At 37.5% G+C, this 140,362-nt stretch overlaps 1 protein-coding gene across 4 annotated transcripts; it reads left to right on the plus strand.

The window, feature by feature from the left end:
* The first annotated feature begins 13,104 nt into the window (after positions 1-13,104).
* On the plus strand, positions 13,105-121,275 carry TMLHE (trimethyllysine hydroxylase, epsilon). Of its 4 annotated transcripts, none has more exons than XM_014779594.2 (8): positions 13,105-13,233; positions 63,669-63,850; positions 83,771-83,947; positions 89,920-90,199; positions 91,528-91,647; positions 94,728-94,964; positions 119,908-120,046; positions 120,715-121,275. In XM_014779594.2, the coding sequence occupies exons 2-8, from the start codon at positions 63,670-63,672 to the stop codon at positions 120,844-120,846; spliced, it is 1,266 nt and encodes a 421-aa protein (XP_014635080.1). In that variant the 5' UTR covers positions 13,105-13,233; position 63,669; the 3' UTR covers positions 120,847-121,275. The 4 variants fall into 4 exon arrangements, with proteins under 4 accessions (XP_014635080.1, XP_087282987.1, XP_087282988.1 ...); XM_087426861.1 differs by having other exon boundaries at positions 83,771-83,896; XM_087426862.1 differs by having other exon boundaries at positions 119,908-120,073; positions 120,715-120,783.
* The last annotated feature ends 19,087 nt before the right edge of the window (positions 121,276-140,362 follow it).

Consider the following 140,362-nt stretch of genomic DNA (forward strand, 5'->3'; position numbering starts at 1 on the left):
ACTATCTACAAATTGGGAGACTATATTTGCCAGTCATATATCCCATAAAGGGTTAATATCTAAAATATATAAAGAACTCATACAACTCAACAACAAAAAAACAAACAACTTGATCAAAAAATGGGCAGAGGATATGAACAGACAGTTTCCCAAAGAAGATATACAGATTGCTGACAGATGGCACATGAAAAGATGTTCAACATCATTAATTATTTGGGAAATGCAAATCAAAACTACAACAAGATATCACTTCATGCCTGTCAGAATGGCTATTATTTAAAAGACAAGAAATCACAAGTTTTGCTGAGATTGTAGATAAAAGAGAACCTTTGTGCACTGTTGGTGGGAATGTAAATTGGTGTGACCACTATGGAAAACAGTATGGATATTCCTCAAAAATTAAAGATAGAAATACCATATGATCCAGCAATTCCACTTTGGGTATGTATCCAAGGAAAATTAAAACACTAATTTGCAAAGATATATGCACCCCCATGTACATTGCAGCATTATTTACAATAGCCAAGACATGGAAACAACCTAAATGTCCATTGACAGGTGAATGGATAAAGAAAATGTTAAATGTATATGTAATATATATACACACACACACGCAATGGAATATTGTTCAGCCATAAAGAAGAAGGAAATATTGCCATTTGCGACAACATGAGGGCATTATGCTACGTGAAATAAGTCAGACAGAGAAATACAAATACCATATGATGTCACTTACATGTGGAATCTAAAAAAAAAACAACTGAGCTCATAGATACAGAAGTGGGGGGTGGGAGGTGGGTAAAATGGGTAAAGGGGGTCAAAAGGTATAATTTCCAGTTATAAAATAAATAAGTCCTGGGGATGTAATGTACAGCATGGTGACTATGGTTAATAATACTGTATTGCATATTTGAAAGCTGCTAAGAGAGTAGATCTTAAAAGGTCTCATCACAAGAAAAAAATGTTTTGTAACTATGTAATGGGTGATGGATGTTAACTAAACTTATTGTGGTGATCATTTCACAATATACACAAATATGGAATCATTACATTGTACACCTGAAATTAATATAATTTTATATGTCAATTATACCTCGATAAAAAATTAATTAATTTTTTTAAAAAGCATGAAATTAAAAAAAGAGTAAAAGAATATTTCAAGAAGTCAGAGATGCCAGTTCTGGCTTCTGATGAAAGATCTTTAGGGTAGACTGATCATGAAGCTTTGGCTCCCTAACAAATGTTAATGATATCTCAGGTCACATTGAGATGACAAAACTGAAGCAAGGAGCACTTGCTTATGTGATAATTTTTGGCCTAAATACAGGACATTAAAAATACACCCACAATGCAAAAGGATAAAGTTGGACCCCTCCATCACACCATATACAAAAATCAACTTGAAATGGGTAAAAGATCTAAATGTAAGAGCTAAAACTATAAAACTCTTGAAAGAAAACGTAGGTGTAAATTTTCATGACTTTAGTTGAGGCAATAGGTTCTTAGATATGATATCAAAAGGACAAGCAACAAAAGAAAAAAAAATAAACTGGACATCATCAAAATTAAAATCTTTTGTGCTTCAAAGGACATCAGCAAGATAGTGAAAAAACCACTCAAAGAATGAGAGAATATTTTTGCAAATCATATATCTACTAAGGTCTTGTATCCAGAATATATAAAGCATTCTTACAACTCAATAATAAAATGACAATTAACCCAATTTTAAAATGGGCAAAGGATTTGAATAGAAATTTCTCCAAAGAAGATGTACAAATGGCCAATAAGCACATAAAAGATATCAACATCATTAGTCTTCAGGGAACTGCAAATCCAAACCACAATGTGATACCACTTCACCCCCACTAGGATGGCTATAATCATTTAAAAAAAAAGAAAATAACAAGTGTTGAAAAGGATGTGGAGAAACTGGAACCCTTATGCATTGCTAGTGAGAATGTAAAATAGTGCAGCTGTTGTGGAAAACAGGTTGGCACTTCCTCAAATGGTCGAATAGTGTTACCATATGACCAAGAAATTCGACTATTAGAAAAATGAGAACATATCTCCACGCAAAAACTTGTACCCACATGTTCATAGCACCATTATTCACAAAAGCCAAAAAGTGGAAACAAGATAAATGTCCATCAACTGACAAACGAACAAACTGTGGTATATTTATACAATAGAATATTATTCAGTCATATAAAGAAATGAAGTGTTGATATATGTTACAACACGAATTGACCTTGAAAACATTAAGCTAAGTGAAAGAATTCAGTCACAAAGGACCACACATTGTATGATTTGATTTATACGAAACTATCAGAATAGGCAAATCTATAGAGTGGAAAGTGGTTTATAGAAAGTGGATTAGTGGTTGCCCGTGTTGGGGGTAGGGGTTGGGAGATCATGGCTAAGGGATGCAGGGTTTCTTTATGGGGTAATGAAAATGTTCTAAACTTGATCGTGATGATGGATGCACAACTTTGTGAATATACTAAAAGTCACTGAATTGTACACTTTATTTTTTTAGCATTTTTTTTAAATTTTTTGTTTATTGCAGTAACATTGGTTTATAACATTGTATAAATTTCAGGTGTACATCATTATACTTCTATTTCTGCATAGATTACATCATGTTCACCACCCAAATACTAATTACAACCCATCACCACACACATGTGCCAAATTATCCCTTTCACCCTCCTCCCTCCCCCCTTCCCGTCTGGTAACCACCAATCCAATCTCTGTCTCTATGTGTTTGTTTATTATTGTTATTATCTACTACTTAATGAAGGAAATCATACGGTATTTGACCTTCTCCCTCTGACTTATTTCACTTTGCATAATACCCTCAATGTCCATCCATGTTGTCACAAATGGCTGGATTTCATTGTTTCTTATGGCTGAGTAGTATTCCATTGTGTATATATACCACAGCTTCTTTATCCATTCGTCCCTTGATGGGCACTTAGGTTGCTTCCAAGTCTTGTACACTTTAAATGTATGAATTGTATGGCATGTGAATTATATGTTAGTAAATCTGTTTAAAAAACATACCCACAAATAATCAGCAAAACTGAAACTGTGAGAAACTACAGATAAACAATTCTTCAACAAACGAATGGCAAGAAAATGGTAAAACAGAGAGAGATGAAGAAGAAATCTATATTCAAAGAGATTTAAAAGACAAACTGACAAATTTCATTTTCTGGACCTTATTGGGGTCTGAGTCAAACAAACTGAAAAAGAGAAAACATTTATCACATGTATGAGACCATTGGATATTAGGATACTGACTGAACATTTGATGATATTAAAGAAATATTGTTTGGTGTGATAATGGTATTGTTATGTCAAATAAAAAAGTCCTTATATTTTATAGCTACATACTGAAAAAATTACAGATAGAATGGTAAAATATATGAGACTTGTTTGAAAATAATTTAGATGAAACAAAACTTGCCATGACTTGAATAGTTGAAGCTGGGTGATAGGTATATGGGGATCATTACACCATTCTCTCTACTGTGGTATAGATTTGAAATTTTCCATTAATAAAAATTTTTTAAAAAGAAAAATGTGTCAAAGCTCGGGAGGGTGCCCCTATACACCAGAGAGGCTGACTTTACAGTGGGGACCACCCACCTGCACTTTGGAGGTGGCCTTTGGCTGCTGAGGGTTTGCAGTAAAAATATGGACAGAGCAGGGGCATTGCAGAGGTCTCTTGCACCGCTCTGTTGGAGAAGTCCGTCTCTCAGATGTATAGATGTTGTGGGATAAGATGAGGGTATAAATGAAGAGCACCCTGAATGCCTTGGGCTGCTCTGGAGTCCCAGAGACCATTATGAATCTCTTGCCCAGGAGGTCAGTCATACTGGAGAAGTTGGGCCCAGCACTACTGGTAATACACTGTAAAGCCCAAATAAATCTTTGACCATACTGGAGGGAGGAGACCTTGGCTGACATCATCCTGACTCCCTGAGTGGCGAGGACACCATTAGGGAACTTGGCCTCCAGACTCTTGAAGACACAATTTTTCCTGTTGGCATGGGAAGGCAGTCCAACTCATTTTATGAGAAGCAGTTGAAGCAACAGGGAATGTTTAATCTAGGGAAAAGGATACTCACGGAAATGGGCGAGTGGTAGAACAAAGGAAAATCCAAGAAGGGTTAGGGTGGGCAATGCAAGGGGATAAGCATAAAAATCTAGGTTTGTCAGAGTCGAGAGCCCAGAGACTTTGCCTCACCAGCAGTAAGACTGAAAAGAAAGTAATGGGTAATAAGAGAAAAATTAATATGATTTGGTGACTAGAATATTTCATTGTTTTATGCATTTCTTGACTTAAATCCAACATAGATTTAAAGCAATTTATGATACAGGACAGGCACACATGGAATAAGTCTTCTAAAACAAAGGTTAAAATCTATTTAGTATCATATAACATAAAGATAACAATTAAACTAATGATAACAATTGTGACAGAGTTTGATCACAAAATCTAGCCATTCTTGTATGAGCTCACATTCATTCATGCTCTCTCTGTAAGCAGCCATAATTATTTGCCAGATTGAGTTTCCAGCATAGAAGCAGCAGCCATTAACATTACTGACTACAGTAGAATTTTTGTTGCAGAAGTAGCATGGTATAGATAGTGGTATCTAGTGTGCTGTGATATCAAAAGAGGTTTCCTCACCACACCAGTTTTGCAGTGAAGTTTTGGTTGTTGAACCTGGAAACTTAGCCCCATACCTGGTTCTTCATGCCTCATGGTAATTCTGTTAGCTACCAAATGTCCTTTCTTCCAACATAATTTTTATTGAAGTATATTTTATACACGGTAAAATATACAAATCATAACTGAACAGGTCAATGAGTTTTGACAAAAGTGTACACTTTGTAACCAATATCACAATCAAGATATAGAATGAAGTCATCACTCCAAAGCATTCCCTCATTCCTCTTTTCAGTAAATCCATATTCTGTCTACTCCCAGGCAATCGTCATTCTGCTTTCTATATCACCATACGTTAGTTTGCATTTTCTAGAATTCCATATAAATCGAGTCATACATTATGTATTCTTTTGTGTCCAGCTTCATTAGCTCAGCATAATGTTTTTGAGATTCATCCATGTTTGTCACTTATAATTCATTTCTTTTATATGGGTTAGTAGTATTCCATCTTATGGATGTACAGTTTGCTTATCCACTTGCCTGTTGATGGACATTTGGATTGTTTACAGTTTGGAATTATTAAAAATAAAGCTTCTGTAAACATCTGTGTACCAAACTTTGTATGAATGTGTATTTTCATTTCTCTTGGGTAAACACCTAGGAGTGGGATTACTGAGTCATGGGGAAAGTATATGTTTAACTTTACAAGAATCTGCTAAATAGTTTTCTAAAGCAATTGTGCCATTTTATTTTGCTGTCAGCAAGGTATGAGAGTTAAAATTGCTCCCCATTCTCACTAACATTTGGTGGTATGATTCTTTTAAATTTTATATATTTTAGTTGGTGTGAAGTGTTTTGTCTTTGTGATTTTTTTTCTTCATCTAAAGAGTAAATGATGTTGAGCATCTTTTCATGTGTTTATTGATCATTCATACATCTTCTTTTGTAAAGTATACAATCAAGTCTTTTTCCCATTTTAAAAAAATTATTTTTTTGTGAGGAAGATCAGCACTGAGCTAACATCCGATGCTAATCCTCCTCTTTTTGCCGAGGTAAATTGGCCCTGAGCTAACATCCGTGCCCATCTTCCTCTACTTTATATGGGACGCTGCCACAGCATGGCTTGACAAGCGGTGCGTCGGTGCATACCCCGGATCTGAACCTGTGAACCCTGGGCTGCCAAAGCGGAGCGCGCGCACTTAACCACCGTGCGACTGGGCTGGCTCCCTTTTGTCCATTTCTAATTGGGTTTGTTTGTGTTTTTATTTTTTATTTTTAAGAGTTCTTTATGTATTCTAGATACCTGACCTTTGTAAGATATATATAGTGACTATTTTCTCCCTAGTTCATGGCTTATGTTTTCATTTTCATAACAATGTCTTTGATGGGCAGAAGTTTTTAATGTTGATGAAGTTCAATTTATTAATTTTTCCTATTATGGTTAATGATTTTCTCTGTTCTAAGAAATATTTTCCTAACCCAAAATCATGAAGATATTCTCCCATGTTTTCTTCTTTATGCTTCACAGTTTTATCATTTATGTTTGTGTCTATGATTCATTCTAAATTAAATTTTGTGTATGGTAAGAGGTAGAGTTTGAAGTTTACTTTCTTTAATATTCAGTGGTTTATAAGATTTCCTTTCCCTAATAATGGCATTGGTGACTTTAGAAAAAATTAATTGAAGTAATCAAAGCAGTGTGGTATTGGCAGAAGGACAGACACTTAGATCAATGGAACTGAATAAAAAAGTCAGATATAGGCCCATGCAACTATGTCCAAAAGATTTTTGACAAAGATGCAAAAGCAATTCAGTGGAGTAAGGAGAGCTATTCAAGCAATTGTCCTGGAACAAGTGGGACATCCATAGGCAAAAATATGAACCTCAAATCTAAGTCTCACACCTTACGAAAAAATCACTCACAATGGATCATGGATTTAAATGTAAAACACAAAACTATACAAATTTTGGAAAAAACATAGAAAATATTTGAGATATAGGTTTGGGCAAAGAGTTCTTAAATTTAACACTTAAAGCACAGGCAATAAAAGAAATATTGATAAATTGGACCTCATCAATATTCAAAACTTTTACTTTATAGAATACTCAAGAGGATGAGAAAAGACAAGCAACAGAGAGGGAGAAAATATTTGTAAACCATATATCTGACAAAGGATTAGTATCTTAAATATATAAAAAACTCTCAAAACTGAACCATAAAAAAACCAAACAATCCAAGCGGAAAATGGGCAAAAGACATGAAGAGATTTCACTGAAGATGATATACAGATACCAAATAAGTGCATGAAAATCTATTCAACACCGTTAGTCATCAGGGAAATTCAAATTAAAACCACAATGAGATATCACTACAGACCAATCAGAACAGCTGAAATAAAAAATATTGACAATAAAAAATGTTGGAAAGATTGCACAGAAGCTAGATCTCTCATACACTGCTGGTGGGAATGTAAAATGGTATAGCCACTCTGGAAAACAGTTTGATAGTTTCTTAAAATATTAAACATGTAACTAGCGTATAACCCAGCAACTGTACTTCTGGGCATTTAGCCCAGAAAAACTAAATCTTGTGCTCACACAAAAACGTGTATATGAATGTTCACAGCAGCTTTATTCACAATGGAAAAATATTGGAAACAGCCCAAATGTTCTTTGATGAGTGAATGGTTGACAAACGAAAAAGATAAATGACTATGTATGTGTAGATCTGTTACTGGATTCTACTCTGTTCCATTGACTTATTTGCTGTTTCTTACTCCAATATCACATTATTTTGATATGTGTAGCTTTATAGTTAAGCCTTGAAACCAAGAGGTATAAATGCTATACCTTTTCCCTATTTTTAAAGATTTGCTGGAAACCCCAGGACATATATTTGCCCATTTCAATATCTGCACAGCTTTGTCTTCTCTGATGACTTGCTCCACAGATTTCATCTGCTTTAGCTACTCTGAACTCCGATCTTTGCCTCCTGACCTCAGTGTGACTGCCAAGCTGAGCTTGGAATCCAGCTCTCTGTGTTGGGGGTCGGGAAATTGTCACCAGGCAAACAACTGGGGCAATCCTGGGGGCTTACTTTGTGAGTTTCTCTCCCCTGTGGATCATAGTCATGCACTGACTATTGTTCAATACCTGTAAACAGTTTCCTTGCATATTTCATGAAGTTTTATAATTTCTCTAACAGCAGGAGTGCTAGTCTAGTGCCATTCACAAAATAGGTCTATTAAACTTTTTTTTTCTCATTAAATCATCCAGATTCAGCTTCCTTTGCATGCAACTAAGAGCCCTGACTGATGAAAGCCACTACTTTATGCCATGTTCAATGACAGGTGCTTAGTATTCATTATGTGATTTAATCTTAATTTGGAGAAATCCTTCCCTGTAGGAACAAAAGCAATGGGCAAGACACATTTCTCTCTAACAGTGGTAAGAAGAGTAAGGGGAGGGAGGTTTCAGTGGGAGAAGTGTTCTAGATGGAAGAAGTATGTATAAATGCACAGAGAGTGAACATGACAAGAAATAAAGTATGAGACCTTTGGCATTTTCAAAGGAATAGTTCTTAGAGACCTTCATAAATTCTCCTAATCCAATAAAACCACTATAACATAGAATTTCCTCCATAAAATGCAACAAAATACAATTCTTTATATAGTATACAATCCTGTAGGATTGTCTTAAGTGCCCCTCTCACTCCTATTAACATGGATACCACTAGGATAACCAACCATCCCAGTTTGCCCTAAACTGTCCCAGTTTTAGCAAAGTCGCACACATCTCAGGGAATCCCTCAGTCCCAGGCAAAATGGGATGGTTGGTCACCCTTGAAAACTGTCCTTTAGTATAATGACATCGCTCACCTAGCTACAGTTGATTGGTTCTGGACGGGCACCACACTTAAACTTGGCCAATGAATCCCTCCCCTAGATTTATGGATATGGGACCACAGTGTCTGTGGCAGCCAGGGAGGTGCCTATCAGATTTTCTTTCAAGAGAAAACCTACTGAAGGAGTGGAGTCAGCCAAAAGCCTCCAGCTGTAGCACTTTGGGGATATTTTTGCATCCTTTGATCCAAAGCCATTTCCACCCCAGGCATCTCCAGCCAATTTCTGAGCACAGGAGGGATACTAGAGCCATTTCTGCCCACTGTGGGAGTCCCCTAATCAGCAATCTTTGCTCTGGAGTCCTCAGTAGGGCTGGCTGAGATTTCCATAGAGTTGCACTGCAATATGAGGCATTTCATACCCATTCCTCCTTCACTACCTCTCCTTTAACTAGTGTCAGACCTGTATTGTGGTCTGAAGTATCTCTCTGCTTACTCCTGCTTCTCCTCTTTATCTTCCTAATCATTGCTCACAACAGATCTCTAGATTGTAACTCCATCTTGGCATCTGCTTTTCAGAGGACGCAATCTGGTGTAGTGTCTCTCTCCAGTGGCTGAAGCTGTAACATGAAAATTTAGGAAAGTGTCAGTAACCATATTTCTTGTTGCACGGACTTGAGAAAAAAAGGAGCTTTTGGGGCAGGGGGAGAGAGTGAGACAGAGAGAGAGACAGAGACAGATAGAGAGAGAGACAGAGAGAAAATGCACAAATGAACGTACAGGGAATCATAGAGATAAAAGAATGAGAGTCTTAACAGCATTTGAATCCTTGGTTCTGACCATTCTTGAGACTTAACTGTACCTTGCCCTTTCCAAGCTTTGATTGTTCCATTCCTTGAATTTCGTGAGACACCCCATTATCTCTCCATAAATTTCTCTCTTTCACTTAAGTTAGTTTTAGGTAGGTTTTTGTCACTTTCAAGTAATGAAATACCTCTTCACTGCAAAACTTCCTGTACAGGCTACTGAATTTGTGCTGAATCATATTTCTGTTGAGAGTCAGAAATGTTCACATCTTGTTCATATCCTCAGACACAAAATAATACACTTTTCAGCTTTTACCAAATTTTTGTCCCTCAGTAGATGAGGAAAATTTTGCATGGCCTAGGTGATTTCTGAAAAGTTTTAGCATTTATTTATTTCTGTAAAGAGTATACAGTAGAATTGTTGTCATAGACCAAAGCCTCAGCCAAACTTAATATTGCACTGTGTCCAGAATATTTATTTTCCGGTGAAAAATCACTTTTAGTTACATAATAAAAGTTACTTTCATTATGAATCTTTTTTTTACTTTTCTTCATTTTTTAACCTTTTCAAAGATCACTAGCAGTTGGCGCTTTTAAGGACCATTTTGACAAATCAAAATTAAAAATTACAATACACACTTTGAATCACTTTTCAACAACTCTTAAGGTTACGAGCAGGATTAGAGAGCATGACAGCTTCATTAAGATGCTGATAAAACCAAGACATAGATGCTGGCCAAAGATGATGGGTCCCATACATCATTCTTACATGCTAGTCCATGCAAGAGATGGTGGTAATTTGGTTTAGTGCAGGGGTTGTCAAATCGTAGCCCACAGGCCAAATTCTGCCTCCTGCCTGTTTTTGTAAATAAAGTTTTATTGGAACACATCCACACCCATCATTTAAGTATTGTCTGTGGCTGCTTTGGCTCAATGATGGTAGAATTGAGTAGTGGCAGACAGAGACTGAATGTGCCCCACAAAGCCTAAAATATTTACTACCTGACACTTTATGGAAAAAAATTGCCAACCGTTGGCCTCAAGTGTTACCAGTGCCTATGGAGACAAATAGATGAGCAGATTATATTTTTGGAAGCAGAGCAGGAACAAGCCTGGTGTGTTCTAGGAACACAAGGAAGGCCAGTGTGGCTGAAACATAAAAGGACTCAGATACTATCATTAGTTATTTTTATTATTTTGTAGCACATTTGTACCTATTGCTTTCTTTTCAGACATTAATTCATTCAAAAAATATTCTTTAAGTTCCCACTCTGTGCCAGACACTGCATTAGCTGCTTCATACACACACAAACACACACAAATCATAATAAGGGAAACCAACAAGCAAACAATTACAACACAGAATAGTAATTGCTAACTAAAAATGAGGAGGAAAAGGATTCAATTGATACAAAGAGGAGGAAATAAACTTTTGTTTCACCACCCATTCAATACTTATCTGATATTCCACGTCACCTTTCTCAAATTGTACCTGAATCACACCTTACCTGGTTGGTCATGCCTCCCGTCCTCAGTCACTAAAATGCATCATTATAGTAATAATCATCATCATAGCAGCTAATATTCATTGAGCATTTACTGTGTTTCAGATATGGCCAGGTACTTTACACAGATTGTCTCATTTAATCATCACAACCCTGTGATATAGACATTATTATTATGCCTATTTGTGAAATAGTAAATTGAAAGTCAGGGAAGTGAAGTCCTTTGCCCAAGGTCTCACATGTGCTCCACAAAGTAGCACTCAGGGTATCTATCATTTTTTTTCTCCTCTGCTCTGCCTTGCTGCTAATGCCTAATGTTATGATCACTGTTGCCTGATGGTATCAACCATCAAAGACACTACTACCACTGCCAACACCAACCAATGTCTATGCCAAAGTCTTATGTCTGGAGCATTAATGTTTGAGTTCAGGGTATTATTTCTTGAAGCTCTTAGTATTTTTTTCTCATAGATGCCAAATATCTGGGAACAATGAACATATTTTGTGAAAGAGTTCTTTGTAGTTTTTACTTGTGCTTTTATTACAGTTCCCGCCTTTGGGTCTGTAGCCATATTACTTAGTTTTGAATCTCAGCCCCGAAATTTAACTGCTGTGTGAGCCTGATGAAATTGTTTAACTTCTTTGTGCCCCAGTTTTCTTATCCTTAAAACACGGATAATAATATTATATACCTTAAATGTTTGTTGTAAAACACTTAGCCCAGTGTTTGGCATATAGTGCAGGTTTAATAAATGTTAGTTACTATTACTAAGGCAACTGGCTTCTTTTCCCAACTCTTAAACAGGCTTTATCTATTAACCTATTGCCTCTTTCTGGGTACTTTCTATCTGTTGATTTCACCTTACCTTTATTGATCTTATTCACTCTAATTGCTACTGTCATGCTCCTTCCTATCACAGGAACTTTGATCATGCTGTTCCCTCTGTCTGGAATGTTCCTTTTTCTGTTTGCCTGGCCAATTTCTATTTGTTCTTTAAACTCCATGAAGGCATGGACTTTATCTGGTTTTTGTTTACCATTTTACTCCCATAACTTAATATGGCACCTGGTTTACTGTAGGCACTCATTAATGTTTGTTGCATGAATGAATACTAGTCTGAGTCTAGAATCTCATGTTACACAGTTATTCCTCTGTATATTAATTCATATGATAGCTATACCTTTTTTCTGTCTACTCACTGCTTCTAGACAATTTTCAACAAATATTCAGTAAATACATACTATATGTTAGATTCTGTGCTACAGTCTTGGAAAATAAATTTGAAAAATACGAATTTTTTGCTCTCAAGAAGCTATTTGTTCATTGGAGGACACAGGCGTGCAAAGAAAAATTATAAGCTGGGATGATAAGTGGTACACTTGAGGCCTGTACTGGATCCATTAGGCATACTGGACCCATGGAAAAAGAATATAAACCTATCTGGGAAAGGCAGGGAAGGATTCACAGAGGAGGTAATATGTAAATTAAGTCAAGAATAATGAGTAGCAGTTTTCCAAATAGACAAGTAAGGGTAGAGCATTTGGTAGAAAGAATTCCAGGGCAAAAGTATGAAGGTTTTTTCTTCTCTTGTTCCTGACTTCTACAAACCATTTCCTTTATTTCCCTTTTGATATTAGACTAATATTTTTCATCTCTAATAACTACAATACTGCTCTGTTTCCCATTTTTCAATGTCTATACATTATATTTCGTTTGTTCTTGCTCTCAATTTTTTTCCTCTGCCCTGTATTTCCATTGCACATACTATTTCAGTGCACTTTTTGGTCCTTGTTTGTAATATGTATTGTTCTTGAATTTTTATGCGCATAAGAAGTGCATTCCTAATGGCTCGTTCCCTTCTAGGTGCTCAACTGAACTGGTGGGAGTGCAGCAGTGAGTGGTACTTGATGTAAGTTCAACAAAGCGGTGGAAGGATAGTGGATTTTGGTTCCAGCAAATCTCGGTAAGCCACCACAAATAGGAGACTAATGGGGAGACGCGGAAGGAGCAACGAAAAGGCAAGCAAGGCGACCTGGACTTTACACGCAGTTTACTTTTATGGGTGCGTCTATTCTCCTCTCTGTGCCTGTGGCTCAAAATTTGTTAAATGAAGGCGATCGACTAGAGCGCCCCAACCCGACCCTTTCGAATCAGAAGTTTTTAGCACGCCTCTTCAGCGGGCGAGGTCTCTGGCACGCAAAGGGCCCACCCCGCACGACCGGAAGGAGCGGGGCGGGGCATCCAGACTTGCAGCTGAGCCTGAACGGGTTGGGGGAGGGGAGCGCCGGGCCGACAGTTTCGGGGGAAAAAGCAAAAGGCGGGCGCAAGGCTGCCTCCGGAGGCTCGCCTTGCTTGCAGTTCCTCCCGCTTTGCTGAGTTTGGAGTCTCCACCTCCAGCACAGGTGGGTTCCGCGTCGTGGATCGGGGAAGGGGTGTCCTGGGTGGGTGTGATGGGTGCGTTTACAGAGGCGCTCGCTTTCAGGCCTGGCGCAGTGGGGGGCAGCGGCTCCCACCCCGGCTGCTTGGCCCCAGGGCGGTGGGACTCACCTTAACCCTGGCGGAGGAGAAGGCCACTTGTGCCTTGCTGCGGGGCTGTCGTCACGGTTTGTGCTAGCTGCGTGACAAAGGGTCTGCCCGGAGATCAGCGCGGGGCCAGATGGGCCTAGCGCTCGGGAAGAGCTCGAAGAGCTGGAGCAAGCTCCCTTTGCGACTGACGCCCAGTGTACATTGTTTCAAACTCGATCGGACTTCCCCGCCCTGGGTCTGTCACTGACTTGGTGTCTAGCTTTCAGCGAGCCTCTACCCTCTTCATGCTTCGCTTTGCTCGGCAGTGGAGTGGAAGGTGGAACTCGGCTGTCTTGCAGCACTGACTTTCTTTTGTTTTAATATACACGAATGTTCTCTGCCCACATTTTACCCTTTGTCTCCTCCTCTTGAGCAAGAATGCCTAACAAGATTGCATACAATTTCTTTTACATTAAGTTAACTATAAAGCAAAGAAGAATTATAAACGCTATGGACCAACATTGTGGTGTCATTCTGATTCCTCCTCATTAAGGAACTGATGATAATGATAATGGCAACCATGTATTGTGCAAAACACTGTAATCTTCACAACCATGAGAGGTGAATGTGTTTATCACCATACTTAAAGAGGTTATACTTTATCTCATAAGCAGTATGAAGAAGGAAATGTTTGCTGGTTTGGCTGAGTCTGGGGGCATCTTTTGCATGTCCCACGTCATTCTTTATTTCTGGGAAGTGTGGACTGGGACGGATCACTTCCTCGTTTTGGTATCTGTATCAGGAAACACAAGCAGTTGCGTGACTCTGCTTGTCAACCCTGGGAACAGCAGTAAAATATCCAAACTGATCACTCGGTATCTGCAGTGTTTCTGGCGGCTGTGTTTTCTGCCTGTCAGGACTGGGGAGGGAGGTCCCTGGATTAATAAATCTCTTTGGTGGGAAGAGTCTCTTTCTGCTTGGAGCCAAAGTGAACATAGATCTACCAGTTGGGCACCATCGTGACCCTGTTTCTACAACACCAAAACAGTCCCTGATGCTGTACATGCACCTGCCATTGCCCTCACGTAAAGAATTTGCAGGATAAGAGGCTCTTGGCAAAACCTGGTCTGTGCCACACCTGCAGGTTCTAGGCAAGGTGTGGCTGATATGAAGGTGGGTGTTCTCCTGGGCATGGGACCTGATGATTTCCCAAATGGTCGATAAAGTGAGCGGGAAATTGTGATAGACATCTGCTGAGCCAACCTTGAGGGTGAGTTTAGGACTGGCTGTTTCGCAGGACCTGGTGAATGCTTTGTTTGGCCACATTTTCACTCTGTTCACTCATTCTTTCACTCCAAAGACAATCAATGAATGCTTACTCTGTGCCGGGATGCTGATCCAACTCACTGAGATTAGCGGCACAGGAGGACAGTAACTTTGGGAGGACAACAGGAATTCAACTGTAAGCATGCTAAGTCTGAGACATCCTCACTCTTCCCCATTCCCTATATCTACTCAGCACAAAATCTTGTCAATTCTGCATCCTGAGTATTTTTAAACCCATCCACTTATCTTTGCTCCACTGCTACTCCAAATTTCAAGCCAACAACATTCTTTTTTATTGATTTTTAAATTTTTATTTTAAAATACTAGAATCATTGCTTGACCTTCAGCCCTCATGGGCAAACCACCACTCCTACTGTCACCACAGCAACAACAACAACAACATACAACAGCCTCATGAGCTCTATATGATCCCTAATAAGTTGCCAAAGATATGAACTTTCTTTTTTTTCTCTGCTTCCCAGAGTGTCTTTAAAATTTTGTGTTGAGACAAAATTTACATCCCATAAAACTGACCCATTTTAAGTGTACACTTCAAGATTTTTCAGTAAATTTATCTAGTGGTGCAACCATCACCAGAGTCCAATTTTAGACATTTCCATCACTCCAGTGACCTCTCCCTTGCCCATTTGCAGTTAATCCCTGTTGCCACCCCCCCACATCAAGCAATCATTAATCTACTTTCTGTGCCTATGGATTTGCCTATTCTAGACATTTCATATAAATGGAATTATACAATATGTGGTCTTTTGTGACTTGCTTCTTTTACTTAGCATGATGTTTTCCAGGTTCATTCATGTTGTGGCACATATTAGTGTTTCATTCCTTTTGATGGCTGAATAATGTTCCACTGTATGTATATACCACATTTTATTTATCCATTCATCAGTTTATGGACATTTGGATTAGTTCCACCTTTTGGCTATTGTGAATAAGGCTGCTATGGACATTCATATACCAGTTTTTGGGTGGACATATATTTTCAGTACTCTTGGGTAGATACCTAAGAGTGGAATTGCTGGGTCCTATTGTAATGGTATGTTTAATCTTTTGCCAAAGTGTTTTCCAAAGGGGCTACACCATTTTACATTTATTACATTTACATGCCCCACCAGCAATGTATGAGAGTTCTAATTTCTCCTCATTCTCACCAACACTTGTTATTTTTCCTTTTTTAAAAATTATATTATAGCTACCCTTGTGGGTGTGAAGTAATATCTCATTGTGGTTTGGATTTGCATTTCCCTAATCGCTAATGATATTGAACATCTTTTCATCTGCTTGTTGGCCATTTGTATATCTGATTTGGAGAAATGTCTATTAAATATTTTGCCTGTTTTTCAGTTAGGTTGTTTCCCTTCTTATTATTGAAATATAAGAGTTCTTTATATATTTTGGTTACAAGTCCTTTATCAGGTATATGATTTGAAAATATTTTCTCCCAGTCTGTGGCTTGTCTTTTTATTTTCTTAATGGTGTCTTTTGAAGGGGAAAAGCTTTGAATTTTAAGTCCAATTTATCATTTTTCTTTTACAGATTGTGCTTTTTGGTGTTGTACGTAAGAACTCTTTGCCTAAACCAAGGTCATGAAGATTTTCTCCTATATTTTCTTCTAAATGTTTTATAGTTTTACGTCTTACGTTTATGTCTCTGATCCATTTTGACTCAGGTTTTGTGCACAGTGTGAGGTAGGGGGTCTAAATTCGTCTTTTTGTATATGGATGTTCAATTTTCCCATCACCATTTATTGAAAAAACTCTCCTTTTCCTGTTGAATTGCAGTGAAACCTTTTTTGAAAATCAGTTGACCATAAATATAAGGGTTTATATCTGGACTCTCAATTGTGTTTCATTTGTCTATATTTCTATTTTTCTGTCAGTCCCACACTGTTGTAAATACTGTAGCTTTGTAGTAAGAATTGAAATTGGAAAGTACGTGTCCTCAAATTTTGTTCTTCTTTTTCAAAATTGTTTTGGTTATTCTGGGTTCTTTGCATTTCCATATAAATATCAGGATCAGGTTGTCAATTTCTGTAAATGATCCCACTTTGATTTTTATAGAGCTTGCATTGAACCTGTACATCAATTTGGGGAGAACTGCCATCTTAACAATATTGTCTTCCAATCCATGAAAATGAAATACCTCTCCATTCATTTATATATTCCTTAATTTCTTTCAGCAGTGTTGTATAGTTATCAGTGTAATAGTCTTTCACTTCTTTTAACTTTGTTCCTAAGTATTTTATTCTTTTTGATGATATTGTGAATTACTTTCTTAATATCACTTTCTGAATTTTTTTTGCAAATATGTAGAAATAAAAATGACCTTTGTGTATTGATTTTGTATTCTGTGACCTTACTGAACAGAATTATTAGTTCTAATAGTTTGTGTGTGTGTGTGTATGTGTGTGTGTTGTGTGTGTGTTTGGGTGTGGGTTAGGCTTAGGGTGGGGTGTGTGTGTGTGTGTGTGTGTGTGTTTTCCTTAGTATTTTCTCATACAGGATTATGTCGAAGACTGTTTTACTTCCTTTTTTCCAAATCTGTATACCATTTTGTTCTTTTTCTTGCCTAATTCCCCTGGCTAGAATCTCCAGTAAATGTTGAATACAAGTGGCAAGAGTGGACATACTTGTCTTGTTCCTGATCTTAGGGGAAAGAAAACATTCAGTCTTTTACCATTAAGTATGATATTAGCTGTGTCTTTCTTGTAGATGTTCTTTATCAGGTTGAAGAAGTTCTCTTTTGCTGTTTGGTTGAGATTTTTTATCATGAATGGGTGTTAGATTTTGTTAGATGCTTTTTCTGCATATTTTGAAATGATCATGTGGTTTTGTCTTCTATTCTACAATATAGTTTATTAACTAATATAATATGGTGCGTTATGTTAATTAATTTTTGGATGCCAAAAGCAACCTTGCATTCCTAGAATAAATTCCTCTTGGTCTTGGTGTATACTGTTTTTTTATATATTGGCGAGTTTGGTTTGCTAACATTTTGTTGAGGGTTTTTGCATCTATAATTAGGGACGTTGGACTTTAGTGCAATTTCTTTTTTTATGATGTATTTATCTTGTTTGATGTAAGATACCAGTCTCATAGAATGAGTTGTGAAGAGTTCTTTTGTCAGGTGTGTATAATGTTTATAATTATTGTGTCTTTCTGATGAATTGACCCTTCCATCATTACAAAATGTCCTTCTTTTTCTCTTGCAACAGACTTTCTTCTTAAAGTCTATTTTGTCTGATATTAGATATAAGTCTAGCCACTCCAAATCTTTTATGGTTGCTGTTTGCATTGTATAAATTTTTTCATCCTTTTATTTTTTTAACCTGTTTATGTCATCAGATGGCATATCCTTTGAGTCTGTTGTTTTATGCAGAGTCACAGTCTTTGTTTTTTGATTGGAGTTTAATCTATTTACATTTGTTGTCATTAAAATTACTGTAATAAATTTAATTTACTGTGATTGGATTTTTGATGATTTACTATAATTTTTGGAGTTTTTATTGATTGTTCTGGGAATTACAATATGTATGTAAACTTAATATAATCTACTTTAAATTAATAATTTAATTCCAGTAACACAGAGAAGCTTTGCTCCCCCATTCTTTATCCTATTAATGTAATATATTTTACACATTAATATATTATAATCCCAACAATATAGTTTTTAAATTGTTGTTTTTTGTAGTTGCTCTTTAATAAAAGAAGAAAAAGCATGTACACTCTCTTTTATGTTACTAGTGCTCTTCATTTCTTCATGTGGATTCAAGTTATCATCTGGTGTCATTTCCTTTTAGACTAAGGACTTACTTTAGTATTTTTTGTAACGTAGGTCTGCTAGGAATGAATTCTGTCTTTGATTATTGTGGAATTTCTTTATTTTACCTTCATTTTTGAAGGATAGTTTTGCTGGATATAGAATTCTTGGTTGACATTTTTTTACTTTCATCATCTTGCATATGCCATTCCACTGCCTTCTGGCCTCCCCTGCAGTATGTGGCCTCTGATGCCTTACTCAGTTTGTTGTTGTTATTGTTACTTTTACTTTTAAGAGTAGCTTTCTTGGGGTCACCCCTGAGCCAATATATTATGGTGGTCAGCCAAACATCATTCAGATGTGCTTAAACACCTTGTGCCAGTGAAGGTTCCACCTTTTGCTGAGTGTATTGCCACATGGTTTGGGGAACACATTCAAGGTTCAGGCCGTTTAGAAATCTGCCCTGGCTTTTACTTTCTGCATGAGCATGACCTCACATTTAGTCAGGGACTAGTAGATAACTGGGACACTTTCCAGTTTCTCTTGAGCATGTTCCTAGCCTTGCAGACTCCCAGGAATACGTAGGTCCTTATCAAAGGCCATATAGTTATATCATTCCCTAGATATCCCTGTTAAATTTTTCATGATCTCTCACTTGTTCCAACTAGTATTACAACCTCTGGCAGCTGCAATGTTGGTCTTCTCCAGTTGATTGCCACCGAGAATGTTTTTTTTTTTTTTTCCCTCAGAGCTCCAGAGCAGGTCAACTCTGCTGTCAGGCCTCATGGCTACCACGGCATGGAGCTGGGGGTGTAGAATAAGAGTGGCCCCATATTAAAATGCCACAGACACCACTGTTTTTACCGAGGTTATATATATTTTCTAAAATAAACTCTTGTCAATTTTCTATATCCCCTGGTCAACGTCTAGGAACTGAGATGGTTGTTTTTGGTATTTTTTTCTAGTTTTATTGTTGCTTTTGGAGATATTTGCAAAGATCCTCATTCCACCATTCTGAAAGTCCCTCTCTATTACCAAAACCTCTTGCCTGCTCATCTGCAATAGCCATTTAATTTCCTCCAGTCATGCCCCATCTTCAAGGCCCTTCAAAGCAAGTTATTCAAAGTCCTCATTTATTAATCCCTACCTACCTCTCCAACCATGCGTTTAGTCTGTCTTCTACACTAATTCTGTAATCCACCCATAAAAAATACTTTTAGATCCTCGAAACTGGCCTGCTTCATCTTGCCTCATGCTATTTGTGTAGCCCCAAATGCTTTTTTCTTTCTCTTCTTCCATTTACTGTCAGATCAAATTTTGCCTCTTCTGAGAAGTCTTCTCAAAATCCGTCAGTCTGTGCTCCCATAGCGTCATTTGTAACCCCTTGTAATATACTTATGACACTGTATTGTAATTGTCTGTTTACATTTCTTTCCCCCTAATGGGCTGTAAGGAGCTCCTTCATTAACTCCATTTATTGAACACTTATTTTGTGCCAGATAATGTTCTAGATGCTGGGGATACAACAGTGAACAGGAAGACAAAGATCCCTGCTCTTATAGAGCTTACATTCTAGACAGTGCTTTTCAAACTCTCTGTGGTGAAAGACCAGCTTTTTAAACTTCAAATACATTACACACTGATAATTTCATAAAGCCAATTAAGAATGCTGCAGCCATCTAAAATTGGTATAAAAATTTCTAAACACTTACTCCCACTTGGTAACAAAGAGTTTGTGGACTGACAGCATGGCTCATACTTTGAGTAGCACTGTTGTAGATAATGAAACAAACAATAGATATAATAAATAGGTAAATTATGCTGAAAGTGTTAAGGGTTATGGAAAATGATGTAGATCAGGTTAAGGAAAGGTCAGCAGACAGAGGGGTAGGATGGTAGATTGCAGGCATGGACAGATTGTAGTGTTAACTGATATGGTTAGGGATGCCTATTTGAGTAGGTACATTTGAACAAAGGCTTTGAATGAAATGAGGGTTAATATGGGAAAAGAGTACTCCGGGAAGAAGGAACAGCTATGGGTCATACCTGGTATGTTTGAGGAAAGCCTGTGTGTCTAAAGCATAGTGAACATGGGTGAGAATAGAAGAAGAGGGGGTCAAAGTGGTGTTCTTTTCAACTTCTGTATAATATTCCATTGTATGATCATACTATAGTTTATCCACTCTCCATTTGATATTTTTGTTGTTTAAATTTTTTTACTATTGCTGCAGGGTCTCCATGTGTGAGAATTGCTCTCAGCGTAAATCTTATGAGACTCAATTGCCCCTTTTTGTAACAAGTGTTTTGTACCAACTTCTTTACTAACCAGAAGTGAAATTCATAGATAGCACAACTTACCTATAGACATAATTTTAAAAATATCAACATTATGCCCTAACTATAATGTAAATGAAAAATTAAATGTGATTTACAATCAAATAATGTATTGAAAATTTATACAATTATATAAACCAGTTACCGTAATAAAAAAATTAATTAAAAATCACACAAAAAAATAATGTATTGAATATGTAAATATTAGAGCATGACTACTTGAAGTAGCCAAATGCTTGGACCTATACATGATCACCATGAATGTGACAGCTACAAATACAGGCTGGTACTATAAACTGCAGTTATTATTGATGACAAAATAAAATTTACTCTTATTTCAATTTACTTGCATTACTAGAATAGTCAGTGTACGTTAGATTCATGCAAAAATATCCTGTTTGTATATAATTAAAGGATTTAGGTTCTAGGATCTAGTAATTATAGTTTTTTAAATCTGTAGACATGTCCAGGGTAATATTAAAAAGTTAGGCAGGATTCTCCATTGTCTGAGACTGTCCTGAATATTTCAGGATACCTAATAGCCCTGGTCTCACTAAATGCCAATAATGCCCCTCCAATTATTGTGATAACCAGTCCTCTCTACACATTTTCAACACACCCCCTAGAGGTGGCAAGTACAGAAGTGTTATTGCTAGGGGAAAGTGTATGCATATCTTCAACTCTAGTAGATAATGCTGCGTGGTTGCATCAGTTTTTATCTCACCAGCATAGTATAACGGGAATGCTTTCAGTATTTTGCTGTCAAGTAAGTTTGCTGTATTCCCTTTTGTTCTTTTCCTTCTACTTTGTTTTTTTCTGCTTTACAAAAATCTTCTGAAACCGAATGCTTACCTCATTAATTTGTAAGCATTTAAGGACTGTGGATTGCAGCTAATGCATGCAAGTACTGCTTTAGCTGCATCCTATAAAGTTTTTTCCCCTTATTGTCTTTTAAAGGGATATTTAATACAAATGAAAGATTATCTAATATCTGTATATAAACTATGAAGCATACCAATATAAAGAACACCTATGGATCCAACACACAATTCAAAACTATATGATATGAATCTTTTGATATTTGTTGGTATAAGCTTTATGGCTTAGCCTCCTGGTCAATAGTTTAATTTATTTCAAATGTTAAATAGAATGATTATTCTCCAGTTGTTGGGTACAGTGGCCCATTTGTGTCCATAAGTTAAGCACATTAATTATGTTTTTTAAATCTGTATTTTTACTGAGCATTTTTCTTCTTACCTCCAATTAGTGAGATACATGTTAAAATCACCCTCTAAAATAGCGGGATTATGAATTTTTCCTTATAGCTCTACCAGTTTTTGCTTAGTATATTTTGAGTCTATGTTGTTAGTTGCATAATTTAAAATTTAAAATTTTAGGGGTTGTCCCCGTGGCATAGTGGTTAAGTTCTGCATGCTCTACTTCAGTGGCCCAGGTTTGGATCTCTGCTGCGGACCTATATCACTCGTCAGCCATGCTAGGCAGGGACTCACATGCGAAATGGAGGAGGATTGGCACAGATGCCAGCTCAGGACTAATCTTTCTCAAGCAAAAAAAAGAGGAAGATTGGCAACAGATGTTAGCTCAAGGTGAATCTTCCTCAGCAAAAAAAAAAATTAATATTTTATATCTTTGATAAAAAATTCTTATCGTTATGTAATGATTCTCTTTATTGATGATAATACTCTTAGCCTTAGAATCTTTTTTTCTGATAAAATAAAGCTACCCAAGTTTATTTTGGTTAGTATTTGGTGGGTACGTATTTTCCTTCTTTTTCTATTTAAGCATTGTTTGTTTTATCTATTAACATTACTTGTAAACAGCAAATAGATTTTTTCAAAAATTAAGTTTATACCATATGATTCAGCAATCACTTTCATTGGTATTTACCTAAATGAGTTTGAAATTTATGTCCACGTCAAAACCTGCATGTGGATGTTTATAGCAGCTTTATTCATAATTTTCAAAACTTGGAAGCAACCAAGATGTCCTTTAGTAGGTGAATGGATAAATAAACTGTGGTACATCCAGACAACAGAATATTATTCAGCTAAAAGGAAATGAGCTATCAAGCCATGAAAATACATAGAGGAAATTTAAATGCATACTGCTATGTGTAAGAAGCCAATCTGAAAAGGCTACATACTGTACAATTACAACTATATGACATTCTGGAAAAGTAAAAATTATGGAGACAATAAAAAGATCAATGGTTTCTAGGGGTTAGGAAGGAGGGGGGATGAATAGGCAGAGCACAGAGGATTTTTAGGGTAGTGAACTATTCTGTATGATACCATGATGCTGAATACATGTCATTAGATATTTGTCCACACGCATAGAATGTATAACACCAAGAGTGAACCCTAAGGTAAACTGTGGACTTTGGGTGATAATGACCTGTCAATATAGGTTCATCGATTGTAAGCAATGTACCACTCTGGTGGGGGATGTTGATAATGGGGGAGGCTAGGCTTTTGTAGGGGCAAGGGATATATGGGAAATCTGTGTACCTTCCCTTCAATTTTACTGTGAACCTTAAACTGCTCTACAAAAATTGTCTATTAAACAAAACAAAACAAGACAAGGGAAGTCTGAGAAACTTTCACAGCCAAGAGGAGCCTAAAGGACATGATGTCCAAATGTAATGTGGTATCCTGGATGGGATTTTGGAACAGAAAAAGGGTATTAGGTAAAAACTAAAGAAATCTGAATAAAATGTGGACTTGAGTGATGTATCAATATTGGTTCATTAATTTTGCCAAATGCACCATATTAATATATTAATAATATGAGACACTTGGTGTGGGATATATGGGAACTCTGTACTATCGTCACAATTTTTCTGTATATCTAAAACTATTCTAAAATAAAAAGTTTATTTAAAAATTTAAATCAAAAAAATTAAGTACAAAATCCCAAGTAATCTATTAAGAAGCTACTAGATGTAATACGTGAGTTTGGCAAGGTCACCAGATACAAAGACAATATACAAAAATTAATTGTATTTCTATATACTAGCAATGAAAAATTGGAACTTGAAATTTTAAAAGATCAGTTGTCAACCTAAAAATCAAATTTGCAAGTTACTTTACCCTACCCTCAAAATGAGTTTATTTAGGAATAGCCAAAAGAATTGCAATTCAGGATGTGTATGCTATGGCAAACCATAGACAAATCTAGAGAACAAAGGAGGGGAGCTGCTTTTATACAGGAAAAGGGGGAGATAGGAGGGCTGTTCTAAAGGAAAGTCCATGGGGGGAGAGTGACAGATCAGGGCAGCAAAGGCTTCTCATTGGCTGAGCTGTGGCATTTCTGATTGGTTGGGCTGTTGCCAGGTTGGGAGAGAAATCATTCAGTAGTAAAGTAGTTGAACTTCCTGTTAAAGATACAAGCCCAAGTCTCTACCTGTTTGGAGTAATTGATAATGTATGATAGGGCATGAGAGCCACCCCTACAGGCCTTCCCAACTCCAATTTAGTTGAAGTTTTTCTTATTCATTTCACATTTTCCCCTTTGTGATCAAGATCTTTCTCCAAAAGCATCATTGATCAGCAGTCAGATTCTTTGCATGTAGTGGTCTTGTCTCTCGGTGCCTGGAAGGACTTTTCCTGGTTGTCGAATCCCACGTTGGAGGGAAAGTGCATAGCAGTTGGAAACCACTTAGGCCACATTTGAGTAACAAGGAAGGTTAGGAGGGAGAACTCTCAGGCGTTTCTTGTTTGAAGTCTATATTTCTCTAAGGTTGTATGCGTCGGAGGTCATCTGGAAGTGCTGAGCCAGCATCACCTTATTGGGCACGTCATTTTTACAGAGGTTCGAAGCAGTAGGTACAGAACTTCACACAAGTATACGGAGTAAGATTAAGAGCAATACTTATAAGCCCAGTGTGCAGGAAGGTTCTAGACCAGGAGCCCAGACCTGAAGGTACCAGCTGAATAAATTGCCTGGATTGTTAGGTGTAATTTGTTGTAGCCAGTGTGCTTGCCCTCTAATCTTATGTGATTGGGTTTCCACTTCTCCAGAGGCATTTGTCCATGTGCAGCAGGAGGTGTTCACCACTGCACAGACACCTTCCTGCTCAGCAAGTAGGTAACCAAGGGCTATATGATTATCCAAAACTACCTTGGCCAATGAGTTAAGCGACGGTTGCTGAGCTGTGGAGTTGGCCAACTCTTCTAGTGTCGGGGAGAGGTTCCTGACCATTTGTTCATTGGCATACACTGCAATCCACGAGGGGAAGGCTCTTCCCGCAGAGGCAAACCCAGAGTCATGTCCACCTCCTGGAAGTTCTCATTGAGGGCAACCATGGAGATTTAATGCGAGAGACCAATGAGAGGTCTCTGGTTATGCAGAGAACAGAACAGTGAAGACGGCAAGGGCACACTGTCCTTGTATTCTCCAGCTGTCAAGGCAATGAGTTGCCCAAGCATAGAGGCCATTACTAAAACCTCCACAGATGAATACATAACCAGGGGGTGTGCATAAGGCCCCCGCATAAGTGCTATCAGCTATAGACTCGTTCATCGGCATAGAGGCATTAGCATTATATCACCAAGGCTGAGATACTATGTTGTTACGTACTGAGAGGTTGTCTAAATACATAGACGTGTTAAGAAATATATAAACAATTCAACTTGCATTGATGGTCCCACAACATTTTTCATACAAATATTCAAAAGATCTTGTTTTCTCCTTCTAAGACTGGGTAAAATTAAAGCAAGGGACAAGTTTAGGTGGGCTTAGCACCCTGACATGGTAAAATGGGCCAGAGGAACAATTTAAACAGAAAATGGCATCTGGAATCTCAGTGAAATTATTTACAGGGTGAACTAAGGGGTCATTACTGTCTTGGACAGACTGAGGTTTCTGATGGTGAATCCAGCAATCAGAGAGGTTTCCCCCTTTCACAGGGGACTGGGAAATGCGGGCAAGAGCATTGTCCTTCCAGGAAAAAGAGAGAGAGATAAAGTAAAAAGCAATAGTGAGAAGAGGTATACCAGCCTGGTCCAGTCATCTTGGGAAAGCTATCTGCCCCAGATGTTAACCGCTTCTCTTCCAAGTCAATTTGATTTGGAGGTCTCCAGCATTTGTACAGCACTAGATGTCAGGTGGAACCTTCTTTGGCTGTGAGGTGTGTACCCAAGTCTTGAGTCCCTCAAGTTTGGTTGCCATCTGGGTAGTGAGGAGGACCTGGGATAGTCCCTTAGAAGGATATTTCAAGAGCAGTGAAAATTGGAGATGTTAGTTTAGAAAGTCATAGCCAGACATTTAAGGAAACTGGAAGAAATTAGGATCCAGTCCAGCTTACAGGCATATAACAAAACCTTAAAGATAGTTAATAGGGCTAGAATTTAATATCTACAAAGGTGCAAACATAATTTCTCTCTCCTTAATTACTTTCATTGTTATTTTATTAAAGATAATCATAGTAAAACTAATTTGTATTAAATTTGGCCTGATTATTTATATAAATGCAGCAAGAATAATGATTGATGATATAAGCTCTTTTTTAAAAGATTGTTTTGCTGGAAGCTTGTAAGCAAGGTGCTAGGCCGATTTTCCCAAGCAGTTCCTTAGAGTTGTCTGGTCATCTCTGGGTCTATGTACATCTCTCTTGAGTATAACAATCTGGTAAAGCCTTGGTAATATTAGCTAATATTTCCAATTGTGTCCTGTTATAAGGAGAATAGATTCTCATTGAATTTATGCAAATACATATATTGTCATGAAAAGTATACTTGAGTTTCCAAATTCTGGAAAGATCAATTAGGGAGAAAAAGATAAATGCTTCAACTTTGTTGCAAAGATACACTGCACCAAATTGCTGTTAGATATAGATAGCTTAAAAGAGAGGAGAAAAGGGGTCCTTTACATCTGGAAAACAACACATTAAAGCAGTTTTCCATTAGAATTTTAGAAATTATTACCCAGTTCAGTGTTAATGATCTTAAAGTTATCAAAAACCTGTATTCCAGAGTGCCTGTTGAAGTCTTTTCCATGAATCTCTTTGAAGATGAAACATATTTATAAAAGCATCAGAGTAAGACGATAACTGTAAATGGCAAAAGACTTAAAAAAAAGCAATAGGTAGGTATCAGGTGAGGGTTCATTATGATGCAATTGAGAAGGAAATGGGAGTATTTTTGTGACTTACGCTTTTAGATAGTAACTAGAATTACAAGTGATAACATTGTATCTATTTGATCAGAGTAACAAAAATATTTCAAAGGCAAATACAAAAGGTTACATAGTTGTAAGCAAAGCTTAACTCTTTTAATATTAAGAAGACTCAGTTTTTCTAAGTAATTAAAGACCTGGTAAAAATAACACAGGAAATTATTTTGATAAAACACAAAATCTGTTTTCTAGGCTTATTACTTAAAAGATAAAAAAGCTTTCACGATCTGCTATCAGAAGCAGACCAATAGTCCAAGAAAACCTTGTCTTTTTAACAGAAAGAAAGCCAAATTTTAATTTTGCATCAGCTTACTTTTGATATTAAAACTCATTCATTCCAGTCTTGTCCTGACTGTGCATAATATTCCTTTCCCAAAACCTACAACTTTCGTTTTTTTTTTTTTTTAATTTTTGTTTATTGCAGTAACATTGGTTTATGACATTGCAAAAATTTCAGGTGTACATCATTGTACTTCTATTTCTGCATGGACCACATCATGTTCACCACCAAAATACTAATTACAACCCATCACCACACACATGTACCGAATTATCCCTTTCACCCTCCTCCCTCCCCCCTTCCCCTCTGGTAACCACCAATCCAATCTCTGTCCCTATGTGTTTGTTTATTGTTGTTATTATCTACTACTTAATGAAGGAAATCATACGGTATTTGGCCTTCTCCCTCTGACTTATTTCACTTTGCATTATACCCTCAATGTCCATCCATGTTGTCACAAATGGCTGGATTTCGTCGTTTCTTATGGCTGAGTAGTATTCCATTGTGTATATATACCACAGCTTCTTTATCCATTCGTCCCTTGATGGGCACTTAGGTTGCTTTCAAGTCTTGGCTATCGTGAATAAGGCTGCAATGAACACAGGGGTGCATGTACCTTTGCAAATTGGTGTTTTCAAGTTCTTTGGATAAATACCCAACAGTGGAATAGCTGGATCATATGGTAGTTCTATCGTTGATTTTTTGAGGAATCTCCATACTGTTTTCCATAGTGGCTGCACCAGTTTGCACTCCCACCAGCAGTGTATGAGAGTTCCCTTCTCTCCACATCCTCTCCAACACATGTTGTTTCCTGTCTTGTTAATTATAGCCATTCTGACGGGCGTGAGGTGATATCTCATTGTAGTTTTGATTTGCATTTCCCTGATAGTTAGTGATTTTGAACATCTTTTCATGTGTCTCTTGGCCATCTGTATATCTTCTTTGGAGAAATGTCTGTTCAGGTCTTTTGCCCATTTTTAATTGGGTTGGTAGTTTTTGTTGTTGAGATGCATGAGTTCTTTATATATTTTGGAGATTAAGCCCTTATCAGATGTATGGTTTGCAAATATCTTCTCCCAATTGTTAGGTTGTCTTTTCGTTTTCTTGATGGTTTCCTTTGCTGTGCAGAAGCTTTTTAGTTTGATGTAGTCCCATTTGTTTATTTTTTCTATTGTTTCTCTTGCCCGGTCAGATGTGGTGTTTGAAAAGATGTTGCTAAGACCGATGTCGAAGAGCGTACTGCCTATGTTTTCTTCTAGAACTTTCACAGTTTCAGGTCTTACATTCAAGTCGTTAATCCATTTGGAGTTAATTTTTGTGTATGGTGTAAGGTAAGGATCTACTTTCATTTTTTTGCATATGGCTATCCAGTTTTCCCAACACCATTTGTTGAAGAGACTTTCTTTTCCCCATTGTATGTTCTTGGCTCCTTTGTCAAAGATTAGCTGTCCATAGATGTGTGGGTTTATTTCTGGGCTTTCGATTCTATTCCATTGATCTGTGTGTCTGTTTTTGTGCCAGTACCATGCTGTTTTGGTGACTATAGCTTTGTAGTATATTTTGAAATCAGGGAGTGTGATACCTCCAGCTTTGTTCTTTTTTCTCAGGATTCCTTTAGCTATTTGGGGTCTTTTGTTGTTCCATATGAATTTTAGGATTCTTTGTTCTATTTCTGTGAAAAATGTTGTTGGAACTTTGATAGGGATTGCATTGAATCTATAGATGGCTTTAGGAAGTATGGACATCTTAACTATGTTAATTCTTCCAATCCAAGAGCATGGAATATCTTTCCATTTCTTTGTGTCTTCTTCAATTTCTTTCAGAAATGTTTTATAGTTTTCGGTGTACAGATCTTTCACCTCTTTGGTTAAGTTTATTCCTAGGTATTTTATTCTTTTTGTTGCAATTGTAAATGGGATGGTATTCTTAATTTCTCTTTCTGCTACTTCGTTGTTAGTGTACAGAAATGCAACTGATTTTTGTATGTTGATTTTGTATCCTGCAACTTTACCATATTCTTTTATTACTTCTAAAAGTTTTCTGGTGGATTCTTTAGGGTTTTCTATATATAAAATCATGTCATCTGCAAATAGTGACAGTTTCACTTCTTCCTTTCCAATTTGGATCCCTTTTATTTCTTTCTCTTGCCTGATTGCTCTGGCTAGGACTTCCAATACTATGTTAAATAGGAGTGGTGACAGTGGGCATCCTTGTCTGTTTCCTGTTCTTAGAGGGATAGCTTTCAGTTTTTCACCATTGAGGATGATATTAGCTGTGGATTTCTCATATATGGTCTTTATTATGTTGAGGTACTTTCCTTCTATACCCATTTTATTCACAGTTTTTATCATAAATGGATGCTGGATCTTGTCAAATGCTTTCTCTGCATCTATTGAGATGATCATGTGATTTTTGTTCTTCATTTTATTAATGTGGTGTATTACGTTGATTGATTTGCGAATGTTAAACCATCCCTGCATACCTGGAATAAATCCCACTTGATCATGGTGTATAATCTTTTTAACGTATTGTTGTATGCGATTTGCTAGTATTTTGTTGAGGATTTTTGCATCGATGTTCATCAGTGATATTGGCCTGTAATTTTCTTTTTTGTGTTGTCCTTGTCTGGTTTTGGTATCAGGGTAATGTCAGCTTCGTAGAATGAGTTAGGAGCTTCCCTCCTCAATTTTTTGGAAGAGTTTGAGAAGGATAGGTATTAAGTCTTCTTTGAATGTTTGGTAGAATTCACCAGGGAAGCCGTCTGGTCCTGGACTTTTATTTTTGGGGAGGTTTTTGATTACTGTTTCGATCTCCTTACTGGTGATTGGTCTATTCAAATTCTTTACTTCTTCTTGATCCAGTTTTGGAAGGTTGTATGATTCTAAGAATTTATCCATTTCTTCCAGATTGTCGAATTGGTTGGCATATAGTTTTTCATAGTATTCTCTTATAATCTTTTGTATTTCTGAGGTGTCTGTTGTAACCTCTCCTCTTTCATTTCTGATTTTACTTATTTGTGCCTTCTCTCTTTTTTTCTTGGTGAGTCTAGCTAAATGTTTGTCTATTTTGTTGATCTTTTCAAAGAACCAACTCTTGGTTTTATTAATTTTTTCTGTTGTTTTTGTGGTCTCTATTTCATTTATTTCTGCTCTGATTTTTATTGTTTCCCTTCTTCTACTGATTTTGGGCTTTGTTTGTTCTTCTTTTTCCGGTTCCTTTAGGTGCATTTTTAGATTATTTATTTGAGATTTTTCTTGTTTGTTGAGATAGGCCTGTATCGCTATAAACTTCCCTCTTAGAACCGCTTTTGCTGTATCCCATAAATTCTGGCATGTCGTATTTTCATTTTCATTTGTCTCCAGGTATTTTTTGATTTCTTCTTTGATTTCTTCGTTAACCCAGTCGTTGTTCAGTAGCATTTTGTTTAATCTCCATGTATTTGTGGCTTTTCTGATTTTCTTCCTATAGTTGATTTCTAGTTTCATACCGTTGTGGTCAGAAAAGATGCTTGGTATTATTTCAATCTTCTTAAATTTATGGAGACTTGTTTTGTGGCCTAATATGTGATCAATCCTGGAGAATCTTCCATGTGCATTTGAAAAGAATGTGTATTCTTCGGTTTTTGGATGGAATGCTCTGTATATATCTACTAGGTCCATCTGTTCTAAGGTGTCGTTTAAGGCCAATGTTTCCTTATTGATCTTCTGTTTGGATGATCTATCCGTTGGTGTAAGTGGAGTGTTAAAGTCCCCTACTATTATTGTGTTACTGTCTATTTCTGTTTTTATGTCTGTTAATAATTGCTTTATATATTTAGGTGCACCTACATTGGGTGCGTAGACATTTACAAGTGTTATATCCTCTTGTTGGATTGTTCCCTTGATCATTATGTAATGCCCTTCTTTGTCTCTTTTTACAGTTTTTTTTAAAGTCTATTTTGTCTGATATGAGTACTGCTACCCCAGCTTTCTTTTCATTGCCATTTGCGTGGAGTATCTTTTTCCATCCCTTCACTTTCAGTTTGTGAGTGTCTTTAGGTCTGAAGTGTGTCTCTTGTATGCAGCATATATATGGGTCTTGTTTTTTTATCCAGTCAGCCACCCTATGCCTTTTAATTGGGGCATTTAGTCCATTGACGTTTAAAGTAGCTGTTGATAAGTATGTACTTACTGCCATTTTTTAACTTTTTTTTTTTTCCTCAGTGTTTTAGTAGTCCTTCGCTGTTCCTTACTTCTTCTATACAGAATTGATGGTCACTTTAGTTTGACCTCTGTCTGAAAGTTGTACTCTTTAACTACCCTCCTCCCTCCTTTTATGTTTTTGATATCATATCTAACCTCTTTTTTGTGCATTTGTATCCATTACGTTCTAATCGTGGAAATAGGTAATTTTTCCTATTTGTGGTCTTTTCTTTTCCCCTTAAATCAGTCCCTTTAACATTTCTTGTAACACTGGTTTCTTGGTGACAAACTCCCTTAATTTTTGCTTATCTGGGAAAATTTTGATCTCTCCTTCCATTTTGAACGATAACCTTGCTGGGTAGAGTATTCTTGGCTGTAAGTTTTTTCCTTTTAGCACTTTAAATATATCGTGCCATTCTCTTCTAGCCTGTAAGGTTTCTGCTGAGAAGTCAGCTGATAGCCTTATGGGGTTTCCTTTGTATGTAACTTGACATTCTTTTGCGGCTTTTAGGATTCTCTCTTTATCTTTAATTCTGGACATTTTGATTATGATGTGTCTTGGTGTGGGCCTCTTTGGGTTTATCTTGTTTGGGGCTCTCTGTGCTTCCTGTACCTGGATGTCTGCTTCCTTCCTTAGGTTAGGGAAGTTTTCATCTATTATTTCTTAAATAGATTCTCTGCCCCCTTGTCTCGCTCTTCTCCTTCCGGGACACCTATAACACGGATGTTAGTGCGCTTGATGTTGTCCCAGAGGTCCCTTAGACTGTCCTCACTCTTTTTAATTCTTTTCTCTTTTACCTGTTCACCTTGGGTAATTTCTTCTAGTCTTTCTTCCAGCTCACTGATCCGTTCTTCTGTATCCTCTACTCTGCTTTTGAGTCCCTCTAATGAGTTTTTCATTTCCAGTATTGTATTCTTCATTTCTGATTGGTTCTTTTTTATATCTTCCATTTCTTTGTTGACATTCTCACTGAGTTCATCTATTCTTCTCCCCAGAGCAGTGAGCATCCTTAACACTCTTAGTTTGAACTCTCTGTCGGGTAGGTTGCTCATTTCTGTTTCACTTAGTTCCTTTTCTGGGGTTTTGTCCTGTTCCCTTACTTGGAATGTATTCTTTTGCCTCCTCATTTTGCCTCTTTCCCTGTGCTTGTGTCTACGTATTAGGTAGGTCAGCTACGTCTCCTGCTCTTGGATAGGTGACCTTATGTAAGTGATGGCTTAGGAGGCCTGCCGTGTGCTTCCCTCAGTTCTCAATGTTCCAGGGGTGGCCCCTATGTGGGCTACGTGTGTCCTTCTATTGTGGCCTGTTAGCTCTCCCTATAGGCGCCCAGGGAGGCTGAGTTATGCTCCTGGCCAGCTGTTGTAATGCTCAGCTGCTTGTAGTTGTTGTGGGCCCTTCAGTCTCTTTATCAGGTGTGGGGAGCCCCAGCACAGTTGGCTGCAAGTTCTAATACCACATTTGTGTTGCAGTATTTCTTTTAAGTGAGTAGGCCCCCAGCGTGGCAGGTTGTTAGGCTCAGGGCCTTACAATTGCTGTAAGCCTCTAGCCTATTAGGTCTCTTGTCAGCTCTCTGAGGATTGCAGCTGGGTGGGGCTGGCCTCAGGCACAGGAGCACCCAATTGTTTCAGGCTTTGCAAGGTGGGGCAAACCTCCTATGTGGGTCTTTGAGAAGCACAAGTCTTCTGCAGCTGACAAGCCCTGTTGCCCACAGGTCCACACACACAGTCAACACAGTCCTGCCCCATGTGAGTGCCCCGACCTCCCCAAGTGGACCCAGTCTCTCCACGGCGGGAGCCCCACACACTCTGCCACCGCCCCACACTCTCCACCTGCTCCTTGTGCACACCCTGCCCCGCTAAAGTCAGCTCAGTTGCCAGGCTGCAGAGAATCCAGTCACCAATCTATGCAGGCCCACACGTTGCCTGAGGGCTTGTTGTTGGATGGGGCCAGTCTCTAGGGTGGGCTGCCTGCCCTGGCTGAGCTGGATTAAATAGGTGCTCTAGCGGGTGGAGCAGACCCTGGGCTAGCAGGTCTCAGGGAAAACTCCAATGGCGTCTGTGTCAGCACGCTCACAGCAGGCCACAACAATGGCCGCCGCCAATGTCCCAGTCCCTGGAGAGGTCTCACCCCTCACCGAGATGCACTCAGGGCCTATTAGGTGAGTCTCTTGTCACCAAAGCACTATGCACCTTTCTTTCTGGTGATTTTAGGATGCTTTCTGGAATGGGTGTGTTTGTGCGCGGGCCCTTTAAGAGCCAGTTTTAGTTTCTTTGTGAACCGGGTTTTCTGGGGGTGCTCCCCAATGCTTTAGTAGCAGGCAAAGTCAGATATTATGCCACTGGTGTCGATTGTGCTGGGTCCACAAAATGCCCACAGCGGGGGCGCTCCCCGGCTCAGGACCCCGCGCCTCCAGGGAGGGTGTGTACCTGTGAGCTGCTCCAGGCGGCCGTGAAGCTGGCGGCTTGTGAAGGCGGCGTTTTTCCTCTCCAGAAGGGAGTCTCTGCCTCTTCTACCCCACTTAGGATTGTCCGTTGTTGCAGGAGTTCCTCTTATGCAGTTTTCAGTTCTGTCTCAGGGGTAATTTTTCCACAAGTAGTTGTAAATTGGCTGTGTCCACGGGAGGAGGTGAGTTCAGAGTCTGCTTACGCCACCATCTTGACTCCGCCTCCCAACTTTCGTTTTTTACATTCACATTTTGTCCTGTGTTTTCCCTTTTTCTTAGTGCGAAATGACCAGCCTCACTTTAGGACAAACTTGCTTTCTTTTCCCTCAACTAAATGCATTTCCATTCCTCATACCTTCTTTTACTGGAACACACATCCTATTTTCCTTGCATATGGAGATGTTTCCCTTTTTATTTCTAGTAGCTTTAGTTACATATATGAGAATTCTAAACCCTTAGAATCCTCAATTCCTAGTGAAAACTAAGAATTAAGCAATCATAGACTAGCAGATTTATAAATACATTTCATAACTTCTAGAAGTAAATGGTCAGTCTTTCAATGTGGCACAAGATATGGTTACTAACATACCCAAATTCATCTTTTATTTGTTTGCAAAAGGGAGCCCAAAGTACATAAACCTATGTTCAGTAATTAATGTTTTAGTATTTTATTGTGTTTGGAAAATGATCCAGATATTCAATTAAATTCCATCATTTAATTTAACTTGGCAAAACTCTAAAGTTTCAACTTACCAAAAAGATTTTGGAAGCTACTTTTCAAGCATACATACTATAAAACATAATTATTGTGCCCAACAACTCTTATCCCATTTTCATCTATCTAAATCATTTTTTCCCAGCAATTATGTTAGGTTACTCACAAAAACTTCATATGACATTAAAGTAGTTAGCTTCAACTTAAGTTACTTTTGTAACAGAGATAACATGAACTTAATAAACCTAGGCAGAATGAAAGATGTATATCTGCATTACATTCAGAGTTGATAACTCTAAAGATATGCCTGTTTCAATTAGACCAACAACCTAAAACTAGCTTTTATTTACTAAAATTAATTCTAGATCATGTAAACTTTAAAAGCATTTGGTTTAACTTTTATTATATTTTTTAAATTTGAGAATACTTAATTTATAAGTACCTAATTTCAAGTTAATTAAATAGAGGTCTTTGTTTTCTCAGTTAGCCTGGCTAGGGGTTTATTGATTTTTTTTGTGTTGTTTTGATATTTTCAAAGAAACAGCTTTTGGTTTCATTGATATTCTCTATTCATTTCCTGTTTTAAGTGCCATGCTAAACCACTCCTGCCCTCATTTCCTGTTTTAAATTTCATTGATTTCTGCTCTAATTCTTATTTATTTTCTCCTGCTTACTTAGGACTTAATTTCTTCTTCCTTTTCTAGTTTCCCCAGGTGGAAATTTAGAGTATTGATTTTAGATCTTTTCTTCTTTTCTAATATATGCATTCAATGCTGTAAATTACCCCCTATGCACTGCATTTGCTACATCCCACAAATTTTGATAAGTTGTGTTTTCCTTTTCATTTACTTCAAAATATTTTTAAATTTCTCTTGACATTTCTTCTTTGACCATGTGTTATTTAGAAGTGTGTTGCTTAATCTCCACATACTTTGGGGTTTTCCAGTTATCTTTCTGTTATTGATTTCTAGTTTAATTCCATTGTGGTCTGAGAGCAGACATTGTATGATTTCTATTTTTTAAAATTTATTAAGGAGTGTTTTATGACCCAGAATGTGGTTTATCTTAGCGAATGTTCCATGTGAGCTTGAGAAAAATGTATATCCTGCCGTTGTTTGATGAATTAGTCTGTAGATGGCAATTATATTCAGTTGATTGATGGTGGTGTTGAGTTTACCTGTGTCTTTACTGATTTTCTGCCTGCTGGATCTGTCCATTTCTGAGAGAGGCATGTTGAAGTCTCCAACTATGGTAGTGGATTCATCTATTTCTCCTACAGTTCTGTCAGGTTTTTCCCTACACAGTTTGACACTCTGTTTTTAGGTGCATACACATTAGGAATTCTTATGTCTTCTGGGAGAATTGACCCCTTTATCATTATGTAATGCCCTTCTTTATACCTGATTACTTACTTTGCAGACTCCTCTGTCTGAAATTAATAGAGCCACTCTTGCTTTCTTTTGATTGGTGTTAACATGTCATATCTTTCTCCATCCATTTACTTTCAATCATCTATATATGTTTTCATATTTAAAGTGGGTTTCTTGTAGACAACATATAGTTGAATAGTGTTTTTTGATCCACTCTGAGAATCTCTGTGAATTGGTGCATTTAGGCCATTGATATTAAAAGTTATTATTGATATAGTTCGATTAATATCTATCATATTCATTACTGTTTTCTATTTATTACCTTTGTTCTTTGTTCTTATTTTTGTCTTGCACTCTTTTTCTGCCTTTTGTAGTTTTAATTGAGCATTTTATATGATTCAATTTTCTCCTCTTTCTTAGCATATTAATTATACCTCTTTTTTAACAATTTTTAGTGGTTGCCCTAGAGTTTTCAATATACATTTACAACTAATTCAAGTCCAGTTTCAAATAACACTATACCACTTCACAGGTAGTGGGAGTAATTTGTAATAACAAAATAATCCTAATTCCTTGTATCACTGCTGTCATTCATTTTACTTATATGTAAGCATACATAAATATGATATACCTGTATATGATATATATATACATAAGCATATACAAATACATTGTTACTTTTATTATTTTAAACAAACTGTTATCTGTTAGATTCATTAAGAATAAGAAAAATAAAAGTTTCTATTTTACCTTCACTTATTCCTTCTTTTATGCTCTTTGGCTATGAGTTTCTGACCTATATTATTTTCCTTCTCTTTAAAGAACTTCTTTTAACATTTCTTGCAAGGCAGGTCTACTGGCAATAAATTACCTCAATTTTTGTTTGTCTGAGAAAGACCTTATTTCTCCTTTACTTCTGAAGGATAATTTCACAGAGTACTGAATTCTAGGTTGGTCGTTTTTTTCTCTAAACACTAAGTGTTTCACTCCACTTTCTTCTTGCTTTCATGGTTTCTGAGGAGAAGTCAGATGTAATTCTTATTTTTGTTCCTCTATAGGTAAGGTGTTTTTTTCCTCTGGCTTCTTTCAAGTTTTTTCTTTGTCTTTGATTTTCTGTAATTGGAAAATGATGTGCTGAGGTGTAGCCTTTTTTTTAGCATTTTTCCCACTTGGTGTTCTCTAAGCTTCCTGGATCTATGGTTTAGTATTCAACATTAATTTGGGGAAATTCTCATTCATTGTTGTTTCAAATATTTCTTCTGTTCCTTTCTCTCTTTCTTCTCCTGGTATTCCCATTATGTTACGCCTTTTGTAGTTGTACTGTACTCCTCAGATATTCTGTTCTGTTTTTATCAGTCTTGGTTCTCTTTGCTTTTTGGTTTTTGAGAATTATATTGATATATCCTCTAGCTCAGAGATTCTTTCCTCAGCTGCATCCAGTCTGCTAATAAGCACATCAAAGGTGTTCTTCATTTCTGTTATAGTGTTTTTCATATCTAGCTTTTCTTTTTGGTTCTCTCTTAGAATTTCCATCTCTCTGCTTACATTGCCCATCTGTTCCTGCAAATTGTCTACTTTACCCATTAGAACCCTTAGCATATTAATCATAGTTGTTTTAAATTCCCAGTCCAATAATTCAAACATCCCTGCCATGTCTGGTTCTGATGCTTGCCCTGTCTCTTCAAATTGTGGTATTTTGCCTTTTGGTATGCCTTGTAATTTTTTCTTGATAGCTGGACATGAGGCACCAGGTAAAAGGAACTGCTGTAAATAGGCCTTTAGTGATGGTGAGGAGTGGGAGGAGGGGAAGGGTTCTGTACTCCTATGCGTAGATCTCAGTCTTTTAGTGAGCCTGTGTCTCTGGACTGTGAACTTCAGCAGTGCTCAGGTTTTACTCCCCTTGTACGTAGGAAAGGATGGCTAGAGCTGGCTAGAGTTGAGTACTTCCCTTCCCTTAGGTCAGTTAGGCTCTGATAGTATCCCAGGTTAGGCTCTGGTTAACTAGTTTCCCCTGAGGGCAAGGCTTGTTAAGAAGAACATAGTGCTCTGGTGTATTTAAAAATGATTCCTTTTCCTCTTCCTCTGCCAGAAGCACCAGGGGAGTTTTCTCTGGTATTTACTGTGGGAACCTGGTCGACCTCCTGGAGGTAAATCTCATAGTCTTGTGAGGGTCTCCCTTTGACTGGATCCCCCTGCAGTTTTTAATTGTCAGACTTGTCCACACTGAGCCTCCATCAATTCATCAATTACAGTTCAGGTTTTCCTACCCCCACACTATTTCCCACGATGGTTTCCATTAGTGAGTCTGCTCCAGTTAGCTGGGACTCCCTGTATTTGCCTTTCTCTCCAATCTTGGGAGCAGCAGTTTGCCCTGTGTCCTCCCCGCTCGTTTCTATTTAAGAAGAGTTGTTGAGGGGCCGGCCTGGTGGCACAGCGGTGTGCGTGCTCCGCTTTGATGGCCCGGGGTTCACAGGTTCGGATCCCAGGTGCGCACCGATGCACTGCTTGTCAAGCCATGCTGTGGCAGCGTCCCATGTAAAGTAGAGGAAGATGGGCACAGATGTTAGCCCAGGGCCAGTCTTCCTCAGCAAAAAACGAGGAAGATTAGCATCAGATGTTAGCTCAGGGCCGGTCTTCCTCAGAAAAAAAAGGAGGAGGATTGGCATCGGATGTTAGCTCAGGGCTGCTCTTCCTCACAAACAAAGAAGAGTTGTTGATTTTTCAGTCTGTTCAGGTTTTTACTTGTTAGGATGGACTGGTGACTTTCAAGCTCCTTACATGTGGAACCAAAAGTGCAACCGTTCTCTTAAGTTCATTTTCAGGTTGTTCATTGATGGTATGTAGAAATACAATTGCTTCTTGTATATGGATCTTACATCCTGCAACCTTGCTGAACTCAACTGTTAGTTCAAGTGGGGTATATGCATGTGTATGTATGTGTGTTTGTATTCCTTAGGTTTTTTTTACATATAGAATCAAGTCATCTGCAACTAAAGCTAATTTAATTTCTTCCATTTCAATATGGATGCCTTTTGTTTCTTTTTCTTTCCAGATTGCACTGGATAGAAACTCCAGTACAATGTCAAATGTAAGTGGCAAAAGTAGACATCTGATTTTAGGGATAAAGCATTCAGTCTTTCACCATTACACATTGTTAGGTGTAGGTTTTTCATGGATGCCATTTATTGGATTGAGAAAGTTCACTTGTATTCCTAGTATTCTGAGAGGTTTTGTTATGAATGGGTGGTGGATTCTGTCAAACTATTTGCATCTTCCTGTGTATTTTCTTCTATATTCTATTAATATAATACATTACATTAATTGATTTTTAGATCTTAAACCAATCTTGCATTTCTGGGATAAATACCACTGGTCATTATGTATAATACTTTCTATATGTTGCTGGATTCAGTTTGCTAACATTTTGTTGAGGATTTTTGCATCTATACTCAGGAGGGATACTAGACTGTTATTTCCTTTTGTTGTGATGGCTTTGGTACTTGCCTCATATTATGACTTGGGAAGTGTTTCTCCTCTTCTACCATCCGGAAGAGTTTGTGAAGGCTTGGTATTAATTCTTCTCTAATAGTTGATGAAATTCACAAGTGAAGCCACCAGGCCTAGGCTTTTCTTTTGGGGAGGATATTTAATTACAAAATTAATTTCTTGAATTGTTACAGATCTATTCATATTTTTTATTTCTTCTTGATTTAGTTTCAGTAGTTTGATTCTTTTGAGGAATTCATCCCTTTCCTTTAAGTTATCTAATTTGTTGGCAAGAAGTTGTTTATAGTATTTTGTTATAATACTGTTGATTTCTGTAAGATTGATAATGATGTCCCATCTTTCATTATTGATTTTGATAATTTGTATCATCTCTTCTGTTTTCCTGGTGACTGTAGCTAAAAGTTTGTCAATTTTGTTGATCTTTTGATAAAACCAACTTTCTCTATTGTTCTTCTGTTCTCTATTTCATTGGTTTCTACCCTAATAATTATTATTTTCTTTCTTCAGCTTCCTTTGAATTTAATTTACTCTTCTTTTTCTAGTTTCTTAATGTGGAAGTTTAGGTTATTGATTTGAGATGTTTCTTATTTTGTAATATAGATATTTAAAGCTACACATTTCCCTCTAAGCTCTGCTTTAGTTGTATTCCATAAATTTAGATATATTATTTCCCTTTTCTTTAAAGTTCAAAATACTTTATAATTTCCTTTTGATTTCTTCTTTAGCCCATGGATTATTTATTAGTGTGTTGCTTAGTTTTTAGATATTTGTGGATTTCACAAATTTATTTCTGCTGTTGATGTCTAATTAATTCCATTGTGATCGGAGAACATACTTTATTATTTCAGTTCTTTTAAGTTTATAGGGAATTATTTTATGGCCTAGCATATGGTCTTTCCTGTCTATGTCACACGTGTGCTTAAAAGAATGTGTATTTTGCTGCTTTGGGTAAAGTGTTCTATTGATGTCAGTTAGACCATGGAGGTAGGTAGTATTGTCTAAGTTGTCTATATGGATTTTCTTCTTATTGTTCTCTCCATTATTAAAGGTGGGGTTTTGAAGTCTTCATCTATTACTTTTGAATTATATTTTTGTCTCTAATTCTGTAGTTTATCCTTCACATACTATGGGACACACTTTGTTATATGAATCTCTTTTTAATTTTCATATCTCCTTGACGAATTAAATTATTGAATTATAAAATGTCCCTCTTTTACTTTTAAGTCTATTTAGTCTGGTAATAGTATAGCCACTCCAACTGTCTTTTGGTTATGGTTTGCATGGTACATTTTTCCTATTCTTTCCCTTTCAGACTCTTTCTTTGACTATAGTGTGTCTCTGATAGTATAGTTGGTTCTTTATGTTTTCTTCCAGTTTTTTAAATCCAGTCTGACAATCTCTGCCTTTTGATATGAACATTTAATTCTTTTGTACTTAATGTAATTGCTTACATTTAATCTATGTTTCAGTTTGCTTCTACCATTTTGCTCTTTGGTATCTATATGTATCTTATTTTTTTGTTCCTCTCTTCCTCCTTTATAACCTTTTTTTTTTGTTAAATAGCTATTTTCTAGCTACTTTCCTTTTTAGATGTTTTCATTATCTATTTTTTAGTTATTTTCTTACTGGTTACTCTAGGGATTATAATATGTATCTTATTTTACCAGGGTTCTTTATATGATTAATGCTAACTTCATTCTAGTAGTATATAGAAACTTCACTCTAGTAGAGCTCCATTCTCTCCCCTCCTCTGTGCTATTATGGTCATATATATTACATTTATATATGATATTAACCCCCAGATACAGGGTTATAATTATGAATTTGTAAAATCATATCTTTTAAAGAAGAGAAAGAATAAAGGAGAAAATACATTTATAAAGTCTTTTAGATGAACTCACAATTTACTGGTTCTGGTGGTCTTCATTTATTTCTGTGGATTCACGCTAGCAATGCATTATTTTCTTGCTCCAATATAGGTCTATTCTCTCCCTCCACATTTTTGCAATTATTATCATATATTTTGTAGCTTTATATGTTGTAAAACCAACAGTGCATTTTTATAATTCTTGTTTTATGCAGTTGCATTTTAGATTAGTTAACAGAAGAAAAGATATATGTGTATATGTGTGTATATGTTGTATGTATGTGTATGTATATGTATGTATGTGTGTATGTGTGTTTTATATTTACCTGTGTAATTACCTTTATTTCCTTGTGATGATTTGATTACTATCTGGTGTCATTTCCTTTCAGCCTGAGGGACTTCCATTAGTATTTCCTATAAGGGAGATCTGCTAACAATTTCTCTCAATCTTTGTTTATGTGGGAATGTCTTTATTTCATCTTCATTTTTGAGGGATAGTTTTGCTGCCTATAGAATTCTTGGTTGACAGCTATTTTTTTTTATTTCAGTATTGTGCATATGCCATTCCACTGCCTCTTGCCTCTATTGTTTCTGATGAGAAGTCAACTTGTAATCTTCTTGTAGTTCCCTTATACGTGAGAAATTATTTTTCTCTTGCTGCTTTGAAACTTGTCTATTGTCTTTGGCTTTCAGCAGTGTGAATGTGATTTTCTAGGTGTGAATCTCTTTATGTTTATCCTACTTGAAGTTTTTTTTAGCTTCTTGGATGTATAGATTAATGTTTTTCATCAAGTTTGGGAAGCTTTTTGGCAATTATATTTTCAAATATTTTTTTCTGGCCTTTTTATCTCTGCTCCTTCTTGGAATCTAATTATTCATAGGTTGTATTATGGGTTAAATTGTGCCCCCCCCCAAGTTCATATGTTGAAGTCCTAACCCCCTATACCCAAAAATGTAACCTTATTTGGAGATAAAATCTTTACAGAAGTAGTGAAGTTATAATGAGGTCGTTAGTGTGGGCCCTAATCCCACAGGACTGGTATCCTTATAAAAAGGGGAAATTTGGAAACAGAGACACACATAGAGGGAAGATGATGCAAAGACACAGGGAGAAGATGGCCAAGTACAAGCCAAAGAGAGAGGTCTGGAACAAATCTTTCCCTCACAGTCCTCAGAAGGGATCAACCTTGCCAACACCTTTATCTCAGACTTCTAGCCTCCAGAACTGTGAAACAATACATTTCCCTTGTTTAAGCCATCCAGTTTGTGGTATTTTGTTCTGGTATCCCTAGCAAGCTAATACAGATTGATCCCCACAGGTCTCTGTGGCTCTGTTAATTTTTCTTAATTATTTTTCTCTCTGTTCTAAAGATCAAATAATCTCTATTCATCTATCTTCAAGCTTATTGACTCCTTCTTCTGCCAGCTTAAATCTTCTGTGGAACCTCCTTGTGAATTTTTTATTTCAGTTATCATACTTTTCAACTCCAGAGTTCCCATTTGATTCTTTTTATAATTTCTGCCTATTTATATTCTCTATGTGATAAGACACTGCCCTCATGCTTTCCTTGAATTCGTTAAACATGGTTTCTTTAGTTCTTTGCTCATATTTTTTATGTCTTTGTCTGCTATATGCAACATTTGAGCCTCTCAGAGACAGTTTCTATTAACTGCTTTTTTATTCCATGTATATGGATCACATGTTACTGATTTTGCATGTTTCATTTTTTTTTTACTGAAAAGTAGACATTTTAGATAATATTACCTCTGTGTCAACATAGCTTAGTGGTCAGCTAATGGGGTCAGATTGTGGTTAAAATCTTAAACCAGTAAGTTTCCTGCCCTTTGCCAATGGATCTGTATGTGTGATGGGAAAGACAATCATAGTTCAGGCTGTTTGCAAGTCTGTTCCAGCTCTTACTTTCTGTGTGAACAAGGCCTCACATTTTTCCAGGGTCGAGTACGTATCTGAGACCCACTCTGACCTCTCCTAAGTCAGTGTGCAGCCTTGCACATGTTTGTGGTCTGCCAGACCCCCATCTGTGAGAGCTTTTCAAGACCCACTTTGGCTGTCTCATTCCTTGAATATCCCTGTTAAATTTTTAACTGGTCTCCTGGTCTGTAGCTCTCCATGACCAGTATCAAGATATAGGCTAGTTATGATGTTGGCCTTCCTTGAATATTTGCCACTGAGATTGCTATTGTTTTCAGCAATGCCATTGGACATGGATTTTATTGTACTTTGCTCCAGATCATGGCAGCACCCTCCATCAGTGAAGCTGTCAGTCCTTAGGGCATCCTAAAAGGCCCTAAGAACTACCATGCCACAGAGATGGTGAGCGGGATGAGAACAGCCCCAAATTAAAATGCCACAGATTCTCACCATTCTTACTCAAGGTTCTGTAGTTTTTCTTGAATTAATGCTTCTCAATTTGTTGTATGAATTTGGTCAATTTCAAGAGTCATGAAGAGGTTGTTTTTGACAACTTTGTCCAGTTTAATCCTTGCTTTTGGGGGAGTAATTTTGCTGAGCTCTTCACTCAGTCATTCCAAGGTCCTGCCTGTATTTATTTTAGGTATCTATCTTGAGTGATTTGCTTTCTTCAATTGGATAATTTGTTTTGTTTTGTTTTGTAATTTGAGGTAAAACGTAGACATTTGGGATTTCAAGTACTTAGCATGATTCTTTTGCTGCAGAAAAAGTAGAGGCAAAGTTGTTTTCATTCCAATTCCTAATGCAGTCATTCTTCTCAGAGTAACTGCCAGTCATTCAGGAATCAAAATGCCCTAGTTTTTGGCTTGCAGCCTTTCAGGAGATGATTTCTCTTTCTTTGTAGTAACCATGAAAAGATTGAATTCGGCCCATATGTGATTACCTACTCCGACTAGAATTTCTAGCTGTGGACATTCCCCAGGTATTTCTGATTACTCTGCAACCAATGATTGTTGGATCTTGATTTAATTTAATTCACATAAAATGTATCAAGCCTTTAGTATATGTTTGTCATTATGGGAGTTACAAAGAAATTGATTCTGTGACCTCATGGAATTTGTACCCTAGCTGGAGAATCAAAGCTTATGTACTTGAATCAATTAGGAGAACAGTTCAAATCAAGACAATACCATCACGTTTGGTTCAAACAGTATGTGCCATATACCATCAGAAAAGACAGAAATCTGTGTAGTCCAGATGAGGTGAGGAAAACTTCTTTTAATGAACAGAATTAGAAATGGCTTTTGAAGAATAAATAGAGATTTTACATAGAGTGAAGAGAACATTCTAAGGTAAAGAGCAACACCATAGCCAGAACCACTGAGACCTCTCCTGACTAGAATAGTTTGTCTCCTTTAACCGTATATACTCACTTTTTCAGTGTGTACCTCAAACTACAAAAGAAAGGGAGTTCTTGCACATAAGTGGCCATTCACAGGGAAATCATGAACCATTCCATCTAACTAACGCTGGCCCATTTCCCACTTGACTCTCCTAGAAACCATCTTTGCTTTTTGTTTCTCCTGTTGCACTTTTGCCTCATCCATTGTATTGAACAGTCATTGTAACCTTCTGTTTCTCCTGACCACAGTCTTATCTTGTCATATTAGTAGGTCATCCTTAGACTACCTTTGATGGTTTCTCTCATGGTTTTAGCAATGCTCACAACCTTCCACCTAGAAACCGATGGAAATCCTCCTTGGATTGCAATACCTTTCCCTCATAAACTCTAACCTTAAAGCAATGATTCTAGTGGCACCATGGTGTGTTCTTGCAAAAGATCATGGCCCTCCAGTAGACAATATATCTGGCAAGTATGGCCCTGGGAGAAGAAGCTGCCTCTCTTCATTTAAGGATGCTAACCAATCAGCTAGCTAACAGAACACAAGAGTATAATTGCTAGCCTTGAAGTCATCTTGCTCCACTTACTCCCCCTGAAAAGCACATACATGCACAGAGCCCTCGTTCAGGTTTCACTTTAAAGGCACTAACTGTACCACCTATGCTTCTATTGGAACATTTTTTTCTAGAAATTCATTATAGCTGCCCAGATTTCATAATGGTCCCTGGGGCTCCAAAGCGTATCAAGGCATTTAGGGGGGCTCTTCATTTATACCACATCTTATCCCACAACATCTATGCATCTTCTCTAACACAAAAGTACAGAAGACCCCACATGAGTGATAGGGTGCCTTGTCCCTACTTTTACTACAAATTCTCAGCAGCCAAAGGCCACTCTCAAAGTACAGGTGGGTGGTCCCTGCTATAAAGTCAGCCTCTGTAGGGTATAGGGACACCCCTCTAGCAGGCACCAGGGTCGATAGGCTTCATCTAGAAGCAACAACAGACCACCTGTGCTTAGCAGAGCCTGGTGAAGATTCAGAAAAACCTTACTTTGCACCTGAATATGGAATGTGTGAGTGATTATGGGTTGGAGGAACTACACTTTCATTGTAAGTTGTTAAGTCCTGATGGGCCAAGTCCCAGCCCAAGTTCTCTGCCTGTACCATAATGCCATCCCAGTGTGCCTCTGTGGCTCCTGGAAGATGTCACTTAAAGACCTTTGGTGGCACTGCATTTGACATTATGTCCTGCAGCATGCAGAAACATGAGGTCTGTGCACTGTAACTAAGGACATACCAGGAAAACCCAAAGGGCAGCTGCACCTACTCTTGACCCTAGAATACCCTTGTTGACATAAACTTTACCTCAACTGTCCTGCCCTGCCTTCCAGTACCACAAACCATACTCATTACAGTAGATGTACTGGTGAAATTGGCCATGTCCAGTTTGACATTATTGTTTCTTACCAAGGGCCACAGTTGTCATTGTTTTTCAGACCCCAAATTCTTTAAGCTCTTGCTTCTCCTCTCATAGCATACTACATAAAGTATATGTAACAGTGCTCATTGTCCTTCCATGTAAAAAAGATCGGCAATGCTCTGCTTTGTCAATGATTATCATCCATTTCTGTCTTTCAACTTCGCTGTTTATTCTCCTATAATGCTTATAGACAGTTTGCTTTAAACAATACATTTGCTCATACTTTTTCCTTTTGGATTGAAATTTTTGCCCCTCCATACGTTGAAACCACCTCTCTGTTCTGGCAGTGCATTTTTAACCCACCTCAGCTAATGCTTTTCATGTTCTAACCTGGTATCTTAAACCCTACTACTTAGATGCTATTGGTAATCTATTTTGGCCTACCTCAGGATCTGTATATAGCTAGCCTGTTGACTGTGAAATATATGTTAGTAACTAGCGCAGAGGTTGAAAAATGTCCACATTTGGGCTGAATATAACTTGAAGATGTATTTTGGGCCTATACAATTCTGGCCACCACGATGTTAGATTTAGTTGTTCTGGTGCCCACAACAAAGTGCCTCTCAAATATCCCGCTAAAGGAAGAATAACTGACCAAGGGCCCAACTGCTGTGTGAGGCCACACTTCCCACTGGCTGCTCCCAACTACTGACTGAGCATGGCAAGGTTACTAATGAAGGCCTATTCTTGGAGACTCGTACTGCTCTAATGGCTACTTTTGGCTTGAGGACTCCCCAACAAGATTGTTGAAACCTTCTTAGAACTGCATTGCAGTCTAAGACATTGCCTCTTTCCCTCTCATCTCCACAGGGATCAGACCTACACCGTGGTCTGACAACTCTCCCAGTCTTTTCAGACTCTCTCCTCATTTTCTCTCACACGTTTCCCCCGATAAATCACTTGAGCATCTATTCCTATCATGGCATCTCCTTTTCAGAGGACCTGGACTAATGCTGTTGTCAACATTACAAATTGGGAGATTTCATATATAATCTGCATTTCTGGCTCCTCTTAAAAAATTCTGAAGATCTAGCCAACACTAGGCCTGTCCGGCAATAATCAGCTAGAGCTGAGTAGTGGCTAGGATTTTTGGACAGATCAAACATTCTTCAATTCACCCCTCTCTCCATCACAATTCCCTATTGTCTCTTATACTTGACTTATTATGTGGCTTGCCTAGCCCCTGTGGGCATTTAATTTTGAGACCTTGATGTAAAGGAGCATTCTTTTAGCTCATGTAGCCCGATATATTATTGTGCTAGTTATGCCAGCTGCTGGTAGTAGTGGAAAAAAATGGCATAGACCCTGCACTCCTTGGAGCTTTTTCTTGTAATAAGGCAAACAGACATTAGCCAAATAATCACAGAAATAAAAAAATATATAATTATAAATTGTAATAAGTGCATTGAAGGAAAAGTAAAGGGATCTATGAGAAAATAACAAGAGTGTTGATCCTCTTCTTTTCTCTTTCTACACTGACTTCTTGGTTGTCTCATCCAGTTTCATGACTTTAAATATCAACTATAGAACAACTCTCAAATTTATATCTTCAGCTCAGACCTCTCCCCTGAACTCAAGACTTATATATCCAGCTGCCAGCTTGATATTTCCACTTAGAAATCTAATAGACATCTTAAATTTAATAGATCCAAAACTGAACTCCTACTCTTCTCCAAACCTGCTCCAGCAGTCTTCCCTATTCCATCTTTTCTGTTGCTTTGTCCAAATACCTTGGACCATCATTCATTATTTTTCTTCTTATACCGCATATCTGATCCATTAGCAAGTCTTCTTGTTTGTACCTTCAAAAATACATAGAATCTGGCCACTTTTCACCACCTCCACTTCTACCGCCCTAGTCTAAGCCACTAGTAATTCTTGCCTGGATTACTGCAATAGCCGTAATACTGCAATAGACTACTAACAGGTCTCCCTCCTTCTTTCCTTGGCCCATTTATAGTTTATTCTCAATACAGCAGCCAGAATGATCCAGTTAAAACATCAGTCATCATGTTACTTTTTTGCTTTAAATCCCTATGATGGTCCATCATTTCTTTCAGAGTAAAAATCAAAGTTTTTAGGTGTTAGCATACAAGGCCCTATATGATCTGATCCACCTACCCCCACCTTTCTAAAATCATCTCCTATTAGTCTACCCCTTGCTTACTCAGCTCCAGCCACACTGGTTTTTATGCTGTTCTTTGGCCACAACAGATATAATTCCAGCTTAGAGCCTGGCCTACTTTATACCAGATATCGTCATGACTAACTCCTCCTTTGTTCAAATGTCATCTTTCTCAATGAAACTTACCACCATGTTTAAAAGTCCTACTACCTCCAGCACACCCCTTTATCTTGCTGGTTTCTTTTCATAGCTCTTATTGCCTTATAATATACTATATAATTTACTTATTATGTTTATCTTTGTCTGCCTCCTCCCACTAGAAGATAAGCTCCACAAAAGCAAAAATTTTTGTCTGTTTTGTTCACTGATCTATCCCAAGTGCCTAAAATAGTTCTTGGAACAAAGTTGGCACCCAATAAATGTTTGTTAAATGAGTTGATTAACTAATTACCTAGTTAATAAGGGTGTCAGGGAAGGTTTCTTCAATGAATTGACATTTAATCTGAGACTTGAAGAATGAATAGGAAGAATGAGAGGGAGAACATGGTAGGCAGAGGAAACAACATATGTGAAGGCCCTAAGGCAATGGGGCAAGATAGATGGGGCCAATTATATAAAGTCTTGAGTGCCCTTGTGTAAAGAGATGACTCAATCCTTTTGCTTGCCCTCAAGGAGCTCTCAGCAAATGGGGAGAGAAAACTAATTAAACAGACTATTATTGTATGTGTTGTAAGTGCACTAATAAGCATATGCACAGAGCACTGTGAAAACACTGAGTAGGCAGCTACTAACTCTTCCTAAGGGAGTTAGGAAGATTTTACAAAGGTGACATTTGAGCTAGGTCTCAGGCAGGAGAGTGACATGATTAAAGTGTTTTAAGAAGATTAATCTGGCAATAGTACGGAAAATGGATTGGAATATGGATGGACTGGAGGCAAGGAAACCATCTAGTTTATGGCAGTAGTCCAGGTATGAGGTGATGAAGGCACCTACAGGAATGGAAAGAGAAGGACAAATCTGAGAGACATTTGGAAGGAAAAATTGACAGGAGCTAAATGGACTCTTGGCTTTAAGCCTTTCAGGAGGTAATGCTTCTTCCTTAGTAATAACCATGAAAAAATTCAGATTGACCTATTATGTAATTGCTTACTCTGACTAGAATTTCTAGATATGGCTGTTCTCCAAAAGTTTCTGTGATTGTGATTGATACTTGTTGGACCTTAATTTATATTAAGATGGCTTTAGACTCTAAAGGTTGGGAAGCTCTCAAAAACATAATTTTGACTAAGAAACAGCAATTATTCTATTAAAGGAGAAATGAGGGAAACCATGGGGCTTCATAGGAAGTTTTACAATGAGCTTATAGTTCCTCTCTTTGAAAGGATAATATGTAAAAGATGGAAAAGGAGGATGAATATAACAGGTGGCATGTGCCTAAAGGATTAGTATTTGCAAGGATAAGGCCCCAAATCACCTCAGGCTTGTAGAAGTACATATTTGTAAAGACAGCAAGAGCAGTATTTTAACTATGTTCTCAGAAAACAAAAGTACATGTGTCCTGGCAAGGATAAGTTTTAATTCAGATGATACCATTAAACAACTCTCAATGATCAGAGGAATTAAGGAGAATAGGAGAGGTGCTTTAAGACTGGATTTATCTAAATATATTATTACCTCTAACAAAGAAAAAGAAGGAAGAAATTTTCATCTACTAATCAGTGAGCTAAATATCTCCTGGGTTAGCTTCTAAAACAGATTTTCAATTAAGTGAGTACTTAGAAAATTACAAAGTTGTGAACAAAGACATTCCATACAAATCTAATTTTTATTTCTGACAAGATTATTAGAGGCAGTTTATGGAAATATGGCAGATATAACATGTACATTAAATGAATGAATGAATGAATGAAATTTCAGCAAGATTTTAACAAGTCTTTTATGACACTCTTATGAACAAGAATTATGAACCTATATTGATGGGTTAGATAATTAATACAATTATGTATTAATTAATTAAATTACTGTACTCAAAGAGTGCTGCTTAACAGACCATAGGCCAAGGAAGAGTTTTTGGTGGACTGCTGCAAACCCTACCTTTGGCTTGACATAGTCAATATTTTTATTAGTTACTTCAGTGAAGATTTAGAGCAAACATCTTACCAGATTTAAAGAGGCTATATAAAGCTAGAAGAAAGGTAATTCAATCCAATTCCCACAAACATTTATAGAGTTCCACTAAGTACTAGGAACCATGCTAGATGTTAGGGTACAAAAATGAATGAGACATAAGTCTTCCTATTGAGAAGCATCCAAGTATTACTAGGGGGAAATACATAAAAACATAATTTCAACAAAATGTATTAAGAAGAAAGGTAGAGAGAAGAACAGAGTATTATGAGAGAACAAATGAAAGCTATTAGTTCATTCTGAGAGTTTAGGGAAGAATTCTCAGGTGAGATGATGTCTCCACTGATTCCTGAAAGATGAATAAAAGGCAAAGTAGGAAGAGCTTCCAGTTTGAGGGAACAAAGAGCATGAACATGAGTTTCTTAGAATCAGGAAAGAGTATAGTGGGTCTTGGAAGCTATAAGCAACAAAGTAAAAGCAGGGAAATAGCAGGAAGTGATGTTGAGAGGTAGCTCGGGGACCAGGTAATGGAAGGCATTACATACAATAAAGAAATTCGACTTTACTCTGAAGGCTGTAGGGATCCATTCAAAGGGAATGACATACTGACATATCTATTTCAGTTTACTCTTCCTACAGTGTGCAAAATGGTTTGAAGGGAGGGCAAGTGTGTATATGGACAGATCACTTAGGAGGCTGTTACAATCTTTGAGTGAGAAATAATGGTAATCTGGGATTGGGATGATGGCAAGTGGAGATATAATGCAGTTGGTCAGGTTTGAGAATCATTTAGGGGGTAAAAGTTACCACGATTTGATCATTGTCTACAGGGGATAAATTTTAAAGAGAGGGTGTCAAATTTGAAGCACAGATTTCAGAATGAACCAGTTATACAACTGATTGGATGGTACTGGGATTGACTGTGATGAAGAACACTGTGGGAGGAGGCAGTTTAGGTGTAGGGGAGAGCAGGATGACATTAAAAGATGCTTCATGAGGACAGGAATATTTGTTTTGTTTACTGATACATTTCCAGCACTGATAACATTGCATGTTACCTAGTACATGTAAAGGTCTGATATATTTGTAATAGGAGTCCTAAAAGGAGACAAGAGAGAGAATGGTACAGAACAATATTTGAAGAGATGATGACTAAGAGTTTTCCAAAAGTGACAAAGCATTGTGTTGTTTTGCTATTGCTACATACCAATTTACCACAAACTTAGTGGCTTAAACCAACACCCATTTATTAGCTCACAGTTCTTCTGTAGGTCAGAAGACCAGGCCTGGCATGACTGGGTTCTCTGGTCAGTGTATTAAAGGCTGAAATCAGGGTGTTGGCCAAGCTGCATTCCTTTATGGAGGCTCTGGCTAAGAATCTACATCCAGCTTAATTCAGATTGTTGGCTGAATTCAGTTCCACGTGGCTGTAAGACTGAGGTCAGTTTCCTTGCTGCATGTCAGCTGTGGGTCCCTCTCAGCTCCTAGAAACTCCCTGAGTTACTTGCCACATAGTCCCCTCCATCTTCAAAGCCAGTGGAGAATCTCCTTGACAGCAAATCCCTCTCCTGCTTCAAGTCTCTTTCACCAGAAAGAGCCCTGTCCCTTTTAAGGGATCATTGGGTTAGGTCAGCCCAGCCAAGGATCATCTCCTTTTTTTAAAGTCAGCTGTGCCATATATATAATCTATTCACACAAGTGAAATACCATCATATTCACAATCCCTCTCACACTCCAGGGGAAGGGATTATAATATGGCAAGGATCACTGGAGGTCATCTTAGAATTCTGCCTATCACAAACATCGAGTCATAGACTTAAAAAGTCCTATAACTCAAAGCAGAATAAATACAAAGAAAACCTTATCTAGGTGTATTTTAGTAAAAACTACTAAAAATTTTTAAAAAAGGGAAAATCTTAAAAGCAGTTGGAGAAAAAAGACATATTACCTTACAAGGAGTAGCAATTAGATTGGCTTTGACTTCTCAGTAGAAACAAAGTGAAGATAATAAAATTGTATCTTCAAAATGCTGGAGAAAGTAACTGCCAATCTAAAGTTCTATATCCAGTGAAAATAGCCTTCAAAAATGAAAGTAAAATAGCTGTTTTTAGATGGTCCCAAACTTAGGGAACCTGCCACCAAACACTAAAGGAAATATTAAGGATTTTCAGGCAGAAGTAAAATGATCCCAAATGAAAGCTTAAAGATATACAAGGGAATGAAGTACAATGGAGAGGTTAGGTATATGGGTAGATCTCAATGTCCATTGATTATATAAAACAAAAATAGTAATGTCATATGGCGTGTGTGTATGTGTATGATTACAATACACAACAGCAGTTGAAGAAGGAGTATAAATGGAGTTAATATAAATTCTCTAATTTGCATTATAATTTAATAAATTAAAGATACATGTTGTAATCCCGAACTACTTTTACAAAACCAGTAAAAGAATGTATAACAAATAAGTAAAAAAAGGAGGAAATGGAATGATACAAATTACCTAATCGGTGCAAAACAAAACAAGAGAGAAAAGGCAACAAAATAGACAAACAAATAGAAAGTAAATATTGGGGCCAGCCACGTGGCATAGCAGTTGAGTGTGTGCGCTCCACTGCTGGCAGCCCGGGTTCGGATCCCAGGCACGCACTGACGCGCCGCTTGTCAGGCCATGCTGTGGCGGTGTCCCACATAAAGTGGAGAAAGATCGGCACGGATGTTAGCTCAGGGCCAGTCTTCCTCGGCAAAAAGAGGAGGATTGGCATGGATGTTAGCTCAGAGCTGATCTCCCTCACAAAAAAAAAAAAGTAAATATTGATATACACTCCTGCATCACTTAATGGTGGAGATACATTCGGAGAAATGTGTCATTAAGCAATTTTGTCATTGTACAAACAACATAGAGTGTACTTACACAAACCTAGAAGGTATAGCCTACTACACACCTAGGCTCTATGGTACTAATCTTATGGGACCACTGTTGTATATGCAGTCTGTTGTTGACCGAAACGTCATTATGCATTACACGACTGTAGTAGTTAAACTCAAATATGTTAATAATTATATTAAATGTAAATGGGGTGAACACATCAATTAAATGACAAAGATTATTAGACTGGTTAAAAAACAAAATCTAACTGTGCTGTTTATAAGAGACACAAGTTAAATGAAAGGATATGGAAAGATCGAAAGTAAAAGGGTGAAAGAAGTATACAATGCAAATACTACCCAAAAGAAAACTTATGTAGATATGTTAATATCAGACAAAGTTGACTTTAAGGCAGGAATCTTCAGTAAACATAGAGATATTTTATAATGATAACAGAGGCAATCCACCAAGAAGATAAAATTATTCTAATTTGTATGCACTTAACACTCAAAATGTAAAAAGCAAAAATTGAGAAATGTCCATTAAATAAATTCACAGTCATAATCAGAGATCTTACATCTCTCATTAACTGACAGAACAACAGACAAGTAAAACCAACAAGTATATACAAAGGTTGAACAATAATGTTAACAAATTTGACCTAATTGACATAGACATGTACAAACGACCACATGCAACACCTACAGAATACATATTCTTTATTTATTTTTTAAAATTATTTTATTGAAGTCACATTGGTTTATAACATTATAAAAATTTCAGGTCTATACATTTTATTTCGACTTCTGTATAGACTGCATCACGCACCAAAAGTCTAGTTTCCATCCCTCACCATACGTATGTGCCGCTTTACTCCCTTTGCCCTCCCCCCACCCACTTCCCCTCTGGTAATCACCAATCTGTTCTCCGTATCTATGTGTTTGTTTGTATCTTCCACATATGAGTAAAGTCATACGGTAATTGTCTTTCTCTGTATGACTTATTTTGCTTAGCATAATACCCTCGAGGTTCATCCATGTTGTAACAAATGGCTCAACTTCATCTTTTTTATAGCTGAGTAGTATTCCATTGTATACATATACCACATCTTCTTTATCTATTCATCTGTTTATGGGTACTTAGGTTGATTCCAAGTCTTGGTTATTGTGAATAATGCTGCAATGAACATAGGGTGCATATATCTTTTGGAATTAGTGTTTTCATGTTCATTGGATAAATATCTAGAAGTGGAATAGCTGGATCATATGGTAGTTTTATTTTTAATTTTTTCAAGAATATCCATGCTGTTTTCCATAGTGGCTGCACCAGTTTGCATTCCCACCAGCAGGGTATGAGGGTTCCTTTTTCTCCACATCTTCTCTGACACTTGTTATTTCTTGTCTTTTTAATAATAGCCATTCCAATGGGCATGAGGTGATATCTCATTGTAGTTTTAATGTGCATTTCCTTAATAATTAGTGATGTTGAACATCTTTTCATGTACCTGTTGGCCATCTATATATCTTCTTTGGAAAAATGTCTGTTCATTTCTTCTGCCCATTTTTTCATTGGGTTGTTTGTTTCTTTGTTGTCCAGTTGTATTAGTTCTTTATATATTTTGGATATTGGATATATCATTTACAAATATCTTCTCCCAGTTGGTAGGTTGTCTTTTTGCTATGTTGATGACTTCCTTTGCCTTGCGGAAGCTTTTTAGTTTGATGTAGTCCCATTTGTTTATTTTTCATTTTGTTTCCATTGCACTCAAAAATACACTGCTAAGACAGATGTCGAAGAGTGTACTGCCTATGTTTTCTTCTAGGAGTTTTATGGTTTCAAGTATTACATTCAATTCTGTATCCATTCTTTATCAATTCTTTAATCCATTTTGAGTTAATTTTTGTATGTGCTGTAAGATAATGGTCTACTGTATTTTTTAATGTATGGCTTTCCAGTTTTCCCAACACCATTTATTGAAGAGACTTTTCTTTGTCCATTGTGTGTTCTTGGCTCCTTTGTCAAAGATTAGCTGTCCGTAGATGTGTGATTTTATCTCTGGGCTTTCAATTCTGTTCCATTGATATTTGTGTCTGTTTTTGGGCCAGTACCATGCTGTTTTGATTACTATAGCTTTGTAGTATATCTTGAAGTCAGGGATTGTGATACCTCCAGCTTTGTTCTTCTTTCTCAGGATTGCTTTGGCTATTTAGGGTCTTTTGTTGTTCCATACCAATTACAGGATTCTTTGTTCTATTTCCGTGAGGAATGTCATTGGGATTCTGATTGGGATTGCATTGAATCTGTAGATTGCTTTAGGTAAAATGGACATTTTAGCTATGTTTGTACTTCCAGCCCATGAGTGTGGCATATCTTTCCATTTCTTTATGTCATTTTCAATTTCTTTCAACAATGTCTTCTAGTTTTCAGTGTACAGGTCTTTTGTTTCCTTGGTTAGATTTATTCCTGGGTTTTTTATTCTTTTTGTTGTGGTGGTAAATGGGATTGTATTCTTGTTTTCTCTTTCTGCTAGTTCGTTGTTAGTGTATAGAAACGCAACTGATTTTTGTATGTTGATTTTGTACCCTGCAACTTTACTGTATTTGTTAATTATTTGTAATGGTTTTTTGGTGGATTCTTTAGGGTTTTCTATATGTAAAATCATGTCATCCACAAATAGTTACAATTTTACTTTTTCCTTTCCAATCTGGATCCCTTTTATTTCTTTTTCTTGCCTAAACACTCTGGCTGGGACTTCCAATGCTATGTTGAATAAAAGTGGTGAGAATAGGCATCATGCTCTTGTTCCTGTTCTAGAGAAATAACTTTCAGTTTTTCACCATTGAGTATGATGTTGGCTGTGGGTTTGTCATATATGACCTTTATTATGTTGAGGTACTTTCCTTCTATACCCATTTTATTGAGAGTTTTTCTCATAAATAGATGTTGAATCTTGTCAAATGTTTTCTCTGCATCTATTGAGATGATCATGTGATTTTTCTTCATCATTTTGTTAATTTGGTGTATCACATTGATTGATTTGTGGTTGTTGAACCATCCCTGCATCCCTGGAATAAATCCCACTTGATTGTCGTGTATGATCCTTTTAATGTATTTCATTGTATTTGATTTGCTAATATTTTGTTGAGGATTTTCGCACCCATGTTCATCAGCAATATTGGCCTGTAATTTTCCTTTTTTGCATTGTTCGTGTCTGGTTTTGTTATCAGGGTAATGTTGGTCTAGTAAAATGAATTAGGAAACGTCCCATCCTCTTCAATGTCTTGTAGGTCTTTGAGAAGGATAGGTATTAAATTTTCATTGAGCATTTGGTAGAATTCACCAGAGAAGCTGTCTGGTCCTGGATTTTGTTTTTTGGGAGGATTTTGATTACTGTTTCAACATCTTCTGATTGGTCTATTCTGATTCTCTATTTCTTTTTGATACAGTTTTGGAAGATTATATGATTCTAAGAATTTATCCATTTCTTTTAGGTTATCCAATGTGTTAGCATGAAGCTTTTCATAGTATTCTCTTATAATCCTTTGTATTTCTGTGGTATCCATTGTAATTTCTCCTGTTTCATTTCTGATGTCATTTATTTGAGCTTTCTCTCTTTTTCTTAGTGAGTCTAGCTAAGGGTTTACCAATATTGTTTATGTTTTCAACAAAGTAGCTCTTAGTTTCATTGACTTTTTTCTATTTTTAGTCTCTATTTCATTCATTTTCACTCTAATTTTTATCATTTCCTTCCTTATACTGACTTTGGGTTTTATTTATTCTTTTTTTTCTGGTTATTTTACGTGTATTGTTAGATTATTTGAGAGATTTTTCTTGTTTCTTGACATAGACCCGTATTGTTATAAACTTCTCCCTTAGCACCATTTTGCTGCATCCCATAGGTTTTGGTATGTTGTGTTTTCATTTTCATTTATCTCCAGGTATTTTTTGTTTTCTCCTTTGATTTCTTTGTTGATCCAATAGTTTTTCAGTAGCATGTTGTTTAGTCTCCACATATTTGTGACTTTTCCAGCTTTCTTCTTGTAGTTGATTTCTGTTTTCTTACCCTTGTGGTTGGAAAAGATGCTTCATATGATTTCAATCTTCTTAAATTAATTAAGACTTGTTTCGTTTCCCAACATGTGCTCTAACTTTGAGAATGTTCCATAGGCAGTTGAGAAGAATGTGTATTCTGCTGTTTTTGGATGGAATGTTCTACGCACATCTTTTAAGTCCATCTGGTGTACTGTTTCATTTGAGGCTGATGTCTCCTTGTTGACTCTCTGGATGATCTATCCATTGATGTAAGTGCTGTATGAAAGTCCTCTACTATCATTCTGTTGGTGTAATTTCTCTCTTTAGGTCTATTAACAGTTGCTTTATATTCTTTGGTACTCCTATTTTATGTGCATATATATTCATAAGTGTTCTGTCTTCTTGGTGGAATGTCCCCTTTCCTTTATCATTATATATTATCCATCTTTGTCTCTTGTTATCTTTTTTGGCTTAAAGTTAATTTTGTCAGATATATGTATGGCTAAACTCACTTTCTTTTGGTTGCCATTTGCTTGGAATATCATCTTCCATCCCTTAATTCTGAGCCTGTGTTTGTCTTTAGAGCTGAGATGTGTTTCCTGGAGGCAGCATATTGTTGGGTCTTGATTTTTAATCCGTCCAGCCACTCTGTGTCTTTTGATTGGTGAATTCAATCCATTTACATTCAGAGTGATTAGTGATATATGGGGGCTTCATACTGCCATTTTATCTTTTGTTTTCTGGTTGTTCTATATTTCCATTGTTTCTTTTTCCTTGTGTTTCCATCTGCCATTTCAGTTTGGTGGTTTTCTGTGATGTGTTTCTCAGTTTCCTCTTTTTTTATGTTTTATGTCTCTGCTTTGAATTTTTGGTCTGGGGTTACCATGAGGTTTGTATAAAAGATCTCATAGATGAAATAATCCTTTTTCTGCCGATAGCATCTTATCCTCATTTGCCTATGCAAGTTCTGTCATTTTCCTCTTCTCCTTCTATGTTTTTGTTGTCACAAATTATCCCTTTTTGTATTGTAAGTTTGTTGCCAAATTAAAGTGGTTATAGTTATTTTTTAATGTTTTCTTTCCCTTTAACTCTTATGTTATAATTGTTTACTAACCTATTCTGGTATAGAGTTGCAGTTTTCTGATTCTATCTGTCTATTTATCACCTTGCTCAGAGCTTTGTAAACTTTTGCCTTTTTGTTTCAGGTGGGAGGGCTCCTTTCAACATATCTTGTAAGGCAAGTCTAGTGACAGTGATCTCCCTCAGCTTTTGTTTGTCTGGGAAAGCCTTTATTTCTCCTTCATATCTGAAGGATAACTTTGCTGGGTAGAGTATTCTTCACTGAGAGTTTTTGTCTTTCAATATTTTGAATATATAGTTCCACTCTCTCCTGGCCTGCAGAGTTTCTGCTGAGAAATCCACTGATAGCCTGGTGGGTTTCTTTGTAAGTTATTTTCTTCTCTCTGGCTGCCCTTAGTATTCTTTCTTTGTCATTGACTTTACACAGTTTTAATATAATATGCCTTGGAGAAGGTCTTATTGCATTGATGTAATTAGGAGTTCTATTAGCTTCATGTACTTGTATATCCGGCTCCTTCCTGAGGTTTGGGAAGTTCTCAGCTATTATTTCTTTGAATAAGCTCTCTGCTCCTTTCTCCCTCTCTTCTCCTTTTGGGATACCCATTATCCTTATGTTGCTTTTCCTAATTGAGCCAAATATTTCTTATAGAATTTGTCCATTTTTTAAAAAATGTTAGTTCTGTCTCCTCTTCCACCTGAATCATTTCTAGATTTCTATCTTTGAACTTGCTAATTCACTCTTTCATATGGTCTGCTCTACTTCTAATGCTTTTTACTTTAGTGTTTATCTCATTAATTGTGTTCTTCATTTACAGAATTTCTGTTTGGTTTTTTTTTTTAGAATTTCACTCTCTTTGGTGTAGTACTCTTTCTGTTCATTAATTTTATTCCTGAGCTCATTAAGCTGTCTTTTGGAGTTTTCTTGTAACTCATTGAGTTTCTTCATGACAGCTATTTTGAATTCTCTGTTAGATTACAATCTTCCATGACTTCAAGTTTGGTTTCTGGAGAGTTGTCACTTTCTTTCTGTTCTGCAGTTTTGCTGTAGTTCTTCATGGTGTTTGATGAATTGATCCTCGGCCAGCACATTTGTGGTAGTAACCACCTTTCTTATTTGGGTAAGGATTTGGTTACTTTGCTTATGAGCTGCTTCTGGTTGTATTTGAGAGCCTGCACTTTCCACCCTCCACTGCCTCTGCTAGAGGTGTCACCAGTGCCCTCCTTGTGCTGCTTGTGCCTCTGAGGTTGCTGGTGCCTTACTCCTTTCAATGTCACTGCCATTGCTGGTGTCACCACTAGTGTCATCGAACTAGCAAGCACCTCTGCTCCTTCTGGGGTCACCTGGGTCACGATTTCCACTACTGGGAGGGGGAGGCAGAGAGTGGACTGAGAGCCAGGGTCACAGGCATCTTTGCCATATCCAGGTTTGTTGGATCTGTAGGCACCACTGCTACAAGTGGGAAGGCTGAAGTTGTGGGTACTCCTGCAGCCAGGGGGGACTGGGGTTGTCTGCTCCACTGTCACTGTTACCTGGCTGCATGTGGGCTCTCCACAGGCTCAGGCACTGCTCCCATGTGCACCATCTGCACTGCTGCTCTCATGTTATCTGGGGGTGCTGGCAGTGCCACTGCCAGGGGCACTGGGTTCGCAGGTGTCACTGCTGCTGCCAAGTGGGCTAGGGTGGTGGGTGACATCACAACTGCCATAGGGGGTGAGGTACCTGGGTCATGAGTGTTACCAGGGTTCCTGAAGCCTCTGTTCTTTGGCACCTTTGCTGTTCCTGGAACCTCAGGTCACAGGCACCACTGCTGCTGCCAGGAACCCAGGGTCTTTTCTGCAGCCCTTGCTGCTGGCAGGGCCAGTGTTGGGTGCACAACCACTGGGTAGCAGGTATTGCTGTAGTTTCTGAAGCCTCAGGTCACAGGCACCACCTGCCCCTGTTGGGGGAGGGGGAGGGGCTGATTTGTGAGTTCCCACTGTGGTTTCTGCAGTGACTAGTCTCAGGCACTGGCATGATTCCTAGAACCTCAGGTCATGAGCACCACTGCTGCTGGTGGTGGTATCAGGGCCTTGGATGCAGCCCCCACTGCTGGAAGTGCTGGAGTCAAAGGCACCACCACTGGGGGAGGGGAGGGGGGTTCAGTTATAGACATCATCGCAGTTCTTGGAGCCTCCAGTCACAGGCCCCACGGTGGTTCCTGACACCTGCAGAAGTGTGGGATGCCTAGATTCCTGGGTCCTCCATTCATGGGCATTACCTCAGTTCCTGGAGCCTCTTGTCTCAGGAGCTGCTGCCACTGGTCCCCTTGTTCCACCACCATTGGGAGGTCCAGTCCACCCACCTCCAGGTGTATAGATGCATGGATCTCTCAGGTGTTCTGGATGTCCTACTGGTTGTAACTTAGAGGAGAAAGACAAAGGGAACAACTCATTCTGCTGTGATGCTGATGTCACTCCCTGGATACATATTCTTTTCTGCACACAGAAAAATAGATGATATGCTGGGCGATAAAGCAAGTGTCAAAAACTTTCAAAAATTACAGTTATATTGACATTTTTTTGGCCACAGTGCAATGAAGTTAGAAAGTAATAATAAAAACAAAACTAGAAAATCTCCCTAAAATAGGTAGTATACTTTTAAACAACCTGTACGTCAAATTTTGAAAATCAAAATGGAAATTTGAAAATATTTTTAACTGACTAAAAAATGAAAATATTGCATATCAAAACTCATGATGGAGGGAGAGATGAATAGGCAATGCACAGAGGATTTTTAGGGCAGTGAAACTATTCTGTATGATGCTATAATGGTGGATACATGTCGTTATACATTTGTCCAAACCCACACAGTGTACAACACCAAGAGTGAACCCTGATGTAAACTATGGACTTTGGGTGATAATGATGTATCAGTGTAGGTTCATCAGTTGTAACAAACATATTATCCTCTGGTGGGGATGTTGATAGTGGTGGAGGCTATGCATGTGTGGGTGCAAGGAGTATGGGAAATCTCTGTATCTTTCCCTCAATTTTGCTGTGAACCTAAAACTTCTCTAAAAACATAAAATGTTAATTTAAAAAGTGTTCAGTGGGCAAAAGATCTGAATAGACACTTGACCAAAGAAGATATATAGATGGCAATTAAAAATATGAAAAGATACACAACATCATACATAATTAGGGAAATGCAAATTAAAACAACAATGAGGTATCACTGCACACCTATTAGAATGGCTAAATCCAAAAAACTGACTATACCAAGTTCTAACAAGGATGCAGAGGAACAGGAGCTCTCATTCATTGCTGGTGGAATGCAAAATAGTACAGCTACTTTGAATCTCAGTCTCAGAGTTTCTTATAATGTTAAATATAGACTTAGCATATGACCCATCAATAACACTCTTAGGTATTTACGAAAGTGGCCAGAAAACTATGTTCACACAAAAATGTGTGTATGGAAAGTATGCACATTTCAACTGTGTGTGGTTGGGAAGTTGGTCCTCCAAATTGCTGATTATTGCTGAAGTTTCCTTTAAGGAATGGGTATGGCAAATAATGAGGGAAGGAGGATTTCACTTTCCATTTTATATATTTCTGGGTTATTTGGATTATTTTTCTTTCCTTTTTTTCTCTTTACAATGATAAAGTTTTGTTTTGTAAGTAAATAAAAAACAATGAAACACTTCTACAAAGAGCACTGATCACGTAGAGTCCTCCCTCTTTACAGGCATAGTTAACCGCTTTTTCCTTTGCCCTTTTTTCACTGTACTCTGTGCTTAAAACTATCAGAGATAAGTAGTAGTTATCACCCTATAATTGTCTGTCTTTCCCACTAGATTGTGAGCTTTTTGAATGGTGGCTGGAATTGTTGACTTATAGTTTATATTCCAAGTACTTAAGAAAGTACCTATTATACATATGCTCAGTAATATTTGTTGGGTGAAATAATGAAGAAATTGATGAATACACTTGCTTAAGAGTGTCTTTTTGGGCAGTAATCCAGTGTAAAGGAAGAAGAGTATTGATTAAGAACTGAGCATTAGACCTGCAATTGGAAAAATTTTCCTTTGAAGGGCCATATAGTAAATATTGTAGACTTTGCAGGCCACATATAGTCTTGCTCTCATATTCTTTGGTTTTGTTTACAACACTTTAAAAATATGAAATCAATTCTTAGCTTGTGGGCCATACAAAAAATACATGAGGAGAAAATAAATGTAACCCGTAGCCTTTCTATGCTCTGCTCCTTGCTCCCACCCATAAAATCTCAATAAATTTGACTTTAGCTCTCAATTTCCTAAGCTGTTATTTCAGAACCCTCCACTAATCATCATCAAATTCTACTACATCTCTAGCTGTGGCCTTTGTGTATGTTATTGGTTTCATCCCACATCAACATGAAATTCAGACCCTTTATCAGCTTTCACCACACACACACACACACAGGTACACATCCACTCAAGTATTTTGTGGGTTTAGTAACCTTAAGGGGTTATTGAGAAGGTTCCCCATCAAGCACCATACAGCTTCTCTGAAGCTCCATAGCTTTCTCCCTCTCTTCCTACAGGACAGATTAATTCCTTTTAAGGTCTTATGCAAATGAAATTGTTGTATTAATCTTTCTGAAACCATGATGCTCAGGGAGTCACCAAATCCAAGAAGGTTTATCAAGTTACTTTTACCAACAGATATAGTTTATTCCTAGGAATAACCATAATAGTAATGATGACAATTATAAAACAGCTGATATATATAGGGCTTACTATGGGACAGACATAGTTCTAAGTACTTTAGTCCTCGCACTAAACCCATGAGATAAGTATTATTATCCTCATCTTACAAAACAGGAAACAGAGTCACTGAGAGTTTAAGTAACTTGCCCACAATCATACATAATCAGTGAAAAAGAAAGTTTCAAGGAGCCAGGGTGAGGGTGATCACTAGTGTCACAAGTGGAGAGGCCCAGAAGGATGAGACCTGAAAAGCAATCCTTATATGTGGTTGTAAGATTAAAATTGGTGAATTTTTAAAGAACTACTTCAGTTAGATATTGGGGTAGAAGCAAGATTGCAGGGCATAAAATAAGAGTGGCTAGTGAAAAAATGGAAGTACTGGTTATAGACCACTTATGCTTAGCTTTTCAGAATTTCTCCTTTGTTTAATCCTCTGTATTTGAGATAATTAAATCTATTCTTTTACATAGTTACATCTATAGTGTTATTCCTGTATCCTCATAAAAGTTGTTTTATGTTGTTACTAACTGTCTTTCTACTGTCGAATTTTCTAGGATGTGGTGCCGCAGGTTGTCCCACCTACAAAGCGGGATCCAGGACCTGCTGAGGGGAAGAGTCATATGTTGGGCACTTCAACAGCCCAGCTTCAATAGCTTATTTCCATTAGCCATCCATTGGCACCATACAGCCTCTAAGTGTCTGAATTGTGCTTGGCGGCAACATGAAGATCATTTTGGTAAGATGTTTGAAGACATACAGTTTATTTTTAATTGTGATAAAAAATACATAACATAAAATTTAACATCTTAACCATCTTTAAGTGTACAGTTCAGGAGTGTTAAATATATTTACATTCTTGTGCAATAACAGATACTTTTTATGTGGACTGAAAATATTTTCTGTGGAGTTGTGAGGACCTTTAGCCCCACTCTATCTCTCATCTAAGGGGAAAAAAAAGAAAAAAAGAAAGCCTCAGTATACATGGGAGAGGGTTTCAAAGACATAGACCGGAAATGCTACAGCCAGGGAAGGCATTAGATGGCAGAAGGGAAAAAGCTTTACCCTTGTGTATTAGTTTCCTAGTGCTGCTTTAACAAATTACCACAAACTGTATGGCTTAAAACAACAAAAATTTATTCTCTTACAGTTCTGGGGTCTAGAAGTCTGAAATCAAGACGTTGGCAAAGCCATGTTCCCTCCAAAGGCTCTTGGAGAGAACTTTTCCTTGCCTCTTCTAAATTCTCTGTTGGTTGCCAATAATCCTTGGTGTTCCTTGGCTTGTGGCAACATCCCTCCACTCTCTGCCTCTATCATCACATAGCCTTCTTCCCTGTGTCTCCTCTCTGTCTTCAAATCTCTCTTTCCTTATAAGGACATCAATTGTTGAATTTATGGCCCACCGTAATCCAGTGTGATCTCCTCTTATCTTGATTATCTTCAAAGACCCTATTTCCAAGTAAGATCTCATTCACAGGTACTAGGGGTTTGGACTTCAGCATATCTTTTTGTGGAATACAGTTCAACCAACAACACCCTGGAAAGGGACAAAAACAATTGTGAAGGCCACAATCCCAAGACCCCAGCCCACTGTGCACTCCAAAGACTGAGATTAGAGAATGCTCTCCTCCCCTACACATTACAAGCGGCTAATAAGCCTCCACTTAAAATAACAGTGGATTACAGCTGGGAAAGCTGCAAGAGACAAACTTTCTCTGAGGTGCAGCACAAAGGGAAGGGACAAGGCCAAGAGAGGAGACAAAAGCAAGATTACTAGAGGCATTTAATGCCTCTGGTACTCATAGAGACAACAAACATCAGACATAGCCCAACTCTTGGCCAGATTGATATAAATATTCACCCTAAAAGTCCTAGTTACCTCAATATCTACTGCACTGTACAACACATCTGGCTTTCAACAGCAACAAGAAAATTACAAAACAAAGGCAAGAAGTAACACAAGTTGAAGAGACAAAGCACTATCAGAACTAGACTCACAAATGACAACACAAGTGTTGAAATTATCAGTCAGGAAATTTAAAATAACTATGATTAATATTTTAAGGACTCTAATTGAAGAGGTAGACAAAATGAAAGACCAGATGGATAATGTCAGCAAAGTGATGTAAAATATAAGAATCAAAAGGAAATCAAAATCACAATAACAGAAATGAAGAATGACTTTGATGAGCTCATCAGTAGACTTGACACATCCAAGGATAGAATTAATAAATGTCAAGATAGGTCAATAGAAATTACCCAAACTGAAATGCAAAGAGAAAATGAGAGTGGAAACAAAATACATAGCAGAGTAGTCAGGAACTGTGGGACAATATCAAAAGTTATAACATGCATAAATAGAATACCAGAAGGAGAAGAAAGAAAGAACTAAGCAGAAGAAATATTTGAATAAATAATGGCTGAAAGCCTTCCAAAATAAGTGATAGATAACAAACCACATATCCAAGAAGCTTAGAGAACACCAAGTATGATAAATTTTTAATAAACCACACACACACAAAATCCCACACCTAGGCATATCATATTCAAACTACAGAAAAGCAAAAACAAAGTGAAGGGCAGCCAGAAGGGAGAAAAACACAGATAAGAATTGCAGCAGACTTCTAATCAGAAATTATGCAAGAAAGAACACAATGGAATGACAACTTTAAAGTAGTAAAAAGAGAGTAAACTGCCAACCTAGAATTCTATGTCCAAAAAATTATCTTTAAAAAGTGAGAGAAAAATAAAGACTTTCTCATACAATGTCTCAAAATATTGTAAAGGAAGTTCTTCTGGCAGAAGGAAAATGATATAGGTCACAAACTTGGATTTGCATAAAAGAGGAAGAGTGTTAGAAAGGAATGAAGATAAAATATAAAATTTTATCTCTCTTATTCTTTTTTTTTTTTTTGTGGGGAAGATTAGCCCTGAGCTAACATCCATACTAATCCTTCTCTTTTTGCTGAGGAAGACCAGCTCTGAGCTAACATCTATTGCCAATCCTCCTCCTTTTTCCCCCTGCCAAAGCCCCAGTAGATAGTTGTACGTCATAGTTGCATGTCCTTCTAGTTGCTGTATGTGGGACGCGGCCTCAGCATGGCCGGAGAAGCGGTGCCTTGGTGCGCGCCCGGGATCCGAACCCGGGCAGCCAGTAGCGGAGCACGCACTTAACTGCTAAGCCATGGGGCCGGCCCTCTCTTATTCTTAATTGCCCTAAATTTGACTGTTTAAAGCAGTATAAATAACAATGTATTTAGTGTTAATAGCATATGTAAAAGTGAAACAAATGATAACAACGTGACAAAGAATAGGAGGGAGAAATTAGGAATATTCTATTATAAGGTACCTGCACTACACATTAAGTGATATAGAATTATCTAAAAATAGGCTTAGATTATTTTAAAATGTACATTGCAAACATTAGGAAAACTACTAAATAGTTTTTAAAAAACAGTATGAATAATACGTCAAGAAAGGAGATAAAATGGAATCATAAAAAATACTCAGTGAAAATCAGAGAGGGCAGAAAAAGAGGAAAAAGAAATGAAAGAAGGAGTAAATACAACAAACAGAAAATAGCAAGAAGATAGATTTAAATCCAACCACATCGATAATCACTTTAAACGTTACCTAAACACACCAGTCAAAAGAGAAATATTGTCAAATTGCATAAAAGAAAAAAATTCAACTATATGTTGTCTGCAAGAAACACACTTTAAATATAAAGACTCAGATAGGTTAAGGGATGGTGTTGGGGCAGGGGATGTATGGGAACTCTGTACCTTTGGCTCAATTTTGCTGTGAAACTAAAACTGCTCTAAAAAATAAAGTCTACTTAAAAAATTTTTTTTTAATTTAAAGTTAAGGGATGGAGAAACACTGTGCAAATGCTAATCAAAAACAGTAATAGCTATGTTAACTTCAGACAAAGTGGTTTTCAGAACAAGGAAGATTATCAGGGATACAGAGGCACGTTACGTAGTGATAAAGGGCTCAGTTCTCCAAGAGCACTTGTAACAATCCTAAAAATGTAGCACCTAACAACAAACCATTAAAATACATGAAGCAAAAATTGATAGAGATAAAAGTAGAGGTAAACAAATCGACAATTGTAATTGGAGACTTTAATAACTCTCTCTCTTTCAGTAATTGATAGATTTAGCAGGCAGAAAATCAGTAAGGATATAAATAACCTGAACAGCACTGTCAACCAACCTTACCTAAATGACATCTATTGAACAATCTATCCAACAAAGTACACATTGTTCTGAAGTGTAAATGAAGCATCCACCAAGAGAGACCACATTCTGGGCCATAAAATAAAGCTCAACAAATTTAAAAGAATCTAAAAACATAAAGAGTACGTACTCTGACCATAACGGAACCAACTAGTAATCAATAAAAGAAGGATAGTTAGAAAAGTCCCAAATATTTGGAAATGTAGCTATACACTTCTAAAAAATGTATGGGTAAAAGAAGTCTCAAGGAAAGTTAAAAGTATTTTGAACTAAATGAAAATGAATATGCAACTTATCAAAATTTGTGGTAAGCAGCTATTGCAGTGGTTGGAGGAAAATGTATGGCAATAAATGCATATATTAGAAAAGAAAAAAGGTCTAAAATCGATAACCAATACTACTACATTAGGAAATTAGATGAAGAAGAGCAAATTAAACCTAAAGCAAGCAGAAGGAAAGAAATGATAAAAATTAGAGCAGAAATCAATGACATTGAAAACAGGAAAAAAGAAAACAAAATCAATGAACCCAAAAGCTGTTTATTTGAAAATATCAATAAAATTGATAAACCTCTAGCCAGGCTAACCAAGAAAAGAACAGAAAAGAGACAAATTATCAATATCAAGAATTTTTACCACTGATCCTACAGACACTAAAAGGACAATAAGAAGAATACTACAAACAACTCTATGCCCATAAATTTGATAATTATATGAAATGGACCAATTCCTAGAAAAACACTACTATGGACTGAATTGGGTCCCCCCAAAATTCATACATTGAAGCCCTAATCCCCTAAATAGAGTACACTGGAGATAGGATCTTTAAGCAGGTGATTAGGGTTAAATGAGGTCATGAGGGTAGAGACCTGGCCGAATTAAACTGGTGTCCTTATAAAAGAAGAAGAGACACCAGTGATCGAACTCTCAATCTCTCTCTCTCTCTCTCTCCCACATATTAAGAAGGCAGCCATCTACAAACTAGGAAGAGAGCTCTCACCAGGATCCAAATTTGCTGGCACCTTGTTCATGGACTTCTAGTCTCCAGAACTGTGAGAAAATAAATTTCTGTTGTTTAAGTCACCCAGTCTCTGGTAGTTTGTTATGGCAGCCTGAGCAGACTAACACAGGCAAAAACTACCAAAACTTACTCAAGGAAAAATAAATAATTTGAATAGTCCCATATCTATTAAAGAAACAGAATTAGTAGTAAAAAACCTTTCAAAATAGAGAACACTTGGCCAAGATGGTTTCACTCATGAATTCTGCCACATTTAAGAAATATTACCAATTCTACACATTTACTTCCAAAACATAGAAGAGAAAGGAAAACTTCCCAATTTATTTTATGAGGTCATCATTACTCTAATACCAAATCTAGACAAATACAGTAAAAGAAAACTACAGACAGTATTTCATGAATATAGACATAAAAATACTTGCCAGAATATTAACAAATTAAATCCAATATATAAAAAGGATAATATATCAAGACCAGGTGGGGTTCATCCCATGAATACAAGGCTCTTTCCACATTAAAAAAATCAATCAATGTAGGGGCTGACCCCATAGTGTAGTGGTTAAGTTCAGCACATTCTGCTTTGATGGCCTGGATTCGTGGGTTTGGATCCCAGGTGCAGACCTACACCACTCGTCAGCCGTGCTGAGGTGGTGTCCCACATACAAAATAGAAGAAGATTGACACAGATGTTAGCTCAGGGCTAATCTTCCTCAAGCCAAAAAAAAAGGGAAGATTGGAACAGATGTTAGCTGAGGGCAAATCTTCCTCACCAAAAAAAAAAATAATCAATCAATGTAATTCACCATATGAACATACTAAGAAATACCATATGATCATCTCATTAGGTTCAGAAAAACCATTTAACAAAATTCAATACCCATTTATTATAAAAAATCTCAAAAAGTTAGGAGGAGACTTTCTTAACCTAATAAAGGGTATATATGAAAAACATACAGTAAGCCTCATAATTTCAAGAGACTGAATGCTTTCCCCCTAAGATCAGGAACAAGACAAGGATCTCCTTTTCTCACCACTCCTATTCAGCATTGTTCTGGAAATGCTAACTAGTGCAATAAAGCAAGAAAAATAAATAAAAGACATGCAGATTGGAAAGGAAGATATAAAACTATTTTTTTCACAAATGGTATGATTGATTATCTACATAGAGATCTCCAAAGAATCTACAAAATACTCTTGAATATAAACAAATTTAATGAGGTTCCATAATACAAGGTCAATACACAAAAGTCAATTGCTTTCCTATATAACAGCAGCTGACATTTGGAATTTGAAATTAACAAAGCAATGCCACTTACAATAGCACCAAAAAAATAAGTACTTGGGTTAAGTAGTTAGATACACACACACACATACATATAGGCAAAATCTGTATGCAGAAAACTACAAAACTCTGATGAAAGAACTAAATAATTGGAAAGACATTCCATGATTATGGGTTGGAAGACTCAATATCGTTAAGATGTGAATTCTCAATATGATCTATAGATTAAAAATGCAGTCCCACTCAAAATCCCAGCAAGCTTTTTTGTAGATGTTAACAAACTAATTCTAAAATGTATGTGGAAAGGCAAAGGTACTAGAATAGTCAATACAATTCTGGAAAAAAAAGTCAAAGGACTCAAATTACCTGATTTCAGGACTTACTGTAAAGCTACAGTAATCAAGACAGTGTGGCTGTTGGCTGAAGGGAAGACACATAGATCAGTGGAACAAATTAGAGAGCCCAGAAATAACCAAATAGACTGACACAAATATAGTCAACTGATTTTTGACAAAAGTGAAAAGTCAATTCAATGGAAAAAGGATTGTTTTTTCAACAAGTGGTGCTGGAACAGTTGGACATCCATATGCAAAACAAAACAAGACATCATAAAACCTTGACACTTACCTCCTACTTTGTGTAAAAATTAGCTCAAAGTTGATAATGGGCCTAAATGTAAAACTGTAAAACTTATATAAGAAAACAGGAGAAAATGTTACATTGGATTAAGCAAAACATTCTTACATGTAACTTCAAAAGCCTAATCCATAAAGGAAAAAATGATAAATTGGACTCTATAAAATTCAAAACATTTTCTCTGTGAAAGGCACAATTAAGAGAATGAAAAGTAACGGACTTGGAGAAAATATTTTCAACCACATATCTGAGAAAAGACTTGCATGCAGAATATATAAAGACTTGTTAAAACTTAACAGTAGGAAAACAACCCAATTTTTAAAAGAGGGGAAAGATCTGAACAGACACTTTATCAAACAGGATGTAAGTATGGCAAATAAACATATGAAAAGATGCTCAACATCATTTTCATTAGGTAAATGTAAGTTAAAGCCACAATGATATACCATTACACACCTATTAGAATGACTAAAATCCAAAAAAAATAACAACTATAGGAAAACTATCAAAAGTCAATGACAAAGAAAGAATATTAAGGGCAGCCAGGGAGAAGAAAATAACTTACAAAGGAGCCCCCATTAGGCTATCGGTGGATTTCTCAGCAGAAACTCTACAGGCCAGGAGAGAGTGGAACTATATATTCAAAATATTGAAAGACAAAAACTCAGCCAAGAATACTCTACCCAGCAAAGTTATCCTTCAGATATGAAGGAGAAATAAAGGCTTTCCCAGACAAACAAAAACTGAGGGAGTTCATCACCATTAGACTTGCCTTACAAGGTATGTTGAAAGGAGCCTTCCTACCTGAAACAGAAAGGCAAAAGTTTACTAAGCTCTGAGCAAGGTGATAAACAGACAGAAAGAATCAGAAAACTGCAACTCTATACCAGAATAGGTTAGTAAACAATTATAACATAAGAGTTAAAGGGAAAGAAAATATTAAAAAATAACTATAACCACTTTAATTTGGCAACAAACTCACAATACAAAAAGGTATAATTTGTGACAACAAAAACATAGGGAAGAAGAAAAGGACAGAACCTCCATAGGCAAGTGGAGATAAGATGCTATCAGCAAAAAAAGGACTATCTCATCTATGAGATGTTTTATACAAACCTCATGGTAACCACAAAACAAAAATTCAGAGCAGAGTCACAAAACATAAAAAAAGAGGAAACTGGGGCTGGCCCAGTGGCACCAGCAGTTAAGTACACGCACTCCGCTACAGTGGCCCGGGTTTCGCCGTTTCGGATCCCAGACGCGCACCAACACACTGCTTGGCAGGCCATGCTGTGGCGGCGTCCCACATAAAGTGGAGGAAGATGGTCACAGATGTTAGCCCAGGGCCAGTCTTCCTCAGCAAAAAAAGAGGACAATTGGCAGATGTTAGCAGAGGGCTGATCTTCCTCATGAAAAAAAAAGAGGAAACTGAGAAACACATCACAGAAAACCACCAAACTGAAATGGCAGACAGAAACACAAGGAAAAAGAAATAATGGAAATATAGGACAACCAGAAAACAAAAGATAAAATGGCAATATTAAGCCCTCATATATCAATAATTACCCTAATGTAAATGGATTGAATTCACCAAGCAAAAGACACAGAGTGGCTGGACGGATTAAAAAACAAGACCCAACAATATGCTGCCTCCAGGAAACACATCTCAGCTCTAACACAAACATAGGCTCAGAATTAAGGGATGGAAGATGATATTCCAAGCAAATGGCAACCAAAAGAAAGTGAGTTTAGCCATACTTATATCTGACAAAATCGACTTTAAGTCAAAGAAGGTAATGAGACAAAGATGGATAATATATAATGATAAAGGAAAGGGGACATTCCACCAAGAAGACAAAACACTTATGAATATATAAGCACCTAACGGAGGAGCACCAAAGTATATAAAGCAACTGTTAACAGACCTAAAGGGAGAAATTGACAGCAACACAATAATAGTAGGGAACTTTAACACCGCACTTACATCAATGGGTAGGTCATCCAGACAGAAAGTCAAGAAGGAAACATCATCTTAAATGAAACAGTACACCAGATGGATTTAATAGATGTACGTAGAACATTCCATCCAAAAGCAGCAGAATACACATTCTTCTCAAGTTCACATGGAACATTCTCAAAGATAGAACATATGTTGGGAAACAAAACAAGCCTCGATAAATTTAAGAAGATTAAAATCATATGAAACATCTTTTCTGACCACAAAGTTAAGAAATTAGAAATAAACTACAAGAGGAAAGCTGGAAAATTCACAAATATGTGGAGATTAAACAACATGCTACTGAACAGCTATTAGATCAATGAAGAAGTCAAAGGAGAAATCAAAAAATACTGGGAGACAAAAGAAAATGAAAACACAACATACCAAAACCTATGGGATGCAGCTAAAGTGGTAGTAAGAGGGAAGTTTATAGCAATAGAGGCCTACCTCAAGAAAGAAGAAAAATCACAAACAATCTAATACTATACCTAAAAGAATTAGAAGAAGAACAAGCAAAGCCCAAAGTCAGTAGAAGAAAGGAAATAATAAAAAGCAGAGCAGAAATTACTGAAATAGAGACTAAAAAGACAATAGAAAGGATTAATGAAATTAAGAGCTGGTTCTTTGAAAAGACAAACAAAATTGACAAACCCTTAGCTAGACTCTCTAAGAAAAAGGAGAGAAGGCTCCAAAAAATAACATCAGAAATGAAAGAGGAGAAATTACAACGGACACCACAGAAATACAAAAGACTATAAGAGAATACTACAAAAAGCTATACGCCAATAATTGGATAACCTAGAAGAAATGAATGAATTCTTAGAATCACACAACCTTCCAAAACCGAATCAAGAAGAAATAGAGAATCAGAATAGACTAATCACAAGTAAAGAGATTGAAACAGTAATCAAAAACCTCCCAAAAAAACAAAAGTCCAGGACCAGATAGCTTCTCTGGTGAATTCTACCAAATGCTCAACAAAAATTTAATACCTATCTTCCAAACACTTACAAAACATTGAAGAGGATGGGATGCTTCCTAATTCTAGACCAACATCACCCTGATACCAAAACCAGACAAAGACAACACAAAAAAGGAAAATTACAGGCCAATATCACTGATGAACATGGATGCGAAAATCCTCAACAAAACATTAGCAAATCAAATACAACAATACAGGGCCGGCCCTGTGGCTTGGCGGTTAAGTGCACGCGCTGCGATGCTGGCGGCCCGGGTTCGGATCCCGGGTGCGCATCGAGGCACCACTTCTCCGTTCATCCTGAGGCCGAGTCCCGCATACAGCAACTAGAAGGATGTGCAGCTACGACATACAACTATCCACTGGGGCTTTGGGGGGAAAAATAAAATAAATAAAATCTTCAAATACAACAATACATTAAAAGGATCATACACCACGATCAAGTAGGATTTATTCCAGGGATGCAGGGATGGTTCAACATCCACAAATCAATCAATGTGATACACCAAATTAACAAAATGAAGAATAAAAATCACATGATCATCTCAATAGATGCAGAAAAAGCATTTGACAAGATTCCACGTCCATTTATGATAAAAAAAAAACCACTCTCAATAAAATGAGTATATAAGGAAAGTACATCAACATAATAAAGGCCATATACAACAAACCCACAGCCAACATCATACTCAATGGTGAAAAACTGAAACCTATTTCTCTAAGACAGGAGCAAGACAAGGATGCCTACTCTCACCACTCTTATTCAACATAGTATTGGAACTCCTAGTCAGTGCAATTAGGCAAGAAAAAAAAATAAAAAGGATCCAGATTGGAAAGGAAGAAGCAAAACTCTCCTTATTTGCAGATGACATGATTCTATATATAGAAAACCCTAAAGAATCCACCAAAAAAACTATTAGAAATAATTAACGAATACAGTAAAGTTGCAGGGTACAAAATCAACATACAAAAATCAGTTGTGTTTCTATACACTAACAACGAACTAGCAGAAAGAGAAATCAAGAATACAATCCCATTTACAATTGCAACAAAAAGAATAGTATACCTGGGGATACATTTAACCAATGAAGTGAAAGACCTATACACTGAAAACTATAAGACATTATCGAAGAAAAGCAAAGAAGACGTAAGGAAATTGAAAGATATTCCATGCTCATGGATTGGAAGAATAAACATAGTTAAAATGTCCACATTACCTAAAGCAATCTACAGATTCAATACAATCCCAATCAGAATCCCAATGACATTCTTCATGGAAATAGAATAAAGAATCCTAAAATTTATATGGACTAACAAGAGACCCCAAATAGCCAAAGCAATCCTGAGAAAAAAGAACAAATCTGGAGGAATCACAATCCCTGACTTCAAAATATACTACAAAGCTACAGTAATCAAAACAGCATGGTACTGGTATAAAAACAGACACAAAGATCCATGGAACAGAATTTAGAGCGCAGAAATAAAACCACACAACTAAGGACAGCTAATTTTTGACAAAGGAGCCAAGAACATACAATGGAGAAAGGAAAGTCTTTTCAAAAAGTGACATTGGAGAAACTAGACAGCCACTTGCAAAAGAATGAAAGTAGACCATTATCTTACACCATACACAAAAATTAACTCAAAATGGATTAAAGTTTTGAATATAAGACTTGAAACCGTAAAGAAGAAAATATAAGCAGTACACTCTTTGCCATCAGTCTTAGCAGTATCTTTTTGAATATCATGTCTCCTTAGGCCAGACAAACAAAAGGAAAAATAAACAAATGAGACTACATCAAACTAAAAAGCTTCTGCACAGCAAAGAAAACCATTGACAAAACAAAAAGACAACCCACCAACTGGGAGAAAATGTTTGCAAATCATATATCGGACAAGGGGTTAATATCCTAAAAATATAAAGAACTGATACAACTCAACAAAAAAAACCAAACAACCCCATCAAAAATTGGGGTTTTTCTAAAGAAGATATACAGATGGCCAAAAGGCACATGAAAAGGTGTTCAACATCACTAATTATTAGGGAAACGCAAATCAAAACTACAATGAGATATCACCTCACGCCTATCTGAATGGCTATAATTAACAAGACAAGAAATAACAAGTGTTGGAGAGGATGTGGAGAAAAGGGAACCCTCATACACTGATGGTGGAAATGTAAACTGGGGCAGCCACTATGGAAAACAGTATGGAGATTCCTCAAAAAATTAAAAGTTGAAATACCATATGATCCAGCTATTCCACTGCTGGGTATTTATCCAAAGAACATGAAAACATGAATGTGTAAAGATATGTGCACCCCTATGATCATTGCAGCATCATTCACAGTAGCCAAGACTTGGAAGCAACCTAAGTGTCCATCAAGGGACGAATGGATAAAGAAGATGTGGTGTATATACACAATGGAATACTACTTAGCCATAAAAAACTCGAAATTGTCCCATTTGCAACAACATGGATGGGCCTTGAGGGTATTATGCTAAACAGAGTAAGTCAGATAGACCAAGACAAACACCATATGACTTCATTCATGTGTGGTAGATAAACAAACAAGCATATATTTAAGGAGAACAGATTGGTGGTTACCGGAGGGGAAGTGGGTGGGAGGAGGGTGAAAGGGGTAAAGGGGCACATATGTATGGTGACAGATGGAAACTAGACTTTTGGTGGTGAACATAATGCAGTCTATACAGAAGTTGAAATGTAATGATGTACACCTGAAATTTACATAATGTTATAAACCAATGTGACCTCAATAAAATAAAAGAATAACATAATATTGGATTATAACTCAATGTATAAAATACACATCCATTATACTGATATAAATAAATGATTGAATAAATGAATAAATGGGAAAAGTAGAGACATATCTTCCATACAGGACAATACCGAATAATTTACGTAGATATTCCCCCTCCCCCCACTACGGAGGTGGATCTTAACTCCCAGTCCTAAAATGTAGGCTGCACTTAGTGATTTGCTGCCAAAGAACAGAATACGGAAGGAGGTTGGACTAACTTTAAGTAGAGAAACCTAGCAAACATTACTTTGGCTAGGTGTTCAAGGTTAACATTATCAATGATAAATCATATTGATAACATGTACCATTGATATGAAGTGGTGAGAAGGGCACTTCATTTCTGTGGCCATCCTCCCAAAAACCTGTAACCCCATTTTAACCATGAGAAAAGCATCAGACAGACCCAAATTGAGGGGCATTCTAACAAAATGCCTGACCAGTACCTCTCAAAACTGTTAAGGTCATCAAAAACAAGGAAAATCACAGCCCAGGGGAGGCTAAGGGGACGTGATGACTAACTAAATGTAATGTGGGTCTTGGATGCAATCCTGGAATAGAAAAAGGACATTAGGGGAAAACTAATAAAATTCAAATAAAGTATGGGATTACTTAATAAATAATAGATCAATATTCATTTTTTAGTTGTGACAAGTTTACCATACTAATGTAAGATGTTAATAATAGGGGAAACTAGGTGAGGGCTATATGGGAACTCTTTGTATTTGCAACTTTTCTGTAAATCTAAAACCATTCTAAAATTTAAAACAAATTTATTAAGACAGAGGGAATTGGAGAAAGTAGTAGAAAAATCAAGTTGTAAGTTTCACTATGAAAGGGAATGTAAATGGGGTAGGGTGGTAGTGAGAGGGGTATATAAAGTGAAGGGGAATATTGTTTTAAGATGGGAGATATTACAACATGTTTGCTGATGAGAATGATCTAGTAGGGAGGGAAATTTGATGATGCAAAAGAGGAGGATGGAACAATTTCAGAAATGTGATAGCTGAGGAGAGAGGAGATAGGATCTAATTCATAAATGGAAGTGTTGGACTTGGTTAAGTGCAGACATGTTTCAACTGTAGTAACAGGAAGGAAGGCAGAATATATGGGCACAGATGCAGGTAAGTGGGTGGATGTGGAGCATGAGTTGGTGGATATTCTCTTTTAATTGCTTCCATTTTCTCTTTGAAGGAGTAAGCAAGGTCATCAGTTGAAAACGGGAAAGGAGAGGTGGTGTTGGCAGTTTGAGGAGAGAGCAGACAGTGTGAAATAATCTTTTTGGAGAGTGAGTGACTTTACTAGGAAGTTATGCAAGGATTGTGTGGCAGTGTTGAGTACTCATTTGAGATTTTTGGTGATTTTAAAATGAGAGTAGCCAATGCAGTTTAAAAATTTTTCTCTAGCAATCTTCAGCTGCTTGGCTACAGGCACAGAGGAGGTGGGGACTTAAGTTTATCAGGGTTGGGGCTTTGTCAGGGAAGTGTGGCAGAGGGAGAGAGAGGGGCAAGGGAGTTAAGGATATTTGGAAGGAATTGATTAAAATGATGGACCATGGAAGCTGGGCTCTGTAGGGAGGAAAGTGAAGAAGTTAAAGGAGATAAGATGATGGATAATGAAAAGGAGCTTATTGTCAATGTATTGGAGCTCTTTGTCGGGTTCAAGGATTGTTGGAGTGAGGAGTGCCGGAATAATTGAGCTGGAAAAGGGACAAGAGGTAGTCAGAGTATAGAATGTTTGATATGAAAATTATGAAGGTATTGCAATTAATGGTGATGAAGTTGCCAAGAATGATGACAGGGGAAGGGATGACAAGGGGTGACAGTGGAAGACAGTAAACTGATCTCCATTTATTTAAAAATAGAGTGACTCAGGAGATATTTAAGAGTAGTGAAGAAGTGTAGCGTTATATAGGACAGCATGAGCTTCAAAGGAGCAAAGAGGCAACCATCCTACCAGGAATACTATAGCCTTGTCTTGCTCCCCTGATGATCCAGAAACTGGAGCACTCTTTCCAAAGTACAATCTGATTTTACTACTCTGATTTTAAGAATCTCTTTGTAGAGGCCCACTTTTAGAGATGGTGATTGCTTGAATGTGGCAGGAGAAAGGAGTGGGAATGGAGAGGTCATATAGATTTCAAAGAGATTTAGGAGGTGGAATCAACAAACCTTGGTGATTGATTAAATGTAGGTAATGAGAGATGAGTCAAGATAAGTCCCACGTTTCTCTTTGTATTGACATTTTGGCAAGACCTAATTAATAAATGTTTGTTTAGTGTCAATTTTATGCAGAGCTGCAAACTTTTAGAGAACCCAAGATGGAAGACATAGTCCTGCCTTAATGTAAGATGCAGTATCCATGAAACATAAAATGAGTAAATAAGTATAAGAAACATAAATAGCTTATGCCATATGCAAATGCCAATTAAATTGATACCTAACAAATACTTAATTTCAAAGAAAATGTAGGGTTATTCAAGGAAGCTTCCTTGAATAAATGAACTTTTAGCTAGAGTTTGAAGGAAAACGTGGTTGTTTGGTTAGAGGAGCCTGTAATTACAAGGAAAAAAATAGCAAGTGCAAAGGCAAGAATGAACTTCAGTCATGGAAAGAAGGCCAATAAGCATATCAACTTAACTAATGAAGAGGATGTTTTGGAGCTTGTTAAAAGATGAATGAGTCTAGCCATATGGTACAAATTATTCCCCTACTGTACTGTATGTGCCTAGCAACTCCTAACCTGAAAATAGGATATAGCAGGTAGTAGCCAGGATTACTGGATATCTAATAGGGCAGAAAAAGATCATTCATAGTTTTGATAAGAGGATCCTTCTCATTTCTGATGTGTGACCTGTATTGGAGTTACCAATAAGGCATCTTCACCACTGCTCATTGATTTACTCAACAAACATTTAATAAACACGTACCAGGAGCCAGGCATTGTGGTAAGTGCTAAGCATGCAGTGATGAAGAAGACACACTTCCTATCCTCAAGATACTCATAGTCTTGTGGCAAAGACAAACACATGGATAATTATAAGACAGTGTGATAAATGCTTTTAGGCAGTATATAGGGTGCTGTAAGAACAAAGAGGAGAGGTGCCTAATCCAACCTGAAGAGTTATAAATGATTGCCTACAGGATATAACCACTGAGCTGAGTCATGAGTAATGAATATGAATTAGGCAGGGGAAGGGGATGAGAAGGTGAGGATGAACATTCTGTAAAGGGTCTAATATGTTAGGCTTTGCGGGCCATGTACAATCTCTGTTGCCGGGTCTTATTTGTTTTTTGTTTGTTTGTTTGTTTCATAACACTTTTAAAATGTACAAAAAAATTCTTATCTTGCAACCTATACAAAAACAGACCATGGGCTATATTTGGCCAACAGGTTGTAGTTTGTCAAACCCTGGATTATCTCAGTGCAATGACCAATCTGAATGAGGGTTGGTGGTACTTAATCACCTCTGTCACTCCATAGGTATGGTTCTCAATATTTTTAGGTTATGGATCCCATGGAAATTCCATGGATCCTAGGTCAAGAACTCCAACTTTAGCTCACCACCAAATAAATAGCCCCATTCCACAGTATCAGCAATTGTTACATCAGAGACTCAATTAACTTCAGTTTCTGGATTTTCAAGCATTCAATTGGGATATGCCTTGAAGGCACAGATGCTTTTATAAGGCGTGAGTATCATCACAAAGTGACTCAAAGACCAACTGTTGACTCATAACTAGGAGATGATATAGGTATATGGAGGTGATGCCCCAGTGGTCCACTTTGCTTCTTTCCTGTAAAGCCTAAGGCTGTTAGAAGGGAAAGTCATTTTCCCCAGGTAATAGGTTACCTTCTAAGCTGCATGCCTGACTTAGACAATAGGATTTCATGTAATATTCTTCTCAGATATGTTCTGTGGACTGCTTTTTTTCTGTGCATGGGTCACACTTTTCTATTTCTCTACGTCTCATGATTGTTTTGTTGAAAACCTGGACATTTAAGATAATATCTTATAGAAACTAATTTCAGACCTCTCCAGAGGGATTACTGCTGTGTTTTTGTGTATTTGTTTGTTTACTGACTTGCCTGGAGTAATTCTGTGGAATCTGTTTCCCATACAGTGTGTAGCCACTGCTGTCTCTGCTCAGGTTTTATTTTTACTTTTTGCTTTTATTAAACCTGTGACCTCTTAGGTATTGGGGTCAGCATACCTCAGTGGTTCTCAACAGGGGGCAATTTTGCCCCCCCAGGTGACACTTGGCAATGTCTGTAGACATTTTTAGTTGTCACAGCTGGGGAGAAGGATGCTTCTGACATATAGTGTATGGAGACTAGGGATGCTGTTAAGCATCATATAATCATATAATGCACAGGACGGTGCCCCGCAACAAAAAATTATCTAGCCCTAAATGTCCATAGTGCCAAGGTTGAGAAACCCTGGTATAGCTTAGTGGCCAGCCAACAATTGGTCAATGGTTATGCTTAAAAACCTTGAACCGATAAGGCTTCCATTCTTTTCGCCTATGGATTTGTGTGAATTGGGGCACACATTCAAAGTTTAGGCTGTTTATAAGTCTGCCATGGTTTTTACTTTTTGCCCTTCTTCACGTCTTTGTGCTTGCACAAGGCCTCACATTCTCCTAGGGCCGTGTAGATAACTAGGGCCCTTTCCAGTCTCTCCTGAGTATGCACACAGCCCTGCATGTGTGCACAGCCTTACTGAACACCAGGGATATGAGCAGGCTTTCCAAGGCCCGCTATAACTGTCTCATTCCCTTGATCCCCTTGTTAGATTTCTGGCTGTTCTGTTGGTCTGTTGCTTGCCCCAACCAGTATGCCTTCCCTGGTTGTTTTCAAGACCCAGGAGCGTGGGGTTTTTATGTGCTCTACTCCAAATCAAGTTAGTCTCCTTCAGCAGCAAAGCTGCTGGTATTCTTGGCTTGCCTGCACTGGTAGAACTAGTCCTGATGGAGCTGGTGGGCGGAGAGGGGTGGGAGTAGGGAGTAGGAACACCCTAAGCTAAAACACATAGATTCCTACTGTTCTTTCCCAAGGTCAGTAGTTTTCTCTGGGAAAAATGCTTCTTGATTTGTTGTATGCCTTTGGTCAATTTCCAGAGTCCTAAAATGGTTGTTTTTGATAATTTTATCTAGTTTTATCGTTGTTATTGAGGGAGAGAATTTGCCAGGCTCCTTATTCTGCCTTTCCAAAAGTCTCACCTTCAGAGATTCCCAAGGCTACACTTTGAGAAACACTAGTGTAGTGGGTTTTGGCATTGGACTACTTGAGTGCATGTCCTAGCTCCAACACCTAGTGATTATATGATCTTACAAAGTTATTTGACATCTGTGAGCTTTAGTTTCCTTGTCCTTAAAGTGAGAATGATAATACCATGCAAAATCAATTTGAGGAATTCAGCTATACTGCATTTTTTTAAACTGTTGCCTAGTATCTCATAATGTAGATATACCACAGTTTATTCAGCTATTCCTCCATTTCCCCCACTGATAGACATTTAGTCTTATTTTCAAATTTTTGTTATTATAAACACGATTATAAATATCCTTGTGCACACCCCACATATGTGACAGTTTCTAGCAGGTAAATACTGAACGATGAATTCCTGGGTCAAGCAATAAATATACATATTTTTTAATATTTTCATAGAAACTTCCAGATTGCCATCCAGTGTGGCTTCACCAATTTATACTCCCACTACCAAAGTTTGAGAGTATGCATTTCCCCATATCTTTTGAAAACACTTGTTTTAATCAAACTTTTAAAATTTTGTCACTCTGATGGATAAAAAATAGTATCTTAATACTCATTTCTCTGATTGCCATTAAGGTGAGGGGAGTGGGTTCATGTGTTTACTGGTCACTTCTGGTGAATTTCCCATCTTTCATTTATTTTTCTATTGAGTTTTTATCTTAATAATCATAGGCATTTATTCTATATGTTGAGTATTAATCCTTTTATGTTAAAAATATTTTTCCTGTTACTTGTCTTTTAAGTTGATTTTTTTTAGTTTGTCATATTAAAAGGGCCTTTCCCACCTCAAGGTTGTTAACATATAACAGTTTTATTTTTTCTATTTTAATCTATCAGTAATTTATTGTTTTGAATGATATGAATACAGAACCAATTTTTTCAAATATTGATTTTTCCAAAACTAGATATTAAATAATCCATCTTTTCTCCACTGTTATGAATATGTTTGGGACTCTGTTGTGTTCCCTTGACTTGTTTGTCTATTCTGCATGAATACCATACTTTTTAAATGACTATGGATTTATAATATATTTTTATATAACTTTTATATTTACCCCTCATGCCTTTCTTCTTCTTTTTTCAAAATTCTTACTTTATTAATTCTGAATATGAATTTTGGAATTAGCCTATCCAGAACATGAAAATTTCCAGACAGACACTCCCGAGTTTGTATATTTTCATTATTGAATTTGCCCATCTGTGAGCATATTTCTCCATTCAGGTTTCCTTCAAGTAAGTCCTTCAGGATAGTTTTATAGATTTCTCCATAGCAATCTTCCACGTTTGTTGATTCCCAGTCGTGTTAGAGAACAAAACGAAGCTTTTTGCGTCTTGTCTAGAGCATTTTTCCTGATGTAACCCCCGCTCTGCAGGCCCTGGGGAGGAGGTGTTTATTGTACCCATTTGCACGTTGAGGAAACTAAGGCTCAGCGACAGTAAGGAGGGGTTTGGTTGAGTCATCCTGCTGGGAAATAGCAGGGCCGGTTCAGAGCCGCCATGTTTGTGCCTCACCCTCCACTGTGCAGGGCCTCTTGCGTTCCTTCCTTCCTTCCCTCATTCCTAAGAAGCTACTTCGTGCCTGTCCTGGTGCTAGGGACTTAATGATGAGTGGGAATAATCCCGCCCCGGCCCTCCTGGCACTTACAAAGTGGTGGGAGGCAGACACTATCCAGTGTCACACAGAGAGCGGGCTCCAGGGACAAACCATTTGCTTTCTTTCAAAAGGCCCTGGGATCGCCACATTCAACCCACTATCATACTGTTTCCTTGTCAAGAACACCATTTCAGAACCTTTTCTGGTGTATGTAGTAAAGTCTTTGATTTTTTGGTAACTTTTTATTTGGTATAACTTCAAACTAACAAAAAAGTTGCAAGAATAGTACCAGGACCTCCTTTATAGCCTCTATCCACTTGTGTTTCCTTTTTAAATACTTGAATGGTTTCATTTTCCAAATTTAGAACTCTGATCTATTTTGAGTTTATCGTGGAGATCTGGTGACAAAATGAGATATGGACCCAATTTTTTCTTTTTCCAAACGGCTATCTAGTTGTCCCAACACCATTTATTTAAAAATTCATATTTTCCCCAGTGATTATAGCTGCCAATTTATTACCTACCAAATTTCTATATGCATTTGGGTATATTTATGGACTTCTTATACTCTTCCATTGTTTAATCTGCCTATACCTATATCAACATCACACTGTTTTAATCATAGAAGTTCTATAGTATGTTTTAATATCTGGTAGGGGGCTAGTGCCCCCCTCATTGCTCTTTCTTGATAGAAGATTTTTTGAAGGAAGATTTCTGGCTACTGATTTTTTTTAAGTTTTCCTAAATAAATACTTCTTTATTTTTGTAAAATAATATAATAAATAATATAAAAGAATGTGATCTTTTCCCTAGAACTGCAATATGCTAACACTGTGATGCGCTTTGATTATGTCTGGCTTCGAGACCACTGCCGCTCGGCATCTTGCTACAACTCTAAGACTCACCAGCGCAGCCTGGACACTGCCAGTGTGGATTTAGGTATCAAGCCAAAGACTATTCGTCTGGATGAAACCACACTCTTTTTCACTTGTGAGTGGACAGGACACTTGGTCTTATTTGGGGTACTCTTCTAAAGAACAATTACTTTGCAAAAAATGGTCTGCCTCTCTCCAAAATATGGTATTCTTTTAGTTTTTTCTCCTTTTTTCTTTCTATGGAAGCATTTATTTTTTGAACCTTTTATTTTTCTTTTTAAATAAAATTGTTGCAATCCATAACTAACATCATACTTTTTATAATCATCTTTCCAGGGGCTGGCCCCGTGGCTTAGCAGTTAAGTGCGTGTGCTCTGCTACTGGCGGCCCAGGCTCGGATCCTGGGTGCACACCGATGCACCACTTGTCCGGCCATGCTGAGGCGGCATCCCACATACAGCAACTAGACAGATGTGCCACTATGACATATAACTATCTACTGGGGCTTTGGGGAGAAAAAGGGAAGAAAAAAAGGAGGAGGATTGGCAATAGATGTTAGCTCAGGGCCGGTCTTCCTCAGCAAAAAGAGGAGGATTGGCATGGATGTTAGCTCAGGGCTGATCTTCCTCACAAATAAATAAATAAATAAATAAAATCATTTTCCCAGCTTTATTGAGATATATTTGACATATAACATTGTATAAGTTTAAGGTGTACGATGTGATGATTTGATATTTGTATATATTGTGAAATGATTACCACAATAAGCTAAATTAACACATCCATCACTTCACATAGTTACCTTTTTTGTGTATGTGGTGAGAGCATTTAAGATCTACTCTCTTAGCAAATTTCAAGTATATAATATAGTATCATTAACTATATCACCATGCTGTGCATTAGGATCCCCAGAATTTATTCATCTTATAACTGGAAGTTCACACCCTTTGACTACCATCACCCATTTCCCCCAGCCTTCAGCCCCTGGCAACCACCAATCTACTCTCTGTTTCTATGAGTTAGGTTTTTTTAGATTCCACATATAAGTGACAGTATTTGTCTTTCTCTGTCTGACTTATTTCACTTCTCATAATGTCCTCAAGGTTCATCTGTGTTGTCCCAAATGGCAGGATTTCCTTCTTTTTTATGGCTGAATAATATTCCATTGTATATATATACCATATCTTGTTTACTCATTCATCTGTCAGTGGACACTTAGTTTGTTACTATGTCTTGGCTATTGTAAATAATCCTGTGATGAGCATGAGGGTGCAGATATCTCTTTGAGATAGTGATTTCATTTCCTTCAGACATATGCACAGAAGAGGGACTGCTGGATCTCATAAGGCATTTCTATTTTTAATTTTTTGAGGAACCTCTATACTGCTTTACATAGTGGCTGCACCAACTTACATTCCCACCAACAGTGCATGAGAGTTCCCTTTTCTCCACATCCTTGCCAGCATTTGTTATCTCTTGTCTTTTTTGATAATAGCCATTCTAACAGGTGTAAGGTGATATCTCACTGTGGTTCTGATTTACATTTCCTGATGATTAGTAATGTTGAGAACCTTTCCAGCTAACATCAAACTTAATGGTGAGACTGAACACTTTCACTCTAAGATAGGGAACATGGCAAGGATGTCTGCTATCACCACTCTTATTTAATATCCGCTTTCACCACTCTTATATAACACAGTTCTAGAAGTTCTAGTCATTACAATAAGGCAATAAAAGAAATAAATTGCAATTGCATACATATTAGAAAGGAAGAAAGAAAACTGTCTTTATTTGCAGATATATGATTGTCTAGATAGACCACCTCAAGTAATCTACAATAAAACTCCTAGAACTAATAAATGAGTTCAGTAAGGTTGCAGGATATAAGATAAACACACAAAAATCAATTGCATTTCCATATACTTACAGTGAACATGCAGAAATCAAAATGAAAAATGCCCATCTGCAATTGCTTCAAAGAAATTTAAATATTTAGATGTAAATCTAACAAAGTATATACAGGATCTGTATGATGACAATTATAAAATGCTGATAAAAGAAACCAAAGAAGGCCTAAGTACTTGGAGAAGCAAATCATGTTCATAGATTGGAAGACACAGCATAATAAAGATGTCAGTTCTCTCCCAAATTGATTGATAATTTTAATGCAATTCTTATCAAAATCTCAGCAAAATGTTTTTGTTGATATAAACAAGCTTATTCAAAAATTTAAATGGCAAGGCACATGCTCTAGAATAGCCAAAACAATTTTGAAAAGGAAGAATGAAGTGGGAAGAATCACTTCCTGATGGTAAGGCTGCAGTAAGCAAGACAGTGTGGTATTGGTGGAGGCAAAGATACATAGATCAATGGAACAGAAAAGGAAACCCAGAAATAGACCTGCACAAAATACAGTCAACTGATCTTTGGCAAAGGTGAAAAAGCCATTTAATGGAGGAAGGACAGTGTTTTCAACAACTGCTGCTAGAGCAATTGGACATCCATAGGCAAAAAAAAAAAAACAAAACACCTCGACTTAAGTCTCACACCTTATACAAAAATTAACTCAAAATAGATCATGGACTTAAATGTAAAACATACAACTATAAAACTTCTAGAAAATAACATAGGCGAACATCTTCAGGACCTAGAACTAGGTCCTGACTGGGATGAGGACTAAATAACTCTCAAAACTCAACATAGAAAAACAAACAATCCAATTAGAAAATGGATAAAAGACATATACAGACATTTCACTGAATAGGATCTACAAATGGTGAATAAACACATGCAAATATGTTTAGCATCATTAGCCATTAGAGAAATGAAAGTTAATATCACCATGAAATTTCACTACATACCCTAGCAGAATGACTAAAATAAAAAATAGTGACAACACAAAATGCTAGAAAAAATTTGGAGAAATTCTATTAGTCATAAATTTCTGGTGGGAATGTGAAATGGTAGAGCCACTCTGGAAAACAGTTTGTCAGTTTCTTAAAAAACTAAATATGCAACTACCATACAACCCAGCAATTGCACTCCTGGACATTTATCCCAAAGAAATGAAAACTTATGTTCACACAAAAACATATACATTAATGTTCATACCTTATTTGTAATAGCCAAGAACTCGAAGCTATTCAAATGGTCCTTCAATGAGTGAATGGTTTAACAAAGCACCCATGTAATGGAGCACTACTCAGCAATAAAAAAGAATGAACTATTGACACACATGGTAACTTGTGTTATTATTATTAAAGGAATTTTAATAATATTAATTAATAATATATTATTTATATATTATTAAAGGAATTATGCTGAAGAAAAAAAGCAAATCTGCATGATTCTATTTATGTAATATTCATGAAATAACATATTTATAGAAATGGAGAACAGATTAGCAGTTGCCAGGAGTTAGGGATGAGGAGTGAGCATGGCTTTAAAGAGGTAACATGAGGGAGTCTTGTGATAGTACAGTTGAGTATCTTGACTGTAGTAGTGGTTACACAAAGTTACACATGTAGTAATACTGCATAGAGCTACACACACACACAAATGAGTACATGTATAACTAGTGAAATCTGAATAAACTCTATGGAGTGTACCAATGCCACTTTCTTGGTTTTGGTATTGTAGTGTGGTTATGCAAGGTGTTAACATTCGGGAAGGCTCAGGGAAGGGTGCCTGGGGCTTCCTTATGCATTTCTTTGCAACTTCCTTTGAATCTATAATTATTTCAACATAAAAAATTACAAGAAAAAAGCATTGGAGGGATAAAATATTTATAATCAATACATTTGACTATTAATTTCTCTACAATAAAAAAATGCCATAGAAAGGTTTATTAAAAAACAACTGACTTTGGGGGCTGGCCCCATGGTGTAGTGGTTAAGTTTGGTGTGCTCCGCTTCAGCAGCCTGGGTTCATGGGTTAAGATCCTGAACACGGACCTACACCACTTGTCAGCCATGCTGTGGTGGCAACCCACATACAAAATAGAGGAAGATTGGCACAGATGTTAGCTCAGGGCAAATCTTCCTCAGCAAAAAAACCAAAAAACTGATGGCAAAATACTTGCAAAATGTATGACAAAGACTAAAAACCATTAATATATAAGGTGCTATTGCCAATCTGTAAGAAAAACACCAGCATTCCAATAGAAAAATGTGAGAAAGATGTGAACAGACAAATCATTAAAGCATGAGTCAGCAAACATTCTGTAAAGGGCCAGATAGTAAAGATTTTTAGGCTTTGCTGGCTGTGTGGTCTCTGTCACAACTATTCAACTATTCAGTTCTTCGGGAGTAGGGTAAAAGCAGCCATAGCCAATATGTAACCAAATGGGCATGCATGTGTTACAAAACAGGTGTTACAAAAACAAGTGCCAGATAGGTTTGGCCCATGGGACATAGTTTGGTAATCCTTGCATTAAAAAAATATAGATGTCTAACAAATATAGATGTCTAATAAATGTTCTTATTAGCCTTGTTAGTAAGCAAATAAATTAAAATTATTACAAGAGCAGTTTTACTTACCACATTAGAAAAATTTGTTTAAAAAATAAGAATATTCCGTTTTGATGGGCACACATATATTGTTGGAGGAAATGAAAATTGGTAGACTTTCTAGAAAGTAATTTTATTATATGTATCAGACTCTTGAAAGTTTATATCTTAGGATTTAACAATTCCACCTTCTATGTTTCTATTTTAAGAAAATTATCAGAAATATAGACAAGGATGATCACTATTAAATAATAGGGAAGTTTTTAAAAAATAAAACTACATGACCCAGAAGAACAGATTGGTTAGGTAAATCTTGGTAGTCCATATTCTGGAAATTATAAGAATTCTTATAAGTATTTAATTTTTTAAGGATAAAATGATTGTTAAAATGTTAAGTGACAAAAGCAGGGTACAAACTTTTATATATATATTACATATTATATAAAGTGAAAGAATTCATAGAAAAAAACTGGAAGGAGTGATGCCAAGCTGTTAATAGTGGCTTCATCTGGGTGGTAGAATAATTATAGGTGATTTTTTTATGATACTTTTATTATCAAGGGGTGGGAAGCCGAGAGAGAGAGAGAAACAGAGACAGAGAGGTAGAAAGAAGTAAAAAGGAGATGTAAGATGCCAGCATAGCCTTTCACTCGTCTTGCTGTATCCTTTGCTTATACTGAAGATTTTCCGAAGCATTTTTGGGGCTGTTCTTTTACTTTTTTTGGGGGGGGGCAGTGGGCAAAGTCACTTATGAAGTCACTTTATCATACTGTATTGATGTCATATCATTAGACCAAACTGCCCTAATTCATTTAGAAGAGGAAGGCAGCATAGTATGGTACTGAACTGCTGGAAGCAAGAGGCTAGAGTTCTAGTTCCAACTTATTAGCTGTGTAACCTTGAATGAATCACTAACTGACTTTTTCTCCATTAGTAAAATAAAGATTAGTCTCTTCTAGCTCAAAAAGTTGTGTGTAGATGAGAAGTGGGGATGGGGGCAAGAAGAGAGAGAGGGGAGTAGGCCTAAAAGCAACTGATATTTTCTTATCCTTTTTTGATGACTTGATGAATGCTCCAGAGGCACTTTACTATGTAGCTATAATTCCATAAACTTAGTTACCTGCTGGGAAGATTTATTTGTTCATTCATTCACTTGTTAATTCATACTACTCAACCCACAAATATTTCTGTCTCAGGAACACTGTAGGCACTCATTTTAATTTGGTTTCATAAACAATACAGCACTGGGTAATTGGTTGCTAAAAATAACATTCTTTTTTTTTTTTTTTTAAGATTTTATTTATTATTATTTATTTTTCCCCCCAAAGCCCCAGTAGACAGTTGTATGCCACAGCTGCACATCCTTCTAGTTGCTGTATGTGGGACTCGGCCTCAGGATGGACAGAGAAGTGGTGCCTCGGTGCGCACCCGGGATCCGAACCCGGGCCACCAGCATCGGAGCGCGCTCACTTAACCACCAAGCCATGGGGCCGGCCCTAAAAATAACATTCTTAACCAGTAAATTATTGGTAGTATTTATAATTATTATTTTTAATGCCTTTTATCTTTCCCTTAAAAGGGCCAGATGGTCATGTGACTAGATATGATTTGGATTGGCTAGTGAAAAACAGCTACGAAGGGCAGAAACAAAAGGTCATTCAGCCTAGAATTTTATGGAATGCTGAAATCTACCAGCAAGCCCAAGTTCCATCTGTAGATTTCCAGAGCTTCTTAGAAACCAATGAGGGACTGAAGAACTTTCTGCAGAACTTTCTGCTCTATGGAATTGCATTTGTAGAAAATGTCCCTCCCACTCAAGAGCACACAGAGAAATTGGCAGAAAGGATCAGCTTGATCAGGTAATTCATTAATTTCCCGATATCTACAGTAATTAATTTCCAAAGCAGGAACACCAATAAAGTAATATAACAGGTATGGTCACCCTTGTTTTTAATACAGAATATTTTGTGGCCTGAATAAGGGGATTCCCATTTATAGTGCTTTATTTAGGGCTGGATTTGTAATCTCTAAAGATACTTACATGTTAAATACAATGAAGTCTTCAAAGTCATTGGTATATCTTTGAAGCCCAGCGATCCTCAAAGTGAGATGTATCATTATACACTAGAAAGAGCACTAACTGTGAGTAAAGAAAACCAGGTAATAGTCTGAATTCTACCATCAAGCAGTTGTGTGAACATAGGCAACTCCATTACACAACTCCCTACCCTCAACAACACCCCCCACCACAAGTGGCCTCTATTTTCCCATCTGATCAATAAGAGGATTGAATAAGATGGTGTCTAAAGATCATCCAGTTTTGACCTTCTGTGATTTCTAAGGCTTGATTCAGAGACTGATTGTTAATAATACTGCTTTACACTAGATAGCATTTAGCCAGCATATTCACACTCATTATTTTATTTTGGTCATTATAGAAATCCTGATAAGGTGTATTTAATCCTCTGTTCTACTGATGAGGCACTTGAGGCTCAGATACATTAAGTGGCTTGCCCAGGATTGCTGTGCTAGTAAGCAATAGAACTGGGATTCAGATAGCTCAGGTTTCCTGATCCTAAATACAGTGTTCTTTCCACTTGTCAGTCTGCATTTCTAGGTAGTATATAGATTGATCTTCCATAGTATTAAATGTAATGTAAACCTACTTTCTTATAATTAGTGCTTTCCTTTTACTTAATAGCCAGATATAGCTCATTGTATAGCAGATAGTATGCTGGGTCATTTGCTGTATCCTAGTAGACTGTAATTAACATTTGTGAACCATTCAGTTTGAAACACAGTTTGAGAACTTTCAGTTAAAAGAAGCCGTGCTGATAAACAATAAATTGAGAGGGCTTTAGAGATTATAGTTCAAGAGGAAGAACATTTCCTGTTTGGACTTGGAGGGTTCAGAGAATAAGATGAACTCTGAAAGCTGAAGAATTAAAGTGAAACCTTTAGTCAGATCTGAGCCTACCAGAAAAATAACTAAAAAATTAAAACCTATGATGTACATCTCAAGGAGAGAGACAACAACAGTGATACAGCAAGTCTCACTAAATACTTGCTAATATAAACTATCCTATTGCTATTTGTGAATAATTAAAGAAAGTGTTGGAAAGAGTTTTGAAAGACAAGAATGAAAATTTCAAATAGCTCAACAGTCTTCCTATATTTCATTTGACAGAGAAACCATCTATGGGAGGATGTGGTATTTCACTTCAGACTTCTCCAGGGGTGACACTGCATACACCAAGCTAGCTCTGGATCGACACACTGACACTACCTATTTTCAAGAGCCCTGTGGGTAGGTGGATTAGAATTTTCCAGAGTGGAAAATTTCCACATCTTTAGCCCTTCCCTACCTGTTGACTCCTTCCTATCAGCTATATCTTAAATCTCTACTTTTGTACACTTCCTTGGACTCTTTACATATAATGGTCTTGAATAGTTTCTTAATCGTTTTCCATTCTATTTGACTCAAGATCATATCTGCTGATGATGATATGTATGACTTTCTCTTCTAGAAATATGATCATTTTCAAATATCCTAGCTCAGTCTTCTTTAGACTTATAGGAATAACATTTTTTGAAATGATTGAAAATGTACCTTACTACATAAATAGATCTTAATTTTTTTTATTTACATTTTTTCTCAAAGTAATTACAAATAACTTACCAAAAAAAGTATTGACTAATCATCAGTTTTCGAATTTGTACAATTTTCTTATATTTAGTTATTATATTGCAAAGAGGTCAATCTTCCAAACACAGCTGCTTTGGGTATGGTATTAAGAGGAATTTGAATCCAATTTACAAGAAGTTGGAGAGGCGGAATGAATAAAAATAACCTTCTTCACATGGAATCAGAAGCTATTGAGCCAAAGATGATATATACCATACTTTTGTTCCAGCTTTATTGAGATATAATTGACATATAACATTGTGTAAATTTAAGGTGTACAATGTGTTGATTTGATACAGTTATATATTGCAATATGATTACCATCATAGCCAACAGAGAGTAGATCTTAAATGTTCTCATCACAAAAAAGAAATGGTAATTATGTGACGTAATGGATACCATACTTAACTTTCCTGCCATTTGCCACTTATTAGAGGTACCTCTGTGATTGTTATGTTGTTGTTTTTGTTGTTGTTATTCATCTTGCTTCTGCATGCAGGTGATGAGCCCAAGGCACAAAGATATTAGTAAAGTGAGTATATGTATGGATTTATAAAGACAATATGAGAGAGTGATAATACACAATTGATTGTGGTTACATTGATTTCCTTTAAGGGTTTGGAACTTAAGAATGTTTGGTTCGGGGGGGAAGAATAAAACAGCTTTTAGAGATCCTGCTCAATGTTACTGATATATGAAGAGACCAACAGCCCTGGATCCTCATTCTAGGGGATGCAGAAGGAAGAAAGAGGAAATGGGATGAAAAGCAGCTGGACAGGGATTGAGGTTCAAATATTGACTAGGTCTTCTCTCTGACCACTACCAGAGATAAGCAGTTGTCTGTGCATTTAATTTAACCCTTTCTAATCAATGGCAATGACCAAGTACACTAGCAGTACAGTAAGAGTGGTTAAGAGTTCAGGCTATGGCATCAGCCAGACCTGGATTTGCATCCCAGCTGGAACATTTATTAGCTTTGTGATCTTGAAGAAGTAACTTAACCTCTCTGTAACTGTTCGTCTGTAAGTTAGGACTAGTAATACAGCTTATCCATTAGTATTGCCTAGGTATTAAATTACATGATGTATTTATAGCACGTGGCATACTGCCTGACATGTTAAGTGTTTGATAAATACTACCTATTATTATCATTTTATCCATTATCATCGTCATCATCATCATTGTTATATGCCTTGTCCTTTCTAAAGCTACCTTGCTCTGGATCTCATCCTTTTCAGGCCCCTTGGGGATTTTTCTCTCTTATATCTTCAGCCTTTTCATACCTATTGACTCCTTCCTATCAGCTTCTCATATCTTAAATCTCTACTTTTGTACACTTCCTTGGACTCTATCTCCCTCTAGTTACAGCCTTACCTTACTCTTCCCCTTCACAGCCAAAGGGGAATTATTAATAGAATTATCTACAGTCAGTATATTTTCATTCTCACTTCCCATTCACTCCTCAAACCCATAGTCAGCTAGTTTATCCAGCCCCCTCCCAATTAAAATTACTCTCTCCAAAGTCACCAGCAACTAACTTAGTTGCCATACCCAGTGTATACCTTTCAGTCTTCATCTTACTTGACCTCTGGGGCATGCCGTTAACCACTACCTCTTCTTAAATATCTCTTCTTTTCTAGTTTTCCTCCTATCTCTGACCACTTTTCCTCAGCCTCCTGTGCTGGCTTATTTTCCTCTGTCCATGTTCTTCCTAAAGGTTTTCTCCTTGTCCCTCTTTTCTTACTTGAAATGATCTCTCCAAATGACTTCTTCCATGCTCTTGGCTTCAGCTATCATCTACAGACAACTACAAAATCTACCTCTCTTCTGAGTTAAACATCTTCATTTTGCTACTAGGTAATCCTGACCTAGAAGTTTCACAGAAAGCTCAACATGGCCAGAAGTGACCTTTCTCATTTTAATTGTCTTTATATTAGGTTCTCCTTGATTTTATGCCTTCCATTTTTATTTGTTTATTACTTATTTTAGTTTGTTGTTTACTTTTCCTTATTTTTGCATTTTTTCTAAATTACTATTAATTTTATTTTCCCCTTGTTCATTTGAACATTCTACTTCAGTTTTCTAGTCCATTAATAGTCACCTTTCCTTTCTCTGTTAACATTTTCAGGCATATGTAACTCAACTATTTCAACATGTTCCTAGGATGAACTTCTTCCTCAATCTCTCACACCTCCTCATTGTCATCCAATTACACATCTGCCTGGAATGCCGTCTCCTCACCTCAATCTCATCCATCTCCAACACATTTCTTTATACAACACCCCACTAGAATAATTTCCTTTCTGTATGGCCCCCCTATATCTTGTATAAACTCTATTATAGTGCCTATCATATTTTATTGGTACTTATTTGCTTCATCTCTTTTTACTAGACTATGGGCTTCTTTAAAACAGAGACTGTGTCTTACTCACTGATGCCTATATTCCCAGGGTCTAGCACATATAGGCTTTAATATGTGTTGAGTATGTTTAGAAGAAACCTGTAGTGGCATTAATATTTCAAAGCACAAAAATAGTGCAACTAGCTATGAGGGGAAAACAATTAGGAAATGAGATTTATTTCTTCATAAAAATAAAATGCACAAGTAGACTCAGTAATCATTTCGTATACAATTTTCTAAAAATTTGATATGTTCTCTTTTCTCCACTGAACAGAAGAATTTAATTTTTTTCCCTCTTTAGCATTCAAGTGTTTCACTGTCTTAAGCATGAAGGAACAGGTGGCAGGACACTGCTAGTAGATGGATTCTATGCAGCAGAACAGGTACTTCAAAAGGCGCCTGAGGAATTTGAACTCCTCAGCAAAGTGCCATTGAAGCATGAATATATTGAAAATGTTGGAGAATGTCACAACCACATGATTGGGGTTGGGCCAGTCTTAAATATCTACCCATGGAATAAAGAGCTCTATTTGATCAGGTGAGTACCAAAGAACTATCCCCCAATGTAATATATTTACTAAATGTTAGCCTTCTAATATAATGAAAATCCCTAAAATCCTTATATCTGCCACATTTTAATCTTCCTATTCTATACCTTTTTATTAGTACAATTTCTATTCTTATTATAATTCCCATGGAATAATAAATAGCCCAACAGGCAAGGAATACTAGATTTTCGAGGGGCAGATATTTGAGGTAGTATTTAAAAATGAAAACACTATTAAAATCAAAAAGAGTTATTAAATTGTGCTCAGTGACCAAACAGTCCCCAAAGGCATGATGACCACATTTGTCTGTAGCCCAGATTTATGCAAATCTGACCTGTATATCCAATAGTCTACTAGATATCTTCACTTAGATATCTTGTAGGATCATAAAGCACATCATATTTAAAACTGAGCTCATCAAATCCACTCATTTCAAGCCTCCTCTTCCTATACCCACTTGTTGTGAAGATAAAAAATAAATTCTTGCCCTTGCCTTTATCCCTGGATTTTAGGGACTACATAAATACTAATTCACTTCCCTTGGATAAACTCCTCTGGGAAACTCTCTCTCCGTCATCTCTTGTATCCCCATTGCCTAGAACAATGAGTAGGTGCTCAATATTTTTTCCAGCATTTTATTATGAACATTTTTAAACATATAAAAAAGCTGAAAGCATTTACAGGGAAACCCCATAGACCTACTACCTAGATTCTACTATTAAGATATTACTATACTTGCTCTATTACCTATCTATCCCTGTATCCATCTGTCAATTCATCTTTTTTTGATACATTTCAAACTACATTACAGATACGAGTACATATCCCCCTAAAATACTTCAACATTTATATCCTTAAGTAGAGTTCAATATTTGTCTACAGATTTTTTATTTTGAGATAAAATTTACATACAATGATGTTAAAAAATATTAAATATACCCTTGCTAAGTTTTGACAAATGCATACACGTATGTAACCCAAACCCCTATATATAGAGAATATTACCATCACTACAGAAAGTCACCTTCACAGTCCACCCCTGCGCACACACCCCAGAGGAAACCACTGTTTTGATATTTTACCACCATAGATTAGTTTTACCTGTTGTAGAAATTCATACCATAGAATAAACCCATTCTTTTATGAATAAACACCTGGGCTGTTTCCATTTTGGGATTATTATGAATAAAGCTGCCATGAATGTTTATGTAAAAGTATTTTTGTAGATATGTGTTTTCATTCCACTCAGGTAAATACCTAACAGTGGAACTTCTGGGTCATAGAGTACATGAGTATTTAGTTTCATAAGAAACTGAAGAACTTTTACTAAAATGGTTGTTCCATTTTACACTATTGTCAACAATGTATGAGAGTTGTAGCTGCTCCACAGCCTTGTCAGTACTTGGTGTTGTCAGTCTTATTAATTTTAACCATTACGTGGATATATTCCTGGGGTTTTAATTTGCATCATTTTATGACTGATGGTGTTGAGTATCTTTCCATGTGTTTATTTGCCATTCATATATCTTATTTGTGAAGTATTTAGTTAAATCTTTGACCCATTTTTTCATTGGATTGCCTTTTCATTATTGAGTTGTAGGAGTTCTTTATATACCCTGGTCACCAGTTCTTACCTGATATATGTTGTAGGAATATTATCTTCTAGTCTGTGGCTTACCTATTTATTTTTTTAACAGTGTCTTTTGATGAACAGAAAGTTTTACTTTTAATGAAATGTAATTCATCAGTTTTTTCTTTAATGGTAGTTGTGTCTGCGACATGTATAAGAAATCTTTGACTACCCCCATGACATGGTGATATTCTCCTGTGTTTTCTAAAGGTGTTATGGTTTTATCTTTCACATTTAAGTCTGTGATCTATCTCAAATTAATTTTTTCTATGTTGTAAGGTAAGGGTAGAAGTTCATATTTTTTACATATGGATATCTAGGTGTTATAGCACCATTTGTTGAAAATACCTTCCTTTCCCCCATTGGATTGCCTTTACAACTCTGTCAAAAATCAAATGACCATATAAATGTGGGTTTGTTTCTGGGCTCTCTATTTGGTTCCATTATCTATTTGTGGATCCTTATGACAGTTCCACGTTGTCTTAGCTACTGCAGGTTAACAGTAATTCTTGATGTCATATAATATGTTTGTCAACTTTGTTCTTTTTCAAGATTATTTAGGATATTCTAGTTCAGAGGTCTACAAACTTCTCTGTAAAGGGCCAGATAGTAAATATTTTAGGCTTTGTGGGCCATATGGTTTCTACTGCAACTGCTCAATACTGTGGAAGCACAACAGCAGCCATAGGTAATATATAAATGAATGGATATAGCTATGTTCCAATAAAACACTTACAGAAACAGGCGGTGGGCTGGATTTGGCCCACAGACCATAGTTTGCCAACCCCTGTTCTAGATTCTTTATATTTCCATATATATTTTAAAATAAGCTTGTCAGTTTTTTAGGAAAAAGCCTGTTAGGATTGTTATTGGGATTGCTTTGAATCTATGGATCATTTTGGTAAGAATCAATAAACTAACAGTTTTGAGTCTTCCAATCCATGAACTTGAACTATCTATTTATTCAGGTCTTCTTTGATTTCTTTCAGCAGAGTTTTGTAGTATAGAAGATACAGATCTTGTATATCTTTTGTTAATTTTATTCCTAAGTATGTATGTTTTTATGGTATTATAAAATGAAATTTTATTTTCTAATTGTTTGCTGCCATTATGTAAAAACAATTGATTTCTTTTTAAATTAGCATTTTATTCTATAGCCTTGCTAAAGTCATTCATTGTTCTAAGAAGTTTTTATTTTTTAGGTTTCTTGGGATTTTCTATATGGACAATTATGTTGTAGGGACAGTTTTATTTCTTTCTTTCTAATCTATATATAGCTTATGTTGTTTTGCTTGGTTTGGTTGGTTTTTTGTGTTATTGCACTGGCTAGCACCTCCAGTATTATGTTAAATAAGAGTGGTGAGAGTAGACATCCTTAGGATGAAAGTGTTCGGTATTTTCCATGTATGATGTTAGCTGTAAGGGGCTTGGTGATGTCTTTTATTAGTTTGAGGAATTTCCCTTCCAAGTTTACTGAGAGTTTTTTTTTTTAATCGTGAATGCGTATTGCATTTTGATAAATGCTTTATCTTCATTTATCGATTAAAATAATCATGTGATTTTTCTTCTACTTCTACTTCTACTACTTCTTCTACTAATATGGTAAGTTACATAGATTTATTTTCAAATGTTAAACCAACCTGGCACTCCTAAGATAAACTGTACTTGGTCATGATTTATTACTGTACATGCACACACACATATACTTATGTGTGTGTGCATGTGTATGGTAATAGTGTGGATCCAGTCAAGAGATAGATACCACACAGTAGGTTAAACAGGGAATATTTAATAGAAAGAATAATGAGCTATGATAAAAGAGTAACTATAAGATATAAAGAAATTCAGTATAGTACCCTAGGGCTGAGGGAATATCCAAGGAAGAATAAACCTGGAAGGGGTTCAGACCTCCAAGAAAGAGTGTTCAGCCACCTGATATCAGAGAAGTTTACTGGTTTTGCCAGGCAGGAGCTGATCTAGAGTTGCTGAGCAAACAATAGGCCACCCTCCCAGAGTGCAGGCAGGGGAGCAGGCAATCAGCAACTGGTAGTGTGAGTGTGCAAAGGAAGTCTGGGTGCCAGTGAAAGCAGGAAGACTTAAGAGCACATAGATTACACGAGTTGGGAGTAAGGGATGGGAGTTTGCAGAATGACTGTTTAGTGTGTGACTCCACAGAACACAGGAGATTGCATGCAGGTCATGCAGGGGCTTGCCCAGGGAGTCTAGACACGCGGCTGCACGCAGGCCGTGCAAGGGCTCTGGTTTACCATGTCGAGAGAGTTGTGGAAAGTTTATCACCAGGCTGCAAGGTCGCATAGGGACCAAGTCCTGGGCTCCGAGGGCTGGAGCTGCCTGTTATCCTCACACCCACACAGCAGAGAGCCCTGGCCAGGGCCAGAAACAAGAGAACCTCCTTCTCTTGTAGTGTCCCTCCAGCACCCTCTACTGAGAAAGTTTAATATTGTGCTCGCTATAAAGGAGAAATGCTTAAAAGAATTTTTATATCGAGAACATATATGTAAGGATGCATTTGGAACTGAGAAACAATAAATTGGTAATTGACACATATGCATAGCTGGTTTCAGCTTAGTAATATCATGTTGAGAAATTTTGCATCTAGGTTCAAGGGTGATATAGGTCCGCAATTTTCTTTTTTTTGCAATGAGTTTGTCACATTTTGGTATTATACCGATTTTGTAAAACTCTGGTTTACCAAAGAGTTTGTGTAATATTAGTGCTATTTCCACCCTAAATGTTTGCTAGAATTTACCCGGGAAACTGTCTGGGAATGGAGTTTATTTTATGGGAAGGTTTTGGATATTAAATTCGATTTTTTCCATAGATACAGAGCTAGTAAGATTTTCTGTTTCCTCTTTAGTAGTTCTTTCAAGAAATCTGTACATTTTATCTAAGTTGTCAAATTTGTAGTCACAAAGTCATTCATAATATTTTCTTATTATTTTTGTAATATCTATAGGCATTATAGTGATATCAGATTCTTAGTATTGGTAATTTTTGCTCTCTTTCTTCTCATTTAGACTAGCTAAGAGTTTATTGATTTTGTTGGTCATTTCAAAGAGCCACCTTATTGCTTTGTTAATTCTCTCCATTGTTTCTATTTTTTTGATTTATGTTCTTATCTTCATTATTCTCTTATTTTTACATACTTTTGGTTTAGTTCATTCTCATTTTTCTAGTTCCCTAAGGTAGAACCTTAGGTCATTGATTTTATACATTTAGTCTTTTCTAATATAATCATTTAAAGCTATATTTTTACCTCTAAGCCTTTTTAGCTGCGTCTCACAAATATTGATATGTTTTATTTATATGATCAAGTACAAAATATTTTCTAATTTCACTTATATTTTCTTTAACCATGTATTAATTAGAAGTATGTTCTTTAATTTCCAAATATTTGAGATTTTTCTAGGTATCTTATCAATTTCTAATTGAATTCTATTGCCACCGGGAAACATATTCTGTAGATTTTAAGTTTTAAAATTTTATTGTGACTTTGTTTTTGGCCCAGCAGATGGTCTTGAAGAGCATGTGCATATGTTCTGCATTTCTTGGGTGTACTATTTTATAAATATCAATTAGGTCAAGGTATTTGATAGTGTTATTTGATATTCTGTGTCCTTTCTGATTTTTTTGTCTAATTGTTCTGTGACATGCTGAGAGAACAACATTAAAATATCCAAATAATATTGTGTTTTGTCTGTTTCTCCATTTAATTCCATCAGTTTTTGCTTTCATGTACTTTGAATATTTGTTATTAAGCACGTACCCATTTATGATTTTTAGGTCTTCCTGATGAAATGACCTTTTTTCACCCTGAAATGTCCCTCTTGAACTTTGTTTTGAGGTCTATTTTATCAGAAATTAATTTAGCTACTCCAGCCTTCTTATGCTTACTCCTCGCATGCTATTTAATTTTCCATCCTCTTTTTTCTAACTTATCTGTTTTTGTATTTAAAGTGTGGTTTTGTAAACAGCATATACTTCAGTCTGCTTTATCCAGTCTTCCAGTCTGACAGTCTCTTTTAATTGGGTTATTTAGTGCCTTAACATTTTTTAAAGCTTTAAAACTTTTTAAAAGTTTTTATTTGTATATCATAAAATTTATCTGCTTTAAGTGTACAATTCAATGATTATTAGTATATTTACAAAGTTGTGTAACCATTATCACAATCCAGTTTTTGGACATTTCTGTCAACCCAAAAAGTTCCTTTGTGCCCATTAGGCAGTCACTCCCCATTCCCCCACACACACCCCATCCCAGCTCCTGGCAATCACTAATCTATTTTGTCTATGTAGATTTGCCTATTCTGGACATTTCATGTAAAGAGAATCATACAATATGTAGTCTTTTGTGTCAGCTTTCTTTTATTTAGCATAATGTTTTCAAAATTCATCCATGTTGTAATATGTATCAGTTTAATTGCTGAATAGTATTCTATTATATATATCATATTTTGTTTATACATTCGACAATAATGAACATTTGGATTATTTCTAGTTTGGGGCTATTCCAACAAATACTGCTATGAACATTTGTGTACAAGTCTTTGTGTAGCATGTGTTTTCATTTCTCTTGGGTAGAGTTCTAGGAATGTGATTGCTGGTTCATACAATAACTCTATGTTTATCCCTATGAAAAACTGCCAAATTGTTTTCCACACTGTATGTACCAGTTTACGTTCCTGCCAGTTATGTATGAGGACTTCAGTTTTTCCACATCCTCACCAACACTTATTATCTATCTTTTTGATTATAGCTATCCTAGTGGGTGTGAAGTAGTATTCATTGTGGGTTTGATTTGCATTTCCCTGATGACTAATGGTGTTGAGAATCTTTTCATGTGCTTCTTGGCCACTTATATATCTTCTTTAGTCAAATCTTTTGCCTATTTTTAAATTGGATCATTTGTCTTCTTGTTGGTAAATTTATGAGTTCTTTAAATATTCTGGATACAAGTTCCTTATTGGATATATTATTTGCAGCTATTTTTCTCCCAGTCTGTGGCTTGTCTTTTTACTCTCTTGAGTGTGTTCTTCGATGTGCTAAAGTTTTAAGTTTCGATGAAGTCCAAATTATCTATTTTTTTGTTGCTTGTGCTTTTTGTGTTGTATCTAAGAAAGATTTACCTAATCCAAGGTCATGAAGATTTACTTTTATGATCTATTCTAAGAGTTTTATATTTTTAGCTCTTACATTTAGGATTCTGATCCATTTTTTAGTTAATTTTTGTTTATGGTGTTAGCTAAGGGTCCAGCCTCATTCTTTGCATGTGGATGGTTGTTGTCCCAGCACTCTTGTTGAAGAGATTATTGTTTCCCCCATTGAATGGTCTTGGCACTCTTATTGAAAATCAACAATACATAGATATGTGGGTTTACTGCTGATTCTCAGTTCTATAACATTGACCTCTATATGTCTATCCTTATGCCTAGTCCATTAACATTTAATGTAATTATATTTTTTATTGATGTTTTAATAGTTTTTAACATTGTGAAATTTTGCATTGTACATTTTTGTTTCTCCATCACCATATATATGTCTCCCTTCACCCCTTATGCCCACCCCCCACCCCCATTGCCCCTGGTAACGACAATACAGTTTTCTCTGTAGATATGTTGGTTTATATTCCACATATGAGTGAGATCATACAGCGTTTGTCTTTCTCTTTCTGGATTACTTCACTTAACATAATACCCTCCAGGCCCATCCATGTTGTTGCACATGGGACAATTTTGTCTTTTTTATGGCTGAGTAGTATTCCATTGTAGTATTCCATTGTATACCACATTTTCTTGATCCAGTCGTCAGTCGAGGGACACTTAGGTTGCTTCCACTTCTTGGCTATAGTGAATAATGCTGCAATGAACATCAGGGTGCATAAGCCTCTTTGGATTGTTGATTTCAGGTTCGTTGGATAGATTCCCAGTAGTGGGATGGTTGGATCATAGGGCATCTCTATCTTTAATTCTTTGAGGAATCTCCATACTGTTTTCCATAGAGGCTGCACCAGGTTGCATTCCCACCAGCTGTGTTTGAGGGTTCCTGTTTCTCCACATCCTCCCCAACATTTGTTGCTTTTTTGTCTTGGTGATTATAGCCATTCTAACAGGCGTGAGGTGATATCTTAGTGTTGTTTTGATTTGCATTTCCCTGATGATTAATGATGTTGAACATCTTTTCATGTGCCTATTGGCCATCTGTCTATCTTCTTTGGATAAGAGTCTGTTCATTTCCTCTGCCCATTTTTTGATCGGGTTGTTTGTTTTTTTGTTGTTCAGTTGTGTGAGTTCTTTATATATTATGGAGATCAACCGCTTGTCAGATGTATGTTTTGCAAATATTCTCTCCCAGCTGGTGGGTTGTCTGTTCATCTTGATTCTGGATTCGTTTGTCTTGTAGAAGCTCTTTAATCTGATAAAGTCCCACTTTTTTATTTTTTCTTTAGTTTCCCTAGTCTGGGTAGTCATGTCATCTGAGAAGATTCCTTTATGACCAATGTCAAATAGTGTGTTGCCTATATTTTCTTCTATGTGTTTTATAGTTTCAGGTCTCATCTTCAGGTCTTTGATCCATTTTGAGTTAATTTTTGTGAATGGCGATAGCAGATGGTCCACTTTCATTCTTTTGCATGTGGCTGTCCAGTTTTCCCAACACCATTTATTGAAGAGACTTTCCTTTCTCCATTGTATGTTCTTAGCTCCTTTGTTGAAAATTAGCTGTCTGTAGATGTGTGGTTTTATTTCTGGGCTTTCAATTCTGTTCCATTGATCTGTGTGTCTGTTTTTGTACCAGTACCATGCTGTTTTGATTACTATTGCTTTGTAGTATGTTTTGAAGTCAGGGATTGTGATGCCTCCTGCTTTGTTCTTTTTTCTTAGGATTTCTTTAGCTATTCGGGGTCTTCTGTTGCCCCATATGAATTTTAATATTCTTTTTTCTATTTCCGTGAAGAATGTCATTGGGATTCTGATTGGGATTGCATTGAATCTGTAGATTGCTTTAGGTAATATAGACATTTTAACTATGTTTATTCTTACAATCCACGTACATGGGATATCTTTCCATTTCTTTATGTCTTCGTCGATTTCTTTCAATAATGTCTTGTAGTTCTCATTGTATAGGTCTTTCACCTCCTTGGTAAGATTTATTCCTAGGTATTTTATTCTTTTTGATGCAATTGTAAATGGTATTATCTTTTTGAGCTCTCTTTCTGTTAGTTCATTATTAGCATACAGAAATGCAACTGATTTTTGTAGATGGATTTTGTACCCTGTAACTTTGCTGTAGTTGTTGATTATTTCTAATAATTTTCCAACGGATTCTTTAGGGTTTTCTATATATAAAATCATGTCATCTGTGAATAGTGAGAGTTTCACTTGTTCATTACCAATTTGAATTCCTTTTATTCCTTTTTCTTGCCTAATTTCTCTGGCCAAAACCTCCAGTACTATGTTGAACAGGACTGGTGAGAGTGGAGAGCCCTGCCTCGTTCCTGTTCTCAGAGGAATGGCTTTCAGTCTTTCCCCATTAAGTATGATGTTGGCTGTGGGTTTGTCATAAATAGCCTTTATTATGTTGAGGTACTTTCCTTCTATTCCCATTTTGTTGAGAGTTTTTATCATAAATGGATGTTGTATCTTGTCAAATGCCTTCTCTCCATCTATTGAGATGACCATGTGGTTTTTTTTTTTTTTTTTTTTTAAGATTTTATTTATTCATTTTTTTCCCCCCAAAGCCCCAGCAGATAGTTGTATGTCATAGGTTCACATCCTTCTAGTTGCTGTACGTGGGACTCGGCCTCGCGCTGGACGGAGAAGTGGTGCCTTGGGGCGCGCCCGGGATCCGAACCCGGGCCGCCAGCATCAGAGCGCGCGCACTTAACTGCTAAGCCACAGAGCCGGCCCGACCATGTGGTTTTAATTCTTTGTTTTGTTGATGTGATGTATCACGTTGATTGATTTGTGGATGTTGAACCATCCCTGCATCCCTGGTATAAATCCCTGGTATAAAGATCATGGTGTATGATCTTTTTAATGTATTGCTGTATTCGGTTTGCCAATATTTTGTTGAGGATTTTTGCATCTATGTTCATCAGCGATATTGGCCTGTAATTTTCTTTCTTTGTATTGTCTTTGTCTGGCTTTAGTATCAGGGTGATGTTGGCCTCATAGAATGATTTAGGAAGTGTTCCATCTTCCTGTATTTTTTGGAATAGTTTGAGAAGTATGGGTATTAAATCTTCTTTGAATGTTTGGTAAAATTCACCAGAGAAGCCATCTGGTCCTGGACTTTTATTTTTTGAGAGGTTCTTGATTAGTATTTCAGTCTCTTTACTTGTGATTGGTCTATTCAGATTCTCCATTTCTTCTTGGTTCAGTTTTGGGAGGTTGTATGAGTCTAAGAATTTATCCATTTCTTCTAGATTGTCCAATTGGTTGGCATATAATTTCTCATAGTATTCTCTGATAATCCTCTGTATTTCAGTGGTATCCATTGTAATTTCTCCTCTTTCATTTCTAATTTTCTTTACTTGAGCCTTTTCTCTTTTTTTCTTAGTAAGCCTGGCTAAGGGTTTGTTGATTTTGTTTATCTTCTCAAAGAACCAACTCTTTCTTTCATTAATCTTTTCTACTGTTTTTTTGGTCTCAATTTCATTTATTTCTGCTCTGATTTTTATTATTTCTCTCCTTCTGCTGACTTTGGGCTTTGTTTGTTCTTCTTTTTCTACTTCTGTTAGGTGTAATTTAAGATTGCTTATTTGGGCTTTTTCTTGTTTGTTAAAGTGGGCTTGTATCGCTATGAGTTTCCCTCTCAGGACTGCTTTTGCTGCATCCAATATGATTTGGTATGGCATATTTTCATTTTCATTTGTTTCCAGATAGTTTTTGATTTCTCCTTTAATTTCATCAATGATCCATTGGTTGTTCAGTAACAGGTTGTTTAATCACCACATTTTTGTCACTTTCCCAGGTTTTTTTTCGTGGTTCATTTCCAGTTTCATAGCATTATGGTCTGAAAAGATGCTTGTTATGATTTCAATCTTCTTAAATTTATTGAGGCTTGCTTTGTTTCCCAACATACGGTCAATCCTTGAGAATGTTCTGTGTGCACTTGAGAAGAATGTGTAGTCAGCTGTTTTTGGATGGAGTGCTCTGTATATGTCTACTAGGTCCATCTCGTCCAGTTTTTCATTTAAGTCTGCTATTTCTTTATTGACTTTTTGTCTGGATGATCTATCTATTGATGTAAGTGGGGTATTAAGATCCCCTACTATTATTGTGTTGTTGTCAATGTCTCCCTTTAGGTTTGTTAATAGTTGCTTTATGTACATTGGTGCTCCTATGTTGGGTGCATATATATCTATAAGTGATATGTCTTCTTGGTGGAGTGTCCCTTTTATCATTATATATTTCCCTTCTTTGTCTCTCTTAACCTGTTATATCTTGAAGTCTACTTTGTCTGATATGAGTATGGCAACACCTGCTTTCTTTTGTTTGCCATTAGCTTGGAGTATTGTCTTCCATCCTTTCACTCTGAGCCTGTGCTTGTCTTTAGAGCTGAGATGTGTTTCCTGGAGGCAGCATATTGTTGGGTCTTGCTTTTTAATCCATCCTGCCACTCTGTATCTTTTGATTAGACAGTTCAATCCATTTACATTTAGGGTAATTATTGATATATGAGGGCTTAATGTTGCTGTTTTGTCACTTATTTTCTGGTTCTTTTGCATTTCCTTTGTTTCTTGTCCCATTTGTTTCGGACTGCCAATTCAGTTTGGTTGTTCTGTCTTATGACTCTTCTAGTTTTCTCTTTGTTTATCATATGTGATTTTGTTTTGATTGTTTAGTGGTTACCTTGAGGTTTGTGTAAAAAATCTTGTGTATGAGATAGTCCATTATCTGATGGCCTCCTATTTCCTTATACTAAGTCAATTCAATCACTTTCCTCTTCCCCTTCTAAGTCGTTCTTGTTATGCCTTATTCTATCTTGTGTTGTGGGTGTGTGTTTACAGTGATGAGGTTAAATTTGTTTTTGGTGAATTCCTTCCTTTGATCTTTGATTTTGGTATTTAAGTGGTTGCTAAGCTACTCCAGTAAAGATCTACTATTTTTCTGAGTTTGTCTACCTATTTTTCTCCTTGCTCCAAGCTTTATATTCCCTTTCTCTTCTATTTTCAGGTCTGAGGACCTTCTTGAGTATTTCTTGTAGTGGGGATCTCGTGTCCATGAACTCCCTTAGCTTTTGTTTGTCTGGGAAAGTTACTATTTCTCCATCATATTTGAAGGATATTTTTGCTGGATAGAGTATTCTTGGCTGAAAGTTTTTGTCTTTCAGTATTTTGAATATATCATTCCAGTCTCTCCTAGCCTGTAAAGTTTCTGTTGAGAAATCCGCTGAGAGGCTGATGGGAGTTCCTTTGTACGTTATTTTTTGTTTTTTTCTAGCTGCCCTTAATATTGTGTCTTTGTCATTGACTTTGCCCAGCCTTACCACTAGGTGTCGTGGAGTGGGCCTTTGCCTGTTGACGTATTTAGGTGATCTGTTGGCTTCACTTACTGGTATTTCCCGCTCCTTCCCCAGATTTGGGAAATTCTCAGCTATTATTTCCTTGAATAGGCTCTCTGTTCCTCGTTCTCTCTCTTTTCCCTCAGGAATACCTATAATTCTTATGTTACATTTCCTAACAGAGTCAGATATTTATCGGAGACTTTCTTCATTTCTTTTTAGTCTTAGTTCTCTCTCCTCTTCCATCTGGAGCATATCTGTATTCCTATCATCTATAATGCTAATTCTTTCCTCCATATTGTCAGCTCTGTTCTTTAAAGATTCCAGATTCTCCTTTGTCTCCTCCATTGTGTTCTTCTTCTCCATCAGTACTGATTGGTTTTTCTTTATGATTTCAATCTCTTTTGTGAAGAAACTCCTAATCTCATTCAATTGTTTGTCTGTGTTGTCTCGTATTTCGTTGAGTGTGTTTATGATAGCTGTTTATGATAGCTATTTTGAAATCTCTGTCGTTTAGGTTATGGATTTCTGTGTCTTCAGGGTTGGTTTCTGGGTGCTTGTCATTTTCCTCTGGTCTGGTGATTTCCTGTATCTTTTCATTGTGGTTCCTGTATTGGCTTTGTATTTCCTCATTCTGGAAATATCTGGTTGCAATTTCCATCCGCAGCCACTGTGTGGGGGTAAAGGGCTGTGGAATCTGAGCATCCTGCACTCTGCTGAGGCTGTTCACTGCGATCCGCAGTTTGCTTGGTGTGGTCTGGTTGGCTGAGCTGCAGGGTCTGGTTTGCGCGGAGGGGGGGCCTCTCTCTTTTGCCCACTGGGTCCCTGGCATGGGGGGCTTCTCATTTGCCCTTCGTTACCCACTCTCTGGGGTGCTCAGATGTTGATGGTACCCCGTAGCAGTTCTGAGTCCTCTGTGTGGGAGTTTCCCACTGTCTGTGAAAGCCCGAAGAGCTAGTTTCCCCACAGAGGGCCGCCCCTCCCCCCTCTCTAGGAGCTGCACGGACCGGGATCGCTGATCTGATGGGGAGGGAGAGGAGTTCTCCTTACATCTCCCCACTTCCTCTGGGGGCCCAGCACATTCTACTCTCAGATGTGCGGCAGTGTGGATCTTTCCGATCTTGCTTTTCACTGTCTAGGATTCCGTTGTTGGTCTGTGACTGTTCCTTTTGTTGTATCTTATCAGGGGAAGAGTTTATGGGAAAGCTCACTCCGCCATGATGCTGACGTCACTCTCTGTAATTATATTTTTTATTTTTAATCTTTTGTTTTCTCTTTACCCGATCTATTTTTTCCTCTGTTACTCCTTTCTTTACTTCTTATGGATTATTTTAATATATTTTTTGAATTATATTTTAATTTATGCACCACGTAAACTTTTTTTCTGGCAGTTTTCAAGATTTTCCCTATATGTTTGGTTTGCAGCAATTTGGCTATGATGTTCCTAGGTGTGGTTCTCTTTGTATTCATCCTAATGAGAATTCTCTGAGCTTCTTGAATCTGTAAGTTTATGTCTTTCACCAAATTTTGGTCATTATTTCTTCAAATTTTTTTCTTCTCCATTTTCTGTCTTCTCTTTCTGGAACTCCAGTTACACACGTGTCAGAACTTTTGATATTGTACAACAGGTCCCTGATGTTCTGTTCATTTTCTTTTCAAAATATTTTTATCTTTTCTTTAGATAGATTAAATAAAATTATCCAGTTTTCAAAATCACAGACTCTTATCTGCCAACATCATTCTATTGTTAAGCCCATCTAGTGAATGTTTTTATTCAGATATTGTATTTTATGGTTCTAAAATTTACATTTGGTTCTTTTTTATCGTTTCTAGTTCTTTGCTGAGAGTTTCCATCCCTTCATTACAAGCATATTTTTCTTTACCTCATTGATTGTAGTGATAATAGCTGCTTTAAAGTCCTTGTTGAATAATTCCAATATCTGGGACATATCCAGATGGACCTTTGCTGATTGTCTTTCCTCTTGATAATAGGTTACATTTTTCTGGTTCTTGTTACATTGGAAAATTTTGGGTTTTAATCTGGAGAATGTGAATATTATGTTATTGGGACTCCAGATTCTGTTATATTTCTCCAAAGAATGTTGATTTTGGGTTATTTTTAAGAGGCAGTTAATTTATTTGTACTCAAAATTCAAACTCTGTTCTATGATAGCTCAAATTTATGCTCAGTTATTTTATCTCTAGATGTAATTCTGGGAGTTTGTCTTGCACTTGTGCAATTCAGGGGCCATCCAGGTATTTGGGCAGAGCTTATACATAGAATTTAGCACTCTCCTCTGATTCTCTCCTTTCCAGGATTTCCCCTTCACTTTCTGGTGGCAGTGAAACTCTATGCTCTAGGTCTTTGGGCCAGAAAGTCTAAGAGATTTCTTTTGGGGTTTTTACTATCCTGTATGGTGCAGGCTGTGGCATGCCCTCAGGCAAGATGCCATGAAAATGGGAAACTCACCCAGTGTAGTTCCTTTCTTCCAAGTGTCGACTCCCCTCCAGAATCTGCCTCTACAGTATCTTCAGGCAATTGTTTTTTGTGATTTGCCCAGAGTTTTTAATTGTCACCTATGAGAGGAGGGGATTGATCCAATAAAAATTTACTTAGTCATTACCAGACGCAGAACACAGTGCTCAATATTTTTTCATAAAATAAAAATATAGCATGCTTTGTATATAAATAAGCTTTTTCTATAAATGAGATATTGTAACAGGTGCAATGACTATTCATGTTTTAAAACTTATTAAACATTTTAGAGCAAGGGATATTAAAATGAAAATATTTACATATACTGTTTACCTGTCCTTCAGCCATTATTATTCAAAGCTTAGTCTAACTCTGTCTTCCAAGTCTAACTAACTCACTGTGAGGACTTTCATGGATTTTAGGGCTTGTTTTTATGGCTTGACATAGCTACCTAGTGTTTATTTTAGCTAATATTATTGACCTCCTGTGTGTCAAGCACAGTGTTAATGTGTAATAGGTAATGCTTTATATAATCCTCATAACCATATAAAGTAGTTATTATTATTCTCAGTTTTCAGGTGGGGAAACTGAGGCTCAAGGAGATCAAATAGTTTCTCTAAGGTCACATATCTGAACTGGGATTGTAACAGTGATCTATCTGACTACAGTGCCCATCATCTTTCACTTGTACCTCAGCACATCAAATGCATTTTCCATTCTGTCACTGAGCTGTCTTTACTTGGAAAATCTTCAATTGTCTGTCAACTAATGAGAAGAATAGCTTAATTAAGACTTCCTAGCTTTTCTTATCAGATAAGTATCTGCTTTATTTGCTTTTCTCTACATCCAGGTCTTTCTTGTATCATACCAAAGCAGAAAAAAGAGGAAAATTACACAATAATATGATGACATTACTTTGTGCAAAAGTCCATAAATCATCTTATTTTAATCAGAAGAACATTGCAAATCCATTTCACTAATCTCTAATAAGCTTTTCCTGCTGCTTCCTGCTATCAGCCTTACAAAATAACATCATATATTATAAATAGTGAATACTAGATCCCATGTGACCTTGGGCAAATCACAATGCCTTATCTTTATGTCCGTTATCTATAAAGTAAGATAATAATTAATAGCTGTACTACTTACCTCACAGGGTTATCAGATACAGGGTCAGTGAGATTGTATATATGAAACACTTATAAACTGTAAATCTTATTTGAAGTCAAGAGATTACAATTATGATCTGTAAAAAGTTGACCTTATGAACCAGCATACACAGGAATTAGATTATTGTCCTGCTCTTCTGGTACAAACAATGAGTTAAAGTATTAAAGTCTGATTTTAAAACCACTCTGCTACTTATAAACTGTAAAAAGTTTAGCTTCTCTAAGTTTCAGTTGCCTTACATATAAAAGGAAGCTAATACCACCTTCCTTTCTGGGGTGATAAAATTATTAAATGAAATAATATTTTTGCAAATACCTAACACAGCACTGAGGGTTTCTGAAAATGTCAATGGGTGTCAAGACCCTGGTGAAGACTATGCTTCCTCACCCCATTTTTCCTATGGGATGAAGGACTACTATATGAATTCTTTCATTTGATCTTTCATTGTGAGATCAGCTAAGCAGATGTTATTATGCTTATTTTATATAAGAAAAAAAGTAAGAATATTGGCTCTGATTGTGCCATGTACTATCTAACATTAATGAATACTGTTTGATGTCCAAAAAAGATACCATTAAATGTTTACTTCTCTTTGAAAAGAATAACTTTGGCAATATCTATTAAAGCTGAGCTTACACATACCTTATGACCCAGTGATTCTATTCTTAAGTTTATATCAAACATAAATGAATATATATGTTCACCAAAAGACAAGTAATGGAATGTTCATAGAAACACTATTTTTTTATTTTTTCCAGTTTTATTGGGATATAATTGACATATAACATTGTATTAGAGTAAGGTATACAACATGATGATTTGATATATGCATATACTGCAAAATGATCACTGCAATAAGTCTAGTTAACATCCATCACCACATAGTTACAAATTTTTATTTCTTGTGATGATAACTTTTAAGATTTACTCTATTAGCAACTTTCAAATATGCAATACCATATTGTTAACTATAGTCACCATGCTGTACATTACATCCCCAGAACTTGTTTATCTTATAACTTGAAGTTTGTACCTTTTGACCCCCTTCACCCATTTCCCACAGCCTCCATCCCCACCTCTGGCAACCACCAATCTGTTCTTAGTTTCTGTGAGTTTACTTTTTTTAGATTCCGCGTATAAGTGGAATCATATAGTATTTATTTTTCTCTGTCTGACTTCTTTCCCTTAGCATAATGCCCTCAAGTTCCATCTCTGTTGTCGCAAATGGCAATATTTCCTTCTTTTCTATGGCTGAATAATTTTTTTTATCCATTTGTCCATCAATGAATGCATAGGTTGTTTCCATGTCTTAGCTGTCATAAATAATGCTGCAATGAACATGGGGGTGCAGATATCTCTTTGAGATAGTGTTTTTATTTTCTTCAGATATAGGACCAGAAGTGGAATTTGTGGATCATATGGTAGTTGTATTTTTAATTTTGGGGGGAACCTCCATACTGTTTCCCATAGTGGCTGCACCAATTTACTTTCCCACCAACAGTGCACAAGGGTTCCCTTTTCTTCACATCCTCATACTTGTTATCTCTTGTCTTTTTGATGACAGCCATTCTAACAGGTGTTTGGTGATTATCTCACTGTGGTTTTGATTTGCATTTCTCTGATATTAGTGATGTTGATCACTTTTCACATACCTGTTGCCATTTGTATGTCTTCTTTGTAAAAATGTCTATTCAGATCCTCTGCCTATTTTTTAATCAGATTTTGTTTTTTGCTATTGAGTTGTATGAATTCTTTATATATTTTGGATATTAACCACTTATCAGATATAAGATTTGAAAATATATTCTCTCATTCCATGGATTGCCTTTTCATTTTGTTGATGGTTTCCTTTGTTGTGCAAAAGCTTTTTAGTTTGATGTAATCCCATTTGTTTAATTTTGCCTTTGTTGCCTTTGCTTTATTTGTCAAATCCAAAAAATCATTGCCAAGACTGAAGTCAAGGAATTACCCCCTGTGTTTTCTTCTAGGAGTTTTATGGTGTCAGGTCTTACATTCAGGTCTTTAATTCATTTTGAATAGATATTTGTGTGTGGTGTAAGATAGGGGTCTGGTTCCATTGTTTTGCATGTGGCTGTCCAGTTTTCCCAACACTGTTTATTGAAGAGACTATTCTTTCCCCATTGAGGATTTTTGGCTCCCTTGTCAAATATTAGTTGACCATATATGCATGGGCTTATTTCTGGGCTCTCTATTCTGGTCTATCAGTCTATGTGTCTGTTTTAATGCCAGTACCATACTGTTTTGATTATGATACCTTTTTAACATAGTTTGAAATCAGGAAGTATGATGCCTCCAGCTTTGTTCATCTTTCTCAAGATTGCTTTGGCTTTCAGGGGTCTTTTGTGGTTCCATACAAATTTTAGGATTGCTTTTTCTGTTTCTGTGGCAAATGGCATTGGAATTTTGATAAGGATTACATTGAATCTCTAGATTGCTTTGGGTCGTGTGGATATTTAACAATATTAATTCTTTCAATCCATAAGCATGGAATGTCTCTCCATTTATTTATGTCATTTTCAGTTTCTTTCATGAATGTCTTATAAGTTTTAGTGTATAGATCTTTCATTTCTTTGGTTAAATTTATTCCTATTTTATTCATTTTGATACAATTGTAAATGGGATTGTTTTCTTAATTTCTCTTTCTGATAGTTTGTTGTTAGGGCATAGAAATGAAACTGATTTTTACATATTGATTTTGTATCCTGCAACTTTACTGAATTTGTTTATTAGTTCTAACAGTTTTTTGGTGGATTCTTTCGGATTTTCTATATATAATATTATGTCATCTGCAAATAGAGACAGTTTTACTTCTTCCTTTCTGATGTGAATGCCTTTTATTTTCTTTTTCTTGCCTAATCACTCTGGCTAGGACTTCCAGTACTATGTTGAATAAGAGTGGTGAGAGTGGGCATCCTTGTCTTGTTCCTGATTGTAGAGGAAAAGCTTTCAGCTTTTCACCATTGAGTATGATGTTAGCTGTGGGCTTGTTATATATGGCCTTTGTTACATTGAGTTACATTTCCTCTATACCCACTTTGTTGAGCATTTTAATCATGAATGGATGTTGAGTTTTGTGAAATGCTTTTTCTGCATCTATTGAGATGATCATGTGATTTTTATCCTTCATTTTGTTAATGTGGTGTATCACATTGATTGATTTACAGATGTTAAACCATCCTTGCATCCCTGGAATAAATTCCACTTGATCATGGTGTATGGTCTTTTTAATGTATTGTTGAATTCAGGTTGCTAATATTTTTTTGAGAAATTTTGCATCTATGTTCATCAGTGATATTGACTTATAGTTTTCTTTTCTTGTAGTTTCCTTATCTGTTTTTGGTATCAGGGTAATGCTGGCCTCATGAAATGAGTTTGGAAGTGTTCCCTCCTCTTCAACTTTTTGGAAGAGTTTGAGGTTTGGTATTAATTCTTTAAATGTTTGGTAGAATGTACCAGTGAAGCCATCTTTTTGGGGATGTTTTTGATTACTGATTCAATCTCCTTACTAGTAATTGGTCTGTTCAGATTTTCTATTTCTTCATGATTCAGTCTTGGTTGGTTGTATGTTTCTAGGAATTTTTATCCATTTCTTCTAGGTTGTCCAAATTGTTGGTGTATAATTGTTCTTAGTAGTCTCTTATGATCAGTTGTATTTCTGTGCTATCAGTTGTAATGTCTCCTCTTGCATTTATAATTTTATTTATTTGAGTCCTCCATCTTTTTTTCTTGTAAGTCGAGCTATAGGTTTGTCTATTTTATCTTTTCAAAAGATCATCTTTCAGTTTTATTGATCTTTTCTATTGTCTTTTTCATCTCTATTTCATTTATTTCCACTCTAATGTTTGTTATTTCCCTCCATCTACTAACTCTTATCTTTGTTATTTCCTTCCTTCTACTAACTTTGGGCTTCATTTGTTCTTCTTTTTCTTGTTCCTTGATGTGTAAAGTTAGGTTGTTCATTTGAGATCTTTCTTGTTTCTTAATGTAGGTGTTTATTGCCATGAACTTCCCTCTTAGAACTGCTTTTGCTGCATCCCATAAGTTTTGGTATCTTGTATTTCCATTTTCATTTGTCTCAAGATATTTTTTGATTTCTCTTCTGATTTCTTCGTTGACCCATTGGTTATTGAGTAACATGTTGTTTAATCTCCACATATTTGTGAATTTTCCAGTTTTTTTCTTGTGATTGATTTCTAGTTTCATAACATCATGGTCAGAAAAGATACTTGATATGATTTCAATCTTCAAATCTTTTAAAAAGATTTAAGATCTTTTCATATCTCTTTAATAACATATGTTCTATCCTGGAGAATGTTCCACATGCACTTGAGAAGAATGTGTATTCTGCTGCTGTTGGATGAAATGTTCTATAAATGTCTGTTAAGTCCATCTGGTCTAATGTGTCATTCAAGTCCAGTGTGTCCATATTGATTTTCTTTTGGATTATCTCTTCTCTGTTTGAAAGTGGGGTATTGAAGTCCCCTACTATTATTGTATTCTTGTCTATTTCTTCCTTTTGGTCTGTTAATATTTGCTTTATATATGTGGGTGCTCCTATGTTGGGTGCATAAATATTTACAAATTTTTTATCTTCTTGTTGGGTTAACCCTTTTATCGTTATAAAATGACCTTCTTTGTCTCCTATTACAGTCTTTGGCTTAAAGTCTATTTTGTCTGATATAAGTATAGCTACTCCTGTTTTCTTTTGGTTTCCATTTGCATAGAATATCTTGTTCTATCCCTTCACTTTCAGTCTGTGTGTCCTTAAAGCTGAAGTGAGCCTCTTGTATGCAGCGTGTAGTTAGGTCTTGTTTTTTTAATCCATTAAGCCACTCTATATCTTTTGATTGCAGAATTTAGTCCATTTTATTTAATTATTGATAGGTATGAACTCACTATTGCCATTTTGTTCATTGTTTTCTGGCTGTTTTGTAATTCCTTTGTTCCTTTCTTCTTCTCTTTGTCTCTTCCTTTGTGATTTGATAATTTTCTGTAGTGGTATGCTTAGAATCCTTTATCTTTTGTGTATCTATTATAGGTTTTTGCTTTGTGGTTACCATGAGACTTATATGAAACATCTTATATTTATAATAGTCTATTTTAAGCTGACAACTTAAGTTCACACATGGACTAAAGCTCCATATTTTACTCTCTCCCATATGTTTTATGTTTTTGATGTCACAGTTTGCATCTTTTTACCTTGTGTATCCGTTAACAAATTATTGTAGTTATAGTTATTTTTACTACTTTTGTCTTTTAACTTTCATACTAGATTTGTAAGTGATTACCCACCACCATTTATATTAGAGTATTCTGAATTTTACTATATATTTATCTTTGTTGTTCCTAATTAGTGCTCTTTTCTTTCAGCTTATAGAAGTCCCTTTAACATTTCTTGTAAAGCCGGTCTGGTGGTGATGAACTCCTTTAGTTTTTGCTTGTCTGTAAAACTCTCTCTCTCCTTCACTTCTGAATGACAGCTTTGCTGGGTAGAGTATTCTTGTTTGGCAGTTTTTTCCTTCAGCACTTTGAATATGTCATGCCACTCCCCTCTGGCCTGCAAAGGTTCTGCTGAAAAATCTGCTGATAGTCTTATGGGGTTTCTCTTATACATAACAAGTTATTTTTCTCTTACTGCTTTTAAGATTCTCTCCTTGTCTTTAACATTTAACATTTTAATTATAATGTGTCTTGGTGTGAGTCTCTTTGGATTCCTTTTATTTGGAACTCTCTGGTCTTGCTGGATCTAGATGTCTGTGTCCTTACCCAGGTTAGGGAATTTTTCAGCCATTATTTCTTTGAATAAGCTTTCTGCCCCTTTCTGTCTCTATTCTCCTTCTGGGACCCCTATAATGCAAATATTGGTTTTCTTGGTGTCCCATAATTCCCTTAAGCTATCTTCACTCTTTTTCATTATTTTTTCTTTTTGCTTCTCTGATTGGATGAATCCAACTTCCTTGTCTTCAAATTCACTGATACTTTCTTCCACTTTATCTAGTCTGCTGTTGAACTTTTCTCTTGACTTTTTCAGTTCAATTCTTGTATTCTTCAGCTCTATGATTTCTGTTTGGTACTTTTTTATATTTTCTATCTCTTTGTTGAAATTCTCACTTTATCATGCATTGTTCTTCTGACCTTGGCAAGCATCTTTTGACCATTATTTTGAACTCTTTATCAGATAAATCATTTATCTCCATTTCATTAAGGTCTGTTTCTAGAACTTTATCTTGTTCTTTTGTTTAGAACATATTCCTGCTTCTTCATTTTCCTTGACTCTCTATGTTGGTTGCTATACAGTAGATAAAAGAGCCACCTCTCCCAGTCTTGAAGGAGTAGACTCATGTAGGAGATGAACCTTATTGTTCAACTTTGCCCTAGCTCTTGGTTGTCTCTCAAACCTTTGTGATTGTCCCACCAGCCTTCTTTGTTCTTAGTGGCTCCCAGTAGTTGAGGGTGTGTCAAGACCTTTCAGTGTCCCAAAGGGGAGGATCTCATTCAGCACCTAGATTCAGGCTGATTGGAAGCTGCACTCTCAGGTAGCAGCTTTGAAAGTATGCAAGTAGACCTCTTTCAGGGAAATAAAGACTGGAAGCTTGGTGTTTCTCTCTTTTACCTCTGCACTGAGACCTGGGAGGATAGCCAAATAAGAAGTGTTTCTTTGTTTGCTCCTATGGAATCTGGAACTCAAGCCCTTGCTACCAGAGCCAGGCAATCAAGGAGTGTGTCCCCTGGGCAGCAGCCACAAAAGCTGGGGCATCAGATATGTGTACAAGTTCATTCCAGGGAGACACCGGTGACCTCGAGTGGGCCAGAGAAATAATGCAGAGATGGTGCCCACTGGCCTTCCCCATCTCCAGGGAAGATCACAGTCTGCCCTAGATGTGTGCTAAATTAGAAGACTGACCCTCAGGCTGCAGCTTTTAAAGTATGAAAATAGGCCTCAAACAGGTGTTTCTGTCTGCTGTCTCTATGCTAGGCCTGGGGGGATAGCTAGATGAGTCCTCATAAGCCCATTAAGAACTGTTTGCTATAGTCTGTTGGGTCTTGGGGATTCAAGTCCCATTGTCTTTCAAGGCTAGGTGTTTGGGGGACCCATCTCTCAGGTGGAAGTCTTAAAAGTTGGGGCACTAGATATTGAGTCCAAACCCTTTACTCCTCAGGGAGAAGCTAGGAGTTGTGAGTCCCCTCCTGATTGTATGTCACTGCACCAGGAGTGGGGTTTATGGCAAGATTGTGGCTCGGCTTTTCCTCCTCATTTTGATGTGGATTTTTATTCATTCACCAAATGTGTAGGAGTCACTCAGCTATTTTCTGGGTTTCTTTCAGAGGGAATTGTTCCATGTGTAGCTGTAGATTTGGTGTGTCCATGGGAGGAGGTGAGTTCAGGAGCCTCCTATGTTGCCATCATGGACTGGAACCTCCAACACTGTTTGTAATAGTCCCAAACAGGAAACTACTCAAATATCCATGAATGGATGAATAAATTGTGGTATAGTCACACAATAAAATTCTGTACAGTGAAAAGGATGAATGAACTACTGCTACAGAGCACAATGATGAATCTCCTAAATATAATATTAAATGAAAGAAGCCAAGCAAAAAAGAGTATGTAGTGTAGTATTCCATTTATATAAAGTTTTATAAATAAGCAAAACTAATCTTTGGTGACAGAAGTCATGATGGTAGTTATCCTTGGGTTAGGAGAGGAACAAGATGGGAGAGGGGAACAAGGGAGTGTTCAGGGGTTTAGGTAATGCTCTATTTATTGATGTGGATGCTAGTGATATGGATGTGTTCACATCATGAAAATTCATCAAGCTTATGATTTGTGTACTTTTCCATATATATACTGTACTTCCGCAGACAGTTAATTTGCCTTAGGTGAAAAAGAAATCCAATATCTTAGCAAACCTTTTCAGTGGCTTCCAATAGTACTCAGAATAAAACCCAAAGTCCTTACCAAGGCCTATAAGGCTATACATGATCTGGCCCATGGCTACCTCTTCCACATCATTTCTTACCATTATTTCCCTTGCTTACTCAGCTCCAGCCACATGGCCTTCTTGCTATTCTGCAAACATAATAAAAGTTCTTTCCACCCTAAGATTTTGTACTTGCTGTTCCCTCTGCCTGGAACACTCTTCCCTCAGCTTGTCACTTTGCTGGTTTCTTATCATACAGGTGCCAGCTCAAATATTACTTCTTCAAAAAAGTCCTTCACTCAACAGTCCATCTGAAATAGACTTCAGTCACTTTTTATCATGTAACACTATTTTTTTCTTCATAGCATCTGTAACTAGTTATGTATTTATTGTTCATCATCTACCTTTCTCAATAGAATGTAAACTCCCCAAAGGCTGTGATCATGTTGACACACCACATAGCACATAGCAGGTGCTCATATAAATATTAGGGTTGAATGGATGAATGAAGATCCCTGGGTTAACTGTCCACTAGGCTGTAGCTGAGATTGCTCCCACAAAGGGAAACACCTGAGAAGTTGTAAGTTATCCTGTTAAAAAGAAAGCTTTGTTACTACAACCTCTCTTGCCCACCTCAGCTTGGTGAGGAGAAAGCTCAGATCTTTCCCCAGTGCTTCTATGAAATTTGGCCAAGGGAATGTGCAAAACGTCATATCCTAAGATGGGAGAAACCAGCTAGAACTTACTTCCACCCCCTACCCCCTAGATTCTCTAAAGAAAACAAAATATGGGAGCTGGCCCAGTGGTGTAGTGGTTAAGTTCGCATGCTCCACTTTGGCAGCCCACGGTTCAAGGTTTCGAACCTTGGGCGTGGACCGCCACACTGCTCATCAAGCCATGCTGTGGCAGCATCCCACATACAAAATGGAGGAAGATGGGCATGGATGTTAGCTCAGGGCCGATCTTCCTCAGCAAAAAAAAACAAAACAAAACAAAACAAAATATGGTCTGTAGGCAGTGGAGCTCCTCTCTACAATCCTATAGTCCTGAGAGAATGTTGGCTTATTGTCACCTCATTTCTGGGACAAGTAACGAATATAGGGAAAGCCTTATATAAAATTGCTCAATAAATAACAGATGTCTTTAACATGTGTTTGAGGAGATCTTTCTTTCTCATGATTTCATTTTAGGTACAACAACTATGACCGGGCTGTCATCAATACCGTACCTTATGATGTTGTCCATCGTTGGTATACAGCACATCGGACCCTAACAATAGAGTTGAGGAGACCTGAGAATGAGTTTTGGGTCAAACTAAAGCCTGGCAGGGTGGGTGCCAAACTCTGAAGATGTCAAGTAAGCTTGTTATACTGAAGGAGTGAAGAATGGGTACTTATATAATATGTGAGTCACAATCTTGCAAAGGAAAAAGAGAAAAGAATCCTGGGTGTTGGCCCTCATTCGGCCACTCACTCACTGAATGACCTGGAAGCAGGCCCCACCCTGTATCTAGGCATCAATGGCTCAGTGACTCTATTTGTATGATGCGGGAGATAGTCCCCAAGGGTCCTTCCAGCTTTATAATTCCTTTCTTTTTCTTTTGCTCTTGATATTTCCTCTAGATGAAAAATATCTTCAGCTTAGCATAAAACATAATGAAATAGTTTAACCCTTTGAGAAAGTATATAATAAGAATTTAAAAAGAAACAAATTATCTGATTTGCTTTGATAAGAAAACAATTACTCAAGAAACATAAGCTCCTCAAGTGCAAGGTCTATTACCTACCGTTGCCTTTGTAACTTCCATTTAGCCTTCTACAGGGCTATGCACATCGTAGTTTCCAAATGTTTGTTTAATCTCAAAAGAAAAATACTTCATTGAATGTAACCAGGAAACAACCTAAAGCTTTTCTTTTCAATGATCTCTTCTGATTTAGAGTTCCTTTGGTCGGCCCTTGTTCTGATGGTGTTTTTTCTCTCTCTTTGCCCATTTACAGGTCCTATTTATAGACAACTGGCGTGTCCTACATGGCAGGGAATCCTTCACTGGCTACCGCCAACTCTGTGGCTGCTATTTAACAAGGGATGACGTATTAAACACTGCTCGTCTCTTGGGGCTTCAGGCTTAAAATTGACAGCATTGCGATTATGAACACACCTGGCACCCTGGCTACAGAATTTCATATCAGCGGAATAATGTTGTATCAAAATGTACTTCAAATTGTCTCTTTACCCCATCACACAAAACAGAAGCATCCTCTTACTCTAGTAGGAGAAACCTGTTGGAAAGTGGCCTCTAGTGTGGTAGCTCTCTTCTCCAAGTTATAACATGGGCTCATTTGTTTTTTAGACCTTTTGATATAGTTTTGGTCAATCTAATTCAGAAATATAATCTCCACATGGATAGGGAAACAATAATAGTCACTAGGTAAAAACTTGTTGCAACTAGATCAGTTAGAAAGAAATGCATTCTAGGATTCACAAAATTTTTGGTCTTACGACACCTTAACACTCTTAAAAGTTATTGAGGACTCCAAAGAGGTCTTAAGTGTGGGTTATCTCTATTGATACTAATGATATTCAATATTAAGACTGAGAAATGTATAAAATTCAAGAACACAAAAGCACACATCCCTCAACTATCAGAGAAATGACATCATCACATGTTATGTAGCCTTTGGAAAATTCCTCTGTAGATTTATGAGATAATGAGAGTAAAAAAGGCAAATGTCATCTTAGTGTTGTTATAAAAAATAGTTTTTAACACACAGACCCACTAAAAGGGTCTCAAGGACCCCTCCAGGTGTCTTCAGACGACACTTTGAGAACCAATGGGCTGGAAGATACCTTGGGACAATTCTTTACATAGGCCTGTGGATTAAAGAGTTTAGCTGAAACCCTAGATTTTTCTCTACAGTCTCCTAGAACTACAGATATTGTAGGAATTGCTTGATAGCACAAGCTCACTGATAAGATGAGAACTGAATACAAACATAGTGTTTTATCTTGTGAGAAGGGTTATCTCCACCCAAGTCATCTCTCAAGGAATTAAACTAGGAAATCACAATAGTTCCTGTGGAAGAAACCCATCAGTTTGGTAGTTCTGTGAGGGATAACTACAGAAAGTTTTTAGAGACTTCTGAGTTTCCATATGATAATTCATACACACACACACACACAACACAAGAGAGAGTGCAGAGGGTTAGCCTATAAGATTGTTTGGGGAACTCATCATGAGAGATGATGTGCCTCCAAAGAACTGGAGATTACTATCTAAACTTGCCCTTTGGCTTTTGATGAAATTTAGAATGTAATCTGTTTTCCTCCATTTCTGCTGATCTTCTTTTCTTTTTGTTTTTCCCTTCTCTTAAAATATTATACATGTTAATTGCCAAGATTTGACTAGGTCAAGTATAATACCTTGTTTCGTTTATTTTTTAATGGCTTCCTTTATATATGGAGAGAGAGAGAGAAGAGAGAGAGACCGAGATAGGTATGAGGCTTATTTTCCCCTAGCTTTCGTAGAAAGTGAAGCTGTACAATGTCCACGTTGACCACTGTAGAATGATGAAAGAGAATCCAGGCTAGGATGTGCACAAGAGGGAAAAAAAGCATTATTAGTGAGGATAAGAGTCACAAAGCAAAGAACACTCAGTATTCTGACAGAGAATAGAGCCTAATCTGATGTTTTTAAGGAGTTCCTAGTTCACATTTAATAGTTTATGCATTATTTTATTGACCCATCCAGTGCTCCAAATTATCTTCTCAAAATATTTCTGCATTTTGCTTGTACTATATAGGAATCTTTAGTAATCTTGCATGAAATTCATTTTCCTCTTAGGTCAAAGGATTGATAATTAAGTTCAAGTCTTAAAGACCATATCCATTAGCAATCAGAACAGAAGTAACAACATTTTAACAGGCAATCTTTTCTTTCTACTATTATGTACTCCTAAAATATGTTGCCATTAATCTTCATCAGGATATTTACCTTTTTTGAAGTTTTGCCTAAATTAGCCTTGAAAATTACACTCTAAGTGAGGTCAGCATTGACTTTATGACAAGCGAAGGACACATTCATGGCCCTGGAGAGATAAGGACACAGATCAATCTGCTCCCTCACTAAAGGACTCCCTTTACCTTCTGTCTCCCCTGGGACCTTGATTCATTAATTATTTCACCCTCACATTCCTGAATTTTCAATCAATACTTTTCTAAAACATACTCCCTTCAGAGGAAGAAAGAGGGAAGGGAATTATTTGAGTGCTTATCATGCTGCATTGAAAACTTTCTATGTGAGACATTTCTTTTTTACATCTCTCTCTGGTGTCCCTGAGAATGTAAGCACAGGTCTATGTCTACCAAGCTCACTGTAGAGTCACTTTTACCTTTTGCAGTGGTGGGATGGGATCAGTAGGGTCAGGAGCACAGCACCTAACAGTGTTTCATAATACAAATTTGTCGGGATAAGAATAAATTGATAAATCCTTTTCAAACGAACTCACCAGAAATTACCACATTCTCTATAAGCATGCCCTTTTGTGTTTGGCAGTTCACTGGCACTGAATTTTGTTCACCTTCATCTAGAGTGGCCAACCATCCAAGTGTGCCCAGGTCTGAGGGGTGGGTTTCCTGGGCTGCAGAACTTAACAGTTTTAAAACTGGGAAAGTCCCACATAAACCAGGACTCTTGGTCACCCTACCTTCTTACTGCTAGCAATGTATTTTTCTTTAGTTTTCATCACTGCTTCCTGTTTCTGTCCAACTGCTTGTGAATCACGACCTGGGTAGTCCATGATGAAAAGGAAAAAAGATATATGAACTATAGTGTGTTGTGGTGGTTCCCAAAGTAGTGTCCCCAGACCAGCAGCATCAGCATTATTTGAGAACTTGTTAGAAATGAAAATTCTCAGGACCCACCCCAGACTTACTAAATCAGAAACTCTGGGGGTGGAACCCAGCAGTTTGTGTTTTAGCAAGCACTCCAGGGAATTCTGATGCCTGCCAAAGTTTGAGAACCACTGAAGGGAAGGGCTCTGATGCTGAGTTCTAGGCCCAGTTATGCCACTGACTCACTAAATGACTTGAGACATGTCCCTCTCCTATTTTGAGCTACAGTGGACTCTTCAGTTTTCTCCTCTTCAGTTTAAAATGGAGACCTTGGACTAGGCAGCATCTACAGGCTCTGACACTCACTCTGTAATTTTATTTGACCTCTCATAGCTTAAGTTTTCTCATATGGGTACAGTAAGGAAAATACCTACCTCACAGGGTTTTCTAACAAATTTTTGATTATTAAATAAGATGTTTGCAGCACATGATGATGACCAATAATAATAGCTAACTCCTGCATAGTATTTTCTATGTGCTACGCACTGTTCTAAGTGCTTTTAATCCCTACAGCAACTCTATCACCATTTTATAAAAGAAGAAATAGAGACAATGAGAAATTAAGTGGCTTACCCAAGAACACATGGCTAAATAAATGTCACAGTTTGGATTACAACCTTGACAATCTGGCCATAGAGACAGTGCTTTTAACTAATATGCCATATTGCTCAATAAATGTTAATTCCCTCCCCCTTTTCCATACTTACACAGTCTGGCTGACCTATCATAGACAATAATCATCATCCCCAGTTTCACAGTCCTTCCTACAAAATCTTAAAAGAACCATGAGAATGTCTAGATTAGTTTTGCACATAGTTTGCAAACATCCACAAAAAAGCCCTCACTTTCTAAAATGTGTTTTCCACCTTCTCTAATTTTACCTCTTCCAAAGGTGGAAGCTTGATGATAGAAGGAAATCAATCTATTCAGCATTTTTCCTTCTTACTGCACTCTTGCAAAATACGAATCAGTTGTTAGGATCAAAACTATTTTACAGGACGTATTCATATCACTGCCTCAGGGAGCTCTTGGGTGTATTGGAGATCCACTCACAGAGCCAGCTGGTGGCTTCGCTCAGCTCCTAGATGTGAGGTCAGGCCATGTCTATGTCCTCACCTCCTGCAGCTCGCCAGAGCCAAAGACCCTGGCAGTTCTGGTAGTAGGGGGTTTTTTTGGTCAGATTTACATTCAAGCTTTGGTGGGCTTGGGCATAGTTCCATCCTAGTCCTTGGCTCCAAGCTGTGAGCCTGGCTTTTGTCCTCCATCTTGCTCAGAGTACTTTTGGACGTTTATACCCTACAGGAGCTTAACTTCTGGCTACCTTTGTTTGCTTCCAGTCCAGTTGAAGCCTGCCACTTCAACAGAGAGACAGTAGTCTTTTCTTTTTTTGTCTTGGACATTCCTTTTTGATTTTACCTTATTTTGTCCATCATTGCCATGTGTTTGGAGCAGCAGGCTATCCATAGCATGAACTCACTGTACTGTCTTGAATGGGAAGTCAATAGAAATCTTTCCCATGTGGATTTTACTCTTTCCTGATTCCCTAAATTGGGTTTGTAAAATATGACTGCATGCTTTCTTGATGATTTAGGCTTATTGTTATGACTGTCTGTTTTTGTGCCAGGCTATGAAGCAGTATAAAGTCTTAGCTTGATTAATGGAATGCAAGCTTGCTTTCTGGAAAAAAATAATCAAGCATCCTTTACAATTACGATAAATCATCTTAAGCCATGTTGGTGTGTATCATATAGATTAATAGTGGTGTTCTAACTTATTTTCTGTGTGGGTAGATAGGTATGGTAATTTATCCTGTGCACAAGTGAAGATCACAAGGGCCAACGCTATGCAAACCTGTGAAGTTGGTGAAGGTTTTTCTCTGTTAGCCCCATCTTTCTCCATGCTCTACCCTTTGTCCCACTGATGGTAGCCACTTCCTGCAATTCAGGTGCTCAGTATCCTCTCACCTTCTGCTTTCTGTCTCCCTCGCTGATGCCTTGACTGAGACAGCGTAGTGTCATAGGAAGAGCATGGACTTGGACCGACCTGGGCTTGAATTCCATTTGTGCCTCTTACTAGCCTGGTGAATTTGGGGAAGCCACTTTCCCTCCTTGAGCCTCTGTTTCTTCATCTGCAAAGTGGGGCTAATAAATGCCATCTACCTGATAAAGCTGTGATGAAGAATAAAATGAGATCATGTGTATAGAAAGTGTCTACCACAGTGAGCAGCACATAATAAACACTCAGTACTTAATAGTTGTCTATCGTGTCATCAGTATTGTTATTTGAGCAAATAGGAGGGACGAGGGCTAGCCTATGTGTTTGGCAGAGAGAAGGAGCAAAGTTATGGGAGTCAGAATTGGAAAAGTATGTGGAAATGCTGGGGTCAGAGAGAGTAGACAGGTCGTAAAGCAAAGCACAGACATGTTGGCAAGGCATCTGAACTTTAAGCACAGCCCGAGGGTTTGTGGATAGGAAGTTGGTTGGGGGTAGGCGGTCCGGGGGCTGAGAGCTGAAAGAGCAGAATGGCCAGGGAATGGATCAGAGAGCCTTATGAGACAAGCTGAGTCTGGAGTGTTTTAGGGAGAGTGGCTTGGTAACAAAGGTGTGTAGGGTGAATGAGGCAGGCAGGCAGACACCCATGCCTGTGATGATACATAGTTAAGGTGGAACACATACTTCCACATCTAACTCCACCACTTCCCAAAACCCCACTGAAACTACTATAAAATGATATTTGAAAGGAGACAACAACTAAATTTTGAATGCTGAAAGGCAGATGGATGAGTAGTAATTGACTTAGCTGACCCAAGAAGGCCACAAACTAGGAATCATAAGCCCTTAGTGGGAAAAGCCAAAAAGCAACCTGATTTACTACTCCCTTCCGCCCCTCACAAGAATCTTCAAAGGCTGCACACAGGTAACCCTGGAAGTGGAGGTGAAGGGAGGTGGGCACCAAAATGATGAGGGTTGTTTGAAAATTGTTTAAGAAGTAGATTCATTTCCAAATCCTCCAGCAGTCGATGCCTGACTGCGCTGAGGGGCTGGCCCTTCCCTGCCCTGACAGAAGTCTGGAGTGTTGTTCCCTGGAGAGGGTAAAGCAGAGGGACTCTGGACTAGGAGTTCCCAAACCCAGCCGAGGGCTGGAGTCTCATATTGAAAACAGAGGGGATAAGTGAGGAGGTATGCATCCTGAAAGCTGTAAACCCCAGTCTTCTCTGACTCTGACCCTAAAATTCTGGCAGCTGGGAGAGTCTTCTATGGGCCGTTTGAACAACCCAAGAGAAAAATATCTAAGGATATTGACACTGAAGTGTCCCCAAAAAGGTCCCAGATGGATTACTCTACAATGAGGCTCATAGTTTGATACTGTGAGGTAGAGGAAGAGGAGGAGGAGAAGGGGACCCATCCAGTTGAGGATATTTATTTTTAGAAAGGGAAGGGAGACCTGAGCATGTTTGTTACTGCAGAGAAAGGAGCCAGTCAGACAAGAGGGTGAGATTAGAGATTCTGGAGAGAGGAGGTCATTGATGGAGTGAGACACCTGGGGAGGCAGGATGGGATGGAATCCAGAGCACGAGAGGAAGTGATAGCCTGAGGCAGAGTGAAGAACACCTTCAGCCCCCACTGGGATAGGATGAGAAGAAATGAGGTTCGGGTGAAGGCTCAATTCAATCCATTATTATTTTGCAACTAGTATATCCAAGGCGTTGTGCTAGGATTCACCCATCCACTCATTCATCCAACGTTTTTTGAGACAACTACTGTGTTCCAGGCTCTGTGCTGGGTGCTGGAGACACCGAGATGAGTCAGGCAAGATCCCAGTCCTCAAAGAGCTCACAGTCATCGTGGGAAAGCAGACCTACAACACAGAGCAATAAGCACTGTGAAAACAGCACAGGGGGTGGTGGGAGCACAGAGTAAGGGACACCGTAGAGTAAAGGGAATTAAGCAGGTGTGGAAATGCCTATAGAACAATGCATAGACTGCTCTGTGGGTTCAAGGGCAGAGAGATCTCATCCAGCAGGGCTGATGTGCAAAGGCTTCAGCTGGCGGCGATGTGGGAATCGGGGAGTGCCCACCAAGAGGTGGAAACCGATGCAAAGATCCAGAGGCAGGAAATCGAAGGAGGACATGTTCAGGGAAGAGAGAGAGAGAGGCCCTGGTCGAGCACAGAGTGTGCCAAGGCAAGTAGTGGGAGGGGCGGTTGGAAAGCAGGAATAGAATAACATGCAAAAAGGTCATTGAAGCAACACCACAAAATGCAACCAGGTTGAACTAATGGATTGTGTAAAAAAACACCAGACTGGGAAATGAGAAACTCGGTTCCATTCTAGGCCCAGCTCTGCCACAAACTCACTTTTGGTATGGTATGTGGTGACTCAATTAATGTCTCTGAACATTGGTTTCTTCATCTGTCAATTGGTAGCAAGAATACCTTCCCTGCCTATCTCACGGGGTTGTTGTGAGGAGCATATGAGTCAGCGCACATGAAAATGTCTTTTCACAAATCTTTAAAGTGGTGGTGCACACAGGTAAAGGCTTATTATTGAGGAAACACGTGTCCTGGGAACACATCATCAACTGAATAGCCAGGGGAGAAAATTGACCGAAATATTCTGCTATGAGAATCTAACAAGTTTCCAAAACTAGTTGTTAGGTAACACGGTGAGTGAATCAACTCTCATTAATTGCAACTTCTATACATCAAATTTATATACAATAAAAATAGATTTGTACTATCCTGGTAGCCTACCGATAATTGTAAAACAGGAATTATTCTTTTAGAAACGTAAGAGCTTAAGAGGACAGACAAAAGTATGTAAGTTTCCAGTGTTCTTCATTCACTCAACCAACATTCACTGACTACTCTGCTGTACACAGAGGGCAGGCACAGTGCGGGTGAGACAAATACAATTTCTGCTCTCAAGGAGATCACCTTCTACCATGGGAGACAGACATATCAACAGACAATTGTAATACCAGGTAAGCACAAGGGGTCTGTGAGTGCTCAGAACAAGGGTACCTAAACCAGTCTTTTGCAGCAGAGGTTATATTAATATGAAGTGGTACCTCTGCCCCCATTTTACAGATGAGGAAACTGAGACTTAGCAAGTGACAGAGCCAGGACTCTAACCCAGCTCTTTTAACTCTGGGTCCAAAACTATTTCTGCCTCACCACAGCTGCCTCTTTTATTTTATAAATACATTTGACCTAATGCATATGGGAGAAGATAACTTATTTTGTGGGTCCCTGCCCATCCTAGACTGCTTCCTCCTTTCCAGTGATAGGCAGGAATTTTGTGGTTAGAGCACCTCCATGTGTCCAAAATGTTATATTTCAGATATAAAATAATAATAATAATAATGATAAAACTCTTCACCTTTTAAGTTCCTCTTGGAAGTTCCTCAAGCTTCCAGAAGTGGTGTGTGTGCGCATGCGAGCAACGGACACATGCATACACATTTGGAGTGGGGAAGGTCGGGAAACATTGGCTCCTGCATTTCCAACAAGTCTGGGTAGAGAGAAAATGGAAAGTGAGCTTCAACAAAAAGGGAACTTGCAGAAGAAAACAGGTGAAAATAACCAGTGAGAGAAGAGTTCTCAGGAGATACCACGAAAGTGGTGTCTTCTGGCCACATCTACTACTTCATTGGCAGTTCCATAAAAAGTGTGTGTAGGAAAGTGGTTTTCTTCATCATGTTCTTCTTTCTGGGAATTTCCTGGTGCTATGGGGAGTTGTAAAAGGAAAAGAAATAATTTCTGTTTCTAGAAACATCACAGACTAGATAACCTGAAATCCATCCTTGCTACAAAACACCTAGGAAAGCTGGATAACTAGGCCATGGTTGCCAAAAATGACATCCTACAAATATCTGGGAGCCTCAATCCATCCCAACACTGAAACAAGTGAAAAAATGAAGGGAAGGTACTAAGTAACTCCTAAGATCCCTTTCGTCCACTTCTCTCACCCTTCTCCTTCTCTAGTTCTTGTATTCACTTAAACATTTACTGAGCACTCATTCTATATCAGGTATTGGCTGTGTTGTACTCTGATGAACACAAAGTTGAATACAAATACATAGTCCCTACACTCAAATAGCTCACCATCTTGTGCAGTGGCTCTTAACCGGAGCTGCACATCAGAATCACTTGAGAGGGTTTGCAACAATGCACACGCCTGCCCTCCCCGCTGCCCTCAAGATTCTAATTTCAGCCTGGAGGGAAACAAATAGCCTGAACTTCTTTCTGTGTTGAATTCTAAAACCCAGAGCCTGAAAGGAATTCAAAGCATTAAGCAGTGTTCTATAGAAACATGAGGGGGAAAAATCGCCTCCAGACAGGATGATTCCACAAGCTTGGGGGAAGGTGCAGACGAGGCAAGACCTCTGTCGTTCCCAAGAGGAGCAGGAACCTGGGCCCTGCAGCCCTGCAGCCCTGCAGCCCAGCAGCAATGCCAAGGAGAGAAGTTGATAGATTTGGGAGGCACTTTGAAGGTAGAGTCTACTGGACTTGGTGTCCGCTTAACTGTGAGAGAGGGGTTGAGGGCGACAAAGGTGTCAAGGATGACTCCCAGGTGGTTGTTTTATTTAAAGTTATTTTACTGAGGTCATACTGGCTTATAACACTGCAAATTTCAGGTGTACATTATTATATTTCAGTTTCTGTGTGGACTGCATCCTGGTCACCACCAGTAGTCTAGTTTTATCTGCCAGCGTACATATGTGCCACTTTACCCCTTTCGCCCTCCCCCAACCCCTTTCCCCTCTCGTAACCACCAATCTGTTCTCCTTATCTATGTGTTTGATCATCTGTTTATCTTCCACATGTAAGTGAAATGACACGGTATTTGTCTTTCTCTGTCTGGCTTATTTCGCCTAGCATAATATCCTCAAGGTCCATCCACGTTGTTGCAAATGGCACCATTTTTTCTTTTTTATAGCTGAGTAGTATTCCATTGTGTACCACATCTTCTTTATCCATTCATCCACTGATGGGCACTTGGGTTGCTTCCACGTCTTCGCTATTATGAATAATGCTGCAATGAACATACATAGGGGTGCATAAACCTCTTTGAATTGTTGATTTCAAGTTCTTTGGATAAATACCCAGTGGTGGGATAGCTGGATCATATGGTATTTCTATTTTTAACTTTTTGAGAACTCTCCATACTGTTTTCCACAGTGGCTGCACCAGTTTGCATTCCCACCAGCAGTGTATGAGGGTTCCCTTTTCTCCACATCCTCTCCAACACTTGTTGTTTCCTGTCTTGTTAATTATAGCCATTCTGACGGCCTTGAGGTGATATCTCATTGTAGTTTTGATTTGCATTTCCCTAATAATTAGTGATGTTGAACATCTTTTCACGTGTCTGTTGGCCATCTGTATATCTTCTTTTGAGGAATGTATGTTTGCATCCTCTGCCCATTTTTGATCAGGTTGTTCGTTTATTTGTTGTTGAGTTGTATGAGTTCTTTATATATTTTGGAAATTAACCCCTGTCGGATATATAATTTGCAAATGTCTTCTCCCAGTTGGTGGAGTTGTCTTTTCGTTTTGTTCCTGGTTTCCTTTGCCTTGCAGGAGCTTTTTAGTTTGATGTAGTCCCATTTGTTTATTTTTTCTTTTGTTTCCCTTGCCTGAGTAGACATGGTATTCAAAAAGTTACTGGTAAGACCGATGTCAAAGAGCGTGCTGCCTATGTTTTCTTCTAGGAGTTTTATGGTTTGGGGTCTTACATTCAAGTCTTTAATCCATTTTGAGTTAATTTTGGTGTATGGTGTAAGATGATGGTCTACCTTCATTCTTTTGCATGTGGCTGTCCAGTTTTCCCAACACCATTTTTTTGTGTGTGTGAGGAAGATTAGCCCTGAGCTAACATGTGTCGCCAATCCTCCTCTTTTGCTGAGGAAGACTGGCCCTGCGCTAACATCTGTGCCCACCTTCGTGTCCTTTATATGGGGTGCCGCCACAGCATGGCTTGACAAGTTGTGCGTCGGTGCGCACCCAGGATCCGAACCCCAGGCGGCTGCAGCAGAGCGCGCACTTAACCACTACCCCACCAGGCCGGCCCCTTCCCAACACCATTTTTTGAAGAGACTTTCCTTTCTCCATTGCATGTTCTTGGCTCCTTTATCGAAGATTAGCTGTCCGTAGATGTGTGGTTTTATTTCTGGGCTCTCAATTCTGTTCCATTGGTCTGTGTGTCTGTTTTCTGCCAGTACCATGCTGTTTTGATTACCATAGCTTTCTAGTATATTTTGAAGTCAGGGATTGTGATGCCTCCAGCTTTGTTCTTTTTCCTCCAGGATTGCTTTAGCTATTCAGGGTCTTTTTGTTGTTCCATATAAATTTTAGGATTCTTTCTTCTATTTCTGTGAAGAATGTCATTGGGATTCTTATTGGGATTGTATTGAATCTGTAGCTTGCTTTAGGTAATATGGACATTTTAACTATGTTTATTCTTCCAATCCATGAGCATGGAATATCTTTCCATTTTCTTATCTCTTCCTTGATTTCTTTCAATGATGTCTTATAGTTTTCAGCGTATAGGTCTTTCACTTCATTGGTTAAATGTATTCCCAGGTATACTATTCTTTTTGTTGCAATTGTAAATGGGATTGTATTCTTGATTTCCTCTTTCTGCTAGTTCGTTGTTAGTGTATAGAAACACAACTGATTTTTGTATGTTGATTTTGTACCCTGCAATTTTACTGTATTTGTTATTTCTAACAGGTTTTGGTGGATTCTTTAGGGTTTTCTATATATAGAATCATGTCATCTGCAAATAGTGACAGTTATTGATGTGGTCAGCTGAGCATGCCTTGCTCTCACACAGGGAGTATTAGGAAGAGGAGAGACCTTGGAGAGAAGATGATGCTTTTCAGTCTTGGATATATTTGAGTTTGAGGTGCCCGTGAACATCCATATATAGGTGAAGACGCTCCAAGAGGCAATTGGATACTCATATCTGGAGTTTAGCAGAATGTCCACTCTTGTACCATTTCTATTATATCATATTAAAGTTTTGGGCTTCATTCTTAACCCCTGTTTTTATTTTCTGAATAAGGTATACTAATCAACTTTTGCAACATTTTTCTTTTCAAAGAGCACACAAAATCAGTTACCTGTGCCTCAGGGAGTTGTAGATTTAACTGTATCTTGAGTACTACACGTATTTTGAGTGACTTTTCAAAGCACCTGCTTTTATATGGCCTCAGGTAATAAATGCACAAAAAGCAAACCATGTCTTATCAAACCATCTCGCTCTAGGTAGGACTCCCATCATGACAGGATCTTCATATTTTTTCCCACTTCTGGATCCTAGGGCAGAAAAATCTCACAAAAGGTAACCAGTAGTCTATAAAGCAACTCTTCTCTCCAGAAATTTCTAATGACATGTGGCTTTGAGCAATTAAGGCTCTTTCACTCCCCGGACCCTTCCCCACCCTTATCTTAGGCTGACCCTTATCTTAGGGCTGTCATTGGGTGTCCAGCACCCCAGAGCTCTAACCCTTCTCTGAGGCTACGTGGCAGTCACTTAAAATGTTCTCCATCATCACGCGTCCTCTTCCAGAAATTTTGTGGGGAGCTTCAGTGCTGCGTGAGTTATAAAGCGCGGGTAAAGTAATTTTTTATTTCTGGAAGTTAGTGCACACTACATAACCTGAAAACCCTTCCTGCCACCAAGCTCCCCACGAAGCTGGATAAAACTTAATAAATATCCCTGTCAATGCATATATATGATGAGCTGGCCATGGAAGTTGACTCGGGTGTCAAAAACCAAAGAGGAACCCTGAAGAGCAGATCATCAAGTATTTGAGTAAAAGGTTAGGCAGGTAGGATTTAATGACCATCAGGTGGAGGAGAAAGCCTTGGCACCTCACATCACAAGGCTGTACAGTCAATTAAAGGCATGGACCGGGGAGCGGAGTCAAGATGGCGGCGTAAGCAGACTCTCACGAACTCACCTACCCCTCCCGCGGACACAGCCACTTTACAACTACTCATGGAAAAATTACCCTGAGTATTACAGAACTGAAAACTGCATAAGAGGAACTCCTGCAACAACGACAATCCTAACTGGGGTAGAAGAGGCAGAGACTCCCTTCTGGAGAGGAAAAATGCCGCCTTCCACAAGCCGCCAGCTTCACGGTCGTGCCAGGAGCAGCTCACACAGGCACGCAGGCTCCTGGAGGCACTGGCCCTGAGCCGGGAGCGCCCCCACTGTGGGCATTTTGTGGACCAAACACAATCGAGACCAGTGGCATAACATCTGACTGTGCCTGCTAAGCTAAAACACTGGGGAGTACTCCCAGAAAACCCGTTCGGGAAGAGACTAAAACTGGCCTTTAAAGGGCCCACGCCGCAAGAAACTCCACCCAGTGTCAGTAGCATCCTAAAAATCAAATTCAGAAAGAAAGGTGCACAGTGCTGTGGCGGAAAGAGACTCAGCCTAATAGGCCCTGGAGTATCCTGGCAGTGAGGGGTGAGACCTTCCAGGGACTGGGACATTGGCGGCTGCCATTGTTGTGGCTTCCTCGCTGTGGGGTGCACTGGACACAGACGCTCATTGGAGTTCTCCCTGAGGGGCCTGCTAGCCCAGGGTCTGCTCCACCCGGCATTAGAGCACCAATTTAATCCAGCTCAGCCAGGGGACAGGCAGCCCACCCCAGAGACTGACCCCACTCAACAACAAGCCCTCAGGCAACGGTGGAACTGCATAGATTGGTGACTGGATTCTCTGGCAGCCTGGGCAACTGAGCCGACTTGAGCAGGGCAGGGTGTGCACAATGAGCGGTGGGAGAGTGTGGGGCTGCGGCGGAGTGTGTGGGGCTCCTGCCAGTGGTGCACTGGGTCTGCTTGGGAGGTCGGGGTAGCTCACACGGGGCAGGACTGTGTTGGACTGTGTTGACTGTGTAAAAGGACCTGTAAGCTGCAGGGCTTGTCAGCTGCAGAAGACTTGTGCTTCTCAAAGACCCACACAGGAAGCTTTCATCCCCACCTTCCAAAAGCCTCCGAAACGATTAAGTGCTCTTTGGTGCCCTGGAGGCCAGCCCCACCCAGCTGCAATACCTCAGAGAGCTTGGACAAAGAGACTCTAGTAGGCTAGAGGCTTACAGTAAATTGTAAAGGCCCTTGGAGCCTAACAACCCGCTTGCCATGCTGGGGGCCTACTCACTTAAAAGAAATACTGCAACACAAATGCGGTATTAGAACTTGTAGCCAACTGTGCTGGGGCTCCCCAACACCTGGATAAAGCAGACTGGAAGGGCCCAATAACAACTCACAAGCAGCTGAGCATTACAATGGAAGCTGGCCAGGAGCATAACTCAGCCACTCCCTGGGCTGCCTACAGGGAGAGCAAACAGGCCACAACAGAAGGGTAGACACACGTAGCTCACATAGAGAGTCAAATTCCCTGGAACACTGAGAACTGATGGAAGCACACTGGAAGCCTCCCTAAGGCATCACTGCACATAAGGTCACCTATCCAAGAGCAGGAGACGTAGATGACCTACCTAATATGTAGACACAAGCACAGGAAAGAGGCAAAACAGGAGGCAAAAGAATACATTCCAAGTAAGGGAATTGAGGGACAAACCCCAGAAAAGGAACTAAGTGAAACAGAAATGAGCAACCTACCCGACAGAGAGTTCAAAACTAAGAGTGTTAAGGATGCTCACTGCTCTGGGGAGAAAGAATAGATGAACTCAGTGAGCATCCTTAACAAAGAAATGGAAGATATAAAAAAGAACCAATCAGAAATGAAGAATACAATACTGGAAATGAAAAATTCATTAGAGGGACTCAAAAGCAGAGTAGAGGATACAGAAGAACTAGATCTGTGAGCTGGACGAAAGACTAGAAGAAATTACCCAAGCCGTGAACAGGTAAAAGAGAAAAGAATTAAAAAGAGGGGAGGACAGTCTAAGGCACCTCTTGGGGCAAACATCAAGTGCACTAACATCCGTGTTATAGGTGTCTCAGGAAGGAGAAGAGCTTGAGACAAGGGGGCAGAGAATCTATTTCAAGAAATAATAGATGAAAACTTCCCTAATCCCATGGAAGGAAACAGACATCCAGGGGCACTGAGGGAAGCACTTGAGAGAGCCCTGCAAACAAGATAAATCCAAAGAGGCCTACAACAAGACATATCATAATCAAAATGTCCAGAATTAAAGATAAAGAGAGAATCCTAAAAGCCACAAGAGAATGTCAAGTCACATACAAAGGAAACTTATAAGGTTCTCAGCCTGACTTCTCAGCAGAAAGCTTTCAGGCTAGAAGAGAATGGCATGATATATTTAAAGTGCTAAAAGGAAAACTTACAGCCAAGAATACCTCTGGTACCCAGCAAGGTTATCATTCAAAACGGAAGGAGAGACTGCAAAATTTTCCTAGATAAGCAAAAATTAAAGGAGTTTGTCACCAAGAAAACCAGTGCTACAAGAAATGTTAAAGTGGACTGATTTAAGGTGGTTGAAAAGATACATGGCACAACAGGAAAATTTATCTATTTCCATGATTAGAACGTAGCCGATACAAATACACAAAAGTGAGGTTAGATATGATATCAAAAACATAAAAGGAGGGAGGAGGGAGTTACAGAGTGTTGAAGCTGACAGAGGTCAAACTAAAAGCACCACTCAACCCTGGGGAGTGAAGAAGAAAGGAAAAACAGAGAAGGACTACTAAAACCCTGAGAAAAAAAAGTTGAAAATGGCAGTAAGTTCATACTTATCCATGTCGCCCCTTTAACCACTAATGGAGTCAATGCTCCTCAAGCCCAAAATGGCATAGGGTAGCTACACTGAAAATTATAAAAATAAGACCCATATACATGCTGTATAAAAGAGGACACACTTCAGACCTAAAGACACTCACAAACTGAAAGTGGAAGGGATGGAAAAAGATACCTCCACGCAAATGGTAAATGAAAAGAAAGCTGTGGGTAGTAGTGCACTATATCAGACAAAATAGACTTCCCAGAAACAAAAAAACTGTAAAAAAGAGATGCAAAAGAAGGGCATTACATATAAATGACTATGGGAACAATCCAACAAGAGAGATTATAACACTCTGTAAATATCTACGCACCCAACTAGGGAAATCTAAATCATATAAAAGCAAATTATTAAGCAGACATAAAAACAGAAATAGATAGTAACTATAATAATAGTAGGGGACTTTAACACTCCACTTACATCACCTGATAGGATCATCCAAACAGAAGACTTGAAGTTATGAAACATTGGCCTTAAACGGCTACTCTAGAACAGATGGGACTCCAGTAGATATGATACAGAGCATTCCAATCCAAAACCAGAAGAATACAATGCTCTTTCAAATGCACATGGAACGTTCTCCAGGATTGACTGGGCATATTAGGCCACAAAACAAGTCTCTATAAATTTAAGAAGATTGAAGCAATACCAAGTATCCCTTTCTGACTACAATTTGGTATGAAACTAGAAATTAACTATCAGGAAGAAAATCAGAAAAGCCACAAATACGTGGAGATTAAAACAAAAATGCTACTGAACAACGACTGGGCTAATGAAGAAATCAAAGTGAAGAAATCAAAAAATACCTGGAGACAAATGAAATGGAAAATACGACATGCCAGAATTTTATGGATGAGCAAAAGCGGTTCTAAGAGGGAAGTTTATAGTGATAACAGGCCTATCTCTAAATAAACAAGAAAAATCTCAAATAAAAATAATCTAACAAATGCACCTAGTTGAACTGGAAAATGTTAAGAATAAACAAATGTGCTTCCAAAAATCAGTAGAAGAAGGGAAATAATAAAAATCAGATAGGCTAATAAATGTAAATAGAGGACCAGAGAAAAATAATAGAAAAATTAATAGAAATTCCAAGAGCTGGTTCTTTTGAGCAGATCAACAAAATTGACAAACCTTTAGGCCGCTAGACTCTACCAAGAAAAGAGAGAGAAGGCACAAAGGTAAGTAAAACTAGAAATGAAAAAGAGGAGAGGTTACAAACAGACACCCTGTGGAAATAGCAAAAGATTATGTAAGAGAATAATGGTGAAAAATGCTATATGCCAACCAGACCCGATTAATCTGGAAGTAAATGGATAAATTTCTAGAACTGGTGCAACCCTTTCCAAAAACTGGATCTGGCAAGAAGCAGAGAATTTGGAATAGACCAATCACCAGTAAGGCAGATCCGAAACAGTAATCACAAACCTCCCTTAAAAATAGCAAAGTCCAGGACCAGGGACGGCTTTCTGGTGAATTCTGCAGTACAAACATTCTGGTAAAGTAAGACTTAATACCAATCCTTCTCAAACTCTTCTCAAAAATTGAGGAGGGGGAAGCTCCTTAACTCTATTCTCATGGAAGCTGACATTACCCTGATACCAAAACCAGATAAGGGACAACACAAAAAAGAAAATTATGCAGGGGCCAATATCACTGATGAACATCGATGCGGAAAATCTCAATAAAATACTAGCAACTCGCATACAACAATATGTTAAAAGATTATGTACACCATGATCAAGTGATTTATTCTAGGGATGCAGGGATGGTTTAATATCTGCAAATCAATCAACGTAATACACCACATTAATAAAATGAAAGAACAAAATCACATGATCATCTCTAATAGATGCAGAGAAAGCATTTGACATGATCCAGCATCCATTTCCATGATAAAAACTCTGAATAAAATGGGTATAGAAGGAAAGTAATTTCAACATAATAAAGAGACTCATATATGAGAAACTCTACAGCTAATATCATCCCCAATGGTGAAAAACTGAAAGCTATCCCTCTAAGAACAGGAACCAGACAAGGATGCCCACTGTCACTACTCCTATTTAACATAGTATCAAAGTCCTAGCCAGAGCAATCAGGCAAGAGAAAGAAATAAAAGGGATCCAAATTGGAAAGGAAGAAGTGAAACTGTCACTATTTGCAGATGACATGATTTTATATATAGAAAACTCCTAAAGAATCCACCAGAAAACTTTAGAAGTAATACACGACAATGGAAAAGTTGAAGGATACAAAATCAACATACAAAAATCAGTTTCATTTCTGTACACTAACAACTAAGTAGCAGAAAGAGAAATTAAGAATACTATCCCATTTACAATTGCAACAAAAAGAATAAAATACCTAGAATAAACTTAACCAAAGAGGTGAAAGATCTGTACACTAAAACTATAAAACATTTCTGAAAGAAATTGAAGAAGACACAAAGAAATGGAAAGATATTCATGTGCTCTTGGATTGAAGAATTAACATAGTTAAGATGTCCATACTTCCTAAAGCCATCTATAGATTCAATGCAATCTCCTATCAAAGTTCCAACAACATTTTTCTCTACAGAAATAGAACAAAGAATCCTAAAATTTATATGGAACAACAAAAGACCCTGAATAGCTAAAGGAATCCTGAGAAAAAGAACAAAGCTGGAGGTATCACACTCCCTGATTTCTAAAATATACTACAAAGCTTATAGTAACCTAAAACAGCATGGTACTGGCACAAAACAGGACACACAGATCAATGGAATAGAATCGAAAGCCCAGAAATAAACCCACACATCTATGGACAGCTAATCTTGACAAAGGAGCCAAGAACATACAATGGGGAAAAAGAAAGTCTCTTCAACAAATGGTGTTGGGAAAAACTGGATAGCCATATGCAAAAATGAAAAGTAGACTCTTACCTTACACCATACACAAAAATTAACTCCAAATGGATTAAAGACTTGAATGTAAGACCTGAAACTGTGAAAAGTTCTAGAAGAAAAACATAGGCAGTACGCCTTTGACATCGGTCTTAGCAAATATCTTTTCAAACACCACATCTGACTCGGCAAGAGAAACAATAGAAAAATAAACAAATGGAGACTACATCAAACTAAAAGCTTCTGCACAGCAAAGGAAACCTATCAACAAAAACGTAAAAGACAACCTAACAATTTGGGAGGTAAGATATTTGCAAACCACTACATCTGATAAGGGCTTAATCTCCAAAAATATATAAAGAATCTCAATGCAGATCTCAACAACAAAAACTACGCCAACCCAATTAAAAAAATGGGCAAAAGACCTTGAACAGACATTTCTCCAAAGAAGATATACAGATGGCCAACAGACACATGAAAAGATGTCTAAAATCACTAACTACTTGTGGAATGCAAATCAAAATCACAATGAGATATCACCTCACACTGTCAGAATGGCTATGGCAATTAATAAGACAGGAAACAAACATGTAAAGTTAGAGAGGATGTGGAGAGAAGGGAAACCTCATAGGCACCGCTGGTGGGAGTGCAAACTGGTGCAGCCATCATGGAAAACAGGCATGGAGATTCCTCAAAAATCAACGATAGAACTACTATATTATCCAGCTATTCCACTGTTGGGTATTTATCCAAAGAACTTGAAAACACCAATTTGTAAAGGTACATGCACACCTGCGTTCATTGCAATGTTATTCACAATAGCCAAGACTTGAAGCAAACTCTGGCGCCCACTAAGAAACGAATGGATGAAGAAGTTGTATATATATACACAATGTTACTACTTCAGCCATAAGAAATTTGACAAATCCAGCCATTTGTGACAACATGGATGGACATTGAGGGTATAATGCAAAGTGAAATAAGTCAGAGGGAGAAGGTCAAACATCAGATGATTTCCTCTATTAAGTAGTAGATAATAAATAACAAATAAACAAACACATAGGTACAGAGATTGGATTATGGTTACC

The sequence above is a fragment of the Ceratotherium simum genome, chromosome X (genome assembly GCF_057802395.1).
Source record: "Ceratotherium simum simum isolate JZ-2026a chromosome X, ASM5780239v1, whole genome shotgun sequence".
NCBI classification, from domain to species: Eukaryota; Metazoa; Chordata; class Mammalia; order Perissodactyla; family Rhinocerotidae; genus Ceratotherium; species Ceratotherium simum.

Bases quoted from the DNA above. Each gene is read 5' to 3' on its own strand.
- TMLHE (XM_014779594.2), top strand. From the start codon at position 63,670: ATGTGGTGCCGCAGGTTGTCCCACCTACAAAGCGGGATCCAGGACCTG. The intron at 91,648-94,727 runs GTAGGTGGATTA...TTCCCTCTTTAG, and splicing joins TATTTTCAAGAGCCCTGTGG to CATTCAAGTGTTTCACTGTC. The intron at 94,965-119,907 runs GTGAGTACCAAA...ATTTCATTTTAG, and splicing joins AAAGAGCTCTATTTGATCAG to GTACAACAACTATGACCGGG.